At 45.2% G+C, this 144,179-nt stretch overlaps 1 protein-coding gene across 2 annotated transcripts; it reads left to right on the top strand.

Annotated features, from left to right (window-relative positions):
• The first annotated feature begins 54,194 nt into the window (after positions 1 to 54,194).
• ABHD5 (abhydrolase domain containing 5, lysophosphatidic acid acyltransferase) lies at positions 54,195 to 135,068 on the top strand. 2 transcript variants are annotated; one of them, XM_082259712.1, is made up of 7 exons: positions 54,195 to 54,426; positions 93,146 to 93,231; positions 102,805 to 103,177; positions 110,021 to 110,175; positions 116,510 to 116,621; positions 124,136 to 124,322; positions 134,970 to 135,068. In XM_082259712.1, exons 1-7 carry the CDS (start codon positions 54,341 to 54,343, stop codon positions 135,057 to 135,059), a joined length of 1,089 nt encoding a protein of 362 aa, XP_082115838.1. In that variant the 5' UTR covers positions 54,195 to 54,340; the 3' UTR covers positions 135,060 to 135,068. The 2 variants fall into 2 exon arrangements, with proteins under 2 accessions (XP_082115838.1, XP_082115837.1); XM_082259711.1 differs by having other exon boundaries at positions 54,195 to 54,456.
• The last annotated feature ends 9,111 nt before the right edge of the window (positions 135,069 to 144,179 follow it).

Below are 144,179 nucleotides of genomic sequence, written 5' to 3'. Positions count from 1 at the left end.
ACTTGTAGGGGCCCTACATCCTCAGGGGCCCCTGTAACTAGGCTTTGCTGCAACATTCAACTGGATGTATCTCTCTCTGGTAATAACTACTGTATATATACCCAGATATATGTGCACAGTTCCACCAGGTTCCTTTTCTGATAATACATGTTTGTGCATTGGATTAATCTTTACTCAATTAAAGCTTGTATTTTTTCCATACGGGTGTGCATCTATATACTTAGGCTTCATTCACACCTAAGCGTATAGTTTTAAGGGAAGGGGTTTTTTCAGGCATTTTTTCTTAGCGTTTTTTAGGCGTTTTTTGCAAGTATTTGGAGGCAGGCATTGACATCTAACAAAACGCTTGTAATCTGCCAAAAAAGAAGCTCATGCTTCAGGTGTTTTGCTTCATGCGACAATATGTGAACAGGGGCCATTGAAATGAATGAGATTTTGCTCGTTAGGCGTTTTGAGACTTCAAAGATGAGCGTTTTACCAGCTGAAAACGCTCAGGTGTGAACAGGGCCTGGTGGCTAATCGTATATGGTTGCATCAGCACCTCTGCTCCCAATTACTTTGATTAGATTACTGACTAATTTCTCAGGAGGGGAATCCTCTCTGTTCACAAAGGCCCTGTCCTAGGTATAGGCAGAGGTCCTGGTTCGTTTATTTACTTAGAGATTTAACGCACTATCCTGTTTAGAGAGGGCTATTTATCATAACCCCCCACAAAAGAGGGTTAATAAAGTTTTCAATAACCTCTCTGTTCGGCACCACCTCCTTGTTTTCAACCCCTTCCTGGGTCATGGGCACAATTTTTGTTGGTTCCTTTTTCTCACTTGGCCTTTTCATCTTGTATGGAAAAATCTCTCTCAGTCTCTATTACACCATTACACACGAAGACTTCTTGGGTGACAGGTAATAAACTTTAAATACAGTAGGTTGCATCACCAGTAAGCCAGTGGCCCTTTATTAAACAACAAACATTTTCTTTTTTATTTACATTTTACGTTTGCATTAAAACATTCTTATTACTGGTTGTAGGAACACTCTAAGCCACCAGGGCGGCACTATAGCTGTCCTTAGAAACCTCAGGCTCTGGAACACCAAGCCCCATGGAGGCTTCCAGAGACCCCTTTACTGCCTAAAGCCTCGTACCCACGTACCGATCGCCGGCCGAACGATTGGCCGTCTTTTGTCCAGGGCTGTCGTGTCTGTTGAAAACTGCAAAAGACTGCACACGAATTTTGTCGGCCAACAACAGCCGACTGCAGAAGTGATGTCATGTGATGGTTAACTTTCCTTGTCTTTTTTCTTTTCTGAGCATGCCCAGTCTTGCAAATCTGCTGTCTGTCGGCCGAAATCTGTACTGACTGGCGAATAATCGGCCGTTCTGGTGTTGGCCAACAAAAATTTTAATGCTTGCACGACAGATTCTGTTCGGCCGAAAATGCGCTGTCGGCTGTCGGAAGCTTCATACTAACAAGCCTACAATCGGCCGATCGGTCGTCGGCCGAATATTTACGGCCGACAATCGGTACGTGTGTACGGGGCATTAGACACTATTACTAAGAGATATTGCTTTGTGATAATCCCTACCATATTTAAATCCGTCTTTTGTCTACATCAGGGGTGTACAACCTGCAGCCTGGGGGCCACATGCAGCCAGGAATGGCTATGAATGCGGCTCAACACAAAATCATAAACTTACCTAAAAATGTACATTTTTTTTTTTTGGAGGAATTTTTTGTAAAATTGTGTTTACACTTAGCGAACATGTGCAGTCGAAGAAAAATGTGATAGTGTCTCTTTGTTAGACTTTTATAAGTTTTATCTACCCAAAGGAAAATATCCCACTCTAAAGAGCCGGTTCACACTGGGGCGACTTGTCAGGCGACCTGGTCGCCTAACAAGTCGCCGCGGGTCGCCTGCCATAGATTAGCACAGGACCCGTTCTAATAGGAGCGACATAAGTCGCTCCGACTTAGAAAAAGGGTCCTGAGCTACTTTGGGGCGAACTGGAGCGTCCTGCATTGACTTCAATGATATGAAGTCCGTGCATGCCGCTCCGAGGTCGCAGTGCGAGCTGCGCACCGCGACTTCACAGGTCGCCCTGGCAAGTCGGGTCGCGCCTATGTGAACCGGCTGTCACAAATTCAATCACACCTTATTTATGTCATCAGTTTTCAGCAGCACCTATATTTGTGAGCAACTATTTTCAAGGATGAAGCACACGAAGGGCAAAATTAGAAACAAAATATCTGATGAGCACCTTGTGTATTCATTGGGAATTGTTACTACATCCGTCCAACCAGATATCGATACATTCGTTTATCAAAAACAGTGTCAAATATCGCACTAGTTTTATGTTGCTTTCTTTTAGTTTTATAATAAAAAATATTTCAAAAAAATGAAATTTTATTACGCAGATAGGTACAATATCTATATCAGTGATCGTTATTTGTCATCTGCCCGACTTTTTCTGCTCATCAGCTATCCTTTTATTTTTTATGTGTGGCCCAATACAATTCCTCTTCTTCCAATGTGGCCCAGGAAGGTCAAAAGTTTGGATACCCCTGATCCACATGATTTAGATGCATTCCCAACAGCCCATGAATGGAGCTTCAGGCACTGACATCATTACACCATGGCCGTGTACCAAAGCTGTGGCATTTTTATGTTTGGAAACAGTGCTTTTATATTTCTTTTTATAATTAGGAATGTTTTTAATATTTAAATATTTCTTTATTTGCAGCATTTATTGAGAAAAAAATGTAACAATGTAAACTGTGAAACACTGCCATCTAGTGACTGTTCTGGAAAACAAACTTTTTTTTAGTTCTCTAGAACAGTGTTTCTCAAACTTTTTTCAGTCAAGGCACCCTTTAACATTTTAGACAATCTCAAGGCACCCTTTACAATTTTGGACAGTCTTAAAGCACCCCATTCTAAAATTTAAAAAAACGATTCCATTCGTTTACACAATGGAACAACATCCACTCGTAGGATACCCAACATTGAAGGTGATTTATTTTTCCAAAGCAATTACACTTTTCCTGACAGACTCCATGGCAGCACACGTATGGGTAGGCTCCGCCTCCTCTCCTACCCTATAGGACCCCACTCCCATAAATCTTTGCTCCATACCAGGAGCCGTGTTCCTTTTTCGTCCTCCTCCTGCGAGAAGGAAGTCTTACCTTATAGGACGTCTATCGGTTTCAGGCGAGCTGGTGGCGTGTGGACCTTGTTGATGTCGGATGCCTCCTGTTTTATGTCCAGCAATCTCGATATTTATCGGGTGGACCCGGGCAATATTAGTTTAAAATGCTGAAGAGGCCGTAAATCCTGAATGAGAGGTGGGCTGCATTGATGGCCAATACGTCCTTGCTATTGAGCGGATAGGCCCTGGTGCCCTGTCACACACGCATGAATTCATCCAGGCCTGAGACTGTTCGTTTATCGTCATGGTGGTAAAGTATAAAACTTTCTTTTGGTTTCATTGCATTTCCTGTTTGTGCGGTGGAGCGCTCCTGCGTTCCAGATCGTCGCTTAGGCTCCTCCCCCTGCCTCGCTGGACCTTCAATTGGTTGTCCAGGATGAGGCTTGGCCCTGGTATCGTCTGCGCATGCGCGCGCATCGCTCCCGATCTCCTATGACGATATTGCGTCGTTTGGGGCGTGGCTTTGCGGCGCCCGGGAGATTTAAGCAGCTGTCATTCCTGTTTACAATGGGATGTCTGCGGGCGTTGCGGTGGCTTCCCCGTGCTGTTTCTCTGCTCTTCAGCGGTGAGTCATGCTTTGATCCAGGTGCCATTTGGGGTAAAAGGGTTGGTGTGGAGACGAAAGTCAGTACATGTATGCTTACTTTCTTCCTGTGCAGGCTTTTGCTTCTATCTGCAAATGGATGCTTCACCACCCCCCGGTGGCCAGTCCCTGCGCAACAGGTGAGCTAGTTTTTCTTAACCCTTACCTGCTTGCGTTGGCTGGTGGAATGGAGCCTAAGTGTGTTTTTCTTTCCCTATTTAGCCCTTTTAGGTCTGACCAACGCCCTATTTCTGGATCAAAGGATCGTTCTCCTTCAGCCCATCGGCATTCTTCATCAAAGTCTGGTCATAGGTCTAGCTCCAGGTCTAAACGACATGAGCACACTTCCAGTTCAGTCGCTCCGCGGCAATCCCGCCATTCTGACCGCAGTTCAGGGAAATCATGCTGGGGCTGTCGAGCCCATATCCCTGAGGATAGATCCCTATGTGATACCTGTTATTCCAGGGTTTTGAGGGAAAAGCAAGACACTGCACAACCAGTGGAGGCTATGGTCAGGCGGATTGTAAAAGAATCCCTTAGAGATTGGGATTCGAGCAGGCTTTCGGGTCACTCTTCAGAGGCTCCTGGTTTCCTCCTAAGGGATGAAGTGGAGCCAGGTACCTCACAACCAAGTCGTCTGTCAGAAGATTCTACAGACAGTGAAGATGATTTGGCAGACCAGAATGTAGGTTTTGAACTTGCTATGGTCCCACCGCTAGTTAAGGCGGTTAAGGAGGCATTAAAATGGGAAGATCCAGCTGAGTCCCCAGCTAAACAGAAGAAATACTTCAAACATCTCAAAAAAGAGCGTTCCCATTTTCCCCTCCTAGGGGAATTGGGAGAAATTATTACAGACGAGTGGCAAGGAGTTGAAAAGACAAACTCTTTGTCATCTAAGGTCTCCAGAATGTATCCCTTTAAGGATGATAAGGTGAAACATCTAGACTCCGCTCCCACGGTGGATGCGGCCTTGATGAGGTTGGTGAAACACGTAACCTTACCATTGGAAGACTCAGTCTCATTCAAAGACGCTCTTGACAGGCGGATTGACACAGATCTTAAGAAGATTTATCTCTCCGCAGGTATGGCGTGTAAGCCGGCTCTGGCTTTGGCAGCCACATCCAAGGCAATGGAAGCCTGGGTAGACAGCGTGGAGGCTACACTTCAGACTGTCTCCGAAGAGGTGGCCAGGAGTTCAGCCATTCAGGAGTTGAGACTGGCAACGGCTTTCTTGGGTGAGGCATCCATTGATATAATCCGCTTGGCGGCGCGGGTCATGCTGTCCTCTGTCACGGCCAAACGCGCCTTGTGGTTGCGCCCCTGGTTGGCCGACCCTGCCTCTAAGCAGGCCTGGTGCAAAATTCCCTTTGAGGGTTCCTCCCTCTTTGGTAATAAACTGGACAGTGCTATTACCCGTGCCACTGGTGGTAAATCTGGTTTCCTTCCCCAGGATCGCCGGTTGATAGATCAGAGAAGACCTCAAAACAGACAAAATCCTGATCGTGCCAGAGAGGCCCGTTTTTACAGGCCCGGTCGTGAGTTCAGGAAGAACTGGAAGCGCCCTCAGTCTACAGGGCAGAAGTTCTCCAAAGGAAAATCTTCAGCAAGCCGAGAGGCGACGAAGTCTTTTTGACATCGAACCTGTCCAGACGGTGCGGGTAGGCGCACGCTTGCTTCAGTTTGCGCACGTCTGGGCAGCCTCGATCGAAGATCAATGGGCCGTCAGAACCGTATCACACGGACATGTGTGGATTTTCGACAGAAGCCCCATTCTTCGCTTCATTCCTACGGCCTTACCCCGTTCAGAAGAGAAGAAGTCAACTCTTCTTACATATGTAGAATCCCTGGTTGCCCAGGGTGCAGCAGTGCCTGTCCCAACCGAGGAACGGTTCCAAGGCATCTACTCTCCGCTCTTCATGGTCTTGAAGAAAAGCGGCTCTTGGAGGCCGGTTATAGACCTAACACACCTAAACACCTTCATCAAGAAAGAGAGGTTCAGGATGGAAACACTTTTTACAATTCGGCAAGTGGTACAGCCAGAGGATTGGATGATATCCATAGACTTGAAAGATGCCTACTTTCACGTCCCAGTCGCAGCAGAAATGCAAAAATTTCTCCGATTCGCAGTGGGTCAGGTGCATCTTCAATTTACCTGTCTCCCTTTCGGGCTTACCACATCACCTCGAATCTTTTCCAAAATCTTACTGGCTGTAGTAGCCCTGATCAGAGCAAAATGGATTCGTCTTTACCATTACTTGGACGACTTGCTCCTTCTGTCAGAACATCAGGATCAAATTCTGCTTCACAGATCTCAAGTAATTTCCACCCTTCAAGAGTTCGGGTGGCTCCTGAATTTGGAAAAAAGTCATCTGGAACCCACGAAGTCGTTGGTCTCCCTAGGGGCCCTCTTCAACACTTCCAGAGGCACTATCTCCCTTCCATTAGAGAAGATTCCGACAATTCGCAACAGGATTCGTCCGGCATTATCAGCCTCTCATCTCCGGGCATCCCAGTGCATGAAGATAATTGGGACCATGGTTTCCACGGCTCCCATGGTGAAGTGGGCACAGTGGAAGATGAGGCCCTTTCAGATGGGATTCCTCCAACAATGGAATTTCGAGAATCCAGAAGTCCTCATTCGGATAACTACGTCCATGAAGGACAGCTTAACCTGGTGGCTTCAGCGAAAGAATCTTTTAAACTGCCATTCAATCGTTCCAGCGTCCTGGTTGGTCATGACCTCGGACGCCAGCAGGACGGGATGGGGAGCGCATTGCCTGTCGGAGGTGGCCCAGGGCAGATGGGACTTCCCTACATACGGGGTGGTCTCGAATGTGCTGGAGCTTCGGGCAGCGTTCTGTGCTCTCCAGGCCTTTCAGCATCTGGCGACCGATGCCTCGGTCCTCCTAAGACTGGAAAATACGACAGCCGTCGCCTACATCAAGAGACAAGGGGGCACCCGCAGTCCTTCTCTTCTGAAAGAAGTGAAACCTATTATGGATTGGGCTCAAAGACATCTGTCCAACTTGTCAGCCGCCTATCTTCCGGGTGCCCAGAACGTCCAGGCAGACTTCCTCTCGAGGTCTGCTCTGGACAACAACGAGTGGTCACTCCATCCAGAGACCTTCATATGGGTCATGTCTCTAGGTTACCATCCAGAGGTAGATCTGTTCGCATCTCCAAGCAATGCCAAACTGGAGAGATTCTACACGAGGTGGCGTTATCCCCAGGCCTACGGGGTAGACGCCCTGACGGATCATTGGAATTTTCAAACGGCCTATGCGTTTCCTCCAGTGCCAGTCATCTTCAAGTTTCTTCACAGACTCAGGACAGAGAGAGTGCAGATCATAGCGATTCTTCCCTTCTGGCCAAAGAGACCGTGGTTTCCTCTGTTGCTCCAGCTGAGCTGTCGGGACCCGATACCTCTGCCAGTCAGGCCGGACCTTCTGTCCCAAGGGCCTATTCTTCACCCCTGCCCAGCACAGCTTCATCTCATGGCATGGCTGTTGAGAGGGAAAGATTGAAAGCGCTCGGTTGTCCAAACGAGGCAATCGCTACAATGATGAGTGCCAGAAGACCCGGCACGAACAAGGTCTATGAAAAAATCTGGTCCAAGTTTAAGGATTATGTGGATAGCAGATCTAGCTCTGTCTCTGACCCAGGAATCCAGGATATTTTGGGCTTCCTCCAGTCCGGTCTGGACCTGTCATTGGCAGTAAGCTCCCTTCGGGTCCAAATTTCAGCCATTTCGGCCTTCACTGGGACTGCATGGGCGAAACACTCCCTGGTTCGCCAGTTCTTCAGAGGCGCTACTAGGTTAAGACCTCCTAGAAAGCCCAGGTTCCCTAAGTGGGATCTTCCTACGGTCTTGGAGTTTCTTTCCTCACTCACCTTGAATCAGAAGGATCCATTCTTCCTTAAAAACATCTCCATGAAAACAGCCTTTCTGGTGGCTATTACTTCGGCCAAACGGGTTTCTGAACTCGGTGCCTTGGGTTACAAGGAACCATTCCTTACGTTTTTCCCTGATCGGGTAGTATTGGTTCCGATGCTTGGCTCCAATCCGAAAGTAATGTCGGTATTCCATGTCAACCAGGAAATTGTCCTACCCACGTTCAAATCTCAAGATGAAAATTCTGTCCATCCTTTGGACGTGGGGGAAACTCTTCGGCTATATCTGGAGACTACAGCTCCTTTCCGCCAGTCAGACCATCTTTTTGTCCTCATCTGTGGAAAAAACAAGGGCAAACAAGCTTCCTCAAGATCTATAGCAAGTTGGATAGTTCAGACCATCCAGTGGGCATATAAAGCCAAGGGACTGGCTCCTCCAGAGGTGGTGACAGCTCATTCCACTAGAGGGATCTCTACGTCGTGGGCAGCTTCTCTTCATGTAGCTCCTGACGTGATTTGCAGAGCGGCTTCTTGGTCATCAATTCATACCTTTATGTCGCATTACTGTGTTGAACCGGCTTCTTTATCTTCGGTCAACTTTGGTTTAAAAGTCTTGTCTGTTGACGGTGCAAATTAAACCTTTTTCTGTTAAACCAGCAGTTACCCGCCCGGGTGTGTATGGCTAGTTATTTCCCATACGTGTGCTGCCATGGAGTCTGTCAGGAAAACGGAAAATTTATATCAATACTTACCGTAATTTTCCTTTCCTGATGGACTCCATGGCAGCAGGAGTCCCCTCCCATCTGCTGGAGTAGTTCTAGTTATGGAACACGGCTCCTGGTATGGAGCAAAGATTTATGGGAGTGGGGTCCTATAGGGTAGGAGAGGAGGCGGAGCCTACCCATACGTGTGCTGCCATGGAGTCCATCAGGAAAGGAAAATTACGGTAAGTATTGATATAAATTTTCCGTTTTGAACACTGGTACTGGCTGGTACTGAATAGTATTCCAATGTCTCTCTTCTCCCTCAGTTTCTCTCCATCAGTCAGCTAATGTGACCCCAGTAATGAGGGAGAGGGGCACAAGAGGCTCAAACAAGGATGATGTGGAGGCAACAGACATCCTCCTTATTAACTGATGAGGTCATTGATTCTTAGGATGCCAGTGTCTAGAAAGTCATAATGGTGCACAATGAAAACCTGTGGCTTCCACCAGGGGAGGACTGGGTCTGGGGGCAAGGGGGAAATTGCCCCTCGGGCCACTCTGATGCCCTGCAAAAAGGCTGCACTGCTTCTGCCACAGACATGCCTAAGGGATTCCTGGAGAAGTAAAAAGTCCCCACCGCTGACCTACTGAGTGCGGGATGAAGACAAGGACAGAGCGCAGGACTCCCCCCCCCCCCCCCATTCCCAGCATGCATGAATGGTGTAAACTGTTTCTGAGCAGAGGCTGGTACCGTGCCCCCCCACTGGAGACTCTCCTTCTCTGCTGGCCAGGTCGGGAAACCGGATTCGGCCGGTGAGTAGAGAGTACTGGGAGCGAAGCTTCAGCCTGGAATATGGGTCAAGAGGAGGCGGGGAAGAGGGAGAGTGGGAGAGGGACAAAAGTTGCTGCACCATGGGCCTCTGGTTTGTACTTGCCCCCTGTGCCGAAAGTTGCCAGTCAGCCCCTGGCTTCCACCCACTGGCTTGTATACAATTTCTGATCAATTTTTAGGCATTTTGCCAAGGCACCCCTTAAGAAACCTAAGAGTGCCTGGGAACCCCAGTTGAAAAGGGCTGCTCTAGAATTTTTTGTTAAAGAAACATTTTGGAGGTTCTTCAAGCTGCATTATGTGAACTTGAGCAGATGTACAGTAAATGCCATGTTGGTTCCATACAAGCTGGATAGCAGAAAGGATCAGAGAATGTCTTGCTAAACACTACACCAACTAGCACAAAAACAGAAGCGAAGAACAGAGAAGCATACCAAATACAACTAAAAAAGACAGAAGAGGATAATCAAATAAACCTATCAAAAGATTACGAAATCTGCTTTGCTTTTCAATCAGGCACGCTTACAAAATGTAAAAATATTTAGGATACATGGCTGAAATTCCAGAAAATGGGCAAACTCGCTAGAGATTTGGTTTCTCTTTTTTTTTCCTATCAGATGTTATTGAGAAATGTAACCACTTGCCAACCGCCCACCGCCTTTTTACTGCGGCAGGGCGGCTCGGCTGTGTCCAGTCACTTTGTACTACGTGACTGGAGTGCATGTGGTTTCATCGGCGTTAGACGGTGTTTAGACGCAGCGGGAGGCAGGCCGCAGTAGGAGGAGCAGCGCTGATTGCCGCTGCCCTCCCACGATCGTCCGGGAAACTCAGAGAAGACCCGCCTGCTTATGTAAACAAAGCAGGCGGATCTTCTTTCAAACAGGCAGGGACAGATCAGCAGTTTTAGCTAAGCTGAAACTGCAATCTGTCTGTGCCTGTCACAGAACCCCCCCCCCCCCCCCCACACACACACACACAGTCAGTAAGCATACAGGCATATATTTAATCCCTTTGATCGCCCCCAGTAATAACCACTTTGCTGCCAGTGTCATTTATACAGTAACAGTGCATAATATTTAGCACTGATTACTGTATTAGTGTCACTGGTCCCCAAAAAGTGTAAAAAATGTCAGTTAGAGGTCCGATCTGTCCGCCGCAATGTTGCAGTCCCGCTAAAAATCGCAGATCGCCACCATTACTAATAAAAAAATAAAAATAAATAAGTCCAAAAATCTATCCCGTAGTTTGTAAACGCTATAACTTCTGCGCAAACCAATTAAAATAAGCTTTTTGGGATTTTTTTTTACCAAAAATATGTAGCAGACTACAAATTGGCCTAAACTGATAAAAAAATTAAATTTTTTACATTTTTTATTGGGAATGTTTTATAGCAGAAAGTAAAACATATGGCATTTTTTTCAAAATTGATGCTCTTTTTTTGTTTATAGCGCAAAATCTAAAAACCGCAGAGGTGATCAAATGTCACCAAAAGAAAGCTCTATTTGTGGGAAAAAAGGACATCAATTGTATTTGGGTACAGCATCGCACAACCGCGCAATTTCCTGTTAAAGTAACGTAGTGCCGAATCGCAAAAAATGGTCTGGTTATTAAGGAGGCAAATCCTTTCAGTCCGGAAGTGGTAAATCCATGTTGATGAGACATTATTATTGTATACATATATATATAGTGTATACGTTGACTTCTTGTGTAAAAAAGAAAAGTGCGCTGGTCCGTGATAAAGCTACTACCAGAAAAATTATGAATGGATTGTGTAAATATAGGTGGTGCGCTAAATCCAAATAAATATGAACAAATCAATGTACATAAATCAATGTGACCAAAATTATTATAATAATAAAGTCCCATAGGACGTAGGAGGCGTGCCGTCACTACGTCGCTCGGAGTCCGCGCTGCAGCCGGACACGAGCATTACAGAAATCTCCTCACTGCTTATATTGAGTGTTTCATGCGTTATCAAGCCATCTACACGTAAGTGCATTCGTATTTATAATAAATGCTTTAAAAAGGGTAATACACTATTAGTCATTATTGCCTTACATGCCCATGTTGGAGAGGACGATACAAACCCTGCTGAACCCTGTCAGCCGACCGCATTGATTTGTCTGGAAAGAGGCAGTTGGATCACCCCCATGATTTTGCAGAGTGCTGTTTACATACCGTTCTGGTAAGAGGCCATCTAGGTTATTGCATGCACGGTGAAGAGCACTATTTCTTTTGTGTGGTCACAAGAAATCGGTTTTTGAAACATGTCATAATTTGCACTTACTTCATATCCGTCCGGTAAGGAGGAATTTCACCAGGTGGAGGGATTTCAAAATCACCATTTGAATCTATCACCATTTGTCATCTTTATTTCGTATCACCAGGATATATAATTGAAAGAGTTTCATCACTTTGAAATTGGGACTTTATTATTATAATAATTTTGGTCACATTGATTTATGTACATTGATTTGTTCATATTTATTTGGATTTAGCGCACCACCTATATTTACACAATACGTTGACTTCTTGACTGTAATGGTAAATTCCTTTGTACAACCACTGTAAGGCCCAGTTCACACTGGGGCGATCCGACTTCCCGGGGCGACCTCCGACGTCGAGCAGCGCGCCGCAACCGGCACGGACTTCATAACATTGAAGTCTATGACGGTCGCTCCGGGTCGCCCCAAAGAAGCTCCGGACCCTTTTTCTAAGTCGGAGCGACTTGTGTCGCTCCTATTAGAATGGGTCCGCAGCTTTCCTATGGAAGGCGACCTACGGTGACCTGTGAGGCGACCAGGTCGCCTCACAGGTCGCCCCAGTGTGAATGGGGACTAACTGTGCATGTGATGTTCTTATTAAGGAAATTAATAAAAACATTAAATCATAAAAAAGACAGAAGAAGTGCTTCTGTAGCAGAACAACATGTTTTGTTGTCATATTGCATAAGAATTATGCAATATGACATTTTTATATTTTTTATTTTTGCATTTTATAATTTATTGGGGAAACATCAGATTTATCCATTCTTTTATATATTCTTGTAGAAATAGGGAGTATAGATTCTTGTATGTACAGTATTTACATGGTATATCATTTCTTGTCAGGTAAAATGCTGACACTTTGATCCTGTTTTCAGTAGGCAATATACCCCCTTGGGACTTTAAAGGTAAACACAACATATTATCTTGATCTAAAAAAGTTTTTTTAAACAAATTGTATTGATAACAACCTTTAAATAAAAAAAGTTTTAAAAATTTGTTACGGCTTGTTATTTGTGGCAAATGTTAAAAATAACATTGTACGCTGTAATCATGTATTATTTTATTGTACATAAATGTTCCACATCCTCTGTCCGCACATGAATGGCCTCTTGATGGCTCTGTGAGGAGAGGAACATCCGACGCATTTCAGACTTTTTTCTTTTTTACAGGGGTGTAGCATGTAGTAACATACACTGTGTCTGTAACAAAATACATACTAAATACATACCATCAATATATATAAACCAAGTGGCAAAGCATGATACTGTGTACATATATGGTGAAAACAATCACAGTCTGGCAAATCAACTGCATGGAACCATAGATATAGCTGTAATGATTAAAATGTACATACACTATATTACCAAAAGTATAGGGGGCCTGCCTTTACACCCACATGAACTTTAATGGCATCCAAGTCTTAGTCCGTAGGGTTCAGTATTTAGTTGGTCCACCCTTTGCAGCTATAACAGCTTCAACTCTTCTGGGAAGGCTGTCCACAAGGATTCGGAGTGTGTCTATGGGAACGTTTGACCATTCTTCTAGGAAGCGCATTTGTGAGGTTAGGCAATGACGTTGGACTAGAAGGCCTGGCTTGCAGTCTGCGCTCCAATTCAGCCCATTAGATTAAGGTTAGGCCTCTGTACGGGCCAGTGAAGTTCCTCCACCCCAAACTCTCTCATTCATGTCTTTATGGACCTTGCTTTGTACACTTGTGCGCAGTCATGTTGGAACAGGAAGGGACCATCCCTAAACTGTTCCCACAAGGTTGGGAGCATGAAATTGTTCAAAATGTCTTGATGCCTTAAGAGTTCCCTTCACTTGGCTTCACTGCCAGGCCCAACCCCTGAAAAGCAACCCCACACCATAATCTCCCCTCCAACAAATGATTTGGACCAGTGTACAAAGCAGGGTCCATAAAGACAAGGATGAGCGAGTTTGGGGTGAAGGAACTTGACTGGCCTGCACAGAGTCCTGAACTCAACCTGAGAGAACACCTTTGGGATGAACAGGAGCAGAGACTGCGAGCCAAGCCTTCTCATCCACATCAGTGCCTGACCTCACAAATTAACTTTTGGAAGAGTGGTCAAACATTCCCATAGGTATACTCTTAAACCTTGTGGACAGCCTTCCCAGAAGAGTTAAAGCTGTTATAGCTGCAAAGGGTGGGCCAACTCAATATTGAACCCTACAAACTAAGACTGGGATGCCCTTAAAGTTCATTTGCCTGTAAAGGCAGGGTCACAATACTTTTGGTAATTAGGTATAACTGGGGAGGATGAGCTGATGGAAGTAATAAAAGATTAGTTGGAGGCGTGATCTACCCCGAAGAGGTGAGTTTTCAGGGATCACCTAAAGGCAGCCGGAGTAGGAGATACCGGACAGATTGAGGTAAAGAGTTCCATGAGATGGGAGAGGCCCTGGAGAAGTCCTGGAGATGAGCATTGGAGGAGACAAGGGAACTTGAGAGGAGAAGGTCTTTAGAGGAGCAGGGACGACGTTTTGGGTGATATTTGGAAACAAGATTGGTGAAGTAGCTTGGGGCTGAGTTGTGAATGGCTTTGCATGTTGTAGTTAGTATTTTGCTAATGTTTGCTGGGCGATCAGAGGCCAGTGTAGAGATTGACAGAGAGGGGTAGCAAACAGTGGGCGGTTGGTAGGGTGGATGAGTCTGGCAGTAGCATTCATAATAGACTGAAGAGGAGATAGCGTATGGAGGGGTAGGCCTATGAGAAGGGAGTTGCAATAGTCAGGGCGGGAGATACCAAGGGAGTGAATGAGTAGCTCGGTGGTTTCATTAGTTAAAAATGGGTGAATTTTAGAGATGTTACAGAGGTGAAGTCTACAAGCTTTTGACAACCATTGGATTTGATGTTGAAAGGACAGGTTAGAGTCTGGGATTACACCAAGTACACTGGCATGAGGGGAGGGATTGATGGTTGTTGATTTTAAAGGAAAAGTCATGGAAGGGGGCACAGGCAATGGGGATTATCATCAGTTATTATTTTTATTTTACACTATTTGGTTTGTAATGGGATAAAGTACAAGTAGTAATTCTCACCATCTTCCAATGTGCCCTAAAACACTTCCTGCAATGTTAGACAGTGCCCCCCTGGCTGCACAGTCGCCCAACACCAAAACTAGCAAGGAGATAGCTGATTTCAGAGGGAGTATCTGTCTTTGGCTACCAGCACTTGCCTGAGGCAAACACCGTCACATGTAATGCAGAGGGAGGTTATGTGTACAGGAGACATGCACTACAAAGCAAGCAGCCATCTTCTTCCTAGCTGCGGTGTGTCAGGTGGGATTGTGTCGGGGGGGTTGGAGGGGATCGGGGAGGTGGAATATTGTGCAACAGTCATCCCACCACAGGGGTCACTGTGGCTTGCAGAACTCTTGCTGTAGACTCACCACTGCAACATTGGTCTTGCTAGAGGCTTACCACGCAAACAGAACTTGTCAAACAGATCTTGTCAATTAGAACTTGTGTTTCAAGTACTCTGCAAATTTACAACTTGCCAGTGAAAATGTGCAGTGAGTCAACAGACTTACAATTCAACACTCCTACAAATTTTCTGGCAAGTTATCCTTGCAATCTGGCACACGGACCTAAGAATTTACTGACGTTTATACTTAGAATCTTGATGACCAAAAGTCTCTGAGTACAATGTTTGCATAAATGCGCATACAGGAGAGTAAAAAATGTGTAAGTGTACAAGTGTAAACTTCTTCATTGCCAGTCTTGCAATATCCGTGTAAATATCCCATAAACATGCATATAGACACGTAAACACGCATACACACGTAAATGACTGCACTCAAATGTAATATGGCTCTGTGCACTCGCTCTATTACTCATCTTTATGTAGCCGTGTGTATAGTTCCATAGACTACAATGCATCTATATCATGATCAGTAAAAAACATGACTTTTTTTTTTTACTCCTGTGTGCCTAGAGGCCTAATGGTGCTTGCAGCAGAACTCGGTACATACCCCTACTAGCCAGCATAAAGAAAAATCTGCATGCAAAACAGCCCAGGTAAAAAGCAACCCACCTTAAAATATGCTTCCAACAAGCTTGTGCTTATAAAAAGCACTCAATACGCCAGGAGCGAAGTATTAGAAGACAACTACAGTAAAGCTTTGGATTGAGAGTAACTTGGTTTGAAAGCATTTTTCAAGGCAAGTGTAGCACTCTCCTAGTCAGGTGCTAGGTAAAAGCATTTGTGTCCTCTTCTGCTTATCAGGGAGTAGGATTTCTAGTCTTGCCTGTTACATGTGTCCAGGTGTGATTCACTTGGTCTGAGGGGGTGTCCCCACTGTATCCAATAGGGGAGCCTATTGGACAGTGGAGGAAACCCAGCCAGTGACACACAGGCTTCTGTGACAGTCCCAGTGGGAAAGCACAACCGCAGTGCATCCTGGGATTGTTCATAAAAGCCTGGGACACATGTGACAGGGTGTCTTCGGCGGGAAGCAGAGTCCCAGGAGAAGGGTGACGGCTGTCTCTCCTCCTGTCAGTAAGAAAGTGGTCACAGGCAGTCGGCCTAGTGGACCAGACATGTGGGGGCTGAGCTGCAAGGTCCTGTGGAAGCTGACAGTTGAGCAGTGGCAGAGATTCCTGTGGAAAGCAGTATCAGTGAGTACCAGGGAGCTTGCCAGGGGTCTGCCCAGGAAAGGGACCACTCCAGGGATAGTCAGTGGATAAAGGCCAGCACACACAGTGGGTCAGAAAGGGGGTGCCAAGATAGACCCTGAAGAGAAACGTAAAGTATTGTTCATCATTTAAAACCTTCACCTCAGTGGCAAAGTGAAGCAGCGGCCTTGCTGTACACACCTCAGATAGATGTCCTCAAACTGTGCATAGTTGTTAGTTGGAGTTTCCCACTCTTCCCTTCTCCCATCCCAGTTCCAAAATAAATCCAAAAAAAAAACAAAAAAAAAAACAATCCCTTGGTTTATTGACTGAGCCAAGGACTTAAAGCTACAAGTTCAGTTGTCTGTTGCTATGGGTAACCCAGGGGAATGCACTTTAAGCAGCTCCAATGGGGGCAGTGCTACACAAGCAAAGTTTTTTTATACATTTTGACTTGATAAACAAACAATGTCTTGATATACAAGTAGCGTCACGTCACAACTAGGTATAGAAGATAAGAGAGGTGCCTCTAAGTGTAGCAATATGGTTACATTTAATGAAGGTTCAACATTTAGCAACTTACATGGTTGAAGATTAAAAGAGGCACATCTAAGTATGCAGGCATCCGGGGTAAAGCTGTCCACATAGACCATCCCCCGAACCGCCATTGACATCATCCCTTCCACACTGCGCTCCACGATCACTTCAAGCTTCGCTTTCAGATCGCTCTACTGCAGGGTAGTTTTCCCGGTCACGACTGCAGACTGACAGCAGTGAGAGCCGGCAGTGAGGAGGATGGTATATGTGGACAGCTTTACCCCAAATGCCTGCATACTTAGATGTGCCTCTTTGAATCATCATCAACCATGTGAGTTGCTAAATGTTGTACCTTCATTAAGACCCCATTCACACTAGCGCGACTTGTCAGGCAACTTGGTCGCCTGACAAGTCGCGGTGGGTGGCTCGCCATTGATTAGCACAGGACCCGTTCTAATAGGAGCGACACAAGTCACTCCGACTTAGAAAAAGGGTCCTGTACTACTTTGGGGCGACCTGGAGGCGACCTGCATTGACTTCAATGATATGAAGTCGTGTCGCCCCTGTCTGAACGGGGTCTAAATGTAACCATATTGCTACACTTAGAGGAACCTCACTTCTTTTATACTCTGTAGCTCCTGCTATATTTTTCTTCTAATCCCCTTGTGGAGGCTGCCATTTGCGAATGGACATTTTATGGTTACACAACCTATTACATTGCTATAATCTTTTTATATGGACTATAAACTGAAGGACTTATGAATAAATGGTTGTGAAATGAATCATCTGAGTTTCCATTATTTCTTATGGGGAAATTTGCTTTGATACTAGAGTGCTTTGGATTATAAGCATGTTTCTGAATTATGCTCGAAATCCAAGGTTTTACTTTACTGTATGTCCTCCACTGGAAAGCTCCAAAAGGAAGGAAAAGAAAACATAAGAAGTATTGCAAGATGTAAATTAGTAGAATGGCAGCACATACGTGGAAAAGTACATCAGCCTTTAGCAACTTGTGACAACCAAATTTACCCTATGGCGGAGTGAGACCGAGCACACGGAGGAAGTGCATTAAGAGGGACCAGGTTGCCGGTGTATGGGAGCGATCCCCAATATCGACCCGCTAACTACCCCTGCAGGGGTACGGGAATCTGGTAAGCGCAAGACCCCAGGAATAGGGGAGCACTTTACCTTCGGCCCACTCACTGCACTCCGGGCATAGAGAAAAGAGCACCATAGCCATTTTATATGGGCTACACAATATAGGACTTTTTTTTTTTTTTTTCATCAGCCTTGATTGCATGATATTTGGACTGATTTATCGTGGCGTCCCATAGTGATATCCACGTTTTTTTCTGCTAAATTTGCACAGTTCTTTCTTATCCACTTTTGCACTGTTGTACTTATTTATTGGCAGTTTTTATATTAATGTATATTTATTGATTGTGACGACATTCCATTTTTTACCCATTATTGTCATCCTATAGAGTATATATCTATTTAATTTATGCTCCATTCCTATCATATCATTCACTTATTATCTGCTTATTGATGAAGTAGAATTGATTGTCACCTATATTTATTTATTTATTTTTGCACTACTATTTATTTATTGTTGCACAATTACTTCCAAAATATTTCTATAGTCTTAAGTATTCATATTTTATTGCTCGCACCATACAGATATACTGTCATTTATTATATCAAATCTGCACACGTTCACTTTAGGTCTGTACACATCTATTTATTCACTTTTTCCTCTACACCAACGTGCAGTCTGATATATTATATTTTTATTTATATTTTTTTAAAGTTTGTACTTTACACACACTACAACACTCTTTTATGCAATTTTCATCTTTTATGATTATCAGAACTTGTTTACACAGGCATTTGAATCCACTTTACACTACGAGTATTTACATTGCACATACATACACACGATATATCATTGCAGAGTGTTTTATTCACTATTATCTATAGGAGTGACGTAATAATATTTTAGTATCAGATTTCCCGAACACCCCATTAGGCAGCGCCAAGCACTTCCTCACTTGTGACAACCAATGACTGTATGAGTGGATTAAAGCTCCTTGCAGTGAAGCATCAAATCAAACAGTAAAAGGAAGCAGATGCTCTCCTTTTTTTTCTGTGGAAATAGAGAAAGCTGAACAGTTTTTACACTGGCCTGTAACAGCAACATTTAAGAACAGAGAATGCTTGGTGACTTGGTGCTGAACTAATAACCTCACTTGCTCCTGCCATAATAGACAGCCTTTAGGAAGAAAAGAAAATCTACCATAAAGGATTGCCTTATATTTGCATTCCAGTTTATTGAATTGGCATGTAGTCACAGCTTCAAAGCGCTACTAAAGTTTTCATAAAAATCTCTTATGCTTTTCTCTTTTTATTACAGTAGATTTAATCTTCCATTTTATCTCCCATTCTGTGCATCAGAATTGTGAATAGTACTAATTTTCCATATTACTCCATTACATTGAAACCCACTCCTAAAAAGGAAGTTACTGTATAAGGGTCCTTTCACATGAGCGCTCCGATTAGATCCGCCTGTCAGTTTTTTAGGCTGATCTGATCCTCCATGCATCCCTATTGAGCAGCGGATGTCAGCGGAGACATGTCTGCTGACACCCACTGCCATCCGCATCCGATCCTGTCCGTGAAATCTGGACGGATGGAAACCCTATCTCTCATCCGATTCCCCCATAGAGATGCATGGGGCTCTGACACCTCCCTCTCCGCACACAGAGCGGAGAGGGAGCTGTCACCTTCCTGCTCAGTGGGAATCTGTGTTTGCGATCCCCTGCTGAGCAGCACGGATCCGCCTAGCGGACCATGTGAGGCGGATCATGTGAAAGAGCGCTAAGGGTTTTGGGTCAGTTTCATTTATTTATTTTTTTTCGTTTAACATCTTCCTGCCCGTGCTATAGCCGAAAGATGGCTACAGCGCGGGCCTAAATTGCCAGAAGGGCATGTTGTACTCCCGTGCATGAGCTGCCAGTGTGCCCCCCTCGCTCTGTGATCAGCGAGTCCATGAGACTCAGCTGATCATAGATCGGAGTAAGGTGCCCATCACGGCCCCTACCATGTAATCAGCTGTCAGCCAGTGACAGCTGATCACGTGATGTAAACAGAGCCAGCCAGTAATCGCCTTTTTTTTCCCCTCACGTGTGCCATCTATTAGTGCCCTTCAGTGTCACCTATCAGTGCTGCCTATCAGTGCCCATCAGTGCCACCCATCAGTGCCTCCTATCAGTGCCCACCAGTGCTGCCTCATTAGTGCCGATCAGTGCCGTCTTATCAATGCAGCCTATCATTGCCCATCAGTGCCGCCTCATCAGCTCACATCAATGAAGAAGAAAAAATATTCAGTCTTTTTTTGTTTGTTTAGCAAAAAAAAAAAAAAAAAAAAAAACCCCAGTAGTGAATAAATATCGCCAAATAAAAGCTCTATTTGTGTGAAAAAAATGATAAAGATTTAATTCGTGTACTGCACAAACTGCACAATTATCATTCAAAGTGTGATAGCGCTGAAAGCTGGCCTGGGCAGGAAGGGGGTTTATGTGCCCAGTAGGCAAGTGGTTAAAAGTTTTAGGAGTATTTCTTATTATTTATAGGGTTGAACATACCCAAAAACTGGATGATGCTTTTCTAATTGTGTGCGTCACATGAAAATTGCTTGGTCGTGCCTACCATCACCTTGTTGTTCCTGTTATGCAAGAACAGATAGCAGAAGTGTAAGAGGAACAAGATCCTACATAACTATAGTAAGTTGTTACGTCAGGCCTACAACATGCAAAGTCCAAGTTTTGGGAAGTACAGTGCTGATGTCACAATAACATTAAAAAAAACTGGTTTCAAATAGCTGAACTCACACAATTTCAAACCTGCATTTCAGTCCGACTTCGGGGGCGATTTGAGAGACATCTGTGCGGGTTCATGCACAGGTATCTATTGAAATCGCCCCCGAAGTCGCCAAAAGTAGTGCAGGAACTACTTTTGGAAATCGGTGTGGTGCCGCAAAGTTGACGGTGCACCGATTCGGAAAGGTGCCGTTGCTGGCAATAGGCTCAGATTTGGTATGGGATTTGACAGGTTTAGTATTTTCAGCTTTGTGGATCCTGATGGCAAAAATGAATGTCTTTCACTTGTCGCATAGGCTCTTCATCCTTTTATGTCTCCTCAGGGGGATTCAATTGATCTTTCCATTCTTTCTTTTTACTTACACATATAAATGTAATCAACTAAATACAATTATTCTTATTAAAATCTACTAATGGTTATAAATAAAACTGTTCCTAAAATGACCTGTGTGTATTTTATAATTTGGTTTGAGATTTGTAGTATGTAATGTAGAGCACAATGTACAAACCGGAGGAGTGTGGAATTTGCAATGTATAGCATAGTCTAAAATATGAAATGCACAGCACAGCATACAGAGTGCAGTCTGCAGTATATAATGTACAACACACCATACAGAATAAAATCTGAAGTATATAACGTACAGCACATTGTGCAGAGTTAAATCTTGAGTATATAATGGACAGCACAGCATGCAGTATGGGGTATCTAATGTGTAGTGTTGGATGAGTGGTTTGGACCGAGCATAACTTTGGCCCAAACTTTGGCTATTACCCAAATTTGGATCCCTCCAAGCTCCCCACAATGCACTGCTTACTGCACAGTCCATTCTAAGCCCTGATTAGGCAAAGCTTTGCCCAATAAGGGCACAGTAAATAGCTGGTTGTTAAAGAGCAGGCCGAGAAGCCAACTGCTGCACCCTTAACAACAGATGAGTCATCAGCTGTCAACAGGCTTCCTCGCTGACAGCTAATTAAAAAAAAAAAAAAAAAAACCTTGCTGGCAATAGAAACATGACAAAACAGGTCCTTTGGATCTGGTATGGATTTTATGAGGAACCCAAAGCCAAAATGAGGGGAAAAAAAAAATGGTGTGAACCATAAAAGGCCACATGCCCTCAACATGGGGGGTGATCCCCAGATCTCAGCCCCCCCCCCCATGTGAATGAGTATGGGGTACATTGTATCCCTACTCCACCAAAAAAAATTGTCAAAAAGAAGTAAACACACACACACAGTTTTTAACAATTCCTTTACTAAAAATAAAAAACAATGTCCCCCAATGTAGATCCATCGTCAATCACGATGCCTGCCACCACCATCAGACTAGTAAAAAGGAAAACAAAAGCTCTGCCCGTGACAAAGGCTAATCGCCAACTGCATGCTCTGCCATTTGATATTTCTTAAATAGCTAAGGGGCAGGGCCACCTAGCGACGTCACCTGGCAATGGCACCACCCCATTTGATGTCACCGACCAAGCATGCACCGATCAGTGACGTCACACGTCACACGGGGCAGTGGCACCAGGTGACGTCACCAGGTGACTCTGCCCTGTACCTATTTAAGAACTGCCAGATGGCAGAGCAGGCAGATGGCAGTTAGCCTTTGTCACGGGTGGAGCTCTTTTTTTTTTTTTTTGGGTCCGGCGTGCATTGTGATTGATGATGGATCTACATCGGGGGACATTGGGTTTTTTTTTTTAATAAAGAAATTGTCAAAAGCTGTGTGTGTGTGTTTTTAGTTCTTTTTTGACACTTTTTTGGTGAATGGGTAGGGATACTATGTACCCCATACTTATTCACATGGGGGGGGGATCTGGGGCCCCCTTATTAACTGCTTGCCGACCGCCCGCCGCATATATACTGCGGCAGGCAGGCTCGGCTGCGCGAATCGCCGTACCTTTACAGCGGTTCACAGGAGCGGTCCTGGGGGACAAGCGGGCGCCCTTCCCCACTAGGCAACGGGGATGCCGATCCATGGCACCGGCGGCACCGATTGCTGCAGGCCACCCGTGATCACTCACCGCTGAGAGAGGACAACGGTCAGCTGTTGTAAACACAGCAGATCGTTGTTCTCTCTGAAATTATCACAGAGCGCCTGTGATCCTCCTATATAGGATCACAGGTTCCTGTGTTCATTTCACAAGGCCCTCCCCCAGACAGTTAGAAATCACTCCCCTAGGCTCACACATAACCCCTTGATCACCATTGGGTTAACCCCTTCCCTGCCAATGTCATTATTACAGTAAGAGTGCATATTTTTAGCACTGATTAATGTAGTAATGTCACTGGTCCCCCCCAAAAGTGTCAAAAATGTCAGTTAGGGGTCCAATCTGTCCGCCGCAATGTCGCAGTCCTGCTAAAAATTGTAATTGCCGCCATTACTAGTAAAAAAAAAAAAATGACATAAATCTTTCCCCCAGTTTGTAGACGCGATAAATTTTGCGCAAACCAATCAAAATATACTTATTGAGATTTTCTTTACCAAAACTATGCAGCAGAATAAAATTTGCCTCAAATAATTAAAAAAATAGATTTTTTTTTTTTTTTGGGGAATGTTATATAACAGAATGTGAAAAAATATGATTTTTGTAAGATATTACCGTAAAATCTTTTACTCTGATGTCAGTCGACAGACGCAGCCTCATCTCCATGAGTTGAGTGGGTTTATGCTCCTCCCATCATGAGTAGTCTAGGCAGGAAAATTTGAATACACATGCCTAGGGGGCTGTCCCTTTAGGCATAACCCCCCACTGCACAACCCAGCACATCAGTTTAGTTTAGAACCAACCCCAAACAGAGGGGCGGGTGTTGCGTCTGTCGACGGACATCAGAGAAAAAGATTTTACGGTAAGATCTTACAAAAATCTTATTTTCTCTATCGTCCGTCGACAGACGCAGCCTCATCATCGTGAGTGGGACGTCCTAAAGCAGTATAGACATGAGGGGTGGAAAAAACGCAACCAGGCAGTAATGTCAACTCCAAAAGGCTAAACGTAGCCAACTGGGCAACATGGAGCTCAACCAAACAACAGGAGTTCACCCAGATAAAAGGCCCCCGAAGAGAAGTACAAACAAACGTTCTCTTATAAAACAGCAGCCTGAAAAACCTTGCGGCCAAAAGAGGCATCCGAAGAAGCCAACAAATCCACCTTGTAAAATTTGGTAAAGGTGTGCACAGACGACCAAGTCGCTGCCTTACAAACTTGTACCACAGTGGCCTGATGGTGAAAAGCCCAAGAAGCACTCAGCACTCTAGTAGAATGCGCCTTCACAGGGAAATGAGGAACCTGACCCTTGATCGAATAAGCCTGAACAACCGTCTGCCTGATCCATCTCAAAATGGTCGCAGCGGACGCAGCCAAACCTTTGCGAGGACCGTCCAGAAGGACAAAGAGAGAGTCCAACTTCCTGAAGGACTCAGTAACCGTCAGATAAACCCTTATCGCCCAAACCACATCCAGAGAGTGCAAAGCAACTTCCTTGTGATGTTTAGGCTTAGAACATAAGGATGACAACACAATGTCTTCATTCAGGTGAAAATCTGACACCACCTTAGGAAGTAAGGACGGATTAGGTTAGAGGACCACTTTATCCCTGTGGACCACCAAATAAGGTGAATGACAGGATAATGCCGCCAACTCAGAGACTCTGCGGTCAGAAGTTATAGCCACTAGGAAGGCAACCTTCTGTGAAAAAGAAAGCAGAGAAATCTCCCTAATATTCTCAAAAGGAGACTTTTGAAGAACAGACAAATCCAGATTAAGATCCCACTGCGGTAACGGGGATCTCCTGGGGGGGCAGATGACGCACTCCCTGAATGACTATAAGTAGCCAAAGGACGTTGGAAGTAAATAGCCAAGGCCGAAACCTGGCCCTTGATAGTACCCAACACCAAGCGCTGCTCTGCCCCTTTTTGTAAAAAGGCCAAAACCCTAGCTACAGAAAACAAGCGAGAGTGCAGCTGCAGCGATTCACACCAAGAAATGTACGATGATAGATCTTACTAGATGTCGACTTCCTGGCATTCAAAAGGGTAGGAATCACCGAATCAGAAAAACCTCTATCCCTCAACACGTTGCTTTCATAACGGCTTGGCTGTTGAAAGCAACGTGTTGAGGGATAGAGGTCTTTCTGAGCCAGCGACCGTAAAGCAGGATGGAAGATCGGTCTTTGAGATAGTAGATCTTCCCGCAAAGGAAGACGCCATGGAGGATCCATGACCATTTTTACCAGCTCCGCGTACCAAGACCGCCGAGGTCAGTCTGGTGCCACCAGGAGAACGAGTGGAGGGAAGGCATAGATCAGGCAATACTGACTCCAAGGAGCCACCAGAGCATCTGTGGCATTGGCCAGAGGATCCCGAGACCTGGCCACAAACCTCTGAACTTTCCTGTTGAGGCGAGATGCAAACAGATCCATGTCCGGGGCCCCCACCGGACACACAAGAGATGAAACACCTCCGGATGCAGGGACCACTCCTCCTGATCCATCACCTGACGACTCGGGTAATCAGCTTGCCAATTCTTCACACCCAGGATGTGGACTGCAGAAAGAACCAGGAACATTGTGTTCCACCCCCATACCAGAATCTCGGCCACCTCCTTGGCCGCCAGGGCACGCCTGGCGCCCCCTTGATGATTGATGTAAGCCACGGCCGTGGCATTGTCTGACTGGACCCAAACCGGAGAGCCGTGTAGCCAACTTGTCCAGTGAAACAGGCAGAGCTTGATCACTCTCAGCTCCAGAATATTGATCGGCAAGGAAGACTCTTCCGACACCCAAGTCCCCTGAATACAGAGCTTCCCCAGCACTCCACCCCAGCCTGATAGGCTGGCATCTGTGGTGACCAAATCAGTGCGGTCCAAAACACTGGCAGGAAGGACTTGCCATGGCACAGGACAGGTGTCTGGATCCACCAAGAGAGAGCCGGCTTCGTGAGATGGCTCCACCGAATCCAGGGCCGGTTTTAGACAAAGTGTGGCCCTGGGCAAACCTAAAAGTGGGGCCCCAAATTTTTTTATATTCTACCAAAAATATAGGCGCATTTAATCAATTTAGCCAAATAAAACCTACAACTACATGAAAATATGCTTTAATTAAATAACATTAAATAGAATAAATAAGAAATCAAGTGAGCTTTGCACCTTCACACATCAGATCACCCCAATTCCTGCACCTTCACAAATCAGATCACCCCAATTTCTGCACCTTCACAAATCAGACCACCCCAATTCCTGCACCTTCACACCTCAGACCACCCCAATTCCTGCACCTTCACACCTCTGACCACCCCAATTCCTGCACCTTCACACCTCAGACCACCCCAATTTCTGCACCTTCACACCTCAGACCACCCCAATTCCTGCACCTTCACACCTCAGACCACCCCAATTTCTGCACCTTCACAAATCAGATCACCCCAATTCCTGCACCTTCACACCTCAGATCACCCCAATTCCTGCACCTTCACACCTCAGACCACCCCAATTCCTGCACCTTCACACCTCAGACCACCCCAATTTCTGCACCTTCACAAATCAGATCACCCCAATTCCTGCACCTTCACACCTCAGATCACCCCAATTCCTGCACCTTCACACCTCAGATCAGCCCCAATTCCTGCACCTTCACACCTCAGATCACCCCAAATCCTGCGCCTTCACACCTCAGACCACCCCAATTTCTGCACCTTCACAAATCAGATCAGCCTCAATTCCTGCACCTTCACACCTCAGACCACCCCAATTTCTGCACCTTCACAAATCAGATCACCCCCAATTCCTGCACCTTCACACCTCAGATCACCCCAATTCCTGCACCTTCACAAATCAGATCACCCCCAATTCCTGCACCTTCACACCTCAGATCAGCCCCAATTCCTGCACCTTCACACCTCAGATCACCCCAAATCCTGCGCCTTCACACCTCAGACCACCCCAATTCCTGCACCTTCACACCTCAGACCACCCCAATTTCTGCACCTTCACACCTCAGACCACCCCAATTCCTGCACCTTCACACCTCAGGCCACCCCAATTTCTGCACCTTCACACCTAAGACCACCCCAATTCCTGCACCTTCACACCTCAGACCACCCCAATTCCTGCACCTTCACACCTCAGGCCACCCCAATTTCTGCACCTTCACACCTCAGATCACCCCAATTCCTGCACCTTCACACCTCAGACCACCCCAATTTCTGCACCTTCACACCTCAGATCACCCCAATTCCTGCACCTTCACACCTCAGACCACCCCAATTCCTGCACCTTCACACCTCAGACCACCCCAATTGCTGCACCTTCACACCTCAGGCCACCCCAATTTCTGCACCTTCACACCTCAGACCACCCCAATTCCTGCACCTTCACACCTCAGATCACCCCAATTCCTGCACCTTCACACCTCAGACCACCCCAATTTCTGCACCTTCACACCTCAGACCACCCCAATTCCTGCACCTTCACACCTCAGGCCACCCCAATTTCTGCACCTTCACACCTCAGGTCACCCCAATTCCTGCACCTTCACACCTCAGATCACCCCAATTCCTGCACCTTCACACCTCAGATCACCCCAATTCCTGCACCTTCACACCTCAGGCCACCCCAATTTCTGCACCTTCACACCTCAGACCACCCCAATTCCTGCACCTTCACACCTCAGATCACCCCAATTTCTGCACCTTCACACCTCAGATCAGCCCCTGGTAGGCTGGCACTGGCAGCAAATATTTTATTCAAATCAGGATTTCTTCTGCAAATAGGCTGGCATCAGAGTCAGACAATTACCAAAACCAATGTCATCATGACACATGATCAAAAAATGAGGAAAAATAAGGATTTTTTCTGCAAATAGCCTGGCAGTGACATCATCAGATCAGACAAGGCACTGGCAGGCATTGTACTAGACTAGTACTATGCCTGGCTGCCAGTGCCAGGCCAGCCTATTTGCAAAAGAAATCCTGATTTGAATTAAATTGTTGCTGCCAGTGCCTGTATATTTGCAGAAGAAATCCTGATTTCTTTGAATAAAATTGTTGCTGCCAGTGCCAGCCCAGCCTATCTGCAAAATAAATCCCTAAGTAGAAGTCACTCCTCTCTCCAGTCCTCCACTTACCTTGGGTGTGCTGTGCGGTGTGGCTGCAGAGTGTTCCCGCTGTACATGATACAGTAGATGGTCAGAGACTGAGGACATGATACAGTAGATGGTCAGAGACTGAGGACATGATACAGTAGATGGTCAGAGACTGAGGACATGATACAGTAGATTGTCAGAGACTGAGGACATGATACAGTAGATTGTCAGAGACTGAGGACATGATACAGGAGATGGTCAGAGACTGAAGACATGATACAGGAGATGGTCAGAGACTGAGGACATGATACAGGAGATGGTCAGAGACTGAGGGCATGATACAGGAGATGGTCAGAGACTGAGGACATGATACAGTAGATGGTCAGAGACTGAGGACATGATACAGTAGATGATCAGAGACTGAGGACATGATACAGTAGATGGTCAGAGACTGAGGACATGATACAGGAGATGGTCAGAGACTGAAGACATGATACAGGAGATGGTCAGAGACTGAAGACATGATACAGGAGATGGTCAGAGACTGAGGACATGATACAGTAGATGGTCAGAGACTGAGGACATGATACAGTAGATTGTCAGAGACTGAGGACATGATACAAGAGATGGTCAGAGACTGAGGACATGATAGAAGAGATGGTCAGAGACTACAGACGTGATACAGTAGATGGTCAGAGAGTGCAGACGTGATACAAGAGATGGTCAGAGACCACGGACATGATACAGGAGATGGTCAGAGACTGAGGACATGATACAGGAGATGGTCAGAGACTGAGGACATGATACAGGAGATGGTCAGAGACTGAGGACATGATACAGGAGATGGTCAGAGACTGAGGACATGATACAAGAGATGGTCAGAGACTGAGGACATGATAGAAGAGATGGTCAGAGACTGAGGACATGATAGAAGAGATGGTCAGAGACTACAGACGTGATACAGTAGATGGTCAGAGAGTGCAGACGTGATACAAGAGATGGTCAGAGACCACGGACATGATACAGGAGATGGTCAGAGACTGAGGACATGATACAGGAGATGGTCAGAGACTGAGGACATGATACAGGAGATGGTCAGAGACTGAGGACATGATACAAGAGATGGTCAGAGACTGCAGACACGATACAGGAGATGGTCAGAGACTGCAGACACGATACAGGAGATGGTCAGAGACTGCAGACATGATGCAAGAGATGGTCAGAGACTGCAGACACGATACAGGAGATGGTCAGAGACTGAGGACATGATACAAGAGATGGTCAGAGACTGCAGACACGATACAGGAGATGGTCAGAGACTGCAGACATGATACAAGAGATGGTCAGAGACTGCAGACATGATACAAGAGATGGTCAGAGACTGCAGACATGATACAAGAGATGGTCAGAGACTGTAGACACGATACAGGAGATGGTCAGAGACTGCAGACACGATACAGGAGATGGTCAGAGACTGCAGACATAGTACAGGAGATGGTCCAGAGACTGCGGATGTGATACAAGAGAAGGTCAGAGACTGCAGACATGATAGAAGATAGGACACTAGGGGGGCCGGAGAGCACAGGGAAAGCAGATAGCACTGGAGGAGCTGAAGGGCAAGGGGGGAGGGAACTGGAGAGAATTAAGGGGGGGGGTTTGGAAAGCATTGCAGGGGGGTTGGAAGGTGCAGGGTGTGGATAGCACTGGGGGGGGGTGGCGGGCAGGGCAAACCAGGGGGATGGAGAGCATGGGGGGGGGGACTGGAGAGCACTGGAAATCACTTAGGGGGAGCCAGGGAGCACGGGGGGGGTGGAGAGCACTGGGGGAGCCAGAGAGCATAGGGGGAGATGAAAAGCACTGAAAAGGACTTGAAGAGCACGGGGGGGCTAAGGAGCACAGGGCGGGGGGGGGGGGGGTAAAAAAATACAGGGGGTTTAAGATCACTGGGGTGGCTAAGATCACTGGGGTGGCTAAGATCACTGGGGGGGGGGGGCTAAGATCATTGGGGTGGCTAAGATCACTGGGGGGGTGGCTAAGATCACTGGAGGGGGTGGCTAAGATCACTGGGGGGGTGGCTAAGATCACTGGGGGGGGTGGCTAAGATCACTGGAGGGGGTGGCTAAGATCACTGGGGGGGGTGGCTAAGATCACTGGGGGGGTGGCTAAGATCACTGGAGGGGGTGGCTAAGATCACTGGAGGGGGTGGCTAAGATCACTGGAGGGGGGGGCTAAGATCACTGGAGGGGGGTGGCTAAGATCACTGGGGTGGCTAAGATCACTGGGGGGCAGTAAAAGAAGTTGAATAGGAGGGGGGTGGGACAGCTCAGCTGCATATAGAGAAATTGATATTTCCATATTTCTCCTGCAGCCGCAGAATGCCTGCAGAAGGGAGGAGAAGAATCCACCCATCCAGCGGCATAAGGAAACATCAAATCCTCTATATGCAGCCGAGCCGCCCCAACCCCCTCCTATTCAGCACACACGGCCGGGGCTGCACAGGCTGCTCTGCAGGCAGTCTCTTACCTTCCCTCTCGTCGCCGCCCCCCCCCCCCCCCCGCGAGCAGCCCGGAGTCGGGCTGAAGGAGCTCCCATCTGCAGCGGCTTCAGTGATCATCGGCGGCCGCGGGAAGGAACACACACACCTTGACTTCCGGACCGGCTCCGCGGCCAATCAGCCTTCTGCTCAGGGGGGTGTGACTCACACCCCCCCTGAGCAGAAGGCTGATTGGCCGCGGAGCCGGTGTAGTTGGCAAGTACACCGGCCGGCGGCCGCCCGCAGTGAGGGATCGTCTTCTTACTGTATCTGATGACTCTGAGCGCCGCGGCCCACCGGGAGTCGGGACACTGCCCGGTCTGCCCGGTCCGGCCCTGACTGACAGTGACACGGGGCCCCTGGACATTTGGGGCCCTGGGCAGTTGCCCAGTTTGCCCCCCCCTAACGCCGGCCCTGACCGAATCTTCTGGTCCAATAACTGAGGCTCTCTGTTCCATCGTGACAGAATCTCTTTCTGCAGCTGTCTCGTGTGAGACTGAGCAAACGGGACTGCTTCGAAGGTCGAGACCATCAGACCCAGGGCCCTCATGCAAGCCCACAAGGAGGACTGATAAGCCTCCATCAACAATTGGACCGCCCTTTGCAACTTCTGAAGCTTGTCCAAGGGAAGGAAGACCCTCGCCAGAGCAGAGTCAAGGATCAGCCCCAGATAGGTGATCCACACAGACCGATTAAGGGCAGATTTGGTGACATTGATCATCCACCCGAAGTCCTGAAGGGCCTGAATTGTGATGGAGATCGGCAAATCTGAATGGGAAACTGCTCACAACAGGAGATCGTCCAGATACCCCACAATGAAGATACCTTGTCGACGCAACAAGGCCAGCACAGGGGCTAGGACCTTGGTAATAACTCAGGGACCCGAGGCGAGACCAAAGGGTAACGCCACAAATTTAACGTGCTCCTCTGCCACCGCGAAGCGGAGGAAGCACTGATGTCCCTTTGAATATGGGGACATGGATATACGCATCTTTGAGATCGAAGGAAGCCAGAAAATCCCCCTATTTCAAAGATGCCACCACTGACCGAATGGACTCCATTTGGAATCTTTGCACCCGCCCCAAAGCGGTTCAGAACCTTGAGGTCCAGGATTAGATGCACCTTGCTCTCCTTTCTGGGCACAGTGAACAGGTTTGAATAGAAATTAGGGACCCACCGATTATCGGCAACGCCGATATATCGAGGGCCGATATGCACTTTCCCCGATAAATCGGAATCGGCCCCGGGAAGTTACCGATATTGTGCGTGGCGCGCACGTGACATCATTGTATGTGTTGCTTCACGTATCTCCGCGTGTTGGGCATATAATTTGACACGTTATTCCTTCTAAGACCGCCTCCCACGCCTCGGACAGCCTCTGCCAGTGTGTGCAGCTGCAGTCCGGTCAAGGTGCCAGCCACCCACAGGCCTTGGCCTCAGCCACCCACCATAGGGTGCCAGCCAGCTACCCACCACAGGGTGCCAGGCAGCCACAGCAGGGTGCCAGCCAGCCAGCCAGCCACAGCAGGGTGCCAGCCAGCCATCGACCCACAACAGGGTGCCAGGCCAGCATCCAGCCACCCACCCCACAACAGGGTGCCAGCAGCCAGCCACCCACAACATGGTTCCAGCAAGCCAGCCACCCACAGGGTGACACCAAGCCACCCACCCACCAGTGTTCCAGCAAGCCAGCTATCCACAACAGGCCAAGGTGAGTGACACCAAGCCAGCCACCCACAACAGGGTGACACCAAGCCAGCCACCCACAACAGGGTGACATCAAGCCAGCCACCCACCACAGTGTTCCAGCAAGCCAGCCACCCTCAACAGGGTGACACCAAGCCAGCCACCCACCCACCACAGTGTTCCAGCAAGCCAGCCACCCACCCCAGTGTTCCAGCAAGCCAGCCACCCAAAACAGGGTGACACCAAGCCAGCCATCCACCACAGTGTTCCAGCAAGCCAGCCATCCACAACAGGGTGACACCAAGCCAGCCACCCACCACAGTGTTCCAACAAGGTGACAGAACAGTGTTTAGCGAGAGGCGGAGGTGGGGGCGGACTGACCCATCAGGTCATGGAGTCTTTGTCTGGTGGTGGGGAGTGGGCAGAGAATGCCTCGGTGCGCGGGCAGGATGACAGCACCCAGCTCCGAGGACCATCTCCACACGGCGAATGAGCAGCCTCACAGACGGAGGCCGCTGGGAAGGTGAGCAGCAAGCAAGGGCAGCCTGGAGGATGAGGACATGCAGGAGGCACAGGCAGTCAGGGAATGCTACTCGGGAGGGACAGTCCCGCTGTCAAATAGCGGACCCACTGGAATGAGCACAGTCAGTACAGCACCCCCATCGTCGCTAGAATGAGAAGGAGCCCTGCCTGCTGATAGCCATTGAACATACTGCTTCTGCTGGCAGGAAGGTATCAGGCATTACACACCTACTCGCAGACATAGACTGGGACAGGAGGACACAGGAGGGAGAGACTGCAGACACCCCCCCCTCTCTCCCCCCTCCTCTCTCTTCCCTTTCTATCTCCCCTCTCTCTCTCCCCCCTCCTCTCTCTCTCTATCCTCCCCCCTCTCTCTCACACCCCCTCTTTCACCTCTCCCACCCACTATCTTACCCCCTCTCTCCCTCCCCCCTCCTCTGTTTCTCTCCCCTCTCTCTCTCTCCCCCTCCTCTCCCTCTCTCTCTCCCTCTCACTCTCCTCTCTTTCTCTCTCTCCCTCTATCTCCCACCTCTCTCTCTCTCTCTCCTCTTTCTATCCCCCTCTCTCACCTCTCCCACCCACTATCTTACCCCTTCTCTCCCCCCTCACCCCCCCCTCTCTCTCCCCCTCCTCTCTTTCTCTCCCCTCTCTCTCCCCTCCCTCTCTCCCCTCTCCCTCCTCTCTTTATAGCTCTCTCTCCTCTTTCTATCCCCCTTACCCCTTCTCTCCCCCCTCCCTCTCTCCCTCTCCCCCCCCTCTCTCTCTCCTCCTCTCTCTCCCTCTCTCCCCTTCCTCTCTCTCCTCTCTCTATCTCCCCCTCTCTCTCTCCCCCTCTCCCTCCTCTCTCTAGCTCTCTTGCTATGTCTCTCTCTCCTCTTTCTACCCCCCTCTCTCTCTCACCACTCCCACCCACTATCTTACCACTTCTCTCCCCTCTCTCCCCCTCCTCTCTTTCTCTCCCCTCCCTCTCTCTCTCCCCCTCTTCCCTTTCTCTCTCCCCCCTCTCTCTCATCTCTCCCACCCTCTATCTTACCCCCTCTCTCTCTCCCCCTCACCCCCTCCCTCTCTCCCCCTCCCTCTCTCACCACCTCTCTCTCTCACTTCCCCCCTCCCTCCCCTCTGCCACCCCCCTTACTCTGCCACCCACTATCTTACCCCCCTCTCTCTCCCCCCTCATGCCCACCCCCCCTCTCTCTCTCACCCCCCTCTCACTCTCCCACCCCCTTTACTACCCTAGCCTGTCCATATACTACCCTAGCCTGTCCATATACTACCCTAGCCTGTCCATATACTACCCCAGCCTGTTCATATACTACCCTAGCCTGTCCATATACTACCCTAGCCTGTCCATATACTGCCCTAGCCTGTCCATATACTGCCCTAGCCTGTCCGTATACTACCCTAGCCTGCCAATATACTACCCTAGCCTGTCCATATACTACCCTAACCTGTCTATATACCTGTGGACCATGGCTGGCATGAGAAAGCAAGCCAGTGCCGCCACTATTTGTCTTTAGGCCGGGTCCAGAGGCACAGGTGCGGGCCTGCAGACCACGGCTGAAGAAATAGGTTTAGAGTCACCACAAAAATCTCCCCCTGCCACCTCCACCGTATACATGAGCAGGGCATGGAGCCAGGGGGGATGGTAAAATGAGGTTTCACCTAGGGTGTCAAAAATCCTTGCACCAGCCCTGACAGGGTGACACCAAGCCAGCCACCCACCACACTGTTCCAGCAAGCCAGCCACCCACAACAGGGTGACACCAAGCCAGTCACCCACAATAGGGTGACACCAAGCCAGCCACCCACCACCAGTGTTCCAGCAAGCCAGCGACCCACAACAGGGTGACACCAAGTCAGCCACCCACCACAGTGTTCCAGCAAGCCAGCCATCCACAACAGGGTGACACCAAGCAAGCCACTCACCACAGTGTTCCAGAAAGCCAGCCACCCACAACAGGGTGACACCAAGCCAGCCACCCACCCACAACAGGGTGACACAAAGCCAGCCACCCACCACAGTGTTCCAGCAAGCCAGCCACCCAAAACAGGGTGACACCAACCCAGCCACCCACCACAGTGTTCCAGCAAGCCAGCCACCCACAACAGGGTGACAACAAGCCAGCCACCCACAACAGGGTGACACCAAGCCACGCACACTGCCAGGCATCAGCCACCGACCCACAACAGGGTGCCAGCAAGCCACCCACACTGCCAGGCGTCAGCCACCGACCCACAACAGGGTGCCAGCCAGCCACCCACACTGCCAGGCGTCAGCCACCGACCCACAACAGGGTGACAGCAGCCAACTACACCACAACAGGGTGCCAGAAAGCCACCCACACTGCCAGGCATCAGCCACCGACCCACAACAGGGTGCAGCAAGCCACTCACACTGCCAGGCGTCAGCCACCGACCCACAACAGGGTGCCAGCCAGCCACCCACACTGCCAGGGGTCAGCCAGCCACCCCACAACAGGGTGCCAGCAAGCCACCCACACTACCAGGCATCAGCCACTGACCCATAACAGGGTGCCAGCAAGCCACCCACAGCAGGGCAGGGTGGCAGCAGCCAGCCATTTTTTTAACCTTATTGTCTCTTTCAAATTGCAATGGAGATGGATGAAGACAGAAAAAGTGAAAGTGTGGCCTGGGACTATTTCTCGTCTCCAGGAAAAGCAGCAGTGTGCAACACATGCACAAACAATATAAGCATGGGATAAGTAACTGCAAAAAACAAAAAATATGTCAAATCTTTGGGCCCATCTAAGAGTTCATCATATTGAATTATATCATGCAGCACAGAAAAAACAAAATGAATATCAATGTGATTTTAAAATACCTCCTCCACTATCCCAGGCAACAATAACAGATATGTTTCAGAAAAAAAACAGATGTCACAGTCTAGATTCAGATGGAAGACAGAGTAATCACAGAGATGATGGTCACTGATAACCAGCCATTTACAATGGTGTCTGACTGTAATGTTCTGGTACCTCTGGTACCCCTATTCCACTTTCCCATTCATGTATGCGTCCCACCATTCTCTTTTGGTAGGTGCGCATACACCTTTAAGACCGATGCTGTCATCACTGAGCGCGCAGAGCGGCTATTTCAACCGCCGGCGTTCTCACTCACATGTTCGTTCAACCTGCCTTGAAGCTCACATGCTCACAAGCGTACCTTGCTGTCGGAACCTCGCTACTGATCCCTGTATCCCGCTACCGGATCACTCGCTCATACCGAACCTCTCTACTACTGCTTGCTATTAGTGATAAGTACCCCGCAGGGGAATCCTCCATAAACCTTCCTACTAAGCTTACACTATCTAGCTCTGCATATTAAGGACTGTTACTATCATCTGCACTGTTGTTTAGATTGCTAGCTCTTGAGCCTACTAACATCTATCCTTGCACTGGGTTAGTCTCTCCTGTATGTCATCTGCTATCCTACCACCTACTACCATACATGATTGCTAACCTATCTGCATCCTACCTGTTACCATCTATACTCTCATGAACATTTCTCTCAAGTGCTGTTCACCTATTGTCACTGTTCATACCTGTCTCTTTAGCTCATCACCACTATACTGCTATATACATCTATCACTCCAGGAACATCTTATTGAGTGTGTATATTTGTATGCTGAATCAGACAGACCACAGTGATGAGTCTTGGGAGTTGGAATTGGTATTTCAACCTATCTCTACATGACTGCTGAGTGGAGTTTTTCTGCAGCTGCAAATCCATCTTGTTTCAGAAAACGCAGGAGCGTTACACTGACTCAGGATTTAAGCGGTTGATGTCCATACTTGAGCCAAGGTACACACTGAAGAGTGAGAAGTATTATCGAATGGAAATGCTGGGAAAGATTCACCAAAAGGTCGTCGAGAAAGTAAAGGCTATGCTGCAACCAGAGAATACTGGCAACTCACTCTCATTCACGACTGACTGCTTTAGAAAGATCCAAAACTGAGCAAAGGTTACTGTGGCTGATATCTGCAGTGATCTCTATTCCTACAGGTCTAAGACCCCTATAGAAAGATCCAAAACTGAGCAAAGGTTACTGTGGCTAATATCTGCAGTGATCTCTATTCTTACAGGTCTAAGACCCCTATAGAAAGATCCAAAACTGAGCAAAGGTTACTGTGGCTGCTATCAGCAGTGGTCTCTATTCCTACAGGTCTCAGACCCCTACAGAAAGATCCAAAACTGAGCATAGGTTACTGTGGCTGATTTCTGCAGTGATCTCTATTCCTACAGGTCTGAGACCCCTATAGAAATATCCAAAACTGAGCAAAAGTTACTGTGGCTGATATCAGCAGTGATCTCTATTCCTACAGGTGTGAGACCCCTGTAGAAAGATCCAAAACGGAGCAAAGGTTACTGTGGCTGATATCTGCAGAGATCTCTATTCCTACAGGTCTGAGACCCCTATAGAAAGATCCACAACTGAGCAAATTAGTGAATAAAAAGACACACACTGACCTAGGTCAGTGAATCAGCGCTCACTGGACCATTTTGGAGGGGACCACATGACCAGTGGTACCACAGATGAATCACCAATATAAATAAAAAAAAAAAAAAAAAAAAAAATTTAAAAATATAAATGGATAAATAATTAAATTAAATTGGGTAACAATGAAAATATTGAGAATATTGCAGGGCAAACAAGATACAAGAACCTCAAGTGTGTAGAAGTCCTAATCAATCATGCGATGATCCCGGATGGAGCCTTGCTGATGAAAGAGTACAAAAAGTCCAAATCAGGGTACTGGGGTGAAGATTGGACAGGCAGCTCCTCAAGAGGTAGGGATACCCTCCAAACATGTAACAGAGAAAAGAAACAAGGGCGCCAAGTCATAAAGGTAGATGAACAGCTGTGTAATTTAATGTAGTAACTTACATGTTAAAAACAGGTATTCCAATGAAACAGCATGCATGGTGTAAAAAGACAGTCCCCACAGTAGATCCGATGGAAGATGCAAATGAAGGACAGTCACATCTGGGTCCTGTGTGGCGCGTCCTGTGTAGTGGTGAAGGAAGTCCTGAATACCGGCAATGCCGGGTGATGCTGCAAATGGCGTGGGCTCCCTGGCTGGGCAGTCTCACCGCTGTCTGCCGTACAGCAGGAAGGTAATAACCCGGAACCGGAAATAGAAGGACAAGTCTGTCGGTTCCTCCACGGAAGCCGACAGGAACGTACACTGAACCGAGAGTGGAGGGCGGGCTCTGATGAAGGAGGAGGTCCTCCGAAACGACGTTGCAGCCCGCCCTCCACTCTCGGTTCAGTGTACGTTCCTGTCGGCTTCCGTGGAGGAACCGACAGACTTGTCCTTCTATTTCCGGTTCTGGGTTATTACCTTCCTGCTGTACGGCAGACAGCGGTGAGGCTGCCCAGCCAGGGAGCCCACGCCATTTGCAGCATCACCCGGCATTGCCGGTATTCAGGACTTCCTTCACCACTACACAGGACGCGCCACACAGGACCCAGATGTGACTGTCCTTCATTTGCATCTTCCATCGGATCTACTGTGGGGACTGTCTTTTTACACCATGCATGCTGTTTCATTGGAATACCTGTTTTTAACATGTAAGTTACTACATTAAATTACACAGCTGTTCATCTACCTTTATGACTTGGCGCCCTTGTTTTTTTTCTCTGTCACAACTGAGCAAAGGTTACTGTGGCTGATATCTGCAGTGATCTCTATTCCTACAGGTCTGAGATCCCTATAGAAAGATGCACAACTGAGCAAAGGTTACTGTGGCTGATATCTGCAGTGATCTCTATTCCTACAGGTCTGAGACCCCTATAGAAAGATCCACAACTGAGCAAAGGTTACTGTGGCTGATATCTGCAGTGATCTCTATTGCTACAGGTCTGAGACCCCTATAGAAAGATCCACAACTGAGCAAAGGTTACTGTGGCTGATATCTGCAGTGATCTCTATTCCTACAGGTCTGAGATCCCTATAGAAAGATGCACAACTGAGCAAAGGTTACTGTGGCTGATATCTGCAGTGATCTCTATTCCTACAGGTCTGTGATCCCTATGGAAAGATCCACAACTGAGTAAAGGTTACTGTGGCTGATATCTGCAGTGATCTCTATTCCTACAGCTCTGAGACCCCTATAGATAGATCCAAAACTGAGCAAAGGTTATTGTGGCTGATTTCTGCAGTGGTCTCTATTCCTACAGCTCTGAGACCCCTATAGAAAGATCCAAAACTGAGCAAAGGGTACTGTGGCTGATATCAGCAGTGATCTCTATTCCTACAGGTCTGAGACCCCTATAGAAAGATCCAAAACTGAGCATAGGTTACTGTGGCTGATTTCTGCAGTGATATCTATTCCTACAGGTCTGAGACCCCTATAGAAAGATCCAAAACGGAGCAAAGGTTACTGTGGCTGATATCTGCAGAGATCTCTATTCCTACAGGTCTGAGACCCCTATAGAAAGATCCACAGCTGAGCAAAGGTTACTGTGGCTGATATCTGCAGTGATCTCTATTCCTACAGGTCTAAGACCCCTATAGAAAGATCCAAAACTGAGCAAATGTTACTGTGGCTGATATCAGCAGTGATCTCTATTCCTACAGGTCTGTGATCCCTATGGAAAGATCCACAACTGAGTAAAGGTTACTGTGGCTGATATCTGCAGTGATCTCTATTCCTACAGGTCTGCGATTCCTATAGAAAGATCCACAACTGAGCAGAGGTTACTGTGGCTGATTTCTGCAGTGATCTCTATTCCTACAGCTCTGAGACCCCTATAGATAGATCCAAAACTGAGCAAAGGTTATTGTGGCTGATTTCTGCAGTGGTCTCTATTCCTACAGCTCTGAGACCCCTATAGAAAAATCCAAAACTGAGCAAAGGGTACTGTGGCAGATATCAGCAGTGATCTCTATTCCTACAGGTCTATGAATATTTTAGAATGTTGCAGAAACTGACGGATGAACAATACTGTGACTGGTATCTGATGTAAAGAAAGACAGCTCTCCCTACCTCACACAGGAACCTTGGCCCTCCCTACACTGCTACTCACTCACTGGCGCTATACTGTTTGATATGATGTAAAGAAATCAATCAATCCCTACCTCACACAGGAACCTGGCCCTCCCTACACTGCTAGGAATGTCTCTCTGCACTGTCTGACTCCAAAAAAAACGACTCTCTCTCTGCCTGAATCGCGTGCCTGTCCCTGTCTAATCGCCTGCCACGGTTTCGGAGGCCCTGAAATGTCAAGATAGCACAAACCCCCCCCCCCCCCAATGACCCCATTTTGGAAATTAAACACCCCAAGCTATTTGCTGAGAGGCATGGGGAGTCCATGCAATATTTTATATTTTGCCACAAGTTTTGGGAAAATTACATTTTTTTTTTTTTACAAAAAGTTGTCATTGAAATTATATATTGCTGACGCATGCCATGGGCATATGTGTAATTACACCCCAAAATATATTCTGCTGCTTCTCCTGAGTACAGGGATACCACGTGTGAGACTTTTTGGGAGCCTAGCTGTGTACGGGACCCCGAAAACCAATAACCGCCTTCAGGTTTTCTAATTGCGTAAATTGTGCATTTCACCTCCGCACTACCTGTCACAGTTTCAGAGGCCCTGAAATTTGTAAGATAGCATAAACCCCCCCCCCCCCCCCAAATGACCCTATTTTGCAAAGTAGACACTCCAAGCTATTTGCTGAGAGGCATGGTGAGTCCATGGAATATCTTATATTTTTCCGGGAAAATTATTATTATTATTATTATTTTTTGTTTTTTTACACAAAGTTGTCACTAAATGATATATTGCTCACACATGCCATGGGTATATGTGAAATGACAACCCAAAATACATTCTGCTGCTCCTCCTGAGTATGGGGATACCCCATTTGCGCATTTGCGTGCAAGCATAGGGGGACAGGGGGGCTTGATTTTTTTTTATTTATTTTGCTTTTTTATGTTATTTTGACACCTTTCCTTTCATTTTTTTTTTTTAATCATTTTTATTGTTATCACAGTGAATTTAAATATCCCCTATGATAGCAATCTGTAGTGACAGGTCCTCTATTTCTAAAAAATTTGGGTCTTTTAGACTCTAGATCTCTCCTCTGACCTTAACGCATCTGAGCACACCAAAATTGGTGTGATAAAATGCTTTCCCAATGGCGCTGATTTTTTCTGGTGAAATAGAAGTCATGAAATGCTCGTAGCTTCCGGTATCTTAGGCCGCAGACATGATTGGAGCCATTCTCATCTCCAATCAGCTCTATGGTTAGATACTTGAACCACCGACTGCACTCTTGGGTTAACCGGTGGGACAGGAGAGCCCGAGAAAAAACGCGGAAGGCGGCAGGAAGGGGGGGGGGGGCTAAATCTGCAGGCATCATCCTGGTATAAAAGAAAGTGGATGGTTAACCTTGCGCTTATGGTAAGGGGTAGTATAACTAAATGAGTGTATAAGTATAAATATAAATGTGCAATAGCTGCTGCTGAAAAATAAAGTGCAAGTGCCTTTAGAGTGATGAAGAAAACAAAGTAGATCAGCGCTGCTATCTATAAATAAATATCTATAATAAATACTCGATTGTGCAAAGTGATAATTGTGCAAATATCAAATCTGAATTTGTGCAAAATAGAAATGTGAAAAATAGCAATCTTAATATCAATATTTCATAACCATCAAATGAAAACCAAAAAGTCCTTTGCGCTGGAGTGAAATGAGTAAATAAATATAAATCTTTATTAATTAATAAATATATATTTTAAAATGTACTTCACTATGGATGGCCCTTTTATCTCTATGAGGACACTCCGGGATTGATGACCATCCAGTTCAAGGATTACTCCCAGCTACATATTCGGTGAAGGCTGAATTCAGAAGGATTTGTGGATATACACTGAAAGAGCATTAAACATCGCTTGATACCAGGGGTCAAGTCCTGGGGAAAAAAGTGTGGGAACTCACCCAAGATACACCCGCGCCCCCCCCCCCAAAAAAAAAATTTACGCTTATATATTTCACAGAAAATACAATGCAATATTTATTGTAAGGGGTGTGAGGGTGGCACGAGAATGCAAATGTGCAGTGGACTCACTGCTCCACTTACCTGGCACCTCTGAAATCGATGTCCCCGGGCCTGCTCCTTGTGTGCTGGCTGTGTCTGGCTCCTTTGCTGCGTGCTGCTGCCTCGCCTTACCGGTGACTCCGCTGATGCTGTCCACACGCTCTGGGCCTTCAAATGCTTAAACATGAAACATTCGTGACAAATTGGCCAAATAAACACATAAACATTAAATATTCCTGACAAAGGGCATCAGTCACGATTCACAAATATTTCATGTTTCTGCATTTGAAGGCCCAGAGTGTGTGCAGACAGCATCAGTAGAGTCACCGGTAAGGCGAGGCAGCAGCACGCAGCAGAGGAGCCAGACACAGCCAGCACACAAGGAGCAGGCCTGGGGACATCAATTTTAGAAGTGGCAGGTAAGGTAAGTGGAGCAGTTCAGCTGTAAAATTCTGTCAGCATGTCAGGCACATTGTCATTTTCAGGGGTGTGTGAGTCACACACCCCTGAAAATGACAATGTGGCTGACATGCTGACAGAATTTTACAGTGTGAGGGACAGTATGAGAGGCAAATGTGCAGTGAGTGGACTGTGGAGACTCACTGCTCCAGTGACTCACCTCCCACTCCCAGGCAGACTGCCACACAGCCACAGCGCCACTTTCTAAAGCCAGCCTGCTCCTCTGACTGCTGCAGTTTTCTTCTGGCAGTGTGAGTCCACAATCCACTCACTGCACATTTGCCTCTCATACCAACCTTACACTGTAAAATTCTGTCAGTATGTCAGCCACACTGTCATTTTCAGGGGAGTGTGAGCACACACCCCTGAAAATGACAATGTGGCTGACATGCTGACAGAATTTTACAGTGTGTGAGGGACAGTGGCTGACATGCTGACAGAATTTTACAGTGTGTGAGGGACAGTATGGGAGGCAAATGTGCAGTGAGTGGACTGTGGAGACTCACTGCTCCAGTGACTCACCTCCCAGGCAGGCTGCCACTGCTAAAACCGGCCTGCTCCTCTGACTGCTGGAGTTTTCTTCTTCTGGATGCTGTGGATATGCTGCTGCTCTCTGTCTCTGCTGCCGGCTGCCTTCTTCTCCTTACCTCGCCTCACTCACCGCCGCGCCTCACCAAGCGATCATCGATTCAATGATCCAGTCAGGCCACGCCCACGCCTGTCCATTCCGCGCACGCTCTAGGCCTGGGCTGGGCCTGTGACTAGCTGGTGGTTCTTGTTGCTGGGCAGCCGACTCTCCTGCTCGTGACGTCATCCGCTGTGCGCTTCCCCCTCCGCCGGCCTGTTTGCAGAGAGAGGCGCCGCGATCAGCGAGACGCTGCGGCTGCCTGCTCTGCACTGTAAGCTCTGGCTGGCCTGGTCCTGCAGGAGGTCGGAGGAGCAATGGGAACGGCGTTCCCGCTGTGGAAATAGTGCGGGGACGCCGTTCCCATGCGCTCCTGCAGGACTCTACCCCTGCTTGATACATATCTACTTGAGGTAAGTAGGAAACCACAAGGGGGAGCATCATTACTGCACTCAAGCAAAAGGAGCACAGCAGCACTTTCTAAGTTGGTTTGCTCTGAAAGACTGTTCATTCAGATTTATATTTATTTACTCATTTCACTCCAGCGCAAAGGACTTTTTGGTTTTCATTTGATGGTTATGAAATATTGATATTAAGATTGCTATTTTGCACATTCCTATTTTTGTACAAATTCAGATTTGATATTTGCACAATTATCACTTTGCACAATCGAGTATTTATTATAGATATTTATTTATAGGTAGCAGCGCTGATCTACTTTGTTTTCTTGATCATCCTGGTATAACCACTCAAAGTCCAGCAACGTACCAGTACATTGCTGGTCCTTGTTTGGCATATGGTGTGTAGGTTTTTTTTTTTTTTCATGCAGCCTGTGGGCTGAACGAAAAAAAGAGAACCTAACAGAAATCACCACAGGAAAATTGTGTAGTATACACACCATTAACCGCCCAAACATCCAAACCCACTTATTTAATGGCGGGCATACATGACAATATTCCACATATACCTAAAGGTATTTTAACTGCAGTGGTGAAATCAACCTACCACAGCGCTGCCATCAGAGGTATCCATATACTGTATGCTGAGCGCAAACGCTGTTTGTGTCAGAATATATAAAATCAGTGTGGCAGCCGACGAGTACCTGCAAGGGAAACAGGTTAACAAAAGAATGAAAAACAAACAAAGTACAGTAAAAGTACAGTAGGAAGAGTAGAAGAACATAACAATAACTTAGACGACAACTATTTTTGGCTTTTTTATTTTATGTTTTTTTTGTAATTTTTATTTTATGTTTTTATGTATTTTTTTTTACACTTTTTTTTTCTTCAACGTTAAAGTTCCAGGTTAGGGTCTCTCAAAATGATGATAGCTATCAAACATCTTTTGAGACCATGTGTAAGTGTGCCCTAAACTGTGCCGTGCTTTACCCTATGCTAATAATCCACTAGTGTGTGGTAGCGATGGAAACAGTCACCAGGTCGGTCAGGACAGTCGGGACAATAATTACGGGTGTCACGCCTAAATCCGCGTTTGCTGCAGACACGGGATCTTTTTTGGGTGTATCTTTGGGTAGGGGTACTCGGGATGAATTCTGGAAAATGCCTCTCATGCAGCCGGCTCACTGCATCTGGTTGGGGAAGTTGGGCAGGAGCACCTGCTGGATACAGAAGGGCTCTGATTATCACTTCCTGGTAGTGTGAGATAATGCTTTGTAAAAGACAAAAGCGTTGTAGATAGCCAATTGAAATAAGTATACAGACACTTTTTTGTACCAGCGTCTCGCCTTACAGGCAATTAAGTACGGTCCCATCATCTGGTCATTGAAGTCCACCCCTCCCATTTTACGGTTATAGTCGTGGACACAGAGGGGCTTCTCAACAACAACACCGGTGACTGTAGTAATTTCGACTGCCGTGTCTGGGTGAATGGAGGACAGAACGAAAACGTTCAGTTTGTCCCTCCACTTCACTGCAAGCAATTGATCGCACCTCAAGCAGGCTCTCACCCCCAGATTCAGTGGGGCATTTACTAGCCATTGGGGGAAGCCCCGGCGATTAGATCGCACGGTGCCACAAGCGCCAATTTGTAATTGAAAGAGGTGTCTAAAAAGTGGCACGCTTGAATAAAAATTGTCCACGTACAAGTGGTACCCCTTTCCAAATAAGGGTGACACCAAGTCCCAAACTACCTTACCGCTGCTCCCTATGTAGTCTGGGCAGTCGGGGGGCTTCACAGTGCTATCTTTTCCCTCATAGACACGGAAACTAACTGTATAGCCTGTGGCCCTGTCACACAGCTTATACAGTTTGACCTCGTATCTAGCACGCTTGCTGGGGAGATACTGTTTCATAGCAGGGTGGCCAGTAAACTTTATCAGGGACTTGTCAATGCAGACATCTTGTTCAGGGGTAAACAAGGCTGAAAACCGCTGATTGAAGTGGTCTACGAGGGGCCAAATTTTGTGGAGCCGATCATATTCAGGGTCTTCCCGAGGACGACAAGGTTCCTTGTCGTTTAAATGCATGAACCGAAATATTTGTTCGTATCGAGCCCTGGACATAGCAGCAGAGAACACCTGCATTTGGTGAATTGGGTCAGTGGACCAATATAACCGCAATTCACTCTTTTTTGTAATGCCCATGTTGAAGGATAGGCCCAGAAAGGTCTTAAATTTGGAAACCATTATAGGATTCCAGCCGAATTCTCTGGCAAGGGGCGAATTTGGATTGGCGGTAATAAATTGACTAGCATACAAATTACTTTGATCCACAATAGATCTGTAAAGATCTGCAGTGAAAAACAGCTAAAAAAAAATGAAGTGGATTAAAACCAGCTGTTTCCACTCGAATTCCGGGTTGGGCAGTGAATGGGGGAAGTATGAGCGCTGTAGAATCTGTGGGCTGCCAATTAGGATATGCCAGCACTTCAGGGAGCGCACTATGGGCTTTACGGGCCTGTCTTCGAATACGCGGTGGCTGCGGGCCACTACTTGTGCTAGCCAGCGCACCAGCTTCAACTGCACTTATGGTATTCGCCATGTCACCAAGTCTTACTGCAGTGCTGGTTGTACTAGGTCCAGGGTGTCCTAGGCCGCTCGTGCTAGCCATATCACGAGAAGTGTGAGCGGCACTAGTACTGGCACTGGCTGCTGCATACGAGAAAAACATCTGGTTCTTGCATCTCAGCAACTCCAGAAAGGGGTTGGGTACGCCTAACCTTAGCAGGGACCCATCCGTCATCGGAGCTATCTGTCAGGGAGCCACTGCTGTCTACAGGTTCATATACTGACCCTGATTCTGCAAGTGAGGCTTCCCCATCGCTCTCATCTGACATGGTCAGTATACTGTAGGCCTCTGCACTACTGTACCACAGTTTGGACATTTTATTAACTAAATTTACCGGTACAGTAGTGTGACTAACAGGTAAAAAGGCACCTGGTTGTCAAGGAATATTTGGTCGCTACAAAAAAAAAACTGCTAGTGCTAGCAGAGATCAGGCCTGACTCTGTTAATGCAGCGGTTTTGTGTGATTTGTGTTTTTTGGAAGTGACAGTAATCTATTGATTACTGCACTTGCCTGGGTAGGGTGGGGTGGGCTGGGCAGAGGGGCTAACCGCAGGTGCTGGCAGGAATCAGTGCTGATTGTGCATACACCGCGTTTTGGGAACACTAAACTATGGGGACGCTAGTATAGTTCTGATCAGATCAGATATTGATCTGTTGAAACACTATACTAGTAATGGAGGTGTATGTATGTGTGTGTGTATGTGTATGTGTGATAGTGTAATTGACTCTAACTGACGCTAAATAACGGTGTTGTGGTGGGACCCTGACACTAACTAGCCTAACTAGCGTCACCCATGACACTAATACAGTGATCGGTAATCACTGTATATAGTGAACACTGTGACAGGGCAGTGAAGGGGTTAACTGGGGGAGATCAAGGGGTTAAACCTTTTTAGGGGATAGATGGCGAGTAGCCTAAACCTATTTGGGCCTAGCGCAAGTGCAAACTGGGGTCACAAGAGACACTAATACAGTGATCAGTAGTTAGCTGATATACTGTATATATTAGTGCACTGTGTGATAGGGAGTGAAGGGGTTAACTGGGGGAGATCAAGGGGTTAAAAGTTTATTAGGGGATAGATGGCGGGTGCCCTAACCCTATTTGGGCCTAGCGTAAGCGCAAATTAGGGTCACAAGTGACACTAAATACAGTGTTCAGTATTTACCTATATACTGTATTTAGTGCACAATGTGATAGGGAGTGAAGGGGTTAACTGGGGGTGCTCAAGGGGTTAAAACTTTATTAGGGGATAGATGGCGGGTGCCCTAAACCTATTTGGGCCTAGAGTAAGCGCAAATTAGGGTCACAAATGACACTAAATACAGTGATCAGTAAAAGATCTGTATACCACTGTATATAGTGTTCACTGTGAGGGGTTTGGGGGTGATCAGGGGTGATAAAGGGGCTAAATGTGTACCTATGTGAGGTGGTGTCAGTGTTGTGTTGGTGGAACTCACGTTTAGGTGTTTCTCCTTCTTCTCCTGGAACCGAAAGGGCTCCAGGAGGGAAAATTACATCACTTCCCCTACCTGTGTTTACATTACACAGGCAGGGGACACAATGCCCTCAGCCAGAACCAATCACCGGATCCAGACCAAAAATCATTGGTCTGCATCTGGTGACTGATCGGTTCTGAGCCGAATCAGACCAGGATCGGCTTGCAGGGCGCGCGACCTGCGAGCCGTGAATGTGCCCGACGTAGGTCTACTTCGCTGGACCTAGCCAAGCCGCTCTGCTGTAGTAGCAGCAACGTGAGCGGTCGGCAAGTGGATACAGAAGTGCTACTGTGCTCCATCCATACATACAGAATAAGAAGTGTTACTGTGCACCATCCATACATACAGAATAAGAGAAGTGTTACTGTGCACCATCCATCCATACAGAAAAGGAGGAGTGTTACTGTGCACCATCCATACATAGAAAAGAAGAGAAGTGTTACGGTGTACCATACATACAGAATAACAGAATTGGCATTGTGCGCCATCCATACATACAGAATAAGAGAAGTGTTACTGTGCACCATCCATACATACGACATAAGAGAAGTGTTACTGTGCACCATCCATACATGTAGAAAAAGAGAACTGTATACCAGGTCCCGGTAGAAAACAGTGATTATCGCTAGCAGCTATAGCAGCCGCTAGCGATAATCGCAGGATATTCTGGCAGGCTGGTTGTACCCAAGGTGATTGATCAATCAACTTGGTACATAATCATATAGCCTGCCCGTTAACAGTTCAAATCTTGGTCTGTTCCTGCTGAACAAGCCAAGGTTCAAACCATCTATAGCCAGCCTAAGGCCCCATACACTCGTGCAGATTATCTGCAGACTTTTGTCTGCAGACTTACCAAAACCATATAATATGAGGTCAAACCTAAACACTTTCAATTTGTATGCAATCCGGCAGGCCCTTGCACTACATAGAAAAGGTAAGTCTGCAGACAAAAGTCTGCAGATAATCTGCACGTGTGTACGGGGCATAAGAGAGGTGATACTCTGAGGCTTCTATCCATCATACAGGAAAATAGATATTCTACTATGTATCATCAATGCATACAGAATAGGGAAAATGTTACTGTACAGAATCCACACATACAGAATAACATAAGTACTACAAAATAAGAGAAGTGTTACTATGCAGAATGCATACCTAAGTACAGAATACGAGAAGTGTTACTGTGCAGCATCCATACCTATGTACAGAAAAAGAGAAGTGTTACTGTGCAGAATCCAAACCTAAGTACAGAATAAGAGAAGTGTTACTGTGCAATATCCATATCTATGTACAGAATAAGAGAAGTGTTACTGGGCATAATCCATACCTATGTACACTATAAGAGAAGTGTTACTGTGCAGAATCCATACCTAAGTACAGAATAATAGAAGTGTCAGTGTGCAGAATCCATATTTATGTACAGAATAAGAGATGTGTTACTGTGAAGCATCCATACCTATGTACAGAATAAGAGAAGTGTTGCTGTGCAGCATCCATACCTATGTACAGAATGATAGAAGTGTTACTGCGCAGAATCCATACCTATGTACAGAATGATAGAAGTGTTACTGCGCAGAATCCATACCTATGTACAGAATAAGAGAAGTGTTACTGTGCAGAATCCATACCTATGTACAGAACAAGAGAAGTGTTGCTGTGCAGCATTCATACCTAATGTACAGAATAACAGAAGTGTTACTGTGCACAATCCATACCTATGTACAGAATAATAGAAGTGTTACTGTGCACAATCCATACCTATGTACAGAATAAGAGAAGTGTTACTGTGCAGTATCCATACCTATGTACAGAATAAGAGAAGAGTACTGTTCTAAGGGCTATTCTCAGTATCTCGAATTAGGTCCAGGGCTGGTGCAAGGATTTTTGACACCCTAGGCGAAACCTCATTTTGCGGCCCCTTTGGCTCCACCCCCTTTGCCCTTCCCATGTATATCCTAACTTTTTAATAGCTAGCTGGCTGCCTCTGTCCTCCAAGTGGCCATGGTTGGCGGCTGCTGCTGGCTGTCCTCCAGGGCAGGTATTGCTTGCTGGGTACTGCTGGCTTCTACTACTGGTGAGTACTGATGTCAGGTAATGCTGGTTGGTACTGAATGCTAGTACTGCTGGCGGGTACTTCTGGTGGTTACTGCTGGCTGGTACTGCTGGTGGGTACTGCTAGGGGGTTCTGCCAGGAGGGCAAAAATTTAAGGTTCCCCTAAGTTGGGACTTTTAAGGCACATAGATTTAAGAAGATTAATAATAGTAATGGTGATGAAAAAATAATAAATTGTATTAAATACAAATGCAAATAATGAATTAAAAAACAATGTGCAAGCAGAAAAAGGACAGAAAGAAACAACTCATATCGCTAGAACATGGAACCCGACATGTTTCGGAGCTGAAATGCTTGCTCCTTCTTCAGGGGAGGTTCAAAGCGGTACTCTGGTGATACAAAATTGGGCGTATAAGAACCAAGCATTTATAGAAATTTTTCATATTAAAAGGTGACTAATACAGTTCACATAGTATATATGATATTCAAAAGATGTTCAAAAGGAGGGGGAGAGGGAAGAAAAACAAAAACATGATAAATATGATGCAATCGGTAAATATATGAGGGAACAATACTAAAGATGACATATTTTATAATATAATGTAAAATATATTGATAAAGCAAGCAAATGCAAGGTAGACTGATGCAAGAGAACGAAGTTGAAGCAAAACAGTCAAAAATGGAATATCAATAATACAACATATGGAATTACATACAATCAATCAAAAAGATAAATATATTACAATAAACATGGAGCAAAGGAATGACAACAGGGATATCAATGAAGATAAAACAGGCACCAATAATGTGGGAGATCGCATATATAGGAATGACAGGTTTGGAAGAATGCTATATTTTAGGTTTCCATCCCGCCGGAGTTGAAACCTTCAAGGTATGGTTTAAATGATAAGGTCTCATTAAGCCCCGGCGGTTCAGTGGCCTTTTGTCATCTTTAGTATTGTTCCCTCATATATTTACCGATTGCATCATATTTATCATGTTTTTGTTTTTCTTCCCTCTCCCCCTCCTTTTGAACATCTTTTGAATATCATTCATTTCTTCATTGTCAGTGACTAGCACTTTAATTACACCTGGTGGTCGATCCTTTTTCTGGCAACATGTGGTTGCTTACTATATACAATTTTCCCCTTTTTCTGTTGTCCGTTTAGATAACGGCATATGCAGCATTACCATTTAATTTAATAATCTGTTATATTTTTAATTCAATTCCCAGCGAGTTTTGGTTCCGGACTGTGTCCCCTCTCTTCTGTGCATCCCGGCACGGTGAGACACACACCGCGTCTGCGGTGTGTTGCCTTGGTCCTCCTTTGCCATCTACTCTGTTCCCCAGTGGTCCAGTGTTGACCAATGAGCAGCCGTGGTGTTTTCCTTACACTTCCGGTTACGATTGCCGTGCCGGTGGAGCGCAAGTGCCGGCTCCGCCCACACCACGTCACGCCGCAGCGTGACACATATGGGTTGGGGGCGGGCCCGGCATCAGCGCTCCAGGGAGTCCTCCCTGCGAGGCCAGCTGTATTGCATTCCCACTCATTGGCGAGCACTCTTATAGTGCACCTCTCCTAACACACAGCCAGCGCTTTTGTTTGCTGGCTGTAGTGTGGAGAGGACGCCGATACACGAATCTGGTCTAATAATAAGGTATGATTAATACTTCTCCCTTGTTATATCTTCCAAAGCAATACATTCATTTAATCTCTTGACATTTTGCAGTCCCTCTTTTGGACATCTCCTTCAATATTTTTTATATACAGTTATCTTTATACTGTTTACTAAATTGCCAAGTTAACCAGTTGCTGTCTGCCTATCTTTCAGATCGGCAGCACTTATACTGGATATATCTTTCACCTAGGAGACTGCACCCGGCTTCCCCCCCTTTTCTGAGGACTTCAGATGTCCAGTTGATTGTTGTCATTTGCCTGGCCTAACAGCTGTGGTTTTTCCAAATATTAACATCAATCCACAATTCATGTTGCTGCATATGTCCGCCAGACAGATCCACACCACCAGTTGTTTTTAACCCTTGTGCAGGCTATTAAAGCTCAGCTACGATTTAACCCTGTAAGTATTTATTACATATGTTATATACTATGTGAACTGTATTAGTCACCTTTTAATATGAAAAATTTCTATAAATGCTTGGTTCTTATACGCCCAATTTTGTATCACCAGAGTACCGCTTTGAACCTCCCCTGAAGAAGGAGCAAGCATTTCAGCTCCGAAACATGTCGGGTTCCATGTTCTAGCGATATGAGTTGTTTCTTTCTGTCCTTTTTCTGCTTGCACATTGTTTTTTAATTCATTATTTGCATTTGTATTTAATAAAATTTATTATTTTTTCATCACCATTACTATTATTAATCTTCTTAAATCTATGTGCCTTAAAAGTCCCAACTTAGGGGAACCTTAAATTTTTGCATTTCTATTAGGGATGTGGCACAACAAGCTCTAGGTCTTTAGCACACCCCCCCCCCCCGTTCTGCCAGGAGGAGGAGAGGAGGGGGGTCTCAAGGATGGCATGGATGGGAGGGATGATCACCACTTCTGGCACCAGAGAATCTCTAAGAGTGACAGACCCGTCTATCACTGATCATAGAGAACAGTAATATAGGGGAAATCTTCCAATGGGGACACTATTTCTAGAGGACGAAAAGTATTTAATCTCACTTCCTGGTTTGGGTATGGGACAGGAAGTGATGGAAATCTTCCCAATGGGACTCAGATGGCAAAAAACAAAATGAGTAATAGCCTTCGCTTACACTATCCAATATAAAAAAAATGGGCTTTAGTTAGTTCTACTTAAACCACTTGTCGACCAGCCACTGTACATATACTGCGGCAGGTCGACCCGTTCCCCCGAAATGACTTACCTGTACGTCGCTTCGCGGGACCCCGATTGGGGGCGCACATTAGCCACAGGGAAGGCTGATCTGTGGGTCTGGCGGCCATGATTGGCACCAGGTACATCCTCTTGGAGACAGAACGGCGGTCTGCCATTTTAAACACGGCACACAGCGTTTCTGTCAACAATGAACATAGGGCTTCTGTGCTCCTCCTATTTAGGAACACAGGTGCGTGTGTTCATTCCATAAGCCCATCCCCCACGCAGTTAGAAAGCCCACCCTAGGGACACATTTAACCCTTTGATCGCCCCTGGTGTTAGCCCCTTCCCTGCCAGTGTCATTAGTACAGTAACAGTGCATTTTTTTTAGCACTGATTACTGTAGTAATGTCACTGGTCCCCCAAAAAAGTGTAAAAAATGTCAGTTAGGGGTCTGATCTGTCCGCCGCAATGTCACAGTCCCACTACAAATCGCTGATCGCCACCATTATTAGTAAAAAAACATAAATAAAAATTACATAAATCTTTCCTCTAGTTTGTAGACGCAATAACTTTTGCGCAAATCAATCAATATACACTTATTGTTTTTTACCAAAAATATGTAACAGAATACAAATTGGCCTAAAATGATGAAAAATGTTTTAATGTAGCAGGATTCCCAGCCGTTTTGCTGGATATGGGTCCCCTGGGCCACTGAGTGCAACAAAATTACCCCTGTGCATGTTCCTCCAAGTGTGAGCGCTAAGACAATGACCAGTCCAGTAACTGTTTTTTTTTTGTATTTATTGAGACATTGGATGGGAGAAGGGAATGAGTGGGATACTCCTTTGGCTTAACTGTGCACAATTTGCTAGGGACAACTGAAATCTCTTCTTGGCGCTGACTTGACGCTGGCTAGATGCCGGTTAACGCTGGCTTGCTGCTGGTTAACTCCAAATTGACCTTGGACTGCTCTCTCACTTAAAGAAGTCCTTTCTTTAGCTCCCTTAAGCACTCCTTGCTGAGGTAGCTACGTATGTGTGCTGCTGCTGCACTGCTAAACACTTCAGGGCCCACCTGGCACCCCCTTTCTCTCACTTATCTTCAGGGCTTAAACACTGGCACCCCCTTTCTCTACAACTTCTCCACAGGTTAGCTGACTCCTGGATCCCCTTGACCTTCTGGAGTGGCCCCCTCTCCTAGGCAGACCCCTGGGCAGTCTCAAGTACTCACGATACTGTTTTCTCCGAAAACCTCTGCCAAGCAGCTCCACAGCACTCTGGATCCCTCCTCTGCAGCTCAGCTCAACCTTCGTCCTCTAGGCCAGGACACTCTCACTTGCGCTGACAGAAGGAGTGACAGTCATCACCCTCCTCCTGGGACTCTGCTTCCCGCCAAAGACACTGCGTCATTTGCTCCCCTCAGACTTATAACCTATCCCAGGATGCTTTGCGGCAGATTCTGCCCTCTGAGATGGATACAAGCCCTGGTGTGCTATTGGTCAGGTTTCCTCCACTGTCCAATAAGAGCCCTCATTGGACACAATGGGGAGACTCCCCAGACACCCTTGGAAGCACATGACAGCCTAAGGGATCTTCAAACTACGGCCCTCCAGCTGTTGCAGGACTACACATCCCATGAGGCATTGTAAAACTCTGACATTCACAGACATGACTAGGCATGATGGGAATTGTAGTTCCTAAACAACTGGAGGGCCATAGTTTGAAGACCCTTGGAACCAAATGATCTGGCAGACACCTACCTAGGAGGGTGCTACATAATTTTTTTTTTTTTTTGGGGGGGGGGGGGGGGGGAATGTGATATAGCAGAATGTGAAAAAAAATATATATATTTTTTTTTTTTTTCAGAATTGTCGCTCTTTTTTTGTTTATAGCTCAAAAAATAAAAATCACAGAGGTGATCAAATACCACCAAAAGAAAGCTCTATTTGTGGGGGAAAAAAGGACATCCATTTTATTAGAGTACAGCATCGCACAGCCGCGCAATTGTCAGTTAAAATAACGCAGTGCTGTATCGCAAAACATGGCCTGGTCATTAAGGGGTAAAACCTTCCGGACCAGAAGTGGTTAAAATTGATGCATAGTAATTCATTTAAATATTTCCAATATCCTCGGTATGTGCAATGTTTATATCGGTAATGACTTTAGTAAAAGCTCCCAGAACGCCTTACTGGTAAACATCCCACAAGCAATATGGCGTCCCACCGTTCACCTATGCTGGGTCACATGACTGGCAGAGCCCTCCCCGTTTCGTATGACTGGACCGTGACGCAGGGAGGGGTGATTCCTTCGTTCTCACAACAAACCTCAGATGAGAGAGAACGGTGGGGAGTATTGGAGTGATCTCAGAGTACGGGGAAGGACAGAGAACGCTGTGAGCGGACGAAGCCTGGAGGAGGAGGAGGATGGCGGATGGGCAGTTGGCGATACCCTCCTCGGACAAAGGACTGGGACTGATCGGCAGCCTGAGAGCGGCCGCCTGGTCTCTTGTGTACGTACCAGCGAGACAGCTAGAAAGAGAGTGAGTGCGCGCTTGTAAGCTCATGGGGTTCCCAATGTAAGGCCGACCGACTCCTGACCTCTCCGTATAGGGTCAGGCCGGACACTGGGAGAGGGCGGGGCTAACCTTACACCGGGAATCTTCTGTACATAGCCGGACACTGGGAGGGGGCGGGGCTAACATCACAACAAGCATGACCTTTTCATCCCTGGACACAGGGAAGGGGCGGGGCTTACCCCACACCAGGACTGGCTTGTACACAGGTGGGCACAAGTAGGGGGCGGGACTATCCTCACAGCAGCAATGTGCTGAACAGAGGTGTGGCTAACCTCACCTTTGGGATGTCCTCTACAAAGGTGGACACAGGGAAGGGACAAAGCCAACCTTAAACCAGAAGTGACCAGTATTTAGGTGGACACAGGGTGGGGGAGTGGAGCTAACCCTGTATCAGGCGTGGCCTATACATAGGTGGAGCTAACCCTACACTGGGAGTAGTCTGTACATACCTGGGCATAGAAAAGGGGTGGAGCTAACTCTGCAACAAGAGTGGCCTGTACATAGCTAGACATGAGGAAGGGGCGGAGCTAACCCTACACCAGGCGTGGCTTCTACATAGCTGGACATTGAGAGGGTGGAGCTAATACTAAACCAGGAGTGGCCTGTACATAGCTGGACATGAGGGGGGGAGCTAATCATAAACCAGGAGTGGCCTGTACATAGTTAGGGTGGGAGGGAGTGGCCTGTACATAGCTGGGAACAAGGAAGGGGTGGAGCTAACCCTGCATCAGGAGTGGCCTGTACATAGCTAGACAGGAGAGGGTGGAGCTAACCCTAGACTAGGAGTGGCCTGTACGTAGCTTGACATGAGGGGTGGAGCTAACTGTGGCAGGAGTGGCTTGCACAGAAGGAGAGGGTGGAACTAACCCTACACCAAGTGTGGCCTGTTAATAGCTGGACAGAAGGAGAGGGTGGAGCTAGCCCTACACCAGACGTGGCTTGTACATAGCTGGACAGAAGGAGAGGGCGGAGCTAACCCTATGACAAGTGTGGCCTGTACATAGCTGGACAGGAGAGTCCGGAGCTAACCCTATGACAAGTGTGGCCTGTACATAGCTGGACAGGAGAGGGCAGAGCTAACCCTACACTAGGAGTGGCTGTACATAGCTATGCAGGAGAAGGTGGAGCTAACCCTACACCAGACATGGCTTGTACATAGCTGGACAGAAGGAGAGGGCAGAGCTAACCCTATGACTAGTGTGGCCTGTACGTAGCTGGACAGAAGGAGAGGGCGGAGCTAACCCTACACTAGGAGTGGCTGTACATAGCTTTGCAGGAGAAGGTGGAGCTAACCCTACACCAGACATGGCTTGTACACATAGCTGGACAGAAGGAGAGGGTGGAGCTAACCCTATGACAAGTGTGGCCTGTACATAGCTGGACAGAAGGAGAGGGCAGAGCTAACCCTATGACAAGTGTGGCCTGTACATAGCTGGACAGAAGGAGAGGGCGGAGCTAACCCTATGCCAAGTGTGGCCTGTACATAGCTGGACAGAAGGAGAGGGCGGAGCTAACCCTATGACAAGTGTGGCCTGTACATAGCTGGACAGAAGGAGAGGGCGGAGCTAACCCTACACTAGGCGTGGCTGTACATAGCTAGACAGGAGAGGGAGGAGCTAATCCTACACCAGACGTGGCCTGAACATAGCTGGACAGAAGGAGAGGGCGGAGCTAACCCTACACAAGGAGGGGCCTGTACATAGCTGGACATGAGGGGATGGAGCTAACCCTACATCAGTTGTGCCCTGTACATAGCTGGACATGGGGATTCGCTGAGCTTAGCCCACACTAGTAATGTCCTTTACATAGTCAGACTTTGGTGGGGAAGGGGAGGTGACCTTAAACCAGGAGAGTCCTGTACATAGATGGACACTGGGGGCAGGGCCAACTCTACATCCGGAATGTCCACTGGACATAAAACAATCAGTTTGAAATTGACTTGAAGCCCCGCTCAGCCCCACTCCTCCCAGCTTCTGGGCAATTTTCTGACTTGCTTGACAACGATGCCAATGTTTACTGATGATCTGTTGTAGTTGATGTCGCCATGCATGCTCTTTATCACTAGATTAATTTGTGGCGTGTCACCCCATGACTCTATTATGTGATAAGTACTGTACAGCCTGGCAAGCCTTTCCTTGGGATCCCAAGTGGCTTGTTGTGCCATTGTTCTAGGGCAGAGGGCGATGGCCAGCATTACATGGACCCCAGAGGAGGGTTACATCTGACAGGTCCAGGCCCTAAAGTAGATTAATAGCAATTTAAGCCGATTGCACAAGGCACTAATAAATTGTTGTTTTGTTTGTTTTTTTTGTTTGTTTTATTTTTTGCAAGAGGCTCATCTTTTAAAAACTGTGAAGAACTTTGGTGATTAGAATAGTTACCAATTGGATTCAGTTAAGTGGTTGGAAATAACACAATCAAGGGGATATATTGCTGGATCAACTGTTACACAAGATATAGTGTGTATCTAGGTGTGTGTGTGTATATGTATATATAATATATGTGTGTGTGTGTGTGTGTATATATATATATATATATATATATATATATATATTTATTACACACACACACACAGTAGTGTCCTGTTGTTTTCCAGACCAAAGTTCTCATACAGCATACAATGCTGACTGGTCATTAAACAGGTAGATTAAGTGATGAGTTTCTATAATTTATGTTGAAGGATATATTGCTGTTTCAATATTAATAAAGAAGAAATCCAGGTATAGATTTTATTGCATAGTTCCATTGGTCCAGCTCTGACATATGTCTTACCTGTGGAAGAGGAGAGTCACTGTAGTGGTCATTGCTGCTACAATGATCAGCACTGTCCACTAGATCCTGTGCTGGGCGGCAGCACTGCCACATAGTGACCACAAGGGGTCAGCACAGGCGCCATTCACAGAACATTTTGCATTTCTTTTAATGGATGCAAAGCGTTCTTTGATTGGACGAGGTAGAGGTGCCATATCTGGAATTTAACTGTAACTACTTTTAAATTGGTTTCCTAAAAATTAACAAGATGCTTGCATATGTTATAAAGTTTTGTATGATGTGATTTAGCTGTCAAATAATTAAGGCTCTTCGGACTGTTACATGCATGGTGATGGTTTATTAACCACTTGCCCTCCCTGAAGATTTACCCCCCTTCATGACCAGGCCACTTTTTGCAGTACAGCACTGCATTACTTTAACTGAAAACTGCGCGTTCATGCAATGCTGTATGAAAATAAAATTTGGAATTTTTTTCCTGACAAATAGAGCTTTCTTTTGGTGGTATTTGATCACCTCCGCGTTTTTATTTTTTGCGACAACTTTGACACAAAACAATGTTTTTTGCTTTCTGTTATGAAACATATTTAACCACTTCTGAACCGGAAGGTTTGGCCCCTTTAATGACCAGGCCATTTTTTGCGATTCGGCACTGCGTTACTTTAACTGACAATTACGCGGTCGTGCGACGCTGTACCCAAATAAATCTGATGTCTTTTTTTCCCCCCACAAATAGTTTTCTTTTGGTGGTATTTGATCACCTGTGCGATTTTTTTTTTTTTTTTTTTCCCGCTATAAACAAACAAAGAGCAACAATTCTGAAAAAAAAACAAAAGGTTTCACATTCTGCTATAGAATAGTCCCCAAAAAAATTAAAAAATAAAAAAGCAAAAATTTTCATCCTTTTAGGCCACTTTGTATTCTGCTACATATTTTTGTTAAAAAAAAAAAAAATCGAAATAAGAGTATTTTGATTGGTGTGCGCAAAAGTTACCATGTCTACAAACTAGAGGAAAGATTTGTAATTTTTAGTTATTATTTTGTTTTTTATTAGTTATGGTGGCGATCTGCGACTTTTAGCGGAACTGCGACATTGCTGCGGACAGATCAGACACCTAACTGACATTTTTGACACTTTTGGGGGGACCAGTGACATTACTACAGTAATTGGTGCTAAAAATATTCACTGTTACTGTAATAATGACACTGGCAGGGAAGGGGGTTAACCTAGGGGGTGATCAAAGGGTTAAGTGTGAGCCTAGGGGTGTGCTTTCTAACTGTATGGGGGATGGGCTTGTGAAATGACCACAGATAGGATCACAGACACTCTGTGATAATTTCAGAGAGAACGGTCAGCTGTGTTTACACCAGCTGACTGTCCTCCCTCAGCGAGGGAGCGATCGCAGGTGTAGGGCTACATCGGTTCGCGCAGGAGAGCCAGCCTGCCACAGTAAATGTGCAATGGGTGGTCGGGAAGGTGCTAATATTTATAAGTAAAGTTGATCCAGGGAATATCCTATACAATCAGGAAGGAATATTTTCCCCTGCTGTAAAAAATTGGATCCTGCTTTGCTGGGGTTTTTTTGCCGCCTTCTGGATCAACTGCAGGTATAGGATTGTGTGTGTGTATAATATAAATATATATGATTGTATGGTTCTGTTTTCTTTTTTGTTTTCTATTGGTTGAGCCGGATGGACTTGTGTCTTTTTTGAACCTGACTAACTATGTAACTATATCCAATAAAAAAAATGTAAACAATCGAATTTCTTCATAAAATTAGGCCAATATGTAATCTTCTACATATTTTTGGTAAAAAATCCCAATAAGTGTATATTGATTGGTTTACGCAAATGTTATAGTGTGTGCAAACCTGTGGTGTGTGTGTGTGTGTGTGTGTGTGTGTATATACTGGAATTTTTATTTATTTTTATAATAGTAATGGTGGTCATCTGCGACTTTTAGTGGCATTGCGATATTGCAGCAGACAATTGGACACGTACTGACACTTTTAACACTTTGCAGGAACCAGTGACGCTAATACAGCGATCAGTCCTAAAAATATGTACTGTCACTGTACTACTGATACTTGCTGGGAACAGGTTAAACATCTAGGGCGATCAAAGAGTTAATTGTGTGCCTAGCCAGTGTTTGTGTTTACTAATGTGTGCTGCTTTTACTAAGGGAAGAGATGGATTTTAGTCCCTGCTTTGCAGGAACGCAGAATCCATCTCCCCCCGTCAGAATGGAGGTCTGCCTTGTTTACGTAGGCAGTTCTCAGTTCGGAGTCCCAGCCTGGTGTTTGACATCAAATGCCCGGCTACCACAGATCGGCTTCTGCTGTGATTATTCACAGCAGGAGCGGGCTGCTGGCTGCGCACGCACACCCCCTGCAGGCGAAACTGCAGTATAACGTTTATATATTCGTGACCTGGCGCAGGGATGCCGCCCTGTAGCAGGAAAACTGCTATAGGTTGGTCAGCAAGTGGGTAACATAAGAAACATAGGTTGTTCTAAATAATGAGAAGCTTTTGTGTATAGTAATGACATCATACTGTATGACTACAATGTGAATCTGACTTGTGTTCACATGACTTATGTAAGCAGGTAGTCCCTGATTAAGACTAACATACGGTAATGACTGTTTACTCAGACTAGAAGCTTGCAATGTCATTAGAAGTCTTCTGTGAGTGTATATTGGAAGTTGCTGTCATTAGAAGCCTTGTCTATATACTGGAGATTGCCGGCATGCTGTGTAGAGATACTCATTAAGCTAAAGTTGCCATATGTACGGATGGCCATACACAATACAGTCCGACTATACAATCTCCTTTAGGTTTTCCAAAACAATGTAATATGACTACAAACCTAAAAAATCCGAATATCATTCCATCAGACAGACCCTTGCACTTCATAGTTGGACATTTGATATTAGACCTAAAGGAGATTGTGCAATCAGATTGTAGGCTGTATGGTCCGCCTTAAAAGGTGTCCTATTATAGAAGTTTATTGGATAAAATATAGAATGAGTTTGGCAGAGAAATTTGAGTGCTGTAATATTTTCAAACATTTTTTTTTTTTACATTGATCTTACTTTGGGGACATTTAATAAAAATAAAGTCTGTAAAGATCTTCTTTATTCATGTTTCTGCCTTTCATTATGTCTAAGTTTAAAGTGATTCTGTTACCTGTCAGGCCTGGTTCACACCTAAGCGTTTTTTTTCGGTGCTTTTCGCAGTAACGCACTACGGTCCATATAACGTGGTTTCCTACGGGACACGTTCACATCTATGCTTTTTTCAGCTGCTGTGTTTTTGGAAAGGGTCGGGGACTTTTTTAAACGCAAAATGGTGTGTTTTTGGTTTAGAAAAGCTTGAAGTGCGGTTTTGACACGTTTTGCGTTTTTTTTAAATCAGGCCAACAACAAATTGGGCAAAAAAAATGCAATAGCATAAAATAGCGCACTGCAGAAACGGATTTAAAGCAAACTGCATAGGTGTGAACCAGGCCGCTTTCCCACTCCTCGTTCTCCCAAATACTGCTCCATAGTGTTCATTGGTTCCTCTGCCTGACCTCCAGTATAGGACACAGTAGCGTTAGGCCCTGTCCACACCTGAGTGTTTTTCAGCTCCTAAAACGCTCATCTCTGAAGTCTCAAAACGCCCAACAAGCAAAATCCCATTCATTTCAATGGGCACAGTTCACATCTGAGCGTTTTGTCTCTTGACGCAAAACGCCTGAAGCTTAAAAAAGTACATGAGCTTCTTTTTTGGCAGATTACCAGCATTTTGTTAGATGTCAATGCTTGTCTCTAAACACCTGCAAAAAACACCTGAAAACTATACGGTGTGATGGAGATCAGCAGAAGGAACCAATGAGTGTTGTGGGGAAACAGGAGACTGATACTCCAGGAAGTGTCGGTTTCAGAAGACTTCCTTTAGTTTTTTCTTTTTAACGCAAAGGCGGAAGAAAAGCGGATCCGTGTGAAAGCGGCCTTTTTGCGGCTTCACACTTGGCTTCTCACTGCATATGGTGCGAGCCATGCTGTGCTTTGTGAATGGTCCTGCAGCCTTCTATGAGCTGTGACATGTCCCAGAAGGCTGTGGGCAGATCCCTGCCACGCTATTGTATTCTAACGGCTCCAAGTGCTGATTTTCCAGCATGACTGTTAAGTAGCCAGTTGCCAGACTGGCTTCTGTTGAACAGTGACCAGTACACACAGACCCTAATTGGATCCGGTTCCTGCTGAACTGCCAACTTTTTGTTACATGTGTACTGGGCTTTAAAGTCAGAACACTGAGCTGCTTACGCCCCAGGCCAGTGCCTCCCTGGAAGTCCAAAAAGCAGGGAAATGAGCATGACAGCCATGGGATAAGCATTCCCAGGAGGAAAGATCAGCAATGGATGTGGGGGCATTACTCGTCATGTGGCCCATTCTTGTAGGCTCTCCCTAACTATAGATCAGAAATGTTATCTTCTGTTGGCTCCATTAAAGCGGAGTCCCACTCCTTTTTTCAAGTTCATAGTTTCTCAATGCCCACCTGGTGTACATTGTGAATAGATCTCTTAAAAAAAATAAAAAAAAAATAGAATATATATATATATATATATATATATATATATATATATATATATATATATATATATATATATATATATATATATCTCTCTATCCGAGAAGCACTTCTGTCTCTGCTGCCTAGGCAGTGACGTCATTGGGTGATTCCCATTGACTCCTGGGATATCAGTGTCATCTATCCCAGGAGTCTTCGGGAAGCCTACTAGTTAAATCTAGCAGTCTTTGGAGACCGTAAATTACGCCATTTTTGAAGATTCTGCTGGGATGACATGCAGCCTCTGTGCTCGGGACATGTAGCACTATACGTGGGACAATTACATTCAGGCACTGTTTATCTGATGCCTGATGGTTTTCTTGACTGCACTTGCCTTCCGGGTTGAAATGTGATTGACAGGTTGCTAAAATAACGGGGCTGGTACTTCCGCCACCATTGCTATGGCAACCTGTACTGAACAAACTGCGGGATGCAGTGTCATTACTGCTCAGGCACGAATTTGTGAAGTGCAGGCTGGGTAGGCAGCTGCACCGAAACCCGGAAATAGACACAAGTTGGCTTCAGGTGCCCACATCCTAGATGGTTCCTGCCTGCTTCCGAGATCAGGTAAAAAGAAACCAGCGTGAATACAGTCCTAATAGTATTCTAATGTAAATATACAAGTAAAAACAATCACAGGGGAGCTTTAAAAAAATAAAAAGGAATTATGGGGATTGGAGCTCCGCCTGAAGTATTCAACTCCAAGCATATGGTAGATAATGACAGTTGTGTTTACGAACGAGCGGATCTCCCACATGTTTTTAAACCAAAAGTCATACTTTGATGATGCTGTCAATTATGACGAAACATGTTGGGAGGAGCTTAACCACATGACACTGGCATGCTACTGGAGGTCGGCCATGTTTTTGGATAGAAACAAACTCACACCACTTTTTACCAATACGTTTGTTGCTTTGGAGTTCATGTGAGTACCTTGTGTGCAGGCTTTTGATTTCTTAATAAAATCCATGAAAGATATCTGCGCAATGATTGCTTTATTGTTCCTTTTTACATTCATATCGTGGACTATTTTGTTAGTTTGAATTACATGATTGGATCCTAATACCCAAGTGATCGATGTATGCTCTGCCTTAAGCCCCGTACACACACACAGATCGTCGTCATACAAATGTTCGTCTTTTCTCCCCGGGATGTCGGTGTCTGTTGAAAAGTGCAAAGACAGCACAAGAATTTTGTCCGCAGACTTCAGCTGACTGCAGAAGTGATGTCATGTAATGGTTAACTTTCCCTGTGTTTTTTATTTTCTGAGCATGCCCAGTCTTGCAAATCTGCGGTCTGTCGGCTGATTTCTGTACTGACAGGCGAACAATCGTCCGTTCTGGTGTCTGCAGACAAAAATTTTCATGTTTGCAAGAAAGACTCTTGTCCACGGATTGTGTGCAGACAGCTGTCGGAGGCACCATACTAACACGCGTACAATCAGCAGATCTTTGTCCGCCGACGTTTGTATGACGACGATCTGTGTGTGTGTACGGGGCTTTACTGAACCTTATTGTCCAAGCGATTGACATGAGATTTATCAGATTGCTGTTTAACCTGAGCCATCTGGTAAGAGGCTGCGTGTTTTTTGCTCTCCTGGTGGTGGACACACACCGGTGTTTGACTTTCACAGCATATATCTCATCTCACTGGGGGATTATTTAGAATCTACACTTTCTGAGCGCTGCTATTTATTTGACTGTGTATGACCATTTTATTTATAACAGATTTTTTCTTTTGTACCGTGTTTCCCCGAAAATAATAATTCCGACTACAAAAAAAGCATTAGGGCTTATTTTCGGGGGATGTCTTATTTGTCCCCTGTCTTCTCTCCCCCTCTCCCTCTGTCAGCTTAGGAGTCGGCATCTCTGTAATCCCCAAAATAAACTCTAGTTAGTTAAAGTCCTTGTAAAATCATTTAATCCGCTCTGTAAATAGATTATATAATGTCCAGTGTGTGTCTTTATGTAATATTGTAGAAAATAAGGTATTTTCTACAATCACGTTCCATAACGGCACACGCTGGACATCATATAATCCTTTTAAAGCGTGGATTACATGATTTTACAAGCATTTTAACTAGGGCTTATTTTTCAGGTTAGGGCTTCTATTGCAGCCATCGTGGAAAACGGAGATAGGTCTTATTTTTCGGGGAAACGCGGTAATATACACTATATTGTCAAAAGTATTTGGACGCCTGCCTTTACACGCACATGAACTTTAATAGCATCCCAGTCTTAGTCCGTAGGGTTCAATATTGAGTTGACCCACCCTTTGCAGCTATAACCACTTCAGCTTTTCTGGGAAGGCTGTCCACAAGGTTTGGGAGTGTGTCTACAGGAATGTTTGACCATTCTTCCAGAAGTGCATTTGTGAGGTCAGGCGCTGACGTGGACAAGAAGGTCTGGCTCGCAGTCTCCAATCGAATTCATCCCAAAGGTGTTCTATCGGGTTGAGTTAAGGACTCTGTGCAGGCCAGTCAAGTTCCTCCACCCCAAACTCGCTCATCCTTGTCTTTATGGACCTTACTTTGTGCACTGGTCCAAATCATTTGGTGGAAGGGGGATTATGGTGTGGAATTGTGTTTCAGGGGCTGGGCTTGGCCCCTTAGTTCCACTGAAGGCGTCAGCATACCAAGACGTTTTGGACATTTTCATGCTTCAAAGTTTGAGGGAACAGTTTGGGTATGGCCCCTTCCTGTTCCAACATAACTGCGCACCAGTGCACAAAGCAAGGTCCATAAAGACATGGGGTGGAGGAACTTGACTGGCCTGATCTCAACCCTGATAGAACACTTTCGGGATAAATTAGAGCAGAGACTGCGAGCCAGGCCTTTTTGTTCAACATCAGTGCCTGACCTCACAAATGTGCTTCTGGAAGAATGGTCAAACATTCCCAAAGACACACCCCTAAACCTTGTGGACAGCCTTTGCAGAGGAGTTGAAGCTGTTATAGCTTCAACGGGTGGGCTAACTCCATATTGAACCCTACGGACTAAGACTGGGATGCCATTAAATTTTACGTGCTTGTAAAGGCAGATGTCCCAATACTTTTGACACTCTAGTGCAGGGATCCTTAAACTACGGCCCTCCAGCTGTTGTGGAGCTACACATCCCATGAGGCATTGTAAAACTCTGAGATTCGCAGACGTGACTAGGCATGATGGGAATTGTAGTTCCTGAACAACTGGAGGGTCATAGTTTGAAGACCCCTGATCTAGTGTATATTTGTAGTCTACCCTTAAAATACGTTAAAGGCAGTAGACTAACCTCAGAAGGGTTAACCTCCTTGTCTTTGCAAAGACCACTAATCTCCTAAAGGCTTGCCCTGAACATGCTAATGCCCTAAACTTGAAAAGGCTAATTTCCCGGTACCTCTGACCTAGAAAGACCAAGGGTAAGTCTGAGGTCCTTATGGGAATACTTGTTCTAGGTCAGCACTTATTATACTGCAGATAGGTCATCACCAGAAGCCACCATATTTGTGTCCGGACACTACTATTGGTGAAATCCATCAGTAACCAAAATAAATCAGGCAGTTTATAGCCAGAATGAGACTTCTAAACAGAAATGGATTTGGCAAGAATGAATAGAGACGTTCATTCCGAAGTAAATCATCTAAACAAATATTGCAGTGTAACTCCAATATCCTTCACATTTATGCATCACTGAAAATTACATAAACAAGTGAGTGTGCACAAAAGGCGCTTTGTTTGAGCACGCCAACATTCCAGCAATCCATTCAGTCACAAAGCACGGCAGAAATGTGTGTTAAATGGCAATGTCAGCAATCAGCAGATGAGGCATCATGACAGGCTGACCCATAGGAACGTGATGTTCACCTACACATAATTCCGCTTTAGGCTACTTTTACACTTGAGCTGAGAGTTTTTGGGCTTTTTTTTTTAGCAGATTTGCAAATCTAGGTGTTTTTCATTTTGGCATTTTTTGCTGTGTAAGGAGTGTAGTGATGCTAGAACAGGGGAGAGGAGCCGCTGTTTGAGCTGAAAACGCCTGAAAAAATTGCTCATTTCTCATTGAAGCCTATGGGGACAAAAGCGCTTAAATCTGCTTAAATCTGCCTGAAACGTAGCTCACGTACTTTTTTGAGCGACAGGCATTCTGCTACAGGCTACAAAACGCTGAAATGTGAACTGGGGCCATTGAAATGAATGAGATTTTGCTCGTTGAGCGTTTCTGAGCATCGAGCTTCAAACTGAAAAATGCTCAAGTGCAAACAGGGTCTTAAGCCCCATTCACACCTCAGTGTTTTGTAGTTTGAAGCTTGGAGCTCCAAAACTCTGGAGGAGGGAAAAAAAAAAATGAAGCATTCTCTATGGAGATGGTTCACATCTCCACTCCAATTGGCCTGAAGCTCAAAAAGGTTCTGGAGCATTTTTTAATTTTTTTTTTCTTTTTATGTAGCTCGATTCGGGCAGATTTGAGCGTTTTTTGACACATTTTTATTCCCATGAAAATAAATGGAAACGCGCCATTTGCAGGTTTTTTTTTTGCGCATTTTGTCACACGTACTTGCGTGATTTTCTGCTCAAATGAGAAACATTAAAAAATACATTTGTAATAATATATGAAAGAAATAACTGTAAAATAAACACACAAATAACAAAAATCATCATAAATAAAATAAATGAATAAATATGTAATAATAATTTAACCCCTAACCATCAAAAATTATTTTTATAATAATAAAAAAAATAACACCCAAACAAAACAAATTACAGTAAGTGCCCATTCACACTACCGCGACTTGTCAGGCAACTGGTCAGCCTGACAAGTCGCGGTCCATGCAGTGCTAAGGTAACCGTTCTAATAGAAGTGACTCAGAAAATAGTTCCTGTACTACTTCGGGGCGACATCGGAGCGACTTGCATTGGCATTCATTATACGAAGTCCGCGCAAGTCGCGCTGAAGTCGCGGTGCACGCGACTTCACAGGTCGCCCCCGAAGTCGTGCCGCGTTAGTGTGAACCAGCACTAAAAACTTGGTCTGCGAGTGTTTTTACAACACAAGCAAAAAATTTTTTAAAGTTTTTAATTTGATAAATGAGCAAGGTATTGCAATATGAGTAGCGTCACGTCACAACTGAGTATAAGGCTCGGTTCACACTACCGCGACTTGGGATCCCACTTGTGAGACTCAAAGTCACGTGACGTGAAATCCCATGTTAGTCAACGAGATTGGTCTTAATTAGCACTACTGAAGTCGCTTCGACTTTAGAAAAGGTTCCTGTACTACTTGAAAGCAACTTCTATCAGGCTTGTGCCCATAGACTTTAATGGAAGCTGCCTCCAAGTCTGATCCTTATCTTAATTGATGTGATTTGGATCTGACATTACTGGAAGATTACCCAGGCATTCCCTGAAGTTGCTTCAAAGTTGCCTGGCAAAGTCATGCGGACTTTCAGGTTTGCGGCAGCGTGCCCATTTTTATATGAATAAATGGTTGTTAAACAAATCATCTGAGTTTCCATTATTTCTTATGGGGAACTTTGCTTTGATATACGAGTGTTTTGGATTACAAACACGTTTCCAGGAAAGAATTATGCTCACAATCCAAGGTTTTATGGCCGGTTCACACTGGTGCGATGGAAGACATTGCATGTGATTCGCACCGTACTGCTATGCAAATCACATGATGTCTTTGCGATGCGAGTTCAGCCATACAGATTGTATGGTTGAATTCACATTGCATTAGGACCAAAGTCGTGTAGGACCTTTTTTTTGGTCTGCACCAGAATTGGATGGCAGGATGTACTGAGTGTTGGATATTTGGCCCCCAAACTACAACGGCACTCTCATTCCCTACTCACACATGCAGTCATGCACAGTCCGTCCTCTCTCACAATTTGACTTTCTGCAAGAGTGAAAGGGATCACATTTCAAATGCGTGGAGAAAGAAATAGGAGTAGACCTAGGCCTCTGAAAAAGTAAGCATTTGCAAAAGTGAGCACATCATTCCAGTGTAATAAAGACACTAATGCAGTGATGGGGAACCTTGGCACCCCAAATGTTTTGGAACTACATTTCCCATGAAGCTCATGCACTCTGCAGTGTAGTTGAGCATCATGGGAAATGTAGTTCCAAAACATCTGGGGTGCCAAGGTTCGCCATCACTGCACTAATGCATAGGGAGCTTTTTAGAAAAGGTAGTAAAGGGGAAATGACCCATTAAACCTAAATCAAGGTTTACTTTACTTTAAATAGGTTGTTTGAGCCAAGCTGGCCCACACAAACTACTTCCTTTACTAATAGATGCTGTCACTGTCAGAGGTGAATAAACTGTATGTAGCATCACCCTAGATTCAGTATACAGTGTTGTGTTCTTGCAGCAAAATGGAAACTTCTATCTGCTGTGATGCAACAAAATTGAGTCCAGATGAGGGCTGCTCAGCCATTCACAGGAATGCTTGTATTTTTATGAATGAATACAAGGCTTCTTCTGACTGGCTGAGGTGGAGAGGCGGGCAGACAAAATCACAATCTCCGCCTCGGCTAATCAAAGGAAGCCTTGTATTCATGGATTTAAAGTGGAGTTCCGGCCTATTTTGCAACTTTAGTGATTCCTGGAGTGCTCGCTATGCTGATCAACAATTGGGCATTTTCAATTTTTTTTTGGGCGGTCCTTTGCCTTATTTTCAGGGCATTTTTGATTGTACTTCCTCCTTCTCCCCCCTCTGTGGCCGCGGCCACCGACGTCACTTCCACCTTTGCATTGCATCCTGGGAGCTGTTTGTCATCACTCCCAGGAGGCTGTAATCAGGAAGAACTCCCAGAACACTCCCTGGAATCAGGAAGGACACAGCAGATTACACTGTGGCTTCAGATGCCCATATCCAAGATGGCCACGCCCAAACAGCGTTTTTAAAAGTAAGATTTTGACTAAAATCCAATACCGTACACCTTGTAAGTATGAGAATAGCGGTTCTGTAAAGGGCGATGGATTAGTATTATAGGGGTATTTTTAGTTAAAAAGGTATTTGAGGCCGGAAATCCGCTTTAATACAAAGCTTCCTGTGAATGGCTAAACAGCTTGCAGCCTGGCTGTATTTTGTTTCAGGAGCAGATGGGAGGTCCCTGTACTGCTGCCAGAAAACTGGGCTGTTTACTGCATACTGTTTATGCAGCGCTGTCAGTGCCGGTTCACACTAGGGCGACCTGTGAGGCGACCTGGTCGCCTCACAGGTCGCCGCAGGTCGCCTCCCATAGGGAAGCTGCGGACCCGTTCTGATAGACACAAGTCGCTCCGACCTAGAAAAAGGGTCCGGAGCTTCTTTGGGGCGACCCGGAGGCGACCGCCATAGACTTCAATGTTATGAAGTCCGTGGCGGCCGCTCCGAGGTCGCGGCGCGCTGCTCGCTCCGCGACCTCCGAGGTCCGAAGTAGCGTCGCTGCAGTGCGAACCGGCGCTTAGTGGACACATAAATAATGTTTATTAATGTTTATAAATAATGTATAAAAAAAAATAGTTCATTTGGGCCAACTCTCTGCTCAGGGAGCCCTGATAACCGATCAGTCGGCGGTGTTTGATCGCTCTGTTCTCAGTGTTAGAGTCGGCAGGGGACAGATGAGCATCGCACTGATGCTGCATCCAGCTAGGTAAGAATGATTAAAAAAAAAAAAAGATTACCAAACTTCTTTTTTAAAGTGAACATGTTCCTTTGCCCTACATAGTAAAATCACAGATTTACACGCAATTATAATGACCAACACAAAATAAGTTCTTGTAGTATATGGCTTATCGTTAAAAAGCCTATGACCTATATAGATGTATTTGTACATTCTAGCCTTGAAATTTCATAGCTAGTGCTAAATACGGAGGAGGGAAAGTTGAGTAATCACACAAACATAAGATACAGTTTGTTATTTTTGTGGTTGGCCAGTTTCCATGCCTGTGTTACATGTTCTCAAGCAATGAATACAGAACATGAACCCTTAAAAGGAAGCCAAAGTGGTTTAAGGCAGGGGTCTTCAAACCATGGCCCTCTAGGTGTTCAGGAACTACAATTCTCATCATGCCTAGTCATGTCTGTGAATGTCAGAGTTTTACAATGCCCCATGGGATGTGTAGTTCCACAACAGCTGGAGGGCCAGAGTTTAAGGATCCCTGATTTCAGTTTTTAGTTTTTGCGTTTTTTTTTTTTTTTTTTTTCATTACAGTTTCACGTTTTTCACCCCCCCCCCCCTTTTTTTTTTTCTTTTTCTTTTTTTATATATACTTTTTTTTAATATGAATAAGAATGTGATGAGTGTCAAACAACATTCTCCGATCACTGTAGGCTAACCAAGAAAAGCACAGCCAGTGCTGCCTGCTTGGATTTGCCTTTTGTCTGATAGAACGTTAGAACATTTAATCTGAGCTCCCCAGTAAGCAAAAAAATACTGAAATAAGTCAGTTGTTTGCATAAATTGGCACTTAAAGCAGAGCTTCCATTTTATCTGTCTCCCCCCCCCCTCTGGTGCCATATTTGGCACCTTTTTGGGGGGGAGTGGGTACCTGTTTTTGACAGGTGCCTGTTCCCACTTCTGTCAGACCCCCCCCCCCCCCTCCTTAGGAAAAAAAACCTGCAAGACAATGACATAATGTGCTAGTTTTGGTTTGCATATTAGCACATTATGAAATGCTTACCTTAGAATGATTACCTTGGAGCGAAGCCCTCCAGCGGCACGCTGTCATCGCTTCCATCTTCACTCCCTTTCGGGTTTGCATGCTCTGGCTGTCTGAGTGGCCAAGCCGCGATGTTGTCCCTCACACGGAGGACAAACAAAGAGGAAGCCGCTCAGGTGCAAGTTCAGAGCCTGGTGCAGGTCAGATCCGTCATCCAAAAGTAGAAAAAATCCAAATTGAGACCGCACTCAAGGTGATATGATGAAATCTTTTATTCCTCATAACGTGTGGTTATGAGTAAGCGATCTACAGCATCGTGAAACGCGTCAACCCGAGATGTCTGTTTGCTTCATTTATGAGGGATAAAAGAATTTATTGAATTCATCATATCACCTTGAGTGCGGTCTCAATTTGGATTTTTCCTCACATGAAGGAGTCACCGCTGGGGCACAGAGCTCTGAAGGGACAACATGGGTATGCCGTCCCTTCAGAGCGCATGCATCGGTGACGTCACTGGCTGCATGCAGTGTGAATATCTCCTAAACGGTGCAAGCATAGAAGATATTCACTGTACCTACAGGTAGGCCTTATTATAGGCTTACCTGTAGGTACAAGTTAGAGACTTTACTACAACTTTAAGATCCCTTTGCTGCAAAAGAGTAAACAGCCATTAGGGGACCTTATTTGTTCCGATTCCTATCAATAGCCGAGTAATGTTGTGTGTGGAGTTATATTTCGTAATTATTTTTGCTCGCAATCCTAATGTAACGTCAAAGTTAGATAAGAACTGCATAGTTAGGTACAGGCATATGTGGAATTCTTGGAAATGTTCTGCTGCCAAAAGTTCTTCGAAAGTCTCTCTGGGAATTTAACCTTGCACAGACTGTCCTTGTTGTTCCTTTCTATGTTGAAAGCTGCTGAACGTGCCAGTACTGTGTGGGCTCTTGAACAAATTGGAAAAGCTTCTGAATAGAGCGGCGTGGTGTGGTTTGTTTGTGTTTTTTATGCTTCGTCCCAGTGACGGTGTTATAGTACTATAATGGGCATAGCACAGTTGTTTTCCATGGTGCTTGTTAGTTTGCTATCTTACATTCAAATCATTTGGACTGCCTGTATTTTCCTTTGATTTTCTGCCTGATTCAGGCCAATGGATGCACAAAAAATAATTGCGGTCCTAAACATTCTGACAGATGATTCTAATCGCTTTGTTCATTTTGCCAGTACTGCAGAAAAAAAAAAATACAAAAAAAGCTTGTGACAACCAAACCTCTTCAAAAGGAGAGGTCAGCAATGACCGTTTCCCTATTTCTCTAAACACAGGGACTTTTGAATTGCACAAATGCAAAACCTTAAACCAGGCATGTCCAACCTGCGGCCCGGAAACCGCAGGCAATGCGGCCCACTGCCCCCTGACAATTTTTTTTTGCTGGGGAGGAAGGAAGTCGGGTCGGGGGCACGGCCACAGCAGCTTCCAACTAACTGTAGGCAGAGGCTGCCTCCGAAGGGATCATCCTCTAGTTGGGTTAAATTAGTGCTGGGTGGGGGGGGGGGGGGGGCGCGACGGCGTTTTATTACTTGTATACCTTAACTATAGTATACAGCTGCAAGAAAAATTATGTAAACCCTTTGGAATGATATGGATTTCTGCACAAATTGGTCATAAAATGGGATCTGATCATCATCTAAGTCACAACAATAGACAATCCCACAATCTGCTTAAACTAATAACACACAAAGAATGAAATGTTGCCAGGTTTTTTTGAACATGCCATGTAAACATTCACAGTGCAGGTGGAAAAAAATATGTGAACCCCTAGACTAATGACATCTCCAAGAGCTAATTGGAGTGAGATGTCAGCCAACTGGAGTCCAATCGATGAGATTGGCGGTGTTGGTTACAACTGCCCTGCCCTATAACAAACACACAGCAGTTCTGGGTTTGCTTTTCACAAGAAGCATTGCCTGATGTGAATGATGCCTCACACAAAAGAGCTCTCAGAAGACCTACGATTAAGAATTGTTGACTTGCATAAAGCTGGAAAGGGTTATAAAAGTATCTCCAAAAGCCATGCTATTCATCAGTCCACGGTAAGACAAATTGTCTATAAATGGATAAAGTTCAGCACTGCTGCTACTCTCCCTAGGAGTGGCCGTCCTGTAAAGATGACTGCAAGAGCACAGCGCAGACTGCTCAATGAGGTGAAGAAGAATCCTAGAGGGTCAGCTAAAGACTTACAAAAGTCACTGGAAAATGCTAACATCCCTGTTAGCGAATCTACAATACGTAAAACACTAAACAAGAATGGATTTCATGGGAGGATACCACAGAGGAGGCCACTGCTGTCCTAACAAAACATTGCTGCACTTTAACAGTTTGCACAAGAGCACCTAGATGTTCCACAGCAGTACTGGCAAAATATTCTGTGGACAGGTGAAACCAAAGTTGAGTTGTTTGGAAGAAGCACACAACACTGTGTGGCGAAAAAGAGGCACAGCACACCAACATCAAAACCTCATCCCAACTGTGAAGTATGGTGGTGGGGGCATCATGGTTTGGGGCTGCTTTGCTGTGTCGGGGCCTAGACGGATTGCTATCATCGAAGGAAAAATGAATTCCCAAGTTTATCAAGACATTTTTTCAGGAGAACTTAAGGCCATCTGTCTACCAGCTGAAGCTCAACAGAAGATAGGTGTTGCAACAGGACAATGACCCAAAGCATAGAAGTAAATCAACAACAGAATGGCTTAAACAGAAGAAAATACGCCTTCTGAAGTGGCCCAGTCAGAGTCCTGACCTCAACCCAATTGAGATGCTGTGGCATGACCTCAAGAAAGCGATTCACACCAGACATCCCAAGAATATTGCTGAACTGAAACAGTTCTGTAAACCGGAATGGTAAAGAATTACTCCTGACCGTTGTGCACGTCTGATCTGAAACTACAGGAAACATTTAATTGAAGTTATTGCTGCCAAAGGAGGTTCAACCAGTTAATAAATCCAATCCTTTATGTCTTTAAGGCTGGTGAATGTGGGGTATAATTTGCTGTACAAGTGGGCGAGTACACAGGCAAAATTTGCACATTCGCTACAATTTTTTTTTTTTTTGCATGATGGGAATTGTAGTCTCTAATCAGATTAGAGTGAGAGTGGAGGATGCGACGTCTCCCTGCATTTACAGCTCCTCCCTGGCATAAATAGATGCTCCACTTTTTGAATTACAGAGAGGACTTGCTCAAAATTCAGTTAGACTTTTGTCTTCAATGGTAGGGGATTTCACGAATGTATTAAGTGTTTTTTTGTAGGGGGTGTACCATTGGGGGATTTTTTTGCCGATCCCGGAGTTCTGCTTTAAATGGACATCATCGTAAAGTTTACATCCACCTTTTAGGTCAGAATAATACTAAATGCTTATTTGGGAAACTAAAGTGGCGGTGTTCATTGTTGTGCTGACATCAGCATAGTCTTCAATGAATTGAGTGACCTCAATGTTCACAATGAAGAGCTGCATCAAGTCGTCGATTCCAGAATCAACTGTTTCCAAATAAAGGGTACATTGTTTTGCTGTGCTGTTGGTGTGAACCAGCCCTCACAATGCAAGGTGTCTTTTTGGTGCACGTTTGAAAAACTGCACCAATGACACAGCATGCAGGATTTTTCAAATCGCAGTGCAGTGCATAGGATTTAATGGGGAATAGTGTAATGTTTCCCTGGAAAAGCATGACAATCGCACCTTGGTGTGAAAGGAGCCTTTATCGTGCAGGATTGTGGCAATTTGTTTTTACATTTTTCATTGAGTAAGTACCAGGATATTTTCTGTTTTACCTACGCAATTGGTGGAACCCAGGATTCCCATGCCCTAGCTATGGTTTGCTTGGCTGCTCTAAAAAGAAACCATTTAAATTGGTTTGATGTGCAAGAGGGGGGACTTGAGATGTAACAAACCATTGTTACACTTTACATAGTTCATTTGGGCCAAGGTGGCCCAAACGAACAATGTCCCTCACAAATATGTGAGGCCGCTGGATGTGCAGTATAAACTGAGAGGCTGGCTGATGATGTCACATCCTTCGACTCAGCCAATCATTCATAGTAATTCATTACTAGAATACATCGCTTTCTCTGAATGGCTGAGCACCGATCATATAGACTGGGTATGGGACAGGAAGTCTCGGCTCAAACCCGGAACACAGTGTGGTATACTGTATGTAGTCTCAGCTACATACAGTGTATACAACACATTCAGCCGTCCAATGCTAGAAAAGAAAATAGTTAGTTTGGGCCAGCTTGGCCCAAATGGACTATGTAAAAGTGCATCAAAAGCTGGAGTTCAGTTTTAAGGCCTCTTTCACGCCAGCGGACTGCTCGAGTCCGCCTGTCTGTTTTTCAGGCGGTCCCGATCACACCACTCATTGTTCTCGATAGGGTGGCGGATGTCATCTGCCGGCATCCATTCTGATCCGGTCTGGTCTGTTATAAAAAGACGGATAGGGAAATGTTCGCCATCTGTCTGGTTGATCGGATAACAATCTGATGTTAACAGACATGCCGTCCGTTTCCATCCGACCACCCCATAGAGAACAGCAGGCTGTGTCCGTGTCCACCCTGCATAGTGGAACGGACATGGACCTGTCATCCACCTGCTCAGCGGGTATCAGCGGAGTGAATCCCCCCTGCTGAGCAGGCAGATCCGCTTGGACGGACTCTGCCTTGTGTAAAAGGGGCCTAAATAGAATTGTTTTTTGCGCACCCCGATTTTTAAACATGGTGTGAACAAAGCAGAACACCAAGCAAAAAAAGATGCATCTTATTGCAGCTTTGCATTTGTTAAAAAAATATTTCTCTTACGTCCTCCGACAGTCGCCGCCTCTTCATATTCGTCACATATGGGGTATTAGACTTTGCTCCGAAGGAGTAGCTAGGCAACAGAATATGTTAACAATAAAGCTTTAACATATCCCACCCTCAAGGGGTGGTCCCCTCAGTCAATACCCTCCTACTTCCTGCAACCATATCTCAGTTTTAATGTCTAGCTTGTCAGGAGTGGCTGGCTCTCTCTGTGCTGGGACTTTCTGTCCCAGACTCTTTCTTCTTTTTAATATTTTGTTTGAGTTTTCTCTCTATCTTTACTTAGCTGTTATTTTTGTCAGCATTAGTTAGTTCTTCGGACGAAGAGGATCATGCGGACTGGGTCTCGGGCTGATCCCCCTGGTCGCAGGTCGTGGGTCAGTGGCTTCCCAGTCTGCCATCGAGCGTTCAGCCAGGTAACGCTCCTGGCACAGTGAACGACCCATCCCTGTTCGGTGCAGGGATGATTGGTGAGGTGGCTACCTCACCGGACGCTGTGCGGTTTCTTAACCCCCATTGTGCGTCTTGAATTGCGACTCTCCCTGCCTCATGTGCAGCGGCTTGTTCGCCTGTGCGGGTTCCCCACGCCATGTGAGGTAAGTGTATTTATGTGGGGACCTGTCTGTCTGGGGGGGTCTCAGTCTGGGACTGTGTAACCTGCCTTTAATCACACTGCTTGTCTCCCTATCTCTCGGCTGCATGCTGTGGGCTGCAAGGGGGGGGGGGGGGAGCTGTATGACACTGTGTGTGTCAGGCTGGGCAGTGTGAGAAGCTGTGTGCTGTGGGGCATGTTTTTTCTTGGCATGTTTGGGCATATACAGCGATCGCTGCGGCGATCTAACATGTATCCTTATATTGGGATGTAATGTGTGTGTTTTTGTGCACTGTGGAGCGGCGTTTTCGGCGCCAAACGACGCCATTTTACCGGCGCCCGCTCCGGCCGCATGGTTTACATGCACGGCGGCCATTTTCTTGTAGCCTCCATAGGCTTACATAGAGCGCCCTGGCAGCATCACTTCCTCTTTCCAGGAACACCGATCGAGGCAGCAGCAGCAGCGGGGTCTCCTCAGGTTTTATCCTTCTGTTCTTGCTATCCATTGCCTGTATTCAGTTTGTATATTCCCTGTGGGGGTCTCTTTGTGCCTGAGTGTGGTGCGGTGGGCTGCGCTTACCGCGCTTGCTAAAAGGGGGCAGTTAACCCTTGGTTGTCTGGCATTACAGGGGCAATGGATTCTCAGGAGGGCAAGTTTCCTACAGTATTGGTGGAAAGCCAGGGGACCGCTGTTTCCCCCCCAGGGGGGGATTTAGCCACTATTGTGGCTGGCCTTGCTGCCCAGGTGCAAATGCTGGTGGCTGCTCAATCTACTAAATGGCCCAGGGTTGCTCTGTCCTCTGATTCTGAGGGTGAAGGTGATGGGGCTGTTCTGGCAGGGACCTCCTTATCGGGGTCCCGCTCCTCTCTTGATCTAGTGGGGTCTGAGGTAGAGGCTGAAGTTGAGGGGGTTGATAATTCTCCCCCTGGCTCGCCTGAAGAGCTTGCAATCATGGATGAGTTGATTGCTTCCATTAAGCAGACGCTACGTTTGCAGGACGAAGTGTGTCCCCCCGCTGCCTTGGCGGCTTATGGGACGCAGAGGAAACGCAGGACGCCGCAGGTTTTTCCCTGCAATGCTGATTTTCAGCGCGCTGTTAAGGATCAATGGCGCGATCTGCGCAAGCCTTTTGCGGTTCCAAGTAAATTCAAGCTGCGTTATCCTTTCTCGCCTGCCACTGATGAACGGTGGTGTGTGCCTCCGCCAGTGGATCATGCAATTGCGGTTTTGAACAAAGCCACTGCGATTCCTGCAGAGGGTTCCCCTGTTTTCCGTGATGCCACGGATAGGAGACTGGAGTCTCTTGCCCGTCATACTTATTCTGTTACGGGTTCTATGCTTAAGGCTCTGTTTGCTTCTCTCATGGCGGCCCAGGCGATCGCAAGTTGGACGCAGATGCTTAGGCGCGTCCTAGTGGCCGATTCGGCCTCGGCGGCGACCCTGGATATGGTGGATCAGATCCACCAGGGTGTCATGTATCTGTGTGATGCGGACCTGGACCTGATTCCGTTGGCTGCATGTGTGCACAGCGTGGCGGTGTTGTCTCGCCGCCTGGTTTGGTTGAAATGTTGGTCGGTGGACCAATCTTCACGTAAGACCTTAGCCAATCTGCCTTATGATGGGTCTCGCCTTTTTGGGGAGTCCCTGGATGTGTTGATTAAGGGGATCACCGGGGGTAAGAGCACTCTCTTACCCCATTTCCCCAAGGCTAAGGGGGCTTCTGGGAAGAAGCATGCTAATTTTCGGCCCCCTCAGGGGTCCTTTCGTGCCTTTCGGCCGCACTACAAGGGCAAACCGTTCAAAGGCCAAGGCTCTCAGAAGAAGCCCTGGTCTGGGAAACAGAAGTCCGGCCAATCCGGACCTGCAGCCCATAACAGTTCGGCCTGAAGGGGCGCCCTCACCCAGTTTTGGGGTGGGGGGACGCTTGCTCGGTTTTCTTCAGCCCTGGTTGGCCCGTGTGCGGGACAGATGGGTTCTGGAAATCGTTCGATCTGGTTACAAGATCGAGTTTCTCTCTCGGCCGGAGAGCAGATTTTTTCCCTCAAATCTTCAACTGTCTCCAGAGCGCCTGCGGGATCTGCACCTGGCGGTGCGGGACCTGAGGGCTCAGGGAGTGGTGGTTCCGGTGCCTCATCGGGACAGATTTCGGGGGTTTTATTCCAATCTGTTCACCGTGCCCAGGAAGGAGGGCAAGGTTCGTCCGATTCTGGACTTGAAGGCTCTGAACCGCTTTGTGCGGGTTCGCAAGTTCCGCATGGAATCCCTGCGCTCGGTGGTGGCTGCCCTCGTTCCGGGGGAATTCATGGCCTCCATCGATTTGAAGGATGCGTACCTTCACATCCCCATATTCGAGGGTCATCAGAGATACCTTCGATTTGCCATTGCGGAGGATCACTACCAGTTCGTGGCGTTGCCCTTTGGTCTCGCCTCGGCTCCGCGGGTCTTCACCAAGGTGCTTGCACCGGTTCTGGCATTATTGAGGGCCCAGGGCGTTTCTGTCCTGGGGTATCTGGACGACATTCTGGTTTGGTCTGCGACCAGACAGGGTCTGGAGGAGGACCTGTCTGTCACGATGCAAACTCTGCAGGAGTTTGGTTGGACGATAAATGTTCCAAAGTCGACACTGAGTCCGTCGGTTCGTCTCCCCTATCTGGGAATGATACTGGACTCGGTGCAGGCGAAGGTCTTCCTGCCGGAAGACAAACTCAGGACTCTTCAGGAGGAAGTCAGGTCCCTCAGGGACGTTCCACACTCGTCTCTGCGGACGTGTATGAGATGTCTGGGATTGATGGTCTCGGCCTTCGAGGCGATTCCTTTCGCGCAGTTTCACACGCGGGGTCTCCAAGCGGAGATCCTGTCCAGGTGGGACGGGCGACCTCAATCTCTGGATCTTCAGATCTCGTTGAGTCATCGCACCAGGGAAAACCTTCTGTGGTGGCTCCAGTCCCCGTTGGTGTCCGGGGGCAAGTCGTTTCGTCCGATCTCGTGGACGGTAATCACCACGGATGCCAGCCTGTCGGGCTGGGGTGGAGTTCTGGGCGTTCTGTCCGCTCAGGGGACTTGGTCGGAGGGGGAATCTTCCCTCCCGATCAACATTCTGGAATTGCGTGCGATAAGGCTCTGTCTTCATCGCTGGACGGACCGGCTGCAGGGCTGCCCGGTTCGGGTGCAGACGGACAATGCCACGGCGGTGGCCTACATCAACCACCAAGGGGGCACCAGGAGTGCCCGAGCGGCTCGAGAAGTGGCCGACATTCTGTCTTGGGCCGAGACTCATGTCCCGGCGATAACGGCGGTTCACATTCCGGGAGTGGAGAACTGGCAGGCGGACTATCTGAGTCGCCAGACCCTGGATCAGGGGGAATGGTCTCTCCACCCGGCTGTCTTCCAGATGTTGTGCGCGAAGTGGGGTCTTCCAGATGTGGACCTGTTCGCGTCTCGCCTCAACTACAAGGTGAAGAGGTTCGTGGCAAGGACGCGCGACCCTCGGGCAGACGCGTCGGACGCGTTAGTGGCCCCGTGGCATCAGTACAGGCTGATGTACGCATTTCCACCGATTCAGTTGCTGTCCAGGTTCCTTCGCAGGTTACACTCGGAACGCAGCACGGTGATTCTTGTGGCACCGGACTGGCCTCGCCGGTCCTGGTACGCAGACCTCGTGAATCTGGCGGTCGACGCCCCTTGGCGTCTGCCTCTTCGAGACGATCTACTGTCTCAAGGACCGATTTACCATCCTGCTTTACAGTCGCTGGCTTTGACGGCCTGGCTGTTGAGATCGAGGTCCTGAAGGAGAAGGGTCTCTCTCCAGAGGTCGTTCATACTTTGATCAACGCGAGGAAGTCTTCCTCGGGGAAGGTTTATTACCGTACCTGGAAGGCCTATTTTGCCTGGTGTGAGTCCAGGGGGTTTTCACCCCGCACGTACTCGGTTTCCCGTGTGCTGTCTTTCCTTCAGACGGGTGTCGATCAGCGTTTGGCGCTGGCTACGATAAAGGGTCAGGTGTCTGCGCTGGCCGTTCTGTTTCAACATCCTGTGGCTTCTAACTCCTTGGTTGGCACCTTTATTCAGGGTGTGCGGCATCTGGTTCCTCCTAGGAGGGATCCTCTGCCCCCTTGGGACTTGAATCTCGTTCTATCTGTGTTACAACGTGCTCCTTTTGAAAAGATCAGGGAGATCTCGTTGTCTATGTTGTCCAAAAAGGTCGCCTTTTTGGTGGCGATCACTTCGGCTCGCAGAGTGTCGGAACTGGCGGCTTTGTCCTGCAAGTCTCCGTACCTGGTTGTTCATTTGGATAAGGTGGTCTTGCGACCTAATCCTTCTTTTCTGCCGAAACGAGTTTCGGAATTCCATCTTAACGAGGATATTGTTTTGCCTTCGTTGTGCACGAAGCCTAAACATCCAAAGGAGATGAGATTGCACTCTCTGGATGTTGTTCGGGCGATAAGGGTTTACCTTAAATCGACTGAGTCTTTTCGTAAGACGGACTCCTTGTTTGTTCTTCCGGAGGGTCCTCGGAAGGGCATGGCGGCTTCGGCCTCTACCATCGCCAAATGGATCAGGCAGACCATTGAACAGGCCTATGCCTTGCAGGGGAAGGTTCCCCCTGTGCCTGTGAAGGCGCACTCTACTAGATCTCTGAGTACGTCTTGGGCCTGCCGTCATGGGGCTTCTGTAGCCCAGGTGTGTAAGGCGGCGACTTGGTCGACCGTGCACACTTTCACAAAATTCTACAAAGTAGATGTTCAGGCATCGGCGGATGCTTCCTTTGGCCGCAAGGTTCTTAGTGCGGCTGTTCCCTAGGGTCCCTTGTTGGGGACTCCTGGCTGTTGGGATAGTTTTTTGTATCCCCTGGGTTTTTTGTCTTTTCCTGGGTTGTTGCTCCTGTTGAGCACTTATTTTTGCTGTTGCCCAGCTGGTTTCCTTCCTTTGGTAAGGTTCCTTTCTTTGATGTGGAGACTGCGTTGCCTTTCGGCGCGGATGCGTTTCCCACCCCTCATGTTTGCACTGCTTTGGGACGTCCCCATATGTGACGAATATGAAGAGGCGGCGACTGTCGGAGGACGTAAGAGAAAACGGAATTTTTGTAAAATCTTACCTGTAAAATTCCTTTCTCTGAGTCCTCCGACAGTCGCCGCCCCCGCCCCTCTTTTGGGGTTTGAATGTATACTCTACTGCTATTCCACTAAAACTGAGATATGGTTGCAGGAAGTAGGAGGGTATTGACTGAGGGGACCACCCCTTGAGGGTGGGATATGTTAAAGCTTTATTGTTAACATATTCTGTTGCCTAGCTACTCCTTCGGAGCAAAGTCTAATACCCCATATGTGACGAATATGAAGAGGCGGCGACTGTCGGAGGACTCAGAGAAAGGAATTTTACAGGTAAGATTTTACAAAAATTCCGTTTTTTTTATGTGCCCTATGAACACCACAGCTTAGTGGAAAAATGCAGAGCAGTGTGTAAAAATGCAGTGTGCCTGTGTTTTTTCACAATGCATCAGACTTTACCTGAAATCTCAGCACCGCAGCTTGGATGCGGTGCAAAGAAATAAAGAAAATGTAATTTTGACATTGCAATAAAGTTTAAAAAAAAAGAGAAAAAACCTAAACAATGCCTCCCATACACATCAGACACCAGTCCACATGCTAAAATGGATTTAGTCCTAAAGGCGTGGCTGGCGATGTAGCTTGGCAAGGACTTCTCTGTGAGGCCCTGGTTTATATCACCAGTGTGTCACTCAACCAGGAAGTGGGAAAACTGTAAGCTGCATTCTGATGTGATTTTTAATTAAAGGGGGGAAAGGTCCTTTTTAACCAAGAAAGAAAAAGTAGGATGTTTTATTATTCGTGCAGGACCATTGCCCTTCTCATTTCTTGTATCTGTGCCTAGAATTACAGGCCATAAGAGGAAACCTCCCTGATGGCTACAAAGACAGCAATGGAAGTCTGCAATGGTTTAACCCAGGGATTCCCAAACTACGGCCCTGCAGCTGTTGCAGAACTACAAGTCCCATGAGGCATTGTAAAACTCTGACATTCACAGACATGACTAGGCATGATGGGAATTGTAGTTCCTGAACAACTGGAGGGCCATAGTTTGGGAATCCCTGGTTTAACCTATCCCTACTCTATCCAAAATCAAAAGCTGTGGCTGGTGATCTGTTATAATATAATGTTATTACATTTGTATGTATTCTAGATAGCGCGCCTGTCAGAACTTCCCTTTGGTTTCAGTTCGCTCGTGTACATAAAGGCTTTTTTGAGTTCATCTTGTGTAAGAAGTCAGTGGTCTAAGTGTATGTAAGGTTCAGGTGATGATGCATGATCTGTTATAGACGTGCACTAAACACAAGGACAGTCCTTGACCTGTTGTGAAACCATATTCCCCACAAGTTATAAAATATGAAGAAATGTTTATGAAGTTGCATATCTTGAGCCACAATGCACATCACTATTCATGTAAACACCAGATAGGAATAGAGAGAATTGAAAATATAGGGAAAAAGGCGTCTCCCAATTGGATTATTTAGCTACTTTTCAATTGCAATCCATTTGTCATTTTCTTGGTTTTTCTGATCTTTTCTGGTGTTGTTTTGCATTTTCTTGTTAAATCAGAGCTTGACAAATTTGCTTTGAATCTAGGAGCCAGCTAAAAAAGTTAGGAGCCAGTTTTTTTTTTTTTTTAGTGTAGCGTGTGTCGTCAGCACCCAGGGCACGGCAAGTAATTACTTAAGCCAGCCAATAACCGCAACGTAATTCACCCCTGGATTGCTGGTATTTAAAGAAGGGAAAAAAAAACTTTAGCTGCGGGTAAGCAGCAGAGCTAACGTTTTTTTTTTTTTTTTTTTTAAAGGGTATCTTCGCTTTTACACCTAACAAAAAAAAAAAAAACATTATGACCCTCCGAACAGCCTCCTCACTGCTGCATCTCCGTACACTTGAAACATACGTACACGGCCCTGGAAGCTGTGTAGAAGCATAATCTTTGCAAGGGCTCCTGGATGATGTTACAAAAGACAGATAAGTGCACAGGGGACGGCAGCAGTGAGGAGAATGTTCAGAGGGTCTTAGTGGTGTCAACCATGAATGGGCTGACAAAAAGCGCCAGAACGCTATTTCTAGTCGACCTGGCGCTTGGGATTTGTGGAGCCCTGTGTTGGGCTTCATGTACACGAGACGTTTTAAAAAGTCCCTTGAATGCTGGAATTTAAAGGACGTTTAAAACGTCCACTGTGTCGCGTTTGCACCCGCGTTTAGCGGGCGTTTGCGTTTTAGAACCGTTTCAAGAGGTCAAAAAATCATTCCCCTTTAAAATGGAAAAACGCGAGCGCTAAACGCGGGTCATCGCGTTCGGTACGCAAATAATTGCTTTCCAAAAAACGTCACTGAACTCAACTGCCTGCAAATGACTGTAAACGACCCTGTGTACATGGACAGATAAGATAACATGGAGGTGGGTTCAGGGGCTTCTGAAAAAAACGCCCAACTGCTCCTAAAAGGCCGTTTACAAGTTGCAGTGTACATGGACCCTTAAAGAGTCTTTGCATCCAAGATGATTTTTTTTTTTTTTAACAGGTAAAGTTGATATTTGAATTTTATAGGTTGAGTTTGATGGCCAGAATAAGCCCCTGGAAACTTCCAGAGACCCCCTGGACCTTGTCCACTTGAGGTTTAGGCGTTTCTGTCCATCTTTGCCTGTTCCAGCACCTTCTGTTGCATTCTTAACAAAATAAAGTAAATAAAAAACGCTATTAAGGATAGGGAGAAGGCCTCATCGTTCGCCCATCTCTACCTGTAGGTACAAGTCAAAAAGATGACGTTTAATTCCTCTTTAAGAAAAGCTCTTCAAAAAATAATTTCTAGGTAGTCAAGCAGAAAATGGAGCATGTGAACAAATTTTAAAATCATTTCGTTTTTTTTTTTCAACAAACCAGTGCAGAGAGATCCCTGACTTTGACACCCAGTTTGTTATGCAAGTACTAAAATTTCTGGATTTTTCTCATGAAACCTTTCAGCTACTGGTTTCAGCTGTCGCATTCTCTTGGATGAATGCTTGTAAAACTTGGTATAGCTTTTTTAAAACCGAGTCGAGGTCATCAATACATTTTCCCTCTTTCAAAGTGCCGTACTACACTTAAATTTAATCTGTGTGAATGCCAATTACATGGCTGAGATTTTGACGTACTTTCTGTACCAGACCATTTTCAGCTCCAGTCATGCTTGCCACAATATCTGTACCAATTGCAATCAGCTGGATTGAAAGCCAGTCTAAAAGACCATGTGTCTTCAGCTCTTTAGTGATGGTTTCTACACTGAACAAAATTATAAACGCAACACTTTTGTTTTTTCCCCCATTTTTCATGAGCTGAACTCAAAGATCTAAGACTTTTTCTATGTACACAAAAGGCCTATTTCTCTCAAATATTGTTCACAAATCTGTCTAAATCTGTGTTAGTGAGCACTTCTCCTTTGCTGAGATAATTCATCCACCTCACAGGTGTGGCATATCAAGATGCTGATTAGACAGCATAATTATCGCATAGGCGTGCCTTATGCTGGCCATACGCGCACAGAATTTCTGCCTAAAATGGTCGTTTTAGGAAAGATTGTTTGAAAATCGGGCCGTTAGTGAACACAAGTTTACCGACGATTTCGATCGTGTGCCCGGCTAATGTCGATGGATCCATAGCGAAAACTTTTATCGTTTCTAGGAAAGTTTTTTACATGTATGGTAAAATTGAAACGAAAATAATATTCTGACTCGTATTGTGCATGTTATCAAACGATCATTATGATCATGAAAACGATTCTGTAAAAGAGTTTATTCTGTAAGTTGGTGGCCAATTCGCTTTCGACCGACGAATAATAGTTCAGTCTGCAAACGGCCAAAATTCTGTGTGTGTATGGCCAGCATTAGGCTGTACGCAAATTAAATTTATATAATTTATTTCCCACAAATAGAGCTTTTGTTTGGTGGTAATTGATCATCACTGGGTTTTTTTTTTTTTTTTTTTTGTGTGAAAATTTTGAAAACAATATTTCTCTTACGTCCTCCGACAGTCGCCGCCATCTTCATATTCATCACAATGGGGTATTAGACTTTGCTCCGAAGGAGTAGCTAGGCAACAGAATATGTTAACATTAAAGCTTTCAACATATCCCACCCCCAGGGGGTGGTCTCCTCAGTCAATACCCTCCTACTTCCTGCATCCATATCTCAGTTTCAATGTCTAGCTTGTCAGGAGTAGCTGGATCTCTCTATGCTGGGGCTTTTTGCCTCAGCCTTTCTCTACTTTTTTGATTTTTTTGTTTGAGTTTTTTCTCTCTCTTTATTTAGCTGTTCTTTTTGTCAGCATTAGTTAGTTCTTCTGATGAAGAGGATTCGTGCGGGCTGGGTCTCGGGCTGATCCCCCTGGTCGCAGGTCGTGGGTCAGTGGCTTCCCAGCCTGCCTTCGAGCGTTCAGCCAGGTAACGCTCCTGGCACAGTGAACGACCCATCCCTGTTCGGTGCAGGGATGATTGGTGAGGTGGCTACCTCACTGGACGCTGTGCGGTTTCTTAACCCCGATTTTGTGCGTCCTGGATGCGACTCTCCCTGCCTCATGTGCAGCGGCTTGTTCGCCTGTGCGGGTTCCCCACGCCATTGAGAGGTAAGTGTATCTATGTGGGGACCTGTCTGTCGGGGGGGGTGTCAGTCTGGGACTGTGTAACCTGCTTCTGTTCACACCGTTTGGCTCCCTATCGCTCTGGCTGCACGCTGTGGGCTGCAGGGGGGGGGGGCTGTGTGACACTCTCTGTGTCAGCCTGTGTAAGGTGTGAAGGGCTGTGTGCTGTGGGGCATGTTTTGTCATGTTTGGGGCACGATACAGCGATCGATGCGGCGATCCGCCATGTTTTTTTTACATGTGTGGTGTTATATGCATCACAGTAGTGGGGGAGCGGCGGTTTCGGCGCCAAACGGCGCCATTTTGACTGCGCTCGCTCCAGCCGCATGTTTTCACTGCGGGCGGCCATTTTCTTGTAGCCTTCCATAGGCTTTAATAGAGCTCCCTGATTTCATCACTTCCTCTTTCCTGGGTGCACCGATCGAGGCGGCAGCAACAGCAGGGGTCTCTTCAGGTTTTATCCTTCTGTTCTTCCTATATCCATTGCCTGTGTTCAGTTTTGTCCCTGTGGGGGTCTCATTGTTCTTGTGTGTGTGTGCGGTGGGCTGCGCTTGCCGCGCTTGTTAAAGGGGCAATTAACCCTTTATTCTCCGGCATATTTTTTTGGGGCAATGGATTCTCAGGAGGGTAAATTTCCTGCCACCTTGGTGGGAAGCCAGGGGACTGCTGTTTCCCCCCCAGGGGGGGATTTAGCCGAAGTGGTGGCTAACCTTGCTGCTCAGGTGCAGATGCTGGTGGCTGCTCAATCCACCAAAAGACCCAGAGTTTCTGTTTCCTCTGATTCTGAGGGTGATGGTGATGGGGCTGCTATGGCTGGGGTCTCCTTATCGGGGTCCCGTTCCTCCCTGGATCTCGTGGGGTCCGAGGTGGAGGCTGAGGTTGAGGGGGTTGATAATTCTCCCCCTGGCTCGCCTGAAGAGCTTGCAATCATGGATGAATTGGTTGCTTCTATAAAACAAACGCTGCGTTTGCAGGATGAACTGTGTCCTCCTGCTGCCCTGGCGGCTTATGGGACGCAGAAAAGACGCAAGACATCGCAGGTCTTTCCCTGCACTGATGATTTTCAGCGCGCTGTTAAGGAACAATGGCGCAATTTACGCAAGCCTTTTGCTGTGCCAAGTAGGTTCAGGCTGCGTTATCCTTTCACGCCTGCCACTGATGACCGGTGGTGTGTGCCACCCCCGGTGGATCACGCGATTGCGGTTTTGAATAAATCCACTGCGATTCCTGCAGAGGATACTCCGGTGTTCCGAGATGCCACGGATAGGAGAATGGAGTCTCTTGCCCGTCATACTTATTCTGTTACGGGTTCGATGCTGAAAGCTCTGTTTGCCTCTCTTATGGCAGCCCAGGCTGTCGCAAGTTGGACGCAGGTGCTTAGGCGCGTCTTAGTGGCTGATTCGGCCTCACCGGCGACATTGGATATGGTGGATCAAATCCATCAGGGTGTCATGTATCTGTGTGATGCGGACTTGGATCTAGTGCCGTTGGCTGCACGTGTGCAAAGCGTGGCGGTGTTGTCTCGCCGCCTGGTTTGGTTAAAGTGTTGGTCTGTGGACCAATCTTCGCGCAAGACCTTCGCCAATCTGCCTTATGATGGATCTCGCCTTTTTGGGGAATCCTTGGATACGTTGATAAAGGGGATCACGGGCGGTAAGAGCACTCTCTTGCCCCACTTCCCCAAGGCTAAGGGGGCTCCTGGTAAGAAACATACTAATTTTCGGCCTCCTCAGGGGTCCTTTCGTGCCTTTCGGTCGCACTACAAGGGCAAACCATTCAAGGGTCAAGGCTCCCAAAAGAATCCGTGGTCTGGTAAACAGAAGTCCGGACCCGCTGCCCATAACAATGCGGCCTGAAGGGGCGCCCTCACCCAGTTCTGGGGTGGGGGGACGCTTGCTCGGTTTTCTTCAACCCTGGCGGGCCCGCGTGAGGGACCAGTGGGTTCAGGAAATCGTTCGATCTGGCTACAAGATCGAGTTTCTCTCTCGGCCGGAGAGCAGATTCTTTCCCTCAAATCTTCAACTGTCTCCGGAGCATTTGCGGGATCTGCACCTAGCGGTGCGGGACCTGAGGGCTCAGGGAGTGGTGGTTCCGGTGCCTCATCGGGACAGATTTCGGGGGTTTTATTCAAATCTGTTCACCGTGCCCAGGAAGGAGGGCAAGGTTCGTCCAATTCTGGACTTGAAGGCTCTGAACCGCTTTGTGCGGGTTCGCAAGTTCCGCATGGAATCCCTGCGGTCGGTGGTGGCTGCCCTGGTTCCGGGGGAATTCGTGGCCTCCATCGATTTGAAGGATGCGTACCTTCACATCCCGATTTTCGAGGGTCACCAGAGGTACCTTCGATTCGCCATTGCGGAGGATCATTACCAATTCGTGGCGTTACCTTTTGGTCTCGCCTCGGCTCCACGGCTTTTCACCAAGGTGCTTGCACCCGTTCTGGCTTTGTTGAGAGCCCAGGGCATCTCTGTCCTGGGGTATCTGGACGACATTCTGGTTCGGTCTGCGACCAGCCAGGGTCTGGAAGAGGACCTGTCCGTCACGATGCAAACTCTGCAGGAGTTTGGTTGGACGATAAATTTTCCAAAGTCGTCGCTGAGTGCGTCGGTTCGTCTTCCCTACCTGGGAATGATCCTGGGCTCGGTCCAGGCGGAGGTCTTCCTGCCGGAAGACAAACTCAGGACTCTTCAGGAGGAAGTCAGGTCCCTCAGGGACGTTCTGCACTCGTCTCTGCGGACGAGCATGAGATGTCTGGGATTGATGGTCTCGGCCTTCGAGGCGATTCCCTTCGCCCAGTTTCACACGCGGGGTCTCCAAGCGGAGATTCTGTCCAGGTGGGACAGGCGACCTCAATCTCTGGATCTTCAGATCTTGTTGAGCCATCGCACCAGAAGGGATCATCTGTGGTGGCTCCAGTCCCCGATGGTATCGGGGGGCAAGTCCTTTCGTCCTATCTCATGGACAGTGATCACCACGGATGCCAGCCTGTTGGGCTGGGGTGGCGTTCTGGGCGTTCTGTCCGCCCAGGGAACTTGGTCGGAGGGGGAGTCCTCCCTTCCGATCAACATTCTGGAATTGCGTGCAATAAATCTCTGCCTACGTCGCTGGACAGACAGGCTGCAGGGCTGTACGGTTCGGGTGCAGACGGACAATGCCACGGCGGTGGCCTACATCAACCACCAAGGGGGCACCAGGAGTGCCCGAGCGGCTCGGGAAGTGGCCGACATTCTGTCTTGGGCCGAGACTCATGTCCCGGCGATAACGGCAGTTCACATTCCGGGGGTGGAGAACTGGCAGGCGGACTATCTGAGTCGCCAGACCCTGGATCAGGGGAAATGGTCTCTCCACCCAGCTGTCTTCCAGATGTTGTGCGCGAAGTGGGGTCTTCCAGATGTGGACCTGTTCGCGTCTCATCTGAACGAGAAGGTTCGTGGCAAGGACGCGCGACCCTCGGGCAGACGCGTTGGCGGTCCCGTGGCATCAGTACAGACTGATGTATGCGTTTCCACCGATTCAATTGCTGTCCAGGTTCCTTCGCAGGTTGCAATCGGAACGCAGCACGGTGATTCTTGTGGCGCCGGACTGGCCTCGCCGGTCCTGGTACGCAGACCTCGTGAATCTGGCGGTCGACGCCCCATGGCGTCTACCTCTTCGAGAAGATCTCCTGTCTCAAGGGCCGATATTCCATCCTGCTTTACAGTCGCTGGCTTTGACGGCCTGGCTGTTGAGACCGAGGTCCTGAAGGCTAGGGGTCTCTCCCCTGAGGTCATTCGCACTTTGATCAACGCGAGGAAGCCTTCCTCAGGGAAGGTCTATTACCGTACTTGGAAGGCCTATTTTGCCTGGTGTGAGTCCAGGGGGTTTTCACCTCGCACGTACTCGGTTTCTCGAGTGTTGTCCTTCCTTCAAACGGGTGTCGACCAGCGTTTGGCGCTGGCTACGATCAAGGGTCAGGTGTCTGCGCTGGCCGTGCTTTTTCAACATCCTGTGGCTTCTAACTCCTTGGTTGGCACCTTTGTTCAAGGGGTGCGGCATCTGGTTCCTCCTAGGAGGGAACCTCTGCCTCCTTGGGACTTGAATCTCGTTCTATCTGTGTTACAACGTGCTCCTTTTGAACAGATCAGGGAGATCTCGTTGTCTATGTTGTCTAAAAAGGTCGCCTTTTTGGTGGCGATCACTTCGGCTCGCAGAGTGTCAGAGCTGGCGGCTTTGTCCTGCAAGTCTCCGTATCTGGTCATTCACTTGGATAAGGTGGTCTTGCGACCTAATCCTTCTTTTCTTCCGAAGCGAGTTTCGGAATTTAATCTCAATGAGGATATTGTCTTGCCTTAGCTTTGCGCGAAGCCTAAACATCCGCAGGAGGTGAGGTTGCACTCTTTGGATGTTGTTCGGGCGATAAGGGTTTACCTTAAATCGACTGAGTCTTTTCGCAAGACGGATTCTTTGTTTGTTCTTCCGGAAGGTCCTCGGAAGGGCATGGCGGCGTCTGCTTCTACCATCGCCAAATGGATCAGACAAACCATTGAACAGGCATATGCTTTGCAGGGAAAAGTTCCCCCTATGCCTGTGAAGGCGCACTCTACTAGATCTCTGAGTACGTCTTGGGCCTGTCGTCATGGGGCTTCTGTGGCCCAGGTGTGTAAGGCGGCGACCTGGTCGACCGTACACACTTTCACAAAATTCTACAGCGTGGATGTTCAGGCATCGGCAGATGCTTCCTTTGGCCGCAAGGTTCTTAGTGCGGCAGTTCCTTAGGGTCTCTTGTTGTGGACCCCTGGCGTTTTGGGATATGTTTTTTATCCCTGGGTTATTTGCTTTTCCTGGGTTGTTGCTCCTGTTGAGCAAGTTTTTTCATGTTGCACAGCTGGTTTCCTTCCTTTGGTAAGGTTCCTTTCTTTGATGTGGAGACTGCGTTGCCTTACGGCGCGGCTGCGTTTCCCACCCCTCATGTTTGCACTGCTTTGGGACGTCCCCATTGTGACGAATATGAAGATGGTGGCGACTGTCGGAGGACGTAAGAGAAAACGGAATTTTTGTAAAATCTTACCTGTAAAATTCCTTTCTCTGAGTCCTCCGACAGTCGCCGCCCCCGCCTCTCTTTTGGGGTTTGGTTGTATACTCTACTGCTATTCCACTGAAACTGAGATATGGATGCAGGAAGTAGGAGGGTATTGACTGAGGGGACCACCCCCTGGGGGTGGGATATGTTGAAAGCTTTAGGGCCCTTTCACACGGGCGCTCCGTATGTCCGCAGATCATCCTATTTTTTTGCGGATGATTTGCGGACATAATGTAAGTCTATGGCATTGCGGATGTCAGCGGAATACCATCCGCTGACATCCGATTTTCCTCCTGTCAGTTCTGCTCCGTTTTTTGGAACTGAAAAAATCCTATTTTTGTTCCGTTCAAAAAACGGAAAGGAAGGAAAATCGGATGTCAGCGGTGTCATCCGCTGACATCCGCAGTCCCCATAGACTTACATTAGGTCCGCATATCATCCGCAAACGGATGGGATGATATGCGGACCTACGGAGCGGATGACAGAAATGTCATCCGCTCCGTGAAAAAAAAAAAAAAAAGTCCCGCAGCGGACCTTTCACACGGAAAGGCCGTGTGAAAGAGCCCTAAATGTTAACATATTCTGTTGCCTAGCTACTCCTTCGGAGCAAAGTCTAATACCCCATTGTGATGAATATGAAGATGGCGGCGACTGTCGGAGGACTCAGAGAAAGGAATTTTACAGGTAAGATTTTACAAAAATTCAGTTTTTTTACTTTTTGCTCTAAAACCTATCCAATAAAATGTCTTCATACATTTTGGCCAAAATGTATTCTGCTATGTCTTTGGTTAAAAAAAAAAAAAATCCCAATTAGTGTATATTATTTGGTTTGCGTGAAGGTTAATCTACAAATGATTGTGTGTGTATATATAGTGGAATTCTTTTATTTTTTTTTTATTTTTTATTTTTTTTTTTAGTAATGGCGGCGATCAGCAACTTATAGCCGGACTGTGATAGCGAAGCAGGCAATCTGACACTGAGTGGCAATGAACTGCCACTGACCTCTCAGTGACACTAATACAGTGATCAGTAAAAATATGGACTGTCACTGTATTAATTATGCTCGGTAGGGTTCACATTAGGGGCAATCAAAGGGTTAACTGTGTGCCTAGTAACGTGTAAAGTGTTTACTTTGGGGTGCCTTTACTAAGGAATGTGACGGTTTTTATTTCCTGCTTTGCTGGGATGCAAATATGGGCACATCCCCGCTGTTAATTTACCAGCAGATTTCTTTCTGGCCATCCAATCGATGGGTCCCGGCCATGAATCATTGGCCGGGACCCGTTGATTGGCATGAGCTGGAAGTGCCAGATTGCTGTGTGCCCACAGCAGGGCTAAATTAAAAAAAAAAAAAAAAAAAACACCTGCCTGGTGCACAGAACTTCACGTCCTGGGCGATGGGTGATATAGTTTGCGTATCTATGTGAAAGGAATGGCAGGCACAGCACTCCTGGCCCCCAGCCACAAACCAAATGCAGCGGAGGGCATGTGTACCATCCCCAGAAGGACACAGGCCCGAGGCAGAAAGGCAGCATCACAGCCTGTCCATCACTTGGCCACCATATGCATGTGAAGGGCAGTGGCCACTTATGGAAGGACCATGCAGCAAGGTGCGGGTGATAGGAGATCCAGTGATCCAGAGAGTGCAAAACTGAAAAGAATTCAAAAACTGAAGAGAAAACGATTTCCCCCTTTTGTGGGGAAGGCAGTGTGTAAATGGAACTGAAGCTATTCCAGTCAGCTGCCCCACACTCCCCGTCCACTTCCTGATAAAGTAAGGACGTCCAATGAAGTCCTCAACACCTTCAACCTCTTCCCAGCTGTCAAAGTGGGAAGGAGTTGTTGGAGGTGGGCAGGCACCCACCTCTGACAGGGGCTGCTTGTCACAGCCCCACCCACCAGAGAAGGACACCAGGTGTTCCTATGGCAAATATAAGCATTGTAAGGGCAATGCCCACAGTCAACAACTATGTGCACAAAAGCGGAGCTTCTCCCGGGTCTCTCATTTCTCATTGGCTGAGACAGCAATGGGAGCCATTGGCTCCTGCTACTGTCAATCACAGCCAATAAGGAGAAGGCAGGAGGAGGGGCTGAGCCACAGTTCTGTGTGTCTTCTTGAGACATAGAGCGGGGCTTTGGAGCGAGCATGTTTCAGTGCCCCTAAAGCAATTGGCTTGCTTTTGGGTGGAATGATTGAAGAGGAGCCAGGAGCGCTGGCAGGGGACCGAAGAGAGGAGGGTTGGGGCTGCTCTGTGTAAAACCATTGCACAGAGCAGGTAAGTATGGTGTTTATTTTTTTGATATACATGAGGAGTTTGCAATGTACTTTGCTTAAAAATGTGGACACATTTTGTTGACATGTAAGTGTTTTTAATTGTGGTTTTGCCTTTATTTGGAGAATAGGGATATTTATTTCCATAGGGATATTGTGTAACATTAAGAAATATGAACTATGTATAACATACCCCTTTTTTTCTTTCTGTGTTCTAGGTCAGGATGGCTTAGTAACTGGCTCCCAGCCTGGTGTCCCACATCTGGGGCTCATCTAAAAGAGGCTGAAGAGAAAATGCTAAAGTGTAAGTTATACTAAACATGTAGAATTAACTCTTCTTCAGTGTTGATGTGAGTTTTAGAATTGAAGATAGAGTTCAAGAACATGGCTTTCTATTTATTTTTGGCATGGTGTGGTAAGCCGAAGGTCTAATGTTCCTCATGCAAGTGGGACATGGTAGTCCTGATATAGCTTGTTTCTCCTTTGTTTGGCTGTTTCTACCTTTTTACATGCTATAGCTGATGACCTAACATTGCAAATCTTTTTGAGATGGGTCACTGGGTATTCAGAATTTGTGGGTTAGGTGGCATTCTTCCTGGGCTTAAAGGCCTAGTACTTCTATAAACCTAATTAGCAAGGAATCCTGATCTCAACCAGAACTGTTCTATGGTCTCTAATTTTTATCCCTAAGCTTTCTATCTAGTAATAAATACTAAGTGGGTCTTTGAAATCACCTCTATCATGCAGATGTAGACTTGTGACGGTATCAGATTTTCATGCTGCGATTAATTGATTAAGGTTTTGCCACGGTATACGGTATTATCACGGTATTTAATTATTAAATTTAAATTATTATATTTCTACCTCACTTGAATTTCATTGCTGAATTTAGGGGCTTTGGTTCACTTTTGCACATTATTATATAGTCAGTCAATACAGACTCTGTGAACCAGGCCTAAAACAGGTCATCAAGCAGTGTCTGGCTTAACTGGTGATAACTGGTCCTGGCGCTCAGCTCCGATGGCCTGGTCATTAAGGGGGCAAATCCTTGTGGTCAAGAAGTGGTTAAACCTGAAGGAGGTGGTGTTATTTATAAATTACTTTACTATTGCTTTAGGCCTGGTTCACATGTATGCGTGTTGGCGGCCCACATTTGCACAGGCATAGCAGACCATTCATTTGAACGGGCTGCTATGCCCTCATTTTCCGCAGAAAAAAGGTGCATGCAGCATTTTTTTACAATTCAGTGGCCTTGAAATCCATCCTGCTTTTGCACCATGCGACTTACCTGCAGTTCCTGCTCTGGCAAGCTTTTTGTGTTTTTTATATACGTGGGCACGGCATTTAAAAACACAGTATATATATATATATATATATATATATATATATATATATATATATATATATATATTAGGGATGCACCGAATATTCGGCGGCCGAACATTATTCGGCCGAAAATAGAGAAAATAGCACTTTCGGCGTTCGGCCGAATAAGTCAAAAGGCCGAATAATTTTGAGCCGAACAATGTCAGCTTCCGCCCTGACTGCTCACCTTCCTCATTGCGGCTCGCGGCTCCCTTCTCACACGCCGCCGGTGTCCTGTCCGGCCGCGAGTAGGGGGTGTGACGTCACGCGCGCGTCCCGCCCCCTGCTCCTGACTGCGGCTCCTTCACACTAGGTCCACGCCCCGCTCCCCCCTGTTCGCGGCTTTTGGCTCTGGCTGCAGTTCAGGTATGTGATGTGGAGCTGAGCACATTTGGGGGAGAATACGGTAGCTGGCAGCTGCACAAGCATTAGTGTGCAGACTGCCATATGTTGTTGCCACTTGCCATGCTCATTACATTAGAGTGCCCTATAAAGTGCCCCTTAAAAAAAAAAAGAAAAAAAATGTGCCCAACAGAGTGCTCCCTTGACATAAAATGTGGCCATCAGCGTGCCCCTTATTTTATGCTAAGGGACATGCTGATGAGCATATTTTATGTTAAGGGGCACTCTGATGAGCATATTTTATGTTAAGGGGCACTCTGATGGGCATATTTTATTTTAAGGGGCACGCTAATGGGCATATTTTATGTTAAGAGCAACGCTGATTTAAATGTTTTGTTTTGCCCATCAGAGTGCCCCCTAACATAAAATGTGCCCATCAGCGTGCCCCCTAAAAATTGGCAAAATAAATGGAAAAAATGCGAAACACCGCGTTCGGTATTCGGCCTTCGGCCAAGCATTTCATTATTATTCGGCTTCGGCCAAGAATTTCATTTCGGTGCATCCCTAATATATATATATATATATATATATATATATATATATATATATATATATATATATATATATATATATATATATATATATATATATATATATGATATGCTGCTTTGCCCATGTATGTATATGTCTATCTATATATAGATATATTATATATATATATATATATATATATATATATATAATATTTATCTAATTCTATCTATCTGCAGAGACTTGCTTGTATTAGCAGTGTTTCTGTGTCTGAGCCCTGGAAGAAGCATGTGGGTGTGTGCTGAGTGGGAGCTGACTGATTGGTTACAGGGAGGAGCTAAGTCTCTCACTCTAGGATCATATTACCAGAGCTGTTTCTATTGAGTGAGTGAACTGTTGAGTGAGTGAATGAGTCATCCAGCTCACTGAAATGTATCAATTCTAAAGTCAAACTTGAGGAGCAGATAAACTCGGTATTTTAAAAATGCCACAATAACAATACCGTGGATATGCAATACCGCGATATATCGAATTACTGAAAACCGGCATATGTCTATGCAGATGTTTTCCTTCTGCTGCTGCCTCTGTGCCTGTGTGAAGAGAGAGAGACTGCAGTGCTGGCTGCAGACAGGCCCAGCGCTGGATCGATATAGGACTCAGGTAAGTATATAGGGAGAGGCAAAGTTATACACTTACTAAGATAGTTTTAACTTTTAGTGCAGAGAATTCATTAGGGTAAAAAATGTCATAACTTTAGAACCACTTTAGGCATGTGATTTGATGGAACATGTGAGGACAGGTGTAGAGGCTGTATGACGTGGCTAATTGTCTGCATGACACAGCTGATCTCCTCGGTAATCTCTTGCTGTTCACTATTGTGCAATGAGAAGTAGAACGCTGGTAAACACCCTAGAGAATGGCTAGAACTAAAGAACGTTGAAATGAAAGATAGGGAGTGGAATGGCCTAATGAAAGGAACAAAACTAACCATGCTTCAGGCTCATTCAAAAGTAAATAGCAGTAGAGCGAGCATATCTTGTGATGTTGGTTGGAGGCAAGATCAGATCTCCTTGTCTGGTTAGGCAGAGTCTGACCACTGTTGCCCTTGCATACATATGTAAATAATAGAAATAGTCCAGTATGGGGAACATTTACTGACATTTGAAAACAAGAAACTCTGCTCTAACTCACACAGACCTCCAGTAATTACTTTTTAAATCCCAAAGAGGCTCACTCAGTGCCAAGATAAAATGGTCTAGCTCGGGGGTCAGCAACCTGTCAATCACGTGTAGGTGTTGGGTAGACTGTGATGCTTCCTTTCCAGCACCGAGAACTTGGATTGAAGGGGTGGCATTTACTGGTACCGATCTCCTTTCCTCCTGCAGCCCCTGAAAGCAGCCTCTCTCCCTCCCACCGGTCTTTAGCAGTTGCGGGAGATAATGGGATCGGTACCAGTAAATGTCATCCCCGCCACACCTCCTGTCCCTGTTCCTCTTCCTTCAGCTGCCCGGCTCTCCCATGTGGTTCCTGCCCCCACAGCTTTGCCATGCAGGGGGATGTTTCAGGATGGAGAGTGAGGGAAGGGGCTGGTATTTGACATTTACCATCCCCTTCCTTTTCTGAATGAACACAGTGAGTGATCAATACTGATTCAACTGTGTTTACTATGTTTCAGTTTGTGAATGAGCAGAAAGTCGCTCAGCACTGAGTCCTTTCAATTCAATCACTGTCCAGTGCAGCTGAGGCTGCAGAGAAAGAGACTGAGAAATCTGTCTTCAGTCGCTTTCTCTGTCTCAAAAGTGAGCCATCAGGGGTCTGCTTACAGTGCATCCGGAAAGTATTCACAGTGCTTCACTTTTTCCACATTTGTTATGTTACAGCCTTATTCCAAAATGGATTAAATTTATTATTTTCTTCAAAACGCTACAAACAACACTCCATAATGACAGCGTGAAAGAAGCTTGTTTGAAATTACTGCAAATTTTTTAAAAATTAAAAAAATCACACGTACAGTACATAAGTATTCACATCCTTTGCTCAATACTTTATTGAAGCACCTTTGGCACCAATTACAGTCTCAAGTACTTTGAGTATGATGCTACAAGCTTGGCACACCTATTTCTGGGCAGTTTTCTCACATTCTTCTTTGCAGGACTTCTCAAGCTCCATCAGGTTGGATGGGAAGCGTTGGTGCACAGCCATTTTCAGATCTCTCCAGAGATGTTCAATCTGCAAGAGTTTGTCTGAATAAATTGTATTTTGCATAATGGAAAAATTGAAATAAAAAAGAACAGGCAATGGAGGCTACATACATTTCTTATTTTAGATCCTTCCACTTATGATTGACTTGAGACTTTTTTTTTTTTTTCACTGAAATGGTTCTGTTGCTGACATTGAATTTATTTTATCTGGTTGGCTTAGATGGTCAAATTGGAGTTTAGTAGCAATCTTCTTTATTAATCCAATTGTTGCTGATGTTTAAAGTGGTTCTAAAAGCAGAAGTTTTTTTTTTTTACCTTAATGCATAATCTCTACGCATTAACTCCTTGGTGCCGGCCGCACACAAATATGCAAGCTCTCGGCAGCCAGGCCTTGGCACTGATCAGCCACATGTTTGCGTGCATTAATGCAAACAGCAATGTGCCGAGAGCAAGCGCCGTGTGCGCTCCCGGGACAGTTACTGGCGGCTGACGAAAAAAATCCCGTTCACTACTTGCGATTGGGAGATTTCCAATCGAGTGACCGCCATGACAGCCAATCACAGCGGTCACATGACCTTAAGCTTTGCCCTGCCTCCTGGCATGTAAAACCCCTTAAAGGGCTGCTGGTTCCAAGGGTTTAAGATAAAACAGCAGCAGCCCCCTTTAAAGAGGTTGTAAACCCTCTTGTATAACTTTTACCTATAGGTAAGCCTATATTAAGGCTTACCTATAGGTGCTATAAATATCTCCCAAACTTGCACCGTTTAGGAGATATTTACAGCGCAAACTGCCGATGACGTCATCGGCGCAGGCGCTCTGAGGGAACGGCCACCCGTGCCGTTCCTTCAGAGCTCAGTGCCGTGAACGGCGGCTCCCGCGCGCATGCGCGGGAGTGATGTAATCGCGCCTCCGGCTAATCAGATGGCCGGAGGACGCAAACCCGGAAGCGGGACGGCAGGACATGTCGCCGTCCTGTCGCTGAGGTGGCGGCACTGCGGGGGCTTCGTTTTAAGGTAAGTACTACATAATGAGCTAGTATGCGATGCATACTAGCTCATTATGCCTTTCTCTTTACAGGGCTTTTTTTTTCTCAGTTTTTTTTTTTTTACTTTACTTCCTCTTTAATACCTGAGCCCCATCGCGATCCAACGATGTACACAAGAGTCTCGGCTGCCCAGGACTCTCCCTCCTCTTTGGCTGAGACAGCAGTGGGCGCAATTGGCTCCAGCTGCTGTCGAATCAGTCAGTGAGCCAGTGTGAGAGAGGGGGCATGGCCGAGCCACAGATTTTTGTCTAAATGCACACCCAAAGCAGCGGCTCTGCTCGGGTGCCCCCATAGCCAGCTACTTGCTGTGGGGGCACTCGGCAGGAGGGGGGGGGCAGGAGCACCAGCGAAGGGACCCTGAGAAGAGGAGGATCTGGGCTGCTCTGTGCAAAACCAACTGTACAGCGCAGGTAAGTATAAGGCCCTTTCACACTTATGCGACCTAAAAGTCGCACGATTTTACAGAAATTTTTTACTGCGATTTTGACATCAGCGATCAGCAATGGATCCATATACTTCTCTTAATACAGCTTTTTTGATTGACTCTGATCACTTCAGACAAATTGATTGCACTGAGTGGACAGATTTCTCTGCATGTGCTCAGTGTATTGTGACCGTTAACATTGTGAAATGGAATTAAAGGAGGCATTTAGGTCAATGGTTTTTTTTTTTTAGGTCACGGTTTGCTGGGGATTGGGGATTAGGTTCTCTGCGGTGAGACCAAAAGAGATCCCAAACAAGCATGTCAGAAAATGTTAGCTTTTCATTTTTAACTTCCAGAAATGCTGATTTTGTTATTTTACAGGATGGACAGTGGGAATGGGGTTTATTGCTATCGAACTCATTTATGACATGTATTAGAATGTCACAGCCCCCTGACGGAGAACAGATCTTGTCCATTGCGGGTTCTCTCTCTACTTTTAAGTGCCAAATTGGGAAAGTGGAATATCCATTAAAGAACATTCCTGGAAAATTAGTAACTAACTGTAAAAGTGTATAGGGGGCATTGTAGAGTGAAAATAGTTGCCTGGCTGTTGCGTTCATTACTTTGTATTGCTCATGAGAAACAAGCCAAAACTCCAGATATGGGTACCTGCTGCGGGCTTGTGACTCAAACTACTGAATCAGCAGGACTAACTGGTTACCAGCAATTCCATAGCGAGAGGACAGCAAGGAAGGTAAACCGTAATGTCCCTTAAAGAACAAAAAAGAAATTGCGCTAGAAGACCAAGACAGCAGCTGGCATAACAAATTATAAATCAAGAATGCTATGATAATGAAAAACAATCTTCATTAATAAAATTTATATGCGAGTCATTCGTGCAATCACACATATAACAAAAATACTAGTCCCAAAACTGTGTAAATCATCCAAAATTGAAAGTGAATCTGTATGCAGTCTTGATCTGCATAGGCCAGTTGACACTCCGGACACCTTAACGCCATGATTGTCCCACCACCTTAAGTATAATAAGACTCTTGCTGTAGTTAATAGGCTCTTTGTAAATGAAGAGTCGCATGCGCTTGTGTATCTGTACTATCCCTGCTGGGAAACATGAACCTCCTCCAGGTCTCCACTTATAGCCTCATGAACGCCTCCTCCACATGCAAAGGATTTTCCACTACATAAGGAAAGAGCCAAGAAAGCCACATAGCTAGAACTGTATTGAGAATTTTTTTAAAAAGTACTAACCATTTACAAGGTTAAAATAATTGCTTATATCAGTAAAAAAAAAAAAACTCTACTCCCCGGAATTGAACTGGCCACTTCCTAGTTGTGAGATGCATGATGACGCCACGAGCAATGGCTCCGCCCTACGCATTTCGTCACATCTGACAGCCCTCCAGTAAGAGTTTTTTGTTACACTTTTCCTGTGTTCTGTGTCTAGAGTGTCAACTGACCTATGCAGATAAAGGCTGCATACAGTTTTTCTTACAGGTTGGGACTAGTACATTATGTGTATTTGCACAGAGGACTCGCATATAAATTTTATCTCAGTAACGTGCCCTTGAAAGTCTGATGTGTGGATTGATTTTTCTCCTATAGGATGGCTCCTTTGCCTCACAGGGTCTCCCTGGAGCTACGCTGACATTCACAATCCTGGCCAGTAATAAATCATAACATACGACTTAACATGGGCAGAACAGGCAGCTCTCTGGTGCTGTGTTCAGTCAACACATGCACAGCATGGGCTGCTAGAATTTCTATGTGCCCAACTCTGTTAAAAAGGAGTTCCTTGTATAGTTTTTTTTTTTTTTTTTTTTTTTACATAGCTCCATTAGTTTAGTTTGGACCAATGTAACTATATTGATGATACCATACCTGGCTGATGCCCCTGGAAGCTGGAAATCACTGAAGTAGACACCACTACTCCAAAGATCTCCACTTGATTTTGTGCTTAGCAGCTGGCCTGCTGCATTCTGAACCTAGGAGGTTGGCCACTTGGCATGGGCGCCATTCAGAGAATGCTCTACATTTTTTAAATGAATGCAAAGCATTCTGTGATTGGACGAGGTGGAGAGGCGAGGCATTGATATTCTGTTCTCCAACTCGTCCAATCAGAGAATGCTTTGCATAAATTCAGAAAATGCAAAGCATTCTCTGAGTGGTGCCTGTACTGAACAGCGGACCTCCTGTGTTCAAAATGCAGCAGGCCAGCCACTCAACAAGGGGCCCAGGAACTAGAGGTGATCACTGGAGTAGCGATGCCTACTTCAATGGTTTCCAGCTTCCAGGGGCTTCACCCAGGTATGGTATATGTATAGTTACATTGGTCCAAGCTGGACCAATATAACTTTTTATAAAATATCCATACCTGGAATTCCTATTTAACTTGCTGAAGCAGTGACAGGGTGCTACTTTAAAGTTTCATGAATGGAGAACTCTGCGGAGATGTGCTAACAGCTTTGCGATAATGTCAGTACACCCCTGTTCGGGCAGCTTTGCATAAAGTAGCCACTAAGGCAGCATGGTGGAAACCACCTCCTTCCTAAGAACCTAAACATCCCTTCTGTGGTCCAAGCACCTCTCAGCCACCTTTACCACAGTGCCTTACACCCATTGCTCCCCTAGCCCCCACCCCCCATTCAAATAGCCTGCCACCTACTTTACCCCCCCCCCCCCCCAATTACAGCAACCTCCACCTAGATCATCCCACCCACCACAGTAGGGCTGCACGATATTGGGGAAAAAAGTACATTGCAATATTTGGTTTTTAACGATGTATATCGCGATATTTCTCCTGGACAGTCTCCGGAGGAGGGATCAGTGAGCAGAGCTCAGCTCTCCGCCAGGGGATCCGCCACACTTGTAGAACTTCTCCCGCCCGGACAGCCCGAGCCTTGTGTCGGAGCCGGAGTGTAGAGGAAGTGAGTGAAGTGTCCCAGCAGTAGTACAGTAGCAGCCTTTGTCCCCCGGTGCTCCTCCGCCATGCTCCGGACGTCTCTCCCCCCTCTCCTGCTGCTTTGCACTGTAGCGCTCTGTAGCCTCTCAGCCACTGGGAGCCGCTGGAAGGGATGGATTGCATCGGGCTGGAGGGGCGGAGTTCTGATCACAGCCGAAAGCAAAACAGATGTGTCGGCTGCCAGCACTGTGAGTCCTCCTCCTCCCCCCGAGTCCCGACTTCTCCCTGCCTATGCTAAATATCGTGTCTTCGGCAATATGAATATCGCCCACGCCTGCAGAACGATAGTCTATGTCAAATCGACTATCGTTCAGCACTACACCACAGTGTCTACCCCCAAACTTACAGCAGCAGTGTTTAAACTATCCTACGGTGCCTTTACTCCAATCAACACCACTTGGTCACAAGGCCTCCCATTCACTTTATCACCTCCCCCCCCCAATACCCCCAGTAATTATGAAGTAATGCCCTGTTTTATTGCTCTGGAGGATCAGGTTTTAGGTTTCTCATGGACCCCAGTGATGTGATATTTGTTTCTTCCCATTATTCACTTTGTTTGGAAGGTGAACTAACACCAAACACCCTCCCTACCCCCCCCCCCCCCCCCCGGTCTCCACTTATCTCTGTGGGTGATGAGCTGTCAGTGACCATGCACCTGGTGTAGCATTCCGGGGATTTGAACCCCCCCCCCCCCCCCCAACCACCATTCTCTCTGCAGCAGTTTAGAGCTCTGTGCCGGTGCTGACCAATCGGAACTATTCAAATCTGTCTCAGAAACCCTGCAGAAAGAAGATGGATATTTAAATTTTACTTTTGCTATACCGGCTGTGTGGGCATTGACAGCTCATCACCCACGGAGGTAAGTACAGCATGGACCAGGGGAGTAGGGAGGGTGTTCGGTGTAATTTTCTTTCTGAAAAAAAGGGAACTTACACTTTAAATAAATTCTGCAATATAAAAGTGCTAATTATTTATTTTTTACTTTTCAGGTATAACTAGTTCCTACAGCAAAGAACATGTATTACTGTCTGGAGGGAACCAGATCTGGACCTTGTCATTCACACAGCCGCTATCACAGAAGGCTCCGCTAGTGTTGCTCCATGGGTTTGGAGGAGGAGTTGGACTTTGGGCTCTCAATTTCGAATCTCTTTGCCAAAACAGAACTGTCTATGCTTTTGACATTTTGGGATTTGGGCGCAGTAGCAGACCTCTCTTTGAAAATGATCCTGAAAAGGCAGAGATGCAGTTTGTGCAGTCAATAGAAGACTGGAGAATTGCAATGGGTCTGGAGCATATGGTTTTATTGGGGCATAACCTGGGAGCTTTTTTAGCGTCCGCTTACGCTTTAAAATACCCTTCAAGGTAAGTTGTCTAATGAAGAATTCAATGTTTTAAGCCATATTTTATGCTGAAAACAAAGGTGCATGTATTTCTTATGATGTGTGCAGAATACCAGATTGAAACAACTCCTGTAAAATGTCACTGCTGCGCTTTCTCTCTTTGTGCAGGGTGAGTGGTCTTATATCTGCCCCCTGCTATTGTTTTCTACAGGCAGCCTGTAGTGGGTGGGCCACCAGGGTCCCCCCCACAGCTGTGCCCTTCATACAGGCTACATACACCACAGTGATGAGGTCACGGCTACTTTTACAAGGTAATACCTTGGTTTGGAAGGAAAATTGGTACACACAGTGTGGATTTAGAACATCTATGGCTGTTTTTAAATGAAAATCGACTCCCCCAGTATTTCGTTTTAAGTTGACAGTGCTGGGCTAAGGTATTCAGTAACAGATCCCTGTACTGATTTAGTGGGGATCTCCATTAGAGATCCCAGCTTTGTCTGCTGCTGTAAGGCCAGCCCTTTTTTTTTTTTTTTTGCCATTCTTGCATCCCATCATAAAGGCCATACAGGGTTGGTGTATTCAAAACAGGGTGGAGTTGATTTAAATTGCAAATTAAATTAGGATTTAAATCACTAGTAAAATGGCTTAATTTAAATCAAATTGATTCAACCACTTCAATACAGGGCACTTACACCCCCTTCCTGCCCAGGCCAATTTTCAGCTTTTAGCGCTGTTGCATTTTGAATGACAATTGCGTGGTCATGCAACACTGTACTTACACCAAATTCTATGTAATTTTTTTCCCCACAAATAGAGCTTTTTTCCTGCACTGATGAGCACTGATATGCACTAATGAGGAGGCACTGATATGCAGCACTGATGGGCACTGATATGCAGCTTTGGTGGGCACTGATAGGTGGCACTGACAGACGGCACTGGTGGGCAATAATGGGCACTGGTGGGCGGCACTGATAGCTGGCAATGATGGGCACTGGTGGGCAGCACTGATAGATGGCAATGATGGGCAGCACTTGATGGAGAGGTCACCACTGGCAGGCTCCCTGAGCCCTGATTGCCATCCCTAGTGGCCATGGTGGGCATTCCTGGTGGCCATGGGTGGGCATCCCTGGTTGCTCTAGTGGCACCCCCCCCCCAAGTTACCCCGGCAAGCGGGAGGGGACGTTCCCCCCCCCCCCCCTTCCGTCGCCTTCCACAGCTTTGCCCGGGTCTCCCGTCCCACCGGGAGACCCGAGCAACCAGCCGGCGCGACCTCCGATGACCTAACCCGGAGGCTGCGTCCTTGACGTCACATCCAGGTTACTCGGCTGCTAGAGGCGGCAGTTTCAAAAACTGAATGTATTCAAATATGCAGTTTTCGGCATTTTGAATACATGGAAGTGTAGTGGGAGGGGTGTAGTGGTGGTCTTTTAGACCCCTGATCCCTCCATAAAGTGTACCTGTCACTGCATATTGCTTTCACAAGGGATGTTTATATTGCTTGTGACAGCAATAAAAGTGATCAGATTTTTATTTTTTTTTTAAAAACCTGTGTTAAAATTAAAAGAAAAATAATAAAATAAATAGGAAAAAAAATTTAAAAATGTTAGTCGCCGTGAGCTCGTATATGGAAGTCATGCCGCAAATGAAATCGCTGTTCAAATCACACGTGAGGTATCCCCGCGATCGCCAGAGCGAGAGCAATAATTAAAAAAAAAAAAAAGAGCTACATTCTAACTCTAAACTGGTAACCGTTAAAAAAAACTTAAAGCGTCGCCTATGGAGATTTTTATTGACAGTAGTTTGTCGCCATTCCACGGGTTTGCGCAATTTTAAACCGTAACATGTTGGGTATCTATTTACTTGACGTGACATTATCTTTCACAATATACAAAAAAATGGGCTAACTTTACTGTTTAGTTTTTTTAAATGCAGTGAAATGTGATTTTTCATAATTTAAATGGCATTTGAAAGACCGCTGCGCAAATACCACGTGACAAAAAATATTGCAATGACCGCCATTTTATTCTCCAGAGTCTTTGCTAAATATATATATATATATATATATATATATATATATATATATATATATATATATATTATAATATAATGTTTGGGGGTTCTAAGTAGTTTTCTAGCAAAAAAAATACAGATTTTTTTAACTTGTAAACAAAATGTGTCAAAAATAGGCTCGGTCCTTTAAGTGGTTATATATAATATATATATATATATATATTTTATTATTATTTTTTTTTTTTTTTTAGGTTTTATTTATTGTTGTTGGGTTTGCTCTGTGGTATCTTAATTTTACATAGTAGAGAGACACTGTCAAATTTTTTGTTTGTTCGCTAAGTGTAAATGCATTTTTACAACCCCCCCCCCAAGAAAAAATAAAATCAACATTTACAATTTTTTGTGTGCTTTGCCGCATTCATAGCCATCTTCGGCCGCAGATTGGACACCCCTGATTGTAAACTTTTTTTAAAGTGGGACTTAAGGCAAGCTTGTTTTTTTCATTCTGGGTAGAGTAAGGGAGTGTTATAAGCTCTGTCAGTTTTTTTTTTTTTTTTGCCATCTATGTCGCATTAGGAAGATTTCCCTTGGCTTTTTGTCCCATAGTCAAAACCGAGAGAGTAAATCCCTCCAAAGTGAGGGAATCCTGGTGTGTAACCAGCGTCACCAGAACAAATGTCCCCTTTGAAAGATTTACCTTGTATTCCAGTTCTGGGTACGACCTAAAATTTGGTATTTTCTTTTCCTTTCGCCAATAACGGTGTACATGAGGGTGAATCTCCCAAAGGGAAGCACAAACAGCAATAAAAAACAGGTGTCAAACTTAAAAATAAGATTTGCCTTTAGGTTTACCTTAAGAAGAAGTGTTAGATATTAGATGCTACTGTTTATAGCCAAAGACCCATCCTCAGTATTTTAGTTTCACTTTGTTACCAAGGGATATTAAAAAAGTCGTGTGTGGGGGTGGAGTGTGAATCAATTATTACCCTAAGGAGGTACCATCCCTTAGAAAGTGGATATGAGAGTACGAAATTGCCATATTTTCCATGTGCTTCCTTCCTTAATAAACTGCTTGACAAAATAGTTCTAAAAAATGTTTCACGTGTCTTTATTCAAAATATTACACAATTTCTTAAGAGGATGGTTATAAAAACAAATGAGCAAACTTGTTGTCCTGGAGATCTGATTTTTATTTTTTGTATAGCCAACGCGTTTCATGGGCTGACCCGCTTCACCAGGGCCTCAGATTCTAAACTTAACTCCAATTTTGTTGAAAAAAAAACATTCCCCTCTGGGTGGTCTCTGTACATTGCAGGGATTTTAACAAACTTTGTTGCAGATTCCTACCTTTTATTATTCTGAAGAAATCTTTTTGTTCCTCTGTGCTGAGTGGGTCTAATGGGAGTGGTTTCATAGTTATCAGCTGTGGCAGCTGCAGAGCTCTAATGAGGAAATCTGCTGGGCCTGCATCCCTTTTAGACGTGTTTCTATTGGGAGTATCTCACCAAAAATTGCATTTTTGTTGCAGGGGATGAGGAATCTGACTTGAATCTTAGGCAGACTTCTGATAAAAATTGGTGAGCCAATCACACAAGTAGGAAATGTTTCTGGGGTGTGGCCAGTACACATTCTGTGTACAGAACAGTTCAAGGTAGCCATATTGCATTGCATTGCATTTTCAAAAAATTACAAAAGCTGCAGATTGAAAAGGAAAGGCAATTTTTAATAACATTCAATTACAAAATTATTTATGTTGCAATTTTATACGCTATATTGTTTTTTCTTTATTTGCTATTTTTTTCCCCCATGAAAGTGGAGTTACCCTTTAAATACTGTAACAATATACGAGAAAAATTTGCATTTGAGACCATCAATATTCCAATTTTTTTTTTTAAATACCTCAGATGATAAGTGTTTTCTGTAACTAAATATCAGACAACCTAAAATATATCTTGTAAAAATTTTAAAAATTTTCTGTCTCATGTGAATTTTTCTTGATATATTGTTACAGTATTTAATGGGATCTGAGGCCCTGATGAAGCCGATCAGCCCGCGAAACGTGTTGGCTGTACATAAAAAGATCTTAAGTCCAGGAAAGCATCACCCTGGACAACCAGTTTGCTAATTTGTTTTATAACAATCCTCTTATAAGCAATTGTGTGATATTTTGAATAAAGACATGTTAAAAATGTTCTAACTATTTGGTCATGTGGTTATTAAACCCAAGGAGGTACATGGAAATTCCCAAACAATTTTGTACACTCATATCTACTTTGTCACCAGGGGGTTGACTTCTGTGACTTTTGAGAAAAGCTCCACCTACCGGCCTACATCTTGTCTAATAGGAGTGCCTTTAACCACTTCAGCTCCGGAAGGTTTTACCCCCTTAATGACCAGGCCATTTTTTGTGATTCGGCACAGCGTTACTTTAACGAAAAAGTGTGCGGTCATGCGACGCTGTACCCTAATACAATTGATGTCCTTTTTTTCCAGCAAATAGAGCTTTCTTTTGGTGGTATTTGATCACACCTGCGGTTTTTCGATTTTGCGATATAAACAAAAAAGCACGACAATTTAAAAAAAAAACAAAAAACACTTTCTGCTGTATAAAATTCCCAATAAAAAAAATGTAAAAAATCTAATTTTTTTTTGTTTTTATCAGTGTAAGCCAATTTGTATTCTGCTACATATTTTTGTTAAAAAAAAATCCCAAAAACGTTTTTTAACCACTTCCCCCTGGGTGGACGTCATATGACGTCCTAAACTTTGCGGGAGTATACCGGGATGATGCCTCTAGCTAGAGGCATCATGCCGGTACCGTGGTTTGCAGCCGACGGTCGGCTTTCCGTCGGTACCGATCGATGCGGCTCGGGAGCCGCTCGATCGTTACCCGGGGGGGCGGGAGGGGACGCCCCCCCCCCTCCCGCCGCCTTCCACGGCTTTTACCGGGGCTCCCGTCCCACCGGGAGCCCCGAGCACCCAGCCGGCGCGTCCGCCGGCTGGATGGAGTCCCGATGAATGCCGGAAACGGCATTGATCGGGTCTCCGATGACGTAACCCGGAGGGGGCGTCCATGACGTCACTTCCGGGTTAGTGTGCTGCAAAACGGCGGCAAATTTAAAAAACGGCTGTATGCAAAAACGCCGTTTTCGGCGTTTTGCATACAGGTAAGTGTAGTGGAGGGGTTTAGGGTCTTTTAGACCCTCGATCCCTCCATAAAGTGTACCTGTCACTACATATTGGTGTCACAAGGGATGTTTACATTGCTTGTGACAGCAATAAAAGTGATCAGATTTATTTTTTTAAAAAAAACTGTAATAAAGTTAAAAAAATAAATAAAATAAATGGGGAAAAAAAAAAAAATTTAGCCGCCCCGGTCACCGTTAGCTCGCGCACAAAAAAAACGTATATGCAAGTCGAGCCGCGAATGAAATCGCTGTTCAAACCACACATGTGAGGTATCGCCGCGATCGCCAGAGCGTGAGCAATAATTAAAAAAAAAGAGCTACACTCTAACTCTAAACTGGTAACCGTTAAATAAATTTAAAGTGTCGCCTATTGAGATCTCTATTGACCGTAGTTTGTCGCCATCCCACGGGGGGGCGCAATTTTAAACCGTAACATGTAGGGTATCTATTTACTCGGCGTGACATCATCTTTCACAATATACAAAAAAAATGGTCTAACTTTACTGTTTAGTATTTTTTAAATGCAGTGAAATGTAGTTTTCCCAAAAAAATGGCGTTTTAAAGACCGCTGCGCAAATACTGCGTGACAAAAAATATTGCAATGACCGACATTTTATTCTCCAGAGTCTTTGCTAAAAAAATATATATAATGTTTGGGGGTTCTTAGTAGTTTTCTAGGAAAAAAATACTGATTTTAACTTGTAAACAAAAAGTGTCCGAAATAGGCCTAGTGGTGAAGTGGTTAAATGGTTTTGTGCAAAAGTTATAGCGTTTACAAACTATGGGATAGATTTTTGGACTTTTTATTTATTTTTATTAGTAATGGCGTCGATCAGCGATTTTTAGCGGGACTACGACATTGCGGCAGACAGATTGGACCCCTAACTTCCATGTTTGACATTTTTTTGGGGGAACAGTAACATTAATGCAGTAATCAGTGCTAAATAATATGCACTGTTACTGTTTAAATGACACTGGCAGGGAAGGGGTTAACACTGGGGATGATCAAAGGGGTTAATGTATGCCTGTTGGTGCTTACTAACTCTGTGGGGGGGGGGGGGGAGGGCTCTGTGACAAGCACAGAGAGATCGGGGTTTCAACTTAGCTAAAACTCCTGATCTCTCTCTGCCTGTGTGACAGAAGACATGCATGCTTTGTTTACATAAGCAGGCGGGTCTTCTGTCAGTTTCTCTGACGATCATGGGAGGCCTGAGGCAATTGCCGCCGCTCGTCCCGCGGCCCGCCTTCCGCTGTGTCTAATCACAGCGGGAGCGCGGTGCTGAGACCGCATGCACAAAATCGCGTATGTCTATGTGACTTTGCGCAGCCAAGCCGCCCTGCCTCAGGAAATCTGCTGGTCGTGAACTGGTTAATGTCCACTGGAGCGCGAATGTGGCACAGAAGCATGACAGTAAGGCAGGGCTTAGCTCCAAATTCAAGGAAGCTGTGCACCTAGTAACAAAGGTAATTTAGGTAACAGCCACCTTGTGCTACCAGCTCTTTCAGAGGCTTATTCATGTTAAAAATTGTAGATCTGTTTCCTTTCCCTTTTTGTGGACCATAAAAATGTGGTTTAAAAATGCTATCCAGTTAATCCATTGTAAATTTGAAATGTAAATTTCTGCAGCAATGAAAAATAATCCACTGTTTTCTTTCTATTTTTATAGGGTAAAAAGCCTTATTTTGGTAGAGCCATGGGGATTTCCAGATAGACCTGACAATGCAACAGACGAAAGGTCCATTCCAATCTGGATTAAAGCTGTTGGTGCTGTTTTAAGTCCGTTTAATCCCTTAGCAGGACTTCGTTTAGCAGGACCGCTGGGTCAGTAAGTTCACTCCAGATTTAAAGGAATTCTTCCTGACATTTGTTGGGATTACTTAGTGTCATTCTGTACTGTCACTACTATTATGTGCAGTGTGATCATGCCTTGAGTTTACAAGAGATGCATGCTTTGCTTGTGAAAATATTTTAAAAATTACTTATAAATTCTAAATAGATGTCACATTCCCAGCATTGAATTTAATATGTTGGATCTACAATGCCCTCTTTTTTCACCTTTGTTTTTTAAAAACTTTTAGGCATCTTTTGTTTTTCTCCTGCTCACTATTTCAGCTTTGATCAGTTAAAGAAGCAGATTGCTTATATCTTTTAAACCTCTTGGTTGTGCTTTCCTTTAATTCAGGCTTAATCAGCCATCAAATGGCTCGCCCACGTTTTTTTTTTTTTTTTTTTTTCTACCCCACTAAGGATAAAGTGGTAGTTTTAATTTGGGGTTTTCTGTTTGCTATCTTCTGAATTATCAGTATTCATTATTAGGATATCCCTGCACTACAAAGGTTAAAGGGGTTGTAACCTTAAAAAAAAAAAAAAAGAAGAATCCTGTTCCTTTAATGCATGAATAACAGCACAGTGCTTGTGCTGCGTAATTTTGCCTTTTGTATAATCTAAATCACCTGGTTGAACCTACCTGGTGCTGCCCACGCCTCTGTAAACTGACCACGTTTATCATGGCTGCTGAGCTCCTGATACCGTGGTCAGTTTACATGCCTCCATCATCCACTGTCTCTCCTTGCTCCCTCTCTCCTCTCCCTGCCTGTCAGATAGTGACAGTGCCGATCTGCTTTCTGCCCCTCCCCTCCTGCTGCTATCCAAACTGTGTTTTATTCCTACAAACCACGTTTCTACCCTTCCCTCTGTAAACTGACCACAGTGTATCATGGCTGCTGAGCCCTGACACCGTGGTCAGTTTACGTGCTTCCGTCATCTGCTCCTCTCCCCCCTCCCTCCCTGCCAGTCTGCTCGTGTCAGTGCCCTCCCCCTCCCTTCCTGCTGCTAAAATAAATTTTCTTGTCCTATATGATCCTAAAATAACTTTTCTTGTCCTATATGATCCTCTCTGTTTCCTGATGACAAGTGCTCCCGCCTCTGTGTTTTATGAAAAAAAAATACCTTCTTTACTGTATTTCAGAGCGGCTCCACATTCACGTGACCGGCCGACTCTTTCCTCTCCTCTCGCCCGCCTGACGTCAGCAGCTCGGCCCGCCCGCTGCATCTGTCAGACGTGGAGAGGAGAGAGCCAGCCGGCCACATAATCGCAGGGAGCCTCTCTGAAATACAGTAAAGAAGGTATTTTTTTTTCATAAAACAAAGAAGTGGGAGCACTTGTCATCAGGGAGCAGAGAGGGTTATGTGAAGTTGTCAAAGTGGGTTAAGTTTGAACAGGGGCAGGGAGTGATGTGCAGAAAGGAAGCTGAACCTTATCTCAAGAAAAACAAAGACCCTAGGGTAGAATCTGCAGGTAAGCTGACCGTTGACAGCTTGCTTAGCCATCAATAGGGATTCTGAGGTAGATATGAAATGTGAGGGGTATATGTGTATCGGGGTTACATTGTGGGGTGTCCTACAGTGTGCTGTATGTGATATACTCCAGAGTGCCCCATTCTCAACTCTATGTAGGATGTTAAACACTCCACTTTGAATGCTGTGTTCTCCATCCCACTATTCATCATCTCATGATTTTATTTATTTATTTCAGGTACTTATATAGCGATGTCAATTTACGCAGCGCTTTACATATACATTGTACATTCACATCAGTCCCTGCCCTCAAGGAGCTTACAATCTAAGGTCCCTAACTCGCATACATACACAGTAGGGGCAATTTTATTTTTATACAGGATCCAATTAACCTACCAGCATGTCTTTGGAGTGTGGGAGGAAACCCATATTCATAGGTTGAAGGAGTTCCTATCATTGGAACGTTTGAATATCGATCATCAAAAAAACTAAGCTCTGAGCATTTAGTTTTTATATTATAAAGACTTTAAAACTTTAACTTTAATCTCGTGCCTTATAATTTCTTCTATAATCCATATTGTAATGTTTGTGTCACAATAATGTACCCTCCATTATCATGCTGTGTTTGGTTTAGACCAGTGGTCTTCAGACTGTGCCTTGCGCTTGCCTTTATCCGGCCCTTGGGGCACTGGTCCTCCCACTAATATGAGGAAGTATTTCTTCCACGATCACCAATGACGAGGCACCATTCCTCCCACTGACACCAACATTGGGGCATTCTTCTGCGGAGACCAATGATGAGGTACTATTCCCTCCACTGACACCAACATTGGGGCATTATTTCTTCTGCAGACACCAATGATGAGGCACTATTCCCTCCACTGACCCCAATGATGAGGCAAAATTCCTCCCACTAAAACCAATGATGGGGCACTAGTCCTCCTCCTCCTCCTACTGACTCCCACTAAGCCCGAGACATAGTCTACTTCCACTGATCCTGGGGCATTTTCCAGTCTTATTAGCTACAGTCTGGCCCCCCTAAAGTCTGAAGGACCCTAAACTGGCCCTTTGTTTAGAACCAAAACAGGAATGGAGTGGAAATATTCTTTTGAGGGCACCTTTTCTGGTGACCTTTTTGTCTAAATTTTTTTTTCACATTCCGTTGCATCTTCAGGACAGAAAGTCAGAGACAATACTTATGGGGTTTTAAATCAAAGCGGGCCACACACCAATGAGGTCTTGCTCCAGCTCCGTTTTTTCCATTGCGACTAGGCCCAATGATTGGGCACTAGTCCTCCTACGGACTCCCACCAACCACTAAGCCCGAGACATGGTCTACTTCCACTGATCCTGGGGCATTTTCCAGTCTTATTAGCTATAGTCTGGCCCCCCTAAAGTCTAAAGGACCCTAAACTGACCCTTTGTTTAGAAAGTTTGGAGACCCCTGTCTTTGACTTTGGTAATCATCTCAAATTTCAAATATATAAGAACATCATAAATCATTTTGACCTTGTGAAGTAGTTAGGAATACTGTAATATAAAAGATTAAAAAAGTACTCAGATATGTTATGGTTGTTCAAACGTGTCATGCCTTAAGCGCATCTGCTGGTCCTGTTTGATCAACATCATCGGTCAAAACATGACTGATGCGATTGAATGCCCACCTCTGTAGCATGAATCACTTGGCTAATGCTTTTCTGGGACAGGTCTCCTGTATCAGAGCCCAAATTAAAAAAAAAAAAAAAAAAACTAAGCAAGATTGGCAACAGACACCGTAGCTTCACTTTAATAAATGTTTTGAGTATTCTGTTTTTTTGTTCCGAATAGAGTGTGTAAGCATTAGAACCTCTGTCAGGTTTTTACTGCAATGCGAGTTTCAGTAATACCTTTTACAGGTATGTAATTTTTGGCTTTCTCAATCAATTTAGAACACCAACCAAGCAGAATTGGTTTTTTTTTTTGTGAGGACTGCATTACTTGAATTGTGTGTGGATTCCCAAAGCAATCCTAGGTGTCGGGTACATGCCAGTCCGTACTTTTTCTAGTAAATCACCACTGAGATTACAAGGTTTATCATAAGGGAATAATGTAACCTGATTTCTCAGTAAATGATGTATTTGCCTGCAAGGTGATCAGTGCAAAGTTTTATCAAAAGACTTTGACCTAATTAAATTGCCATGCTGTTCTTGTCTTCCAGTAAATGATTCTAGTGCTATCTCCCCCTTGGTACACTTAGTCATTTGCTATCTTATTTTTTTGTCTGCAATCAAATTTATAAAAAGCGTTTCCATGTATTATCCTAATTTTCAGTCATTCCCATACATGTAAAAAAAAAAAAATCATGTAGATGAAAGTTACATTGTTTAGGTAGCTACAGACCATATTTAGACCACTTATGGGGTGAACTACCAAAAACTGTTGAATTTGGATAAACTTTGATAGTTATTTATTCTTTCTCCTGCCAGTGCATAGGTAGAGCTGGGGTCTTGGCTAGAGGGTGGAAGAGAACCCTCCTTGGCTTCCCCACAGGGTTTTATTGAGCTGGCATGAACTCAGAGTTCATCCTTGACTATGTCGTTTGTTTTCGAAGGATGTCCAGTTTTTTATTGCGGTTTATGGCCTTGCAGAATATCACCCTCTCAAAGCGATGACAAATCCAAAATCCTAAAGTTGTCACCAAAACAGGAATGGAGTGTAAATATTCTATTGAGGGCACTTGTTCTGGTGACCTTTTTATCTAAATTTTTTTTTTTTCGTATTCCGTTGCATCTTCAGGACAGAAAGTCAGAGACAATACTTACGGGGTTTTCAATCAAATAAAGCGGGCCACACACCAATGAGGTCTTGCTCCAGCTCTGTTTATTCCATTGCGACTAGGCCCTGTGATGGGTGAAACGCGTAGGGCGTGCCATCAGGTTGGAGTTTTCAATGTGTGCTGTCAGTGTAATAAATTGGGAGCAAGATGTCATTGGTGTGCAGTCTACTTTATCCGATTGAGGGTTGTGGCGGAGAGTTAGTGGTCTCCTGGGCATGTTTACTTTGAGCAGTGACATTGGTTATGATCGGCGATACTTATAGGAGTTTTAAAGGCTAAGTTCATCTTTTCAGTAAAATACACTATGTAGTCAGTGGGCCACATTGTGTTAGAAAAAAACACTATGCAGTGTGGAAATATTGTGCTTGGCTTATGGGCTTGTGTGGTGGAATCCCCATAACCTGACTAACTCTCAAAGTAAGTATTAGTCCCATCCTGCCTAGGATCTGGGATATTCAGTACATTGAGCACTCTTCTTCATTCAAAACCCATGCATGCACAGTGAAACCTCACCCTGTAGCAACCGCACTGACCCTAGCGCATGTGTACAGGGAATTTGAGAAATTATTTTCCAGCAGAGTGGAGAAGGATTAGTGCCCATTCACACTACCGCGACTTGTCAGGCGACTGGTCAGCCTGACAAGTCGCGGTCCATGCAGTGCTACGGGAACCGTTCTAATAGGAGTGACTCAAGTCGCTCCGACTAAGAAAATAGTTCCTGTACTACTTCGGAGCGACTTGCATTGACATTCATTATATGAAGTCCATGCAAGTCGTGCCGAAGTCGCGGTGCACGCAACTTCACAGGTCACCCCCGAAGTCGTGCCGCGGTAGTGTGAACCGGCACTTAGAATGCCTGTCAGTTTTTATTGCTGCCTGTGTCCCTGTTAGGGAGATTCAACCTCACTATTTGTCCTGTTTACCATTATCGCTGACGGGGAAAGTAAAAAAATCCCAAATTTTGAGTTGCCCCCAGATAAAAAAAATAAGAAAATAAAATAAGAGGGGAAATATTACAATGAGGACGCTAGTTCTAATGACCTTGGGTGTACCAAGGGATTTCCTCAATTTTCAGAGATTTTCTCTCACTTCCTGTTTTGACTCCTGGACCTGGAGTGAAGGTAAATCTCCCCAATGGGGCACAAGTGGCAAAAAAGAAAAACATCTGATAGAGGCTAATGACCCTCCCTTACTCTATCTACTCAAATCATATTGTAATTGAATGTTCTTAAAAACTACCTTTCCTTTTCAATTTGCTGCCCCTGTAATTTTCTGAAAATACAATGCAATGCACCTGGAGCTGTTCTGTACATAGAATGTGTACTGACCACACCCCCAGAAACATCATTTCCTGCTTATGTGATTGGCTCACCAATTTTCCCAGAAGTCTGCACTAAGATACAAGTCAGATTTTAGGCATCCCCTGCAACAAAAATGTAATTTTTGGTGAGATGCTCCCAATAGGAACACGTCTAACGGGATGCAGGCCCAATCAATTTCATCATTAGTGCTCTGCAGCTGCACATCTGATTAATAATTATGAAACCATTCCCATTAGACCCATTTAGCACAGGGGAGCAGAGGAACAAACAGGGATTTCTTCAGAATAACAAAAGGTTGGAATCTGCAACAAAGGTTGTTATAATCCTTGCCATGTACATAGATCACTCAGAGGGGAATGGTTTTTTCTCAACAAAAGTGGAGTTGCGCGTTAGGTCCTGCAGCAGCAAGTTTCACCAGCAGATGGTGCTGTGACCGGTTTAGGATCTGCAACTCCTGGTGAAGGAGAAAGTGGACCTGTCCTGAAAGGGGATCCCTTCCATGTTTCTATACAGAGTGGGGAGTGGGGCAGTGGCTATTTAAAAATGATTGGATTTTGTGCCTTTTGAGGTTTGATGCCCCAGCTTATACACCTTCACTATTCTCAGTTTTTAGTGTTTAGAAGGAATCGCGTCATATGCACTAAATGTAGACTGTATCAGGTGATTAGGATGATTATTTTTCTTGTCTGGTAGTAACTTTTTTATGTCTTTATTAAACCAGGTTTAAGCCTTGTTCAAAAACTAAGGCCCGATTTTAAGAAGAAATATGCTTCAATGTTTGATGATGACACTGTGACTGAATACATTTACCACTGTAATGCACAGTCTCCAAGGTAAGGTTTTTTCTTTCTTTCTGGTTAAGTTTTTATCTGTTCAAAGGCTGTCTTTGATAGGAAATGAGAGCTCCACAGGTCGTAACTGTCATTGCTGAGCCTCCAGCGACTTTATTTTTTATTTTAAGCTTGGTGCGTGTGCAGTGAAAGAAGCTTGGCTCCCTGAATGAGGGGAAGGCACCGTCCTTAATTGGCTGTAGAGATCTCTCCACATATTTAGGCCTAATAATCTCCTGTTGGTATTACCAAACTGGTATGTTTGTGGTAATTGGGTCATTATGAGTGTGATCTAACAGTTCACCTAATCTGTTACGTGCTTTTGAGTATTAAAGGAGCAGTAAGGGAGTACATGTTTAAAAAGCATTTAGTAAGAATCTACAAAAAGGAAAATGTATAGATGTTGTTTGTATGTGTATATATATATATATATAATATGTGTGTGTGAATAATATATACAGTACCTCACAAAAGCACACCCCTCACACTTTTGTAAATATTTTATAATATCTTTTCATGAGACAACACTGTAGAAATTACACTTTGCTACAATGTAAAGTAGTGACTGTACAGCTTGTGTAAATTTGCTGTCCCCTCAAAATAACTCAACACTCAGCCATTAATGTCTAAACCACTGCCAACAAAAGTGAGTACACTCCTAAGTGAAAATGTCCAAATTGGGCTCTGTTTGCCATTTTCCCTCCCCGGTGTCATGTGACGCATTTGTGTTACAAGGTCGCAGGTGTGTTAAATTTGGTGTTATCGCTCTCACTCTCTCATACTAGTCACTGTAAGTTTAACATGGCACCTCATGGCCAAGAACTCTCTGAGGATCTGAAAAAAAAAGAATTGTTGCTCTACATAAAGATGGCTTAGGCTATAACAAGATTATCAAGACCCTTAAACTGAGCTGCAGCACGGTGGCCAAGACCATACAGCGGTTAAAAAGGACAGGTTCCACTCAGAACAGGCCTCGCCATGGTCGACCAAAGAAGTTGAGTGCACATGCTTCTCCTCAAATCCAGAGGTTGTCTTTGGGAAATAAATGTATGAGTGCTGTATGAAAAAATCAGGTGCGCTAACCCAAATAATGTGGTACAACATACAAAGTGGTATGTGAATAAATCACCAATAGCAAAGAAAGGTATACTGAACAAAATGGTGAAAAACGAAAATGTAAATCCAAAATTCACACTAGTGAATCACCAGTGAGCAATGATATTAAACGTCCATGACATTAAATCAAACAGTCCAAAAAGTGAAGATGCAAATGCCGTGCTGTAAACACAAAACTCTGGAAGGTGCAAAACTTGTGTTGAGAAGGTTCAGGGTCCCACCACCAGCTTAGCCTCTTACCAAAGACTGGAAAAGAAGGGCATATATGGATATTACTGCTCCGGGGGTCATACAGCTTGTGAGGGGATTCCCAGACACTCAGGTGACACTCTAGCACACTTGTGATCCCTGGACTCTTACCGGACAAAGCCAAAAAGAGAGCCTGGAATGGTGTTAGGTGGTGATCCTGCCAGGAATCGCTGGACTCTGGATGGCTGCTGTGACTTCCTGTGTCTAGTATACCTCCTTTGTGCAGTTGCCTTTGAACAGGGCAGTCTGGATCCTCTTCTTCTCGGGTCCCTCTTTGCAGGTGCTAAATGGGTGTGATCACATATTAACCCTACAAATGCAGGTTGCTGCAGAGGTTGAGGGGGTGGGGGGCCAGCCTGTCAGTGTTCAGACCATACGCCGCACACTGCATCAAATTGGTGTGTATGGCTGTCACCCCAGAAAGAAGCCTCTTCTAAAGATGATGCACAAGAAAGCCTGCAAACAGTTTGCTGAAGACAAGCAGACTAAGGACATGGATTACTGGAACCATGCCCTGTGGTCTGATGAGGCCAAGATAAACTTATTTGGCTCAGATGGTGTCAAGCATGTGTGGCAGCAACCAGGTGAGAAGTACAAAGACAAGTGTGTCTTGCCTACAGTCAAGCATGGTGGTGGGAGTGTCATGGTCTGGGGCTGCATGAGTGCTGCCGACACTGGGGAGCTACAGTTCATGGAGGGAACCATCAATGTCATCATGTACTGTGACACGCAGAAGCAGAGCATGATCCCCTCTCTTTGGAGACTGGGCTGCAGGGCAGTATTCCAACATAATGACCCCAAGCACACCTCTAAGATGACCACTGCCTTGCTAAAGAAGCTGAGGGTAAAGGTGATGGACTGGCCACGCATGTCTCCAGACCTAAACTCTATTGAGCATCTGTGGGGCATCCTCAAACGGAAAGTGGAGGCGCACAAGGTCTCTAACATCCACCAGCTCTGTGATGTCGTCATGGAGGATTGGAAGAGGACTCCAGTGGCAACCTGTGAAGCTCGGGTGAACTCCATGCCCAAGGTTAGGGCAGCGCTGGAAAATAATGGTGGCCACACAAAATATTGACACTTCTGGCCCAATTTGGTCATTTTCGCTCAGGGGCGTACTCACATTTGTTGCCAGCGGTTTAGACATTAACGGCTGTGTGTTGAGTTATTTTAAGGGGACAGCAAATTTACACTGTTATACAAGCTGTACACTCACTACCTTACATTGTAGCAAAGTGTAATTTCTTCAGTGTTGTCACATGAAAAGATAGAAGAAAATATTTACAAAATTCACTTTTGTGAGATACTGTGTGTGTGTATGTGGTGTGGATCTGATCCGGTCCCTGAAATCTAGACGGATGGAAACCCTATTTTCCATCCATCTGGAGGATCGGATCAGATGAAAATGGACAGACGACATGTTTTCATCCGATCTCCCATAGAAGAGAGCGGGGATCTGACAGGTCTGTCTCTGCACAGAGAGTGGACCTGAGTCCACTGGGTGGAAAGCCCATGTGAAAGAACCCTAAAATATGAAGTCAGTTAAAGTCCTGGGATATTGATCTGGTCAGTTAAGTAGCAGAGGGGGTTTTTAATCAGTTTCAGCTGCTTTGGTGTTCATGAAATTAACAACAGGGGCAGTATATTAGCAACAATGAGGCAACCTACAAAACAGAATGGTTTTACAGGTAGAAACCACTGAAAGATTTTTCCCTATTCATCTTTTCTGACTATTTTTCACTAGTTTTGCATTTGGCTAGGGTCAGTGTCACTACTAGTTTCATGAGGCAATACCTGGACCCTATAGAGGTTGCACAGGCAGTCCAACTCCTCCAGGATGGCACATCAATACGTGACATTGTCCGAAGGTTTGCTGTGTCTCCCAGCACATTCTCAAGAGCATGGAGGAGATTAGAGGAGATAGGCAGTTACTCTAGGAGAGCTGGACAGGGCCAAAGAAGGTCTTTATCCCATTAGCAGGACTGGTATCTTCTCCTTTGTGCTTGGAAGAACAGGATGACCACTGCCAGAGCCCTACAAAATCACCACCAGCAGGCCACTGGTGTGAATGTCTCTGACCAAGCAATCAGAAACAGACTTCATGAGGGTGGTCTGAGGTCCCGACGTCCTCTTTTTTTCTTTCAAAAGCCCCTGGGTTGCTTTTGCAGTGTGTTTTGGATCATTGTCCATCTGTACTGTGAAGCGGCCCATTTCAATCAACTTTGTTGCATTTGGCTAAATCTGGGCTGACAGTATATCGCTAAACACTGAAAAATTCAACCAGCTGCTTCTGTCTTCTGTAATCTCATCAATAAACACCAATGACCCAGTGCCACTGGAAGCTATGCATGCCCATGCCATCACACTGCCTCCACCATGTTTTACAGATGATGTTGTGTGCTTTGGATAATGAGCTGTTCCAAGCCTTTTTTCTTCCTTTCATTCTGGTACAGATTATTCTTAGTTTCATCCATCCAAAGAATGCTTTTCCAGAACTGGTCTGGCTTTTTTATATGTTTTTGGCAAAATCTAATCTGGCTTTTCTACTAAGGCTTATGAATGGTTTGCACCTTGTAGTGAACCCTCTGTATTTGCTCTCGTGAAGTATTTTCTTGACTGTAGACTTTGACAATAATACACCCACCTCTTGGAGAGTGTCCTTCACTTGTCTGGATGTTGTGAGTAGGTTTTTCTTTACCATAGAGAGGATCCTGCAAATATCTACCACTGTTGTCTTCCGTGGACATCCAGAACTTTTTATGTTGCTGAGCTCACCAGCGCGTTCTTCTTTCCTCAGAATGTACCAAACTGTTGATTTGGCAACTCCTAATGTTGCTGCCATCTCTCTGATGGATTTGTTTAGTTTTTGAAGCCTTACAATGACCTGTTTCAATTGCATGGACAGCTTCTTTGAATGCATGACGTACATTCACAGCAATAGATTCCAGATGCAAACACCACACTTAGAATCAACTCCAGACCTTTTTCCTACCTAATTGATGAAGAAATAACAAAGGAATAGCCCACACCTGGCCATGAAACAACTTTTAATTCAATTGTCCAATTTTTTTGGTCCCTCGAAAAAGGGGGTGGCCTATTCTTAAGAGCTGTACATCCTAAACCCTTCCTCCGATTTGGATGTACATACCCTCAAATTAAACCTGAGAGTGTGCACTTTCAGCCCATGTCCATTATATCATTATAGCTTGAATATGTTTTGGTAAATAACAACAAAAAAATTAAAATCTGCCTGTGTCCAAATATATATGGACCTGACTGTGTGTGTGTGTGTGTGTGTGTGTATCTTGCATAAGTATGTATGTTTGTGTGTGTATAAAATATACAGTGGGTACGGAAAGTATTCAGACCCCCTTAAATTTTTCACTCTTTGTTATATTGCAGCCATTTGCTAAAATCATTTAAGTTCATTCTTCTTCCTCATGAATGTACACATAGCACCCCATACTGACAGAAAAACACAGAATTGTTGACATTGTTGCAGATTTATTAAAAAAGAAAAACTGAAATATCACATGGTCCTAAGTATTCAGACCCTTTGCTCAGTATTTAGTAGAAGCCCCCTTTTGATCTAATACAGCCAGGAGTCTTTTTGGGAAAGATGCAACAAGTCTTTCACACCTGGATTTGGGGATCCTCTGCCATTCCTCCTTGCAGATCCTCTCCAGTTCTGTCAGGTTGGATGGTAAACGTTGGTGGACAGCCATTTTTAGGTCTCTCCAGAGATGCTCAATTGGGTTTAAGTCAGGGCTCTGGCTGGGCCATTCAAGAACAGTCACGGAGTTGTTGTGAAGCCACTCCTTCATTATTTTAGCTGTGTGCTTTGGGTCATTGTCTTGTTGGAAGGTAAACCTTCGGCCCAGTCTGAGGTCCAGAGCACTCTGGAGAAGGTTTTTGTCCAGGATATCCCTGTACTTGGCCGCATTCATCTTTCCCTCAATTGCAACCAGTCGTCCTGTCCCTGCAGCTGAAAAACACCCCCACAGCATGATGCTGCCACCACCATGCTTCACTGTTGGGACTGTATTGGACAGGTGATGAGCAGTGCCTGGTTTTCTCCACACATACCGCTTAGAATTAAGGCCAAAAAGTTCTATTTTGGTCTCATCAGACCAGAGAATCTTATTTCTCACCATCTTGGAGTCCTTCAGGTGTTTTTTAGCAAACTCCATGCGGGCTTTCATGTGTCTTACACTGAGGAGAGGCTTCCGTCGGGCCACTCTGCCATAAAGCCCCGACTGGTGGAGGGCTGCAGTGATGGTTGACTTTCTACAACTTTCTCCCATCTCCTGACTGCATCTCTGGAGCTCAGCCACAGTGATCTTTGGGTTCTTCTTTACCTCTCTCACCAAGGCTCTTCTCCCCCGATATCTCAGTTTGGCCAGACAGCCAGCTCTAGGAAGGGTTCTGGTCGTACCAAACTTCTTCCATTTGAGGATTATGGAGTCCACTTTGCTCTTAGGAACCTTTAAGTGCAGCAGAAATCTTTTTGTAACCTTGGCCAGATCTGTGCCTTGCCACAATTCTGTCTCTGAGCTCTTCAGGCAGTTCCTTTGACCTCATGATTCTCATTTGCTCTGACATGCATTGTGATCTGGAAGGTCTTATATAGACAGGTGTGTGTCTTTCCTAATCAAGTCCAATCAGTATAATCAAACACAGCTGGACTCGAAGGTGTAGAACCATCTCAAGGATGATCAGAAGAAATGGAAAGCACCTGAGTTAAATATATGAGTGTCACAGTAAAGGGTCTGAATACTTAGGACCATGTGATATTTCAGTTTTTCTTTTTTAATAAATCTGCAACAATGTCAACAATTCTGTGTTTTTCCGTCAGTATGGGGTGCTATGTGTACATTCATGAGGAAGAAGAATGAACTTAAATGATTTTAGCAAATGGCTGCAATATAACAAAAAGTGAAAAATTTAAGGGGGTCTGAATACTTTCCGTACCCACTGTATATATATGTATGTATATGTAAAGATGAAGACCAAATGGCTAGGGTAATCTTTTTCTGCCTCACAAAGCTTGCTAAAAAATTCCAAGTAATTTAAAGCTGAGTTCCGGGCAAACCACTAAATGCAGATAATTTGAGAATTAAAAACTGCATAACTGCTCCATTTTCATTAGTCACTTTGTGATCATTGCACTTTTCGAAAGTGGTAGTAAACTGCGCCCACCCACCCCCCCCCCCTTTTTTTTTAATCCCATGCAAGGCAATTGCCTAATGTGCTAGTATGCATTGCATACTAGTACATTTGAACAAAGCCCTCCAGCAGTGTGCTGTTACCGCTGACAGGGCTTCCATTTTCACCCTGTCTTCCTTCTGGGTTCAAGTGCTCCGGCCGTCTGGCCGAGCCACGATGAGGCGCGGGGGTCACAGACCGCAGCACGGAGCTCTGAAGGGACGGCACAGGTATGCCGTCCCTTCAGAGCACATACGCTGGTGACTTCAGCAGCTGCATGCAGTGTGAATATCTCCTAAACAGTGCAGGTTTAGAAGATATTTACTGTACCAACAAGTAAGCCTTATAGGCATACCTGCAGGTACAAGTTAAAAAAAAAAAAAAAAAAAGCATTTGCTACCACTTTAATATGTCACTAAATCCACATCATAAAAAAACTATTAATAAACACATTTTCTATATTCTGCAAAAAAACCTGGCTGATCCTGCTGCTCTCTATCTTTGCCTTTTTGTTCATGTCCCCAATTCAGCTAGGGATTTTGCAGAGCAGCGTTGGCAACTCTGCACATGCTCAGTTTTCCATGAGTTTCTATGATGAGCATTTCCTCCCTATCACATCTGAGCAGCACATGTGACTATAGAGTAACACACATTGGCGTATACACAGTGGTAAATTACAGCCCACTCCATCCCTCCCCTCCTCCTTCATGCCCACTAACCAGCTAAACACAATGGGGGCGGAATATTACACGTAGTTTGATGAAGGCTGGGAAAGATCTGGGTCATGTGACAGTTGTATATTAATTAGGAAAAGGGTACTTAGATTTGTTTTTTTAAATAAAATAATTACAGTGCCATCATCTACATACAGAAATAAAAGGGACAATGTTAATTAAACCGTGTGTACTTAGTATTACGTTAAGCTTTTTTTTTCTTCCTGGTTGCAGTGGTGAGACCGCATTCAGAAGCATGACAATCCCATATGGTTGGGCTCAAAGGCCAATGCTGCAGCGTATTGACAAGCTGCATACAAACATTCCTATCACTGTCATTTACGGAGCACGATCCTGTATTGATGGGAATTCGGGAAGCACTATTCAGTCAATGCGACCAAACTCCTATGTGAAAACAGTTGTAAGTATTTGCATGGAATGCAACCTGCTTTTTTATGGGTTTGAAGTTTGACTATTGACTTTTTGACTATTGGCCCCCATTATATATGCCATGAGTTCCACCATGCCGCACATGAAAGCTCCTCCTAGAAGCTATGAAGTAAATCGTATCCACCAGCAATATTTCTGTAAACTTCTAGGTTACCTGCACCAATCCACCAGATGCCATGCCCAAACACATTGAACATTCTGGTCCTTCTTCAAGGGAGTCTCAGAAGTGAACAGTGGATGTAGATTCTTAAAACACCTCCTGCTTTATCCCTCTTAGAGTGAGAGAATATGTATTCCTATAACCACAAAGCAGAAGGACCTTGGCTCCCCAAAAACTATGTTTGGGAGCACTCCTCAGCTTCCCAGTTATATTGAACCTTTTATTTTCTGTAGTAATTTTTAAACCTTTGTTTTTTACTTTCTTCCTATCCTTTCCGGCCATACGTCTCCTATGGACCACAGGGGTGCACTTACTTTTGCTTTCCTCTGCCCCAAAGTAAGCTGATGGCGGGTTATTGCTTGCTATCCGCTAATGTCACAGGGCCACTCAAGGCTCTGCAAGGATCCCGACCATATTGTTGGGATCAAGCCAACTGCCTGATTGACAGGTTGCTCCGGCTCTCAGTGTGCGGCTGGGAGCCAAACCTAGCTGCACCCCCAGCCCTGTGCTCCAGTAAGCGCTGCAGAGCAGAGAGCAACTGATGACTGATAGTTACTGCTCTCCAAGCAAACTGAGATCTGCCTGACCAGTGGCCATGTGATTACTCTTCGGGCTTCGAGCCGACGTGAGACAGCTGCAGCATAGAGGTGAGTATGTATGTACACTATATTGCCAAGTATTGGGGCGCCTGCCTTTACACGAGCGTCAACTTTAATGGCATGCCAGTCTTAGTCTGTAGGGTTCAATATTGAGTTGGTCCACTCTTTGCAGCTATAACAGCTTCAACTCTTCTGGGAAGGCTGTCCACAAGGTTTAGAAGTGTGTCTATGGGAATGTTTGATCATTCTTCCAGAAGTGCATTGAGATCAGGAGACCAGTCAAGTTCCTCCACCCCAAACTCGCTCATCCATGTCTTTATGGACCTTGCTTGTGCACTGGTGCGCAGTCATGTTGGAACAGGAAGGGACCATCCCCAAACTGTTCCCACAAAGTTGAGAGCATGAAATTGTCAAAAATTACTTGGTATGCTGACACCTCAAGAGTTCCCTTCACTGGAACTTAGGGGCCAAGCCCAACCCCTGAAAAACAACCCCACACCATAATTCCCCCTCCACCAAATGATTTGGACCGGTGCACAAAACAAGGTCTAAAGGGCCATACACACTACAAGATTTTCTGAAGACTTTTTCCTTCAGATTTACCTTTTCTATGTAGTGAAAGGGCCTGCTAGATTGCAGACAAATTGAAAGTGTTTAGGTTTGACCTCATATTATATGGTTTTGGTAAATCTAAAGGAAAAAGTCTTCAGAAAATCTTATAGTGTGTATGGCCCATTAGTCTGTAGAGCAAGGTCCATAAAGAAATGGATTACGAGTTTGGGGTGGAGGAACTTGACTGGCGTGCACAAGTCCTGACCTCAACACGATAGAACATCTTAGGGATAAATTAGAGCAGAGACTGCGAGCCGGGCCTTTTCGTCCAACATCAGTGCCTGACCTCACAAATGCGCTTCTGGAAGAATGGTCAAACATTCCCATAGACACACTCCTAAACCTTGTGGACAGCCTTCCCAGAAGAGTTGAAGCTGTTGTGGATGCAAAGGGTGGACCAACAATCTTCATCTGTCTCTAGGTAAAAGCAAACTGTGCAGCTCTGACTAAAATTGAACAATGCCCTTGCTATAGGTGTAGGCCATTTCCATACTGTACCTCCCGAAGCCTGCTGGAATACTCCCAGGATATTGCTAGGATATTGCTAAGTGAGGCCTGGTTGGTACTGTTCACCTCCTCCATCACAGGAGTGAGCCTTTTCTCTGATTCAAACCTCCCCACATGCTCTTTCTCTCCCCTGATGCAGTGTTTTGAGAGCTCCCTCCCTTGATGGAGGTGAGAGCAGTATTGACTAGGCATCACGTAGCAACAACCTAGCAATGTCCTGGGAGTATTCCAGTCAGGCTTCAGGCTGTAAGTAAATGGCCCACACCTATAACAGGGGCATTATTCAACTTAATCATAAACTAACCTTTTAACCACTTGACGGTTGACCTATAGATGAATGACCACTACAGCTTCTGGGATGCCGTCATCGCATTTGGGTGGCGTGCTCTGTGATCGCGGTGTCCGGAGGATACTGCTGATCACAGATTGAGGTAGAGAACCATCAGTGGCTCTATACCACATGATCAGCTGTGTCCAATCACGGATTTAACCAGAAGCCAGTGATCGGCACTCCTTTCCTCATGCTGACCGCATCAGTAGTAGAGAAGAGAGCCGATACCCAGCTTCTCTAAAAGGGACATGTGCACTGATAATCAGTCCAGTCCCAACAGTGCCTGCCAGTGCCCATCAGTGTCACCTATCAGTGCCCATCCGTGCTGCCTCACCAGTACCTTCTCATCAGTGCCCATCATTGCAGGCTATCGGTGCCCATCAGTTCTGCCTCATCAGTGCAGCCTATCAGTGCATCATCATTTTCATTTTCTGTCTTTATTTATTTAGCAGAAAAAAAAAAAAACCGTGGTGATTAAATACCACCAAAAAAAAAGCTCTATTTGTGTGGAAAAAAAAAAAAAGATAATTCTTGGACTATACTAGAGGAATTTCCCAGCATAGCACCCTTCATGTAGCTAGGTGACAAGCCATCTAATCCCACGTGGCTTGGATGTAAACTAAAATATACTACTCAAATAGTGCAATCTTTGTTGCCCTAAACAATATACCTGTTTTATCCTGACATAAACCTGGATGTGCCCAATCAACATATTTTAATTTTAACAGATAAGGTAGTTCAGACTTCTGTTCAATCAAGGGATGTCAACAACATCCCTTCTCCCCAGCATAACATTGTATTCTTTTTCTGGACCCTTAGACCTCGGAGGAGCATAACATGAAACTATGACATAGGCCCTTCTTTACCAAATATTGCTATTACTATTAAATATTATTCTAGGGTACAGTTTGCACTGCCAGTATTGACCACAACTCTGCGGTGTCATTTTAATAAAGTGAAACCCCCGCCAATGTTTTGTTTAGTAGTGGGGAAGGATTATAACCTCTGTGTACCCACTGGGGACATTTCCCCCTATTTCCTGTAAAGTGAGGACCCTTTCACACGGGCTTTCTGATCTGCCTGTCAGTTTTTCCTATCGGTCCTATGAAGCGGCAGATGTCAGCAGAGACATCTCCGCTGACACCCGCTGCTATCCGATCCGATCCTGTCTGTGAAAGGTTTGTATGGATGGATGGAAACCCTATTTTCCATCCGTCTGGATGATCGGATCGGATCAGAACGGACAGGCGGTCCATTCTCATCCGATCTCCCCATAGAGGAGAGTGGGGATCTGACAGCTCCGTCTCTGCACACAGAGCGGAGACGGAGCTATCGTCCGCTTGCTCAGCGGGGATCGGCAGATCGATCCCCCGCTGAGCAGAACAGACTCCGTGGGGTGCACCGCCCGTGTGAAAGGAGCCGTACAACAACGGAGTCAGGAAGGTCTCCCCAGTGGTGAAACAAACCGCAACATATCTTTTAACTTTGTTCTGGATCTAGTTCTACTTTTCATTGCAACCAGGTACTTAAGTTACATGCAAAACTGCAAAATATTCTCAAAGATGATGGAGGTGATTTGGAAAAGTTATGTTCTTGGTATACTGTAAGACTTTTACTTTTTAAGAAGCGGTCACCCTTTCACTGAGGCTCTGGTTATTATTAGACTGCTAAAAATAGCTTGTAGTTTATTTTACGGTTTGACTGATAGTACACATACTGTATTGCTGCTGTTGGCTGACCTTTACTCTTGCTGTAATAGTTCAAAGTTCTGTTTTAATTAGATTTGATTTGGTTGTTGGTGTCAACTACAACACAACATTACCATTATCTTCATTACTAATTCCTAATGCAATCTTTAGGAGAACCAGTCACAAGATCACTTTTTTCAGGAATCTGAACAGCTAAAGTGACACTAAATCATATCCCTAATTTTTTTAAGTGGTTGTAAATCTCAGAACAAAGCATATCCTTCTATAGTGTGTACTTGTCTCAATTAAGAGCCCTAAGTGTCAGTTCTGTCTTCTGCTTTGGCTTCTTTTCCTGACATCAAGAGAAAAACAGTGAGAGGAGAAGGATCTCCAGCTGATTGACAGCCTTGGCTCTGTTCCTGTGTGCTGTGTGAAGGAGGTGTGTCTTATCCCTCCAATCAGCTCTTAGAGCTCTCTTCACTGAGCTCTGCAGAGTGTAAATTCAGTTTGCCGCTCCTTTTTTCTGACCGTTTAGACAAGCTTTATATATTCAGGACTTTGAAGGGCTGAGGAGAAGAGAGCAGATAAACAGGTACAACTTATGTAGGAGGGTTTGTTTTCTCTCTGTGTATCACCTAAGGCTATATCTATGCCTCACCCACTTAACTGGGTATATGTAAGGTTTTACAACCACCTTAACCCTGTAATTTTTTTTTTTTTTATGAAATGATTTCATACTGTGTTTTCCTGCATCCTTTTAAAAGAGAAGTATGGCTAATTTTTTTTTTTCTTGACCATACTTCTCTTCTGGGTCACAAAATCCGCCAACAGTGGGCTAAAGCAGTCACTGCTCTCTGCTCTCTGCTTAGGGCTGACTGAGAACTGAGTGATCAGTAGTTAGTGATGTGATCTATCAGTTCTTGGTGTTAGAGCCGACAGGGTACAGCTGCAGCCATATAGGCGAGTATGTACAGTATAGTATGTATGTTGTTTTTTTTTTTTTCTTTTTTTTTTTTTTTTTGAGAGGATGGGCTACGTTCCAATATAAAGGACCATGGAGAATGAATGTACAGTAGCCACCCTGTAACAAAAAATGCTGCTTGTAAGGTTATTCAAATTTTTATTTTTTTTTCTTTGAACGCCTCTCCATGTTAGACTATATGTCTATTCACACATTGGTGTTTAGAGACAGGAAGAAAAATGCCTGACACGTGTAAACATGCCTATACCCTAAGCATATGTAATGCTTAAAGGGGTTGTACAGTCAGAAGGTTTTTTTTATCTTCATGCATTCTATGTATGAACATAAAAAGCCTTCTGTGTGCAACAGCCCCCTGCAGCCTCCCTAACACTTACCTGAGGTCCCTCTCTGTCCAGCAATGTCCACAAGTGTCTCAGCCGTCTGAGATTCTCCCTCCTGAGTGGCTGAGACACAACAGCGGCGCCATTGGCTGCTGCTGCTATCAATCAAAGTCAGCTAGCCAATCCGGAGAGAGGGCCGGGGCTTTGTGTCTGAATGGAAACAGGGAGCTGTGATTCTTGCTGTTGGGGTACTGAACAGGAGAGAGGGGCCAGGAGCACATAAGAGGGACCTGAGAAGAGGAGAATCCAGGCTGCTCTGTGCAAATCCACTGCAACAGAGCAGGTAAGTGTGACATCATTGTTATTTTTTTTTTTATAGGAAAAAAAAACAAGACTTTTACTTTTTTTTCATTCATTCCAATAGCTAGAATAAATTAATATTTTGGCCAATGGTTATGAATGAACGCCCAAATGCATCAAGCACCTAAACGTGCTTGCAAAATGCGGTTTTAGGTGCGTTTTTTAGGCTGATTTTCTCCTGCCAGGTTGCCGGGTGAAAAGGCATACAGAAGAGCTGGGCAATCGCCCAGTATGCATGAGCCCTAACAGGATCAGACAAAGAATTACAGGATTGTGATACTGTTATGCACAATTGAGAGACAGCATGTGTCGGCATGAGAGACGGTATTTGGCAGAACAGCTACTGTCAGCTTTTATGTGACATTTTACTTCTAGTACCCATGGGTATCCTTAGACAATCTAAAGTCAATAAAAAGACACATCCAAATATTTTATAGGTAAACCTACATTTATAACTAAATCGTTTGATTCTTGTAGTAGCCCAATTGTGAATGGTTCTCTTTAAACCTGACCTCACAGCCTAATACACGGTTAAAAAATATACATGGAAACTGTTTTATCTGCCAAAGGATGTGTGATTCTGTGCAGCCTCTCTTATGTAGCACCTCTACAAGATTGTATAACCATATTCTCCAATGCTACAATACATGTTCAAAAAGGGTTTGTAAAAACAGTTCCAGCTTGCTGATCGGACAGGGAAACCGAATTAGACCCTGCCTCTCTTTTACTGTTAGCATGTTCACTGTCAGCACATGTGCAGGTAATAGAGCCTGATTGGCTCATAGCACCTGATGCCTCCCTCTTGCAGTCTGATTGCTACAGGGGATTACAGGAGCCTTATAGCAAGACAAATTCAGGTACCAATGCTAGTCACATTTAAAAACACATTTAAAGGATAAGTTCACCTTTTGTAACATGGTACACCCATATTCGGAGTGTAATAGTTAACATGTTACAGATTCACCAGCCCCCGATCAATCCCCCATTCAGACAGCTGGTGGGGGATCTTCTCTCCCCCCCCCCCCCCCCTGCAAGCTGTCACACTCTGCAACAAACGCAGCAGTGTTTTGTAAATAGAAAAACTACAAGGTCCGACAGCCTTTGCGGCTGTCGGCTTGTAGTTTTCAATGAACTACCACAGCGCTGTGGAGCACCGTGGTAGGTCATTCTCTCTTCCTGTCAGATTGTATCTGCTTGCCCGTACAGAATGTACATAATAGCAGATATACTGGCAGATCTGCTGGAGACCTGCATGGCACCAGTGATCTACTGATCGCTGACGCAATGCTTTACAGCATAGGTGTCACACACAAGGCCTGCAGTCCGAATCTGGCTCGTCAGGCCATTTCATGTGGCCCCCACACCCAGGGCTTTTTTCAGTTGGAACGTGGTGGAACTCCACCACCTCCGGCTCTTGCAGATGCCTGCCTACCCTGCATTGGTAGCCGACCAATGATCTCCCTTCAAGTGAGAGAGACGCAGAACCACCTACAATCCCGGGAGGTACTAGAGCCAGGCAGATGAGATGTGAAGAAGCTTTTTGGAGGGTGGGGTGGGGCACTCTGTACTCCGCACACTCCTGAGCTCTGCACACCGTGTACTTCTTATCTCTGCACTCTGTACATAGCGCACCCATAAATCCTGCACTCTATATTTCATACGCTCCACAACCCTGTACATAGTGCACCCCTGAACTCTGCAATCTGTATGTAGTGCACTTGTGAACTCTACACTCCGTTCACTGCATACTTCTAAGTAGATGCACAGTCTTACAGATACAACCGGCCCTTTGAGGAAAACCCTAATGCTGATGTGGCCCACAAAGAAATTGAGTTCGATACCGCTGCTTTACGGGCTCCAAAGGAAAAACAACAAAGAATAAATGCACATTTTTTTACCTGCAAAAAAAATACTGAGGGATAGAGGTCTGTCTGGATCAGTGATCCCTACTTTGGTGAAGGCGAGGAAGTCTTCTTCCAGCAAGATATACCATCATACGTGCAAAGCGTACATTTCTTGGTATGAGCCGATTGGTGCTTATCCTCGATCCTTTTCTGTGGCTCGGATCTTAACCTTTCTTTAACAGGACGTTTATCATAAATTGGCATTGAGTACCATCAAGGGCCAGGTGTCTGCCCTGACAATCTTCTTTCAGCGACCCCCTAGCCATGCACTAGTGCACTAGTTCATACCTTCATTCAGGGGGTTTGACATGTGGCTCCACCTGTACGGTCTCTTTTGTCATCATGGGATTTAAATTTAGTACTTTCGGTTCTCCAGAAACCTCCATTTGAGAATATTCGGGAGATTCCCTTACCTACGTTGTCCCAGAAGGTGACATTCTTGGTGGCTATTACCTCGGCCCGCAGGGTATCGGAATTGGCGGCATTATCTTGTCACAGTCCCTATTTAGTGGTCCATAGGGATAAAGTGGCTCTTCGTCCCTGTTCATCAATCCTGCCCAAAGTTGTCCCTGACTCCCATTTGAATGAGGACATTGTGTTGCCTTCCTTGTGTCCGAAGCCAGCTCATCCCAAGGAATTTTCTTTGCACACCTCAGATGTGGTTCATGCGATTCAGGTGTATCTTCTACTGCTACTATAGGCAGTCCCAGGAGGTATACTCCCCCCCCCCCCCCCCCCCTTATGCTATCGGTTTAGTTCTTTTTTTCGGTGGCTCCAGTCTTGACCTTGCTTCAACGGGGGGTTGAGCAGAAGTTGGCCTTGAGTACCATTAAGGGCCAGGTGTCGGCCTTGGCGGTCTTCTTTTAGCGACCCTTGGCCACGCACACTCTGGTTTGTACTTTTATTCAGGGGGTTCGACATTTGACTCCACCAGTGCGGTCCCCACTACCGCCCTGGAATCTAAACTTGGGGCTTTCAGCTCTACAGAAGCCTCCCTTTGAAAATATTCGGGAGATTCCCCTGCTTACGCTATCCCAGAAGGTGGCCTTCTTGGTGGCTATCACCTCTGCGCGCAGGGTGCTCGGAATTGGCGGCGTGGTCTTGTCGTTCCCCTAATTTGGTGGTTCACAAAGATAAGGTGGTTTTTCACCCCTGTCCGTCGTTCCTTCCAAAGGTTGTCTCTGATTTCCATCTGAATGAGGACATTGTGTTGCCCTCTGTGTCCCAGGCCAAAACATCCTAAGGAAATTGTGTTGCATTCCCTGGATGTAGTTCGGGCTATTCAGGTGTACCTGGCAGCTACAGAGTCCGTTAGGAAGTCAGACTCACTATTTGTGCTTATGGATGGGCCATTTCTAGATGAATCAGACGGTGACTTAGGCCTACTCGATTAAGGATCAGGTTCATCCTTTCCCTGTGAAGGCACACTCTACGCGGGTGCTCAGTGCTTCTTGGGCCTTCCGTCATCAGGCGCCAGTAACACATCCACTATAAAGTGGATGTGTTGGCATCTGCAGGTGCCTCTTTTGGCCTCAAGGTTTTGCAGGCTGCTGTTTAAGGGGCTTGTTCCCTCTTTAGGGGTGTACTGTTTTCAGGTGGGCTCCAGTTGTTTTGGTTGAGCTCCTGTTATCTGGTTGGCTATGGTTTAGCCTTGGGAGTTTTTTCTTGCTGTTCCCATCCCTCATGTTTGACACTGGTTTGGGAGGTTCCAATGGTCAAGATAAGGAGCTGTATTCATTAATGAATGAAAGCGAAAATGGGATTTTTGACTTATCGTAAAAGCCATTTCTCTGTTTATTGACGAACACCGCACCCACCTCTCTATGGAGTTGTAATACTTCTGACACTGCTTGTAACAAAACTGAGTATTTTTATAGCAGAGAGGGGGAGTATACCCCCTGGGACTGCCCATAGGCATAGTCAAGTTCTTTTTCTGCCTAGGGTCTTACTCCTGTAGGGGGCAGTATAACCCAGTGGTCAAGAAGATTAGGAGCTGTGTCCGTCAATAAACATCAGAGAAATGGATTTTACGGTAAGTCAAAAATCCCATTTTTTTTTCTCTAGCTACCCTCTGCAGCAGTATCTTCTTTTTTGTCATTATGGGCTATGACATGCGTCATTGAGAACTGCTGTGTCTTCTTTATCGCTTTTCTCAAGTATATATATATATATATATATATATATATATATATATATATATATATATATATATATATATATTACAGGTTTCATTACAGTTCACAGGCCACCTTTAGAAGATGAGGTCTTTCTCATAAGCAGGTCAGCAGTTAATCACTCATTTGGACACATTTGAAAAGGTTTGGCAGATGGCCCAACTCTTGAGGTCATCGCAGGCATGCTCTTAACTGTGACAGAACTTAGTGCCGTGTTAATGTCTCATATAACTAGTAAATATGGTGGCTATAAATCTAGCAATCACAAAAACTTTTGATCAACAACAGTCTTTATTGAAACCATTAAGATAGTAAAGTTTTTTTTTTTTATACAACAAACAGGTTATACTTACCTGCTCTGTGCAGTGGTTTTGCCTAGAGCAGCCCCAATTTTGCACAGAGCAGCCAGCCCTCCTAGCTCCTCCCTCCTGCCGAGTGCCCCCATAGCAAGCAGTTTGATATGGGGGCTCCCAGGCCACTGCTGTGTGTCCATTCGCACACTGAGCGTGGCTTGCCCCGCCCCTGCTCTCTCCATATTGACTCACTAGTTGTGATTGACAGTAGAGAGAGCCAATGGCTCCCGCTGCTGTCTCAGCCAATGAGGAGAGTCTCCAGAGAGCTGAAATCGCTGGATCGGGATGGGGTCAGGTACGTTATAGGGGGGCTGCTGAACACAGAAGGTTTTTTTACCTTTATGCATGAAGGTAAAAAAAAAAAACTTGATCCTGTACAAGTACTTTAAAACTTGGTGGTAGGTTGCTTTAATCCTTGTGATTATTTTTGTGCTCAAAAGCTGTTGAAATTTCCTAAACATTAGCTTGCCCAGTATCGGAGTTCAGCTGTCTATATTCTTGCACTACTCTGCAAGGTGGAATATAAAAAAAATAATGCATCCAATGTAAAAATAATGTATTTTCGTTTGTTTGTGTTGTTTTTTTTTTTTTTTGATACAGAAAATTTTTTTCTTTTTTTTTTTTTTAGGCAATTCGTGGTGCTGGCCATTATGTGTTTGCTGACCAGCCAGAAGATTTCAATCAAAAAGTAACCGAAATTTGTGATTCTGTGGACTAAACCTAGGAAGGTTTTGAAGAGTCCTTTCTGCATAAGTTTTTCAAAGGAATGAAAAGAGCTCACAGATGGCTCCCTTACTCTGTCAGTGCTTTTCCTTTCAAGACAGTTGCACACTTGAACCCGAATTGTGCCTTTTTTTTGTAGGAACGGATTTTAGACATAGTACTGTACAGCTTTTACAAGTTTGCAAAGTGTTTATATTTATATTGTTAAATTTCAAAAGAACTATATTTACTTTTGTCATATAAATAGGTATATATATATATTTACAGAGCCATATAGTATCATTTATAAGTTTTAAACTGGAATATAGGCCTTGCGCCAAACTACTCCGAGGATTTATTTTATCCGAATATTTTTTGTTTGTGTGACTGTGACTCCACGTATGTTGTGACAATGCTGAATTGTGTATGTACATTGCTGTATTTATTTTTGTATTGTTAAATCATCATTCTGTGTGTGCCAAGTACTGCATTCGAGTTGTATGCCTGGGAATCTGGAATATGTGGTGAGGTGTCTGAAATTCAGCAAAGTTTGCATGAAAACACTACCAGCATTTCATATAATAGGTAACAGGTATCAGAACCACAATCGCTGCAATAGGAATCTAAAATTGTGACATATTTAATCCTATTTTAATGTACTATTATAATATTATATTTTCTTTCTACAAACAAGAAAACTAAAGTCGGGTATACACGTACCGAAATTCTCCCGGTTCAGCAGGAACTGGAGGCATTTCGGTCCCTGGGTACAGCTGTCTGTACAACAGAAGCCGGACAGTCATGATGGAAGGCAAGCATGCAATCAGCGCTTGGCCAATGGCTGCAGCCCTGATCAGTGTATTTGAGGTGGGGGAGGGAGTCCTTGTCATCAGAATACAAAAACAAAGCGGGAGAGATCCCTGCATCAACAGGAGAGTGCCCCTGCTGTCAGAATACCAAACCAGAGTGGGAGAGATCCCTGCATCAACAGGAGGGTGCCCCTGCCGTCAGAATACCAAACCAGAGTGGGAGAGATCCCTGCATCAACAGGAGGGTGCCCCTGCTGTCAGAATACCAAACCAGAGTGGGAGAGATCCCTGCATCAACAGGAGGGTGCCCCTGCTGTCAGAATACCAAACCAGAGTGGGAGAGATCCCTGCATCAAAAACAGGTATCTGATTTTTTTTTTTTGGTTGAACAAGATTCAACGAGTATACCCAGCTTACGAGTGTCCCTACTATAAATAAATTTTTTGAGCAGCTTGGAGGCGTTCTTGCTTAATAAATAAATATAATATATATCTTACCTAGGATGGGCAAACACAGTCTCCAATTGTGGCTTTGCTGCTCCAGGTAAAAACTGCCTTGTTACAAATTAAAGGATAAGTTTGCTTAAAAAAAATAAATAAATAAATGCACATTTTTTTTTTTTTTGAAGGCAAAAAAAATGTGCATTTAATATTTTTTGTTGCAGGAGCCTGGAAAGCATTGCACCAGTGATTGGCAGATCGCTGATACCATGCAGGTCTCCTGCACACTATCAGTGTATTGGCTTAACCTTACATCCCGTACTGCTGCCACGGGGGGTGGGGAGTGGGGATCAGCTGCAGCATTGGGAACATGTTACATGTTCCTTAAGGTGAACTTATCCTTTAAGCTGTTCCACTAATGAACAGGCCAGACTAGTATGGCACAGGGGTTTTAATGGATTGGAAATGATCCCTGAATAATCCTCAGTTTTACCTTAGTTTGTGTTGAATGATCTCCTAATTACTACCAGTGAGGTAGTTTAGCGTGGCTCCAAAGAGATGGCGTGAAATCCATCCTGATTTACGCCTTTACTAGACATTTTTATTTTTTTTTCATATGAAGTTGTTTGTATGCAGTAAATAACGTGATTATCACATAAAGCGCCATATCCTGCGACATTTTCTTGTCGATAATTCGCAATGGTACTATGGTGTTGCTGGGAGTTGTGGGGTAATAAAAGTTAGAATACTTCCATGTTGACTACCCAGAGGTGTACAAAGCAATAATCCGGCAGAATAATGTTTTGTATAGGACTTAGGGGGTTGATAATAAAGGTGTCTGATTTGGAATTGTTTTCAGAACTTGTTGGAAAACCTATGATAGGGCCAGTCCTTCCTGTGAATGTGGATGGACCATGCATACTCCGCTTTTATATATAGGGAATAGCTAGGTGTCCCATGGAGTTATGTGGGGTACGCACTAAAAGTGTGTTTTTTTTTTTTTAACCTTCAGCCAAGCGGGCTGAACAGAAAAAAAGTACAGCTTGCTGTACTAACACAAGCAATGTTAGTGCTGCGATCTCCCCCCGCTGAACTATTGTGTTCTGACAAGGGGACTGCCCCTTTGCTGGTTTTTCAGCATGCCCATTTGACAAAAAACGTTTGTGAGACCTACTTCTGTCGGACAGGGAGCTTTACACCCGGGCTGCTGAATGTCGACCAGTCCCTGCTGAACGGACCTTTTTCAGCCCGTGTGCACCTAGCCCTAGGGGACCGTCCAATGTCTCTATGCTTTTTGTTTGAGACGTTCGCCTTGTTTAAAAAAATAAATAATTCAGATCACTGTGCTTCAAGTTCTGTACTAGGTTTTGTGTTAGCTTTGCATACAGTAGAAAGGCAATGATCTATTCATTCAAACACACATTTTTTGAAAGTATTTTAATGTTTTGGGCAGAATTGCATTTTAATTTAAAGGTGATTTCATTGTATTAAGTAAAGAAAACAGTGCATTGGTGGAAGTGCTGTTACCCAACTGGTAAAATTGAGTAATGTGTGTTCCTTAGCAAGCCGTTTTCTACGGGGGCACATGGTGCCCGCTCACTTCCGAGCTGTGTGTCTAGGTGGCCGCGCTCAATAGACATATAGAGTGGGGCTCAGCCCTGCCCCCACTTCCTCCTCCACTGCATTTGATTAACAGCAATTGGCTCCTGCTGCTGTTTGAGCCCCTGTGTGAAGAGGAAGAGACAGGAGAAGAGATGCAGCCGCGTGCACAGCACTGGATCTCTTCCCCTTCACACTGGAAAGGGGGAGGACCGAGAAATATAAAAAAAAATTTACCCTAATGTAAGGAATGCAATTTTAGCTTTAGTACCACTTTAACAGTCAGTTTTAAAGAAAACCACCCAAGAATTGGGCTTTCCCTACAGCCAGTAATTAGGTAGTGCAAGATTGTGTACCTGTTAAAAGCATCTCTGAGTCTGGGGGGGGGGGGGGGGGGAAACTATAATTTCTGTGACCAATAATGATTTTTCATGAGCTGCCTAGAAGAGGTTCATATTTTGGAGCAACTCCACTTCCCATGGAAGAATCCTCTTCCTGATTCTCCAACTTTTAAACTGGCAACTTCAGTTCCCCCTTAAGAGGAGGGGGGTCTGCAAGAAAAGAAGATCTGTAAGTTTGCATTTTTAAACTGGAACTCCAGTTATATGGCCAGTGCAAAGATCAAATACATAGCAGGCGTGCTCCTGAGCTGTGGCTCTCTGTGTTCATTCACACACGGAGCCACGGCTCAACCCTGCCTCCTCCGTCTCATGATTGGCTCACTGACTGTGATTGACAGCAGCGGGAGCCAATGCAAGGAATGCATGAAGGTAAAAAGAAACCTTGTGCCTTTACAACCACTTCCAAGAGTAACTCCAATTTTGTTTAGAAAAAAAAAACTCCTCTGGGTGATTAAAAAAAAAAAAACTGTAGCAAATTCCTTCCTTTTTGTTGCTCTTGACGTTTGCTCTGTTTGTTTCAGTATGTCCTGTGAATATGGAATCCGAATGGGAGGGAGGGTCTTGTTCATTATAATCACCTGGTGCGCTCTCAGGGTGCTAATGAAAAAAAAGCTGCAGGGTCTGCATCTCTTTAGAAGTATTTAACCCTTGGAGAGTATTGCACCAAGACTGAAATTCCTATTGCAGGGGTTCCTAAAATCTGACTTTTATCTTAGTGCAGACTTCTGGAAAAATTAGTGTGCGAATCTGACAAGCAGAAAATTACATTTCTGAGGACATTCTGTACACCAACTGTATACAGAATGCTCCCAAATTGCTATATTTCGTTGAATATTTACAGAAACTTGCACCATTGCAGATTAAAAAGGAAAAGTCATCTTTAATTAAAATTACGATATAACTTGTGTAGCAATTGTATTTTATATATATATATATATATATATATATATATATATATATATATATATATATATATATATATATATATATATATATATATATATTTTTTTTTTTTTTTTTCTATTTGCTGTATATTTTTCCTACGAAAGTGGAGTTGCCCTTAAAAATGTAATCACATATGAAGTTGCATAGCTGAACCCGAAAATAGATGTTTTGCTTGCATAACTATGCAGTGTACCAGAAGTGTGTAAATCACAGGAAAGTACAATAAGAATTTCAAACCCTTTTGTAGATAGAACCACACATACTGTATGTATTTCATTTGTGTAATAAGCCATTTGCCTAAAGTTCCACTTTAAATGGGTAAAATGAAGGCAAAGTTTGACTCTCGTTTGCACAATCTGCATTAAAAATCCTGCAAAAACCAATACCGTATTATTTTAATATTTCACATTTTTATCTGGTACCCCGGTGAATGGCATAATTGTTAAACATTTGTTTAAAGTTTCATTGTCAGCCATTTTTACCACTTAATGTATATATCGTTTTATACGTTTTTGGTTGTATGGAGTATAACGGATACAAATTTTTCAGGTATTTCATATTAGCTGCTATGGTAAAATAGAAGTCACTGGAGTTCTAATAAAACAAATTCATTTTATATTGTACTGTTCATTTCACCCAAAAGATAAATGTTGTACTCTTTGAGAAGTTATTACTTTGTAGCCAGGTGTTTCCATAGCGACCTGCCTCCAGATTTCGGAGAAGAACTTTTATTTCATAGTGGAAACGAAATTCACTGCTTGGAAGTTGAAGTGTAAAAAAATGCACTTTGCCGTTCAAAAATAAGAAATGTGACGACTAAATGCAGAAGCCATTTAGTCAGCCAAATATGCAATAGTGTGTATATTTTATTTAAATATAGAACTTATTAAGGATTTTTGTTATCTTTAGAACAAGGTTGCACAATACATTTTGGTTTTCTGTTATATTATAATTATGTAAATGTATATTTAGCTGTACTCTCTGTGAATGCTTAAATTTCATGCTGAATGACAACCATAGTATTGATTTCACAGAATATGGTGCAACATATTAAAAAACTATCTTAATGTTGCATTGTTGTTACTGAATGCAATAAAATGTTTAAATTTGAGCCTTTTATTCTTTTATTGTTCTGATTTGTATTTATTTTTGTGCATTAATTGAGCAGTTTATTGATCAATTCCGCTATCACAGCTGAATTCCCTGTATTAAATGGTATTGATCTCTAACAGATATGGTTGAAGGACCACCTAATTCTAGGTCCTGGGTCCACAATTTATGGATTAGGAACCTAATCCATAATGTCAAATCACTGTAGAGTGGAGTTTGACTATTTACTGTAGAGTGGAATACTCAAGATTATAAAATGAGTACCTAATTTTATAATCTGGGAGTACTCCACTCTACAGTAATTATTTTTTTAATGCATTTGTATCAATAAAATTGTTACATCTTTTATATGTAAGATCGCTTATGTTTACTTGAGTGCCAGATGTTCACTAACTTATTCTACTCCTTGTTTTTCTTGTGTTTGGTGGTGCACCTAGCACAAGAAAAACAAAGTGTAGAATAAGTTAGTGTACATCTAGTCCTACAAGTAAACATAAGCGAGCTTACATATAGAAAGATGTAACCATTTTATTGATAGAAATGCATTAAAAAAAAAAAAAAGAAAAAAATTAAGGACAAGCGGCCACTTAGCACATGTATACATTTGCACAGTTGTGAATAATCAAAAAACCTTGACCATCATAGAAAAGATGTCTAGGAACCCGACGCTTTTCAATATGGGGCTTTAAAGTTTTTCTTCAGGGGTGCCCATATGTTGGGTTCAAGGATATTCTGCAAAGTAAAAATTAGGGATCGACCGATTATGTGCAAAGCCGATATACACTTTCCCCGATATATCGGAATCGCCCCCTGAGGTTACAGATATTGCAGATATTTCGGGAAAGTGCATGTACTGGGGTGATGCCTGCAGCTAGAGGCATCACCCCGGTACCGGCGTCCATAGCCGACGGCCAGCTGTCTTGTAATGACAACCGATGCAGCTGAGAAGCTGCTCGGCTGTCATTACAAGGAGCAGGAGGGGACGTCCTCCCGCGGCCTTCCGCGGCTCGCCCGGGTCTCCCGTCCCACCGGAAGACCCGGGCAACCAGCCTGCACGGCCGCCCGAAGAGAAGACCCGATCAAAGCCGCATGCGGCTCTGATCGGGTCTCCATGTAAAAACCCGGAAGTGATGTTATTATGTTACTTGGCGGCGCCAAATTAAAAAATATGACAGCATTCAAAACAGCCAAACTTGGCATTTTTGAATGCATTTAAGTGCAGAGGAGGGGCTTGGTGTCTTTTAGACCCCCAGATCCCTCCACAAGAGTACCTGTGAAAATAAAATACTTTTTTTTTCTTTTATCTATGAAAATATCCGCCGATACCGATATGCGATGACCAAAATATCAGTATTGGCAATAAAAAAACGATATTGGTTGATCACGAGTAAAAATATCATTGCATAGAAGTTGCACAGTACACTAAAGATCATTTTAAGTTACAGATCATTTATAGCTACTACACTAGCTGTGCACTACCATTGAGCATATATAGCCACATAGGTTAAAATACAGAGTACATGCAGTGGGTATAGAAAAGAATCGCCCCCTTTAAATGAATCCCATTTTGTTGCTTTGAAGCCTGAAATGAAGACACGCAGTTTTTGTTTTATCCAGCTGTACTTAAGTGCAACTTATAGCATTTAAAAGAGAGATATAACACCAACATGTCAGAAAAAAATAAAAATTTCAAAAACAGAATCGCTGAGTTGGAAAAAGGCTCACCCCCTTATGTTAGTATTTTGCTGGACCACATTTTGCTTAACCACTTTCCGCAAACTGATGTACCTGTACATCGGCGTTCAGAAGTGGTTGTACCTGCAGGCATCAACCCGATACCATTTTGTGGGGGCGGCGGTCGGCTTTCAGGAGATAACAGCCAATGCGGTGTGGTCGTGTATTCCTTGCCTGCATGAATACATTTCTGACATGTCCAAATGTATAGCACCAATGTTAAAAAAAAAAAAAAAGCTGTATGAGTTCCTGGAAAGATACTGTGCCTAAGCTAAGAGGTGCAGTTTGAGAAATCAATGTCATCAGTCTGCTGCAAACAGGAGTATGGATAATTACCAGATTCATTAGGTAATAATATTAAGATAATTTTCCTTTTCTGACATCCTCATTTAAGCATATGACAGGTCAACTATGCCCCTCCTGACTAGAGCATAAAAGGGCTTCTAACTACTCTCGTTGGCGATCTGTAAATAGCCTGCGACAGGACACCCAAGGAGGGAACTGCTAACATGAGGATAAACAGGAAAGGAAAGTTATGGTATCTTGTAACCATTTTCCATATTTCTGGCTCACCTTATGTTCTTATACGATGAGGCGTAACTAGCAACACAAGGGAAGAAAAAAACAAAAAACACAAGTCCTGAGTGCTGCTCGGTACATTAACCACTTAAGGACCAAGCCTTTTTCTGACGCATGTTGCTTACGAGTTAAAATCTGTATTTTTTTGCTAGGAAATTACTCGGAACCCCCAAACATTACAGTATCTTGCAAAAGTGAGTACACCCCTCTCATTTTTGTAAATGTTTTAATTAGACCTTTTCATGTGACAACACTGAAGAAATGACACTTTGCTACAATGTAAAGTAGTAAGTGTAAAGCTTGTATAACAATATAACTTTGCTGTCCCCTCAAAATAACTCAACACACAGCCAATAATGTCTAAACCGCTGGCAACACAAGTGAGTACACCGCTAAGTGAAAATATCGAAATTGGGCTCAATTAGCCATTTTCCCTCCCCGTTGTCATGTTACTCGTTAGTGTTACAAGGGAGCAGGTGTGGTAAATTTGGTGTTCTCACTTTCTCATACTGGTGACTGGAAGTTCAACATGGCACCTCATGGCAAAGAACTCTCTGAGGATCTGAACAAAATAATTTTTGCTCTACATAAAGATGGCCTAGGCTATAAGAAGATTGCCAAGACCCTGAAACTGAGCTGCAGCACGGTGGCCAAGACCATACAGCGGTCTAACAGGACAGGTTCCACTCAGAACAGGCCTCGCCATGGTCAACCAAAGAAGTTAATTGCACATGCTCAGCTTCAAATCCAGAGGTCTTTGGGAAATAGACGTATGAGTGCTGCCAGCATTGCTGCAGAGGTAAAAGGGGTGGGGGAGGGCAGTCTGTCAGTACTCAAGACCATACGCTGCACACTGCATCAATTTGGTCTGCATGGCTGTCATCCCAGAAGGAAGCCTCTTCTAAAGATGATGCACAAGAAAGCCCGCAAACAGTTTGCTGAAGACAATTGACTAAGGAAATAGATTACTGGAACCATGTCCTGTGGTCTGATGAGATTATTTGGTTCAGATGGTGTCAAGCGTGTGTGGCGGCCACCAGGTGAGGAGAAGACAAAGTGTGTCCTGCCTACAGTCCAGCATGGTGGTGGGAGTGTCATGGTCTGGGGCTGCATGAGTGCTGCCGACACTGGCGAGCTACTGTTCATTGAGGGAACCATGAAAGCCAACATGTACTGTGACATATTGAAGCAGAGCATGATCCCCTCCCTTCGCAGACTGGGCCGCAGGGCAGTATTCCAACATAACAATCCGAAACACACCTCCAAGACTACCACTGCCTTGTTAAAGAAGCTGAGGGTAAGGGGATGGACTGGCCAAGCATGTCTCCAGACCTAAACCCTATTAAGCATCTTTGGGGCATCCTCAAACAGAAGGTGGAGGAGAGCAACTCTAACATCCACCAGCTCCGTGATGTCATCATGGAGGAGTGGAAGAGTACTCCAGTGGCAACCTGTGAAGCTCTGGTGAACTCCATGCCCAAGAGGGTTAAGGCAGTGCTGGAATATAATGGTGGCCCCA

This window comes from Pelophylax lessonae (assembly GCF_965119305.1).
Source record: "Pelophylax lessonae genome assembly, chromosome: 5".
In the NCBI taxonomy this organism is placed as follows: Eukaryota; Metazoa; Chordata; class Amphibia; order Anura; family Ranidae; genus Pelophylax; species Pelophylax lessonae.
Note: the sequence above shows the minus strand (reverse complement) of the source record. Positions and strands in the feature narration are given on the sequence as shown.

Bases quoted from the DNA above. Each gene is read 5' to 3' on its own strand.
- ABHD5 (XM_082259711.1), top strand. From the start codon at position 54,341: ATGGCGGATGGGCAGTTGGCGATACCCTCCTCGGACAAAGGACTGGGA. The intron at 110,176-116,509 runs GTCAGTAAGTTC...TTATTAAACCAG, and splicing joins TCGTTTAGCAGGACCGCTGG to GTTTAAGCCTTGTTCAAAAA. The intron at 124,323-134,969 runs GTAAGTATTTGC...TTTTTTTTTTAG, and splicing joins ACTCCTATGTGAAAACAGTT to GCAATTCGTGGTGCTGGCCA.